Consider the following 143,117-nt stretch of genomic DNA (forward strand, 5'->3'; position numbering starts at 1 on the left):
CAACAGCACATCTCTCTGAACGGAGAGGGAGAGGAACAGAGCGAGAGATCTGGCGGTCTCCTCCCTGTGTTCTTCAGAGCTGGGTGCGTGCGTTCACCTCTATTGCCTCTGCCGAACGAGATTAGAGTGTGTGTGTGTGTGTGGGAGCACCAACTGAAGAAAACACAAACACTCTCTCTCTCCGCTGAGCCTGAGAGTCTCAGAAGAGCAGTTAACAAACCAACGACCTCCAGCTCCCAGCCGTCGGGTTGAGAGGACATTGTGTGTAATCCAGTTTGGCTTGAGCGTGATCTGCTTTACCTGGACATGTAAGAGCGGTGGTCTGGTATTAATGGGTATGTGAGAGAGGTGGTCTGGTATTGCTGGACATGAGAGCGGTGGTCTGGTAGTCCTGGACATGAGAGCGGTGGTCTGGTAGTCCTGGACATGAGAGCGGTGGTCTGGTAGTCCTGGACATGAGAGCGGTGGTCTGGTATCCTGGGAATGGGGGATATTCCATGTGAGGAGCGATGGTCTGGTATTAATGGATATATGTGAGAGCGGTGGTCTGGTATTGCTGGACATGAGAGCGGTGGTCTGGTATTCCTAGACATATGAGAGCGGTGGTCTGGTGTTAATGGACGTGTGAGAGCGGCGGTCTGGTATTGCTGGACATGTGAGAGCCGTAGGACGACTGGAGGTGATCATCTACCTGGACAGAAACAACCGCTGACCCCTGGAGATAGAGAGAGGAGCGGAATACCAGTGGAGCAGACTGCCTTCAGTGTCTTAGAACAGACTGCCTCACTAGGTCGTTCTAAATGTGACTGCCTTAGATATTCACATGTAGCAGAGTAGGAGAGAAAGTGTATGAGTGCTAGGGACGTGAGTGTGATAGCGTAAGGGAGTGTTGGGGGCTTGCAGCTGGTGCTGAGAGAGACTGAGAAGAGAAGGAGGTTGGATCGGAGCAGAGAGAAAAAAGCTTAGGGATGACTGGGTGGAACTGGAGGCTAAAGCTAACCTTGGAATCATCCTTGGAACCTTGAGGGGTTGCCGCCACTACTCGACCCCAAAAAGAGGAACTAAGACTGGGGAAAGATCCTCGCTCTGTGGACCCTAAACCTGGTGCCTGGGAATAAGATGGGATCCAAGATTTGAGATCTGGAGTTTTAAGACATTGGGATGATTTCAGAGAACCCTGTGAGGGATGAGGTTGTCGGGGTGCAGGCAGAGAGGGTTCCCCACGCCCAGTGTGCACGGTTGGCCCTCCCCCTATGAGCATGCAGGTGCTTCATATGGTCAGGGAGCTGGTGTCTCCCTCCCGGCGCAGAGCAGCCGCCAGATACGGAGGTGTGTGTTTCAAGTTTTATTGTCACGTGCACAAGTACAGTGAAATGCCTTTCTTTCTTTTATGTGTATCTGTGCTTCGGTTTGTGTCTGTCTGTCCATGTGTATCTATGACTGCTGTGCATTAGCTGGAGTGTGTCCCTGAAAACGAATGCCATTGACTTCTGACAGAACCCTTGTGTGTGTCTGTCTTTGTGAGAGAGTTGGCTAGAGAGAAAGAGATTCCCTTGGTACTGTTGTAATGGCGCTGTTGCAATGGGATGTGTGTGTGTGTGTGTCCCGGTGAGTGCTAAATAATGAAGGAAGGTGCCATGGGGTAATGGGACACTTGGTGACCCCCGACCTCTAGTCCTGTCTGCTGATTGGACTAGTTCTGAGGGGTCCGTGTTGGGCTGTGGGCACTAATGTGTGGCTTAATCTTCTCACTGCCAAAAGCTCAGTCCTACAATCTGAGGAGAGTCACCTGGGCTCTGAGTGGAGCCGTAACTACTGGCTAGTGATTTATATGGGTTGTGTTGTGGGTTATTTTTAAACATCAACAGCCTATTTAAAGACATGGAGGCCTAAATGATCTCCTTAACAAAAGCTGCCTCTATTGTCTTAACCCAGTGTGTCTTTTTTACATGCCAGGTGGATGAAGACATTTGACACACTTCTCACCTCACTGCTTGTTAATGATGAATTCTGTGTGCGCGTGCACGTGCGTGTACGTTTGTGACGTGTATGAATGTTTGTCAGTCCCTCTAGGATTTCACAGGGATTTATTTGGTGATATTTGCAGGCAAAATGCTTGATTTTGCTGCGGCAATTCTGACATTTTGCATGGCAATGCGATGATTTTGTCAAATTTGTTGCGAAATTGTCCTGACGAGGGATGAAGTTTGTTGACGTGTGGCTTGATTTAACCATATTTATGCAGTGATTGGTTGAAATTGTGAGCCCTCTTTTTGTGCTGTGGTGATGGGTCAGTGTTATGCGTTGATTTGACTGTTTTATGCGGAAATAGTGCGGTGATTGGTCAAATTTGCAAGACCTCGAATAATATGCAGGGAATTGTTGATTTAGCAAAAACAATTGCGATCAAGATTGCGGAAACCTGAAAAAAACTGGTTTGTGTGTGTGTGTGTGTCTCTCAACATACTGAGCCTGATAATAACAAAAAAAATGTCCCATTCCCTATGTAGCAGCATGTAATCACTGTGCTCCAGGCAGGAGCAGTGGAACAGAGCTGGTGTTGTGGAGAGTTGAGCTTCTCATCGATCTGTGATCCCCACTACAAAGGGAACATTGAGTTTAGGGCCCTCCGCCTTCCATCTCAATGCCATTTTAATCTCCGGCCATCGACCCTGCGGAGAAATTATTAACACACTCAAACATACACCGGTGCACACACTAACACTAATATGTGCACACTTCGCTTTAGACACACACACACAGAGCTGCTGAGACAGTCAGGTGTTGTCTGCAGTGTGGTATCTCACCCCACAGACAGTAGCAGCAGCCTTAGTTGCTAGGTAGTGTTCTGTGGTAAAGGTGCTGTCTGTCAGTGGGTTATCTGCTGAGGTGTGGGGTTGGTGAGAGAGGGATGGAGAGGGTGCGTGGTGAGATGACATTTCAGTCTGTCACTTCAGACGGCTTGAACGCAGTATGTGTAATGCACTGAGCTCGTTGACGTATCAGCAGGGTCTTTATCTCTCTGTATATGTGACGTATCAGCAGGGTCTTTATCTCTCTGTATATGTGACGTATCAGCAGGGTCTTTATCTCTCTGTATATGTGACGTATCAGCAGGGTCTTTATCTCTCTGTATATGTGACGTATCAGCAGGGTCTTTATCTCTCTGTATATGTGACGTATCAGCAGGGTCTTTATCTCTCTGTTTATGTGACGTATCAGCATCTCTCTGGGTGTAGAATGTACATGTCTGAATATGTTTGTGCAGAATCAGTAAGGACTTCTGAGCGTTTGTGAAAGAAATTTCCCTATATTTGAACTTATATCTTGGGCTAATACTAAACTCCCTCCTTTTGTTGGGTCTGGCATTCTGCTGGCCAGGCAGGTGACGGGAGGAGCTAGGTCCAGCATGCCTGCCCATGCTCAGTAGGGTCGTGTTCAGTAGCGAGCAAGTTACGTTCTGAACTTGTCCAATAAGAACACCGATATTTGTTTTCCGTTGCAAAACATTTTGCTACACTGTGCCCTTCTGAACACCACCCAGCCTGCCGCGGCAGGTAGCCTGGCGGGTAGGAGCATTAGGCCAGTAACCGAAAGGTTGCTGGTTCGAATCCCCGAGCTGACAAGGTACAAATCTGTCGTTCTGCTCCTGAGCAAGGCAGTTAACCCACTGTTCCCCGGGCGCCGATGACGTGGATGTCGATTAAGGCAGCCCCCACACCTCTCTGATTCAGAGGGGTTGGGTTAAATGCGGAAGACACATTTCAGTTGAATGCATTCAGTTGTATCCCCCGTTCCCTTTCCCATACTGCTGTACTGTGCTGGAGATGAGATGGCTGCATAGGGATTTATAACCAGTCTAATGCAGCATGCTGCTCCAGTGTCTTATTCCCTCTCATCCACTCTGCTCTGGTCAGCAGCACTGGCATCTTACTATCTCTAGAATCAATTCTGCATGAAGTACGTTTCTCCTCTCCTCACTCTCCCTCCCTCCCTCCCTCCCTCCCTCCCTCCCTCCCCCCCCCTCTCCCTCCCTCCCTCCCTCCCTCCCTCCCTCTCTCCTCACTCTCCTTCCTTCCCTCTCCTCCCTCACTCTCCCTCCCTCTCTCCACTCACCCTCCTTCCCTCCTCACTCTCCTTCCCTCCTCCTCTCCCTCCCTCCTCTCCCTCCTCTCCTCCCCCCCCTCCTCCCTCCCTCCCTCCCTCCCTCCTCTCTCTCCCTCCCTCCCTCTCTCTCTCTCTCTTTCCCTCCCTCCCTCTCTCCCTCCCTCTCTCTCTTCCTCTCTCTCTCCCTCACTTCCCTCTTTTCTTATCTCTCTCCCATCTTAAAACAGTCATATTTCTAACAGCTAGGGGAGAGAGTCTCGCTCAATTATTCAAATGTGCCAGCAGCTTAAAAAAAGGGAGATTTGTTCTTGCTGTAGTGTAACACATCAAGTTGTGTGAACTATTGGCGTGGTGTGTGTGTGTGTGTGTGTGTGTGTGTGTGTGTGTTAGCGCGGCTTTAAACATTGCATGCTGGGTTGTCAGAGGAGGGAGAGGGGTAGAGTTTAGACCCCCCTCGCGTTAAACAGCAGGTAGCCGGTTAGCATCTGCCCACCGATATCAAAGCCATTTTAGCATCTAGTCTAATTGTTTGCCGTATAAGCACCTAGAGAGAAAAGCTAGGCTACATATTGCCTCCGGCTTATTCTGTAATTTTGGCCTCAAAGGAGAATTTATCCATGTGGTGGACGGCGCTATATCTGTAACTTTAGATTTAGATATTTCAGAACTGTTTGGCGCAAAGGGCAACATATTCGATAAGATAGCAAATGGCCCTCAACACTGCTTCTGTTTCTCTCTCTGTCTCAGGGCTCCTTCCAAAAAAAATCTGAAGCAGTATTCAATTATTTTCTGGGGTAAATGAAAACAGCAGAGTTCCCATCCAGTTAGATTTTTCACACTCAAAAGAACATGCTTCCTGTTTTAATGTGAAACATACATTCTCGCAGTGAAGGAAGAGGGTAGTTCTGTCTTAGCCTTGAAATGGCTGGACTGTGAATGCTTATACACAGGCCCTTAGGTTAGTGCAGAGGTCTTTCAGTAGTGTAGATATCAAAGTAACTAGAGTACTCTCTCCACCCCTCTCTCCCTACTGACCAGCCGTGTTTGATAAACAATGCAGACGCTTACATGCCTGGGTTATGGATGGATGACAAGGGCTAGTTCACATAAAGCTGGTGGCGCGTTATTGCCAAAGCAAGTGAAGTAGATAGTAAACAAAAGTGAAATAAACAATAAATATTAACAGCAAACATTACACTCAGAAGTTCCAAAAGAATAAAGACATTTCAAATGTCAAATTATGTCTCTATGTACAGTGTTGTAACAATGTGCAAATAGTTAAAAGACAAATGGGAAAATAAATAAACATAAATATGGGTTGTATTTACAATGGTGTTTGTTCTTCACTGGTTGCCCTTTTCTTGTGGCAACAGGTCACAAATCTTGCAGCTGTGATGGCACACTGTGTTTTTCACCCAGTAGATGGAGTTTATCAAAATTGGATTTGTTTTCAAATTCTTTGTGGGTCTGTGTAATCTGAGGGAAATATGTGTCTCTAATATGGTCATACATTTGGCAGGAGGTTAGGAAGTGCAGCTCAGTTTCCACCTCATTTTGTGGGCAGTGTGCACATAGCCTGTCTTCTCTTGAGAGCCAGGTCTGCCTACGGCGGCCTTTCTCAATAGCAGGCATGCTCACTGAGTCTGTACATAGTCAAAGCTTTCCTTAAGTTTGGGTCAGTCACAGTGGTCAGGTATTCTGCCACTGTGTACTCTCTGTTTAGGGCCAAATAGCATTCTAGTTTGCTCAGTTTTTTTGTTAATTCTTTCCAATGTGTCAAGTAATTCTTTTTTTGTTTTCTCATGATTTGGTTGGGTCTATTTGTGTTGTTGTTGTCCTGGGGCTCTGTGGGGTCTGTTTGTGTTTGTGAACCCCAGGACCAGCTTACTTAGGGGACTCTTCTCTTCTGTAGGTGATGGCTTTGTTATGGAAGGTTTGGGAATCGCTTCCTAGAATTTAACGGCTCTTTTCTGGATTTTGGATCTCTCTCGACAGACGAGTTGTGACAGTCCTATCCTATTTGTTTTTGCGTACACCTGTTATTAGCCTAGATGAGTTGTTTGTTGTATTGTTGGTTCTCTGTCTGACTCTTATGACACCTGTCCTGTCTTACCTGGCTGATGACAGCGGTGACAGTGATGGTGTCACCAGTCGTGGGGGTTGTAAGAATCACAGCTGTGTGTCTCAGTAGTGGTGCCACACATGGTCCCACACCACTAGAGATACAGTCTGTTTACTACCACTAAATCTAGGCAAGTTCTCTCTAAATTGCTTCATTTAATGTACTAATATTGTTGTGTTCCTTGTTTGATACGTTGAAGTTGCAAATAGCAGTATAGCTCCCATACATGCACGTGTGTGTGTGTGTGTGTGTGTGTGTGTTGTGTGTGTGCGCACACTGCACTTGTGAAACTGTCATTACTCATAGCAGATGACTCCATCGTCCGTAGTGTGATGTGGGGACACAAGTGGTTTGTGTGTGCACGATGAGTGTCAGAGCAAGACAGAGATTGAGATGGTGTCAGACTCCTCCCAAAGTAACAATGAGACCGTGTGTCACTCATCGTGGCTCTGTCTGTCTGTCTGTCTGTCTGTCTGTCTGAGTGTCTCTGTGTGTGTGTGTCTCTGTGTGTGTGTGTCCGTCTTTACTGCTGCCAACCCACACCAAGGTTTTCATCCAGAGTGTCTCTCTAAGTGCCAATCGGAATAGGTGGGTGGATGGATACTGTATAAAGGTGTTCTGTGTGGATGTCATGTATTTAGATTAACAGTGGAATTATGCACTACACTGCTGCTGATTGATTGCTAATTGAATATTGATTGATCATCTGTAAAGTGATGCCTTTTAGTCCCTCTACGCCTAGTGTCAGATTTCACACACAAAGCTTTCTACAAAGCTTAGACTACTGTTTTACAGTAGCATACAGAAAGCACCAGTAGTCCAGATAGAATTGGTAACGTTGTTGTGAAATCCAGGGAAAGTATGATTTTATAAATGTTTTTAATTAAACACTCCAGCGAAGGTGTGTATGGTGTACATAGATTGTCACTTCTGTTAATTGACACCTTCAACTGTGAACCTCACACACTGCACGCAACACACACACACACACACACACACACACACACCTAACAGAACAAAGACAGTTCGGATCCCCTTGTCACTGGAGTGCGGAACATATTTAAATCACTTGTTTTATATTCACATTAAAGTTCAGTACGGGGGAGGTTATATGACACTCCTCTCTGATTTCATCTTGCTATGTGGTGCCAGAGATCGCCCACACACACAGTTGCCAAAGTGCTTGGCAGATTTGTTATATACAGTTCTGAAGACTGGAAGGGGAGAGGGAGAACTATATACCAGTCAAGAGTGAGGTGAAGGGTCAACTTCTCACTCAAGATGACAATATCCTGCTGCTCTTGTCAAATACAGAGAGCGGGGGAGAGGGCAAGAGAGTGAAGGCGAGATGCATTTCATCACTTTCATTTCAAATTCATTTACTCTGTCCTTTTTTTTAAAGAGGATTCATTGGAATGTGCTCAATAACTCTCAAGTCCATATTACTGACAGTGTGGTTGCAGTGGACGTGTCCCTTCTCAGAAAGTATCCAGTGTGTTAGATCATTCCCAGAAAGGACGCCAGAGCCTCCAAGCCTGCCTGCCTGCCCTGCAGGATGACCTCGACGCTTTAGAAGTGATACCATTTCAGCCACATCAGCCATTCCCTTACTGGGCATGGGCGTGGGCGTTTGTGTGTGCCAGTGTAGAAATGTACCGTAGCGATGGAGAGAGAGACAGATCCAAGGACAATTATCTCTCTTCCTCTCCCTCCCTCCCTTCCTCTTCTCTCCCCGGCTGTCCTGCAATATGCCTGATCAACATGATCGTTCTGGGTATTCGACTCACCACAGGAATTGATAATGAGTCTCCTTAATGAAAGCTGTTTATCCAGAGCAATAGAAAACAAAATATGATGCTTTATTGTCCAACATTCAGTCAAGTAAAAGAAAAATAAATAACAGCCTATAAAAAAAAAGTAGGTAAGAAAATAAATATCTCCAACAAAAACATAATCGCAATTCTATAACTCTTCTCTGCCTCCTCTCTTGGCTGTCCCTTGATTTTTGATCTCCCTCTACTTGTGTCCCACCCACTGTCTTCCTCATCTCTCTGTCTGTCTGCCTCTGTCTGTCTGCCTCTGTCTGCCTCTGTCTGTCTGCCTCTGTCTGTGTCTGCCTCTGTCTGTGTCTGCCTCTGTCTGTGTCTGCCTCTGTCTGTGTCTGCCTCTGTCTGTGTCTGCCTCTGTCTGTGTCTGCCTCTGTCTGTGTCTGCCTCTGTCTGTGTCTGCCTCTGTCTGTGTCTGCCTCTGTCTGTGTCTGCCTCTGTCTGCGTCTGTGTCTGCGTCTGTGTCTGCATCTGTCTCTGTGTCTGTCTGTCTCTCTGTCTCTGTCTGTCTGTCTGTCTCTCTCTGTCTCTCTCCCTCTCTTCTGTGTATTGAATAGGGGCTGTTGTTGTGTGTGGAATGTCGTGAGTGGGGTAGCAGTGACTTGATCCTGAAGTCAGTGTCCATCTCTCTCTCTCTCTCTCTCTCTCTCTCTCTCTCTCTCTCTCTCTCTCTCTCTCTCTCTCTCTCTCTCTCTCTCTCTCTCTCTCTCTCTCTCTCTCGTTCTTTAATCTCTCTGTAAAGTAAACAAACAGCTGCATTGTGACAGAGGCCCTCAAACTCAACCACTCTGATCTCCCTTCTGCTGCTCTGAAGTGCGTATCAACACAAGCCACCATTTGTCTGTCTCTCTGGTTCCTCTCATTGGTACGTGGACTCTTGTCCTGCGAAGTAGTTGCCGTGGCAGAGTCGGTGGTTCTGGGATGGGTTAGGGGTTTTTGTGAGTTGTCGGTATATCCCGGGCTGTCACTAATGCGGACTAAAGCTCTCAGTAGACTGGAGGATCCAACAGAGAGCGTGAAGAGAGGTAAGTCATGATGTCACTGAGGCGACTGACTTCAGGCAAAAAAGACCGCTTTGGTTTTTGACACTTTACTAGGACAAACTTTTGGTGTTCAAGAAAACCTATTGCTTCTGTCAGATTTTTGTTGTTGTTGAAAAATGTAACTTAAATGATAAAGTTCTAGTGGGGTTGTACAGTTTGCAATTGAGATTCAGTTACTTGGAGACATGAAAGTTCACATGATATTTATAACATGTCTGTGAGCGTAGTTTGAGGGTAAACTACTCTGTGAGTAGACATGTCTTCATGGTATTGAGTGACGTCATTGTGACTGTGTTGAGGTCAACTATGTGTGATGTGGTTGGGTACAGTTAGAAACATGTTTGTGTTCTACATCTAGTTTGGGCAAATTAATATAGGTTTGGAGCAATGCTAATAGCATGCCCAGTGTTATGCCGCGTGTGGTTAGCCTACAGTTTTTAATGTTTTTTTTTGCTGTTACCCTGACAGTTGGGTGACATCAGACTAGTGTGTGTTTGTATATTTGGACACACAATGGTACGTCTACAACAGCACACACACAGGCTCCATTTAGAACTCTGGCACACCGCAAACGTCAATGTTTTATTTCCTTTCCTCTTTCAGTCCTTATTCAGTAGGTATTTCTCTTTTTGTTCACTTTTTATTCTTTTCATTTCAAGGCATGAATTGACATGGCCTTGGTGCACTTTGCGATTGCCATATAGATCATTTTTCTTCAGTAATAAGTCCATTTGGTATGTGTGTAATGCAGTAAGGTGAATAGAGGCAGCTCTCAGCCTGGTCGTCTCCAGGTTTGGCCTTGGGGCGTGTTGATTGGCTGAACACAGGCAGGCTGAGAGACGGATGAACAAAGTGAAGTGTGAGGCTCTGTGAGTTCAAGAACAGACAGGAAATGACTTCTTTCCATTAGAACCATGCAGCTACAGTACCTTTGCCGATAGGAACCAGGAATGAGTGTTAACTTGGAGCAGAGAGCGCAAGCAAAAGACAAGTCTTGGAATAGAAACCACAAGACCCTAAAAGAGAGGAGCACTAATATTAAGTCTATTGTTTACAGACATCCTGACTCACTCTGTGACAGGAGTTGTGATGAATACAGACAGGTACTTTAGCAGATGGACGACACAGGAAGACTCGGTGTTATTATGTTGACTAAGAGAGAGGGATGTTATTATAAAGTCTGTTTTTTATGTTGTAGTCCAGAAGACGGGCTCGGAGTCTGATTTGATTGGATGAAAGCATGATTCTAGGTTCATTCTTTTATAGACTTGATGAACACTTGAATCATCATGGACAGACAAGTTATATACAGATTGACAACATGTTGTCCCTAACCTGTGAGCGAGACCAGTTCTCTCCTTTGTTCTATCAGTGACATTTTCCTGCGTTTTTCAGAAGCCTACTGTATGATTAATACCTATCAGCAGGGAAAATGGCAGCTTTCTATTCTAACTCTCTGACCTCTGTGGGGGATGGATGGAGAGAGAGAAAGAGAGGGACACGGCTGTGTGAAGGGGAAAGCGGAGGACCAGGTAATTTCCACTCAGGCAAAGCGTTAGGACGGGGACATTTTAGTCACAGCAGGAGAGGGAAATGAACGGCCGTTCTACGCAGCCGTCGCCAAAGGCCACTGCCATTTTGAAGAGGAAGAGGTTGAGACTGGCAGAGGAGGATGAGGGAGGGGTGAAAGGTCAGTGAGGTAGTGGGTCTAACCAGGGAAAAGAGGAGTAGGAGTGTACAGGGTGAGGAGAAGGGGGAGGAGGATGGGGTGACTCGCTGCGAGAGCAAAGGTTCAGGTATGTATGTTTTTCCTCAAGCAGCCCTGTAGCCTCAAGGCAGGGGCTTGTCAAGGAGTATTCTGGAGGCACGAGGAGTCGCAGCAGTCCAAGCAACATAACAAAACACAATAACTCTGAACAAGCCCCCCAACCCCTTACAAACACGGAGTCACGGATGCCAGCACCATTCCCCAAGCATGAAAGAGTCTAATTGCGTTTAGCTTAAGCGCTGCCCCTGTTGAATACTAATATGGCTGCTGGGGGGTTCAGTGTGTGTTACTGCTAACGCTGCCAACACTGGGCTTTACTATGGGAAGACTCAATCCCATTTACCCAGAATTCCATTCCACTGATCCATGGAAACAACCTCATGGGTGGAATTCAGTGGGGGGACGGACGGACGTTATTTATTTACAGACAGTGTCCCCTGCTGTCCCCCTGCAGTCCCTTCTCCCACTCTGTGTTCCATTGGCAGCCCATGGCGACATGCCTTTCACTGTGACAGACAGTTACACACCACCCTGTCATAAACATTCCGGCCGGCTCAATAAGAGCGATGTTTGTTCGGGACAATTCCGGACGAAACCGGGGAGAAAGTGGGGAAGAATCAGAGTGGAATACTTCCTGTTGGAATACTGACTGAAAAAGTGAAAGGGAAAAAAGAGAAAGGAAAAACAAAATGATTAAAACTGTAACACCACCCTTCCCTTGGGACCTTGTACTTCTTGAGTGGAGGCCAAGCAGCACATCTCATTGGTGGAGAGGGTTGAAAAGCTGTATCCTCAATGGTGGTTGCTGCTCTGCAATTCTGGTGAATGGAGAGAATTACTTCATGTCTCACACCAGCTCAGTGAACACAGTAGCACACAGAGAGTATCTACAATAGCCTCTTTCACTTTCACACAGTATTGTGTTCTTTCTTGTGCTATGTGTGGAGCGATGTATTTATTCTCACACTAATATGGTCGGCAAGCTGCCTCATTCTGTGTAAAAATAAGTTTACAGAACTAGTTCAGTGTTTGAGAATAAACAATCTCAGCGTGAGTCCAATGTGTCTGAGGCCACACACACACACACACACACAACTTGTCTTTCTAATGCGCATTTAGCTGGCAGCTCAGTGCAGGTACATCAAAGCAGATGAAATGCCAATGCTTGGTCCAACGCCTGGAAAGATTCATCATCTTTTTCCATCAGGACTTGACCGGATCAAAGTGTACCAGAATATTTTCACATCAGGAAGGATGATTTAGTACAAGCCTTTTGCTAATAGAAAACCTCAGATACACCGTATGTTCTGGCTGACTACATTCCATCACAAGAACTACCTGTTGTTGTTGAAGTCATTAATCAGAGCTAGACTTTTTTTTGTTTTCCACTATTACCACAGTGCTTCAAACCATGATCCAACACACACACACACACACACACACACACACGTATATTCTGTGCCAGCTTTGTTAACGTGTTTCCTGTATTTTGAACTTCCCATTGGCTGCTGAATCAGGAAGTGGCAGTGTGTGTGTGTGTGTGTAGTGACTGTGTTTGTCGGACCTTTACATTCGACCGGTCCAATCATACAGTTATAATCTTGTAAATGGAGGAAACTCACTTGGTTGAGTGGTATAGTTGAGGTAAAGGAGGTGTGTGTGTGTGTGTGTGTGTGTGTGTCAATTTTCATGCCTTTGTTGGGCTCTCTCAGCATCCTGATCATGCGTGACAGTTTCTCGTTAATCGTCCGTCTGGGCCATAATAGCTGACGTGTGCGCGCCACACACACACACACACCACATAGGCTGTGCAGACACAGAGCCTTTCTCTCTCCCTCTCTGTCACATACTGACGTCCCTCTATGACAATGGCCTCCATTTTGAGCTCAAAGTGGCTCAACTCAAAGTCTCTCACACACACACATACAGTACACACACACACACACTACTGCTCTCAAACAGCCTCTTAGCTGTGTATGACACACTCCACCCCTGGTGAGCCCAGCTAGTTCCACCAGTGTGACTCAGACATGGCCCCCAGTGTGTGCTACGGTAGGCCAGGCTTTAACCTTTGACCCCTGGCTCAGTGTGGGGCCAGAGAACTGGACCACTTAGTGTTTGATGATGGGTAGTGAAAAGGTACAGCACGACCATATCCAGTCTGTATTGGCCTTCACTGACCCTACTAGAACCACAATACAAATGTTGACATGTTGACATTTTAAGACAAACTCTTATCCTCTCTCCTTTCTCTCTCTCTCTCTCTCTGTCTCTCTCTCTCTCTCTCTCTCTCTCTCTCTCTCTTTTTTTTGTCTGGCAGCGTCTGGTACAGAGCAGGATGCTGTGCTGAGGCTTGAGCAGGAGAGGGCCGAGATCGTCTCCAAATATGACAAGGTAAGAACCCCTCCACTAATGAAGGACAGTAAATCACCTGCAGCATTACATGGTTGTCTGTCAGTACCAGACAGAAGCTGGGATAACAATATTTCTAGGAGGTTTCCAGAGATTTGTGCTTTGTTTTTTTTGTCATAAAATTGTCATATTTGTCAGACTGATGGTGAAACGTGTGTGTCCATCCACACCATTGCCTGTGGCATCATCACTATAGCCAGCCGTCGTGCCTGGTTTATAAATTAGCCTTTTTAATTAAGTCCAGCGGGCAGTATAATCAAGCCCGCTCATTAAGAGAGGAGCAATGATGGAGGGATGGAGAGGAGGAGAGAGGCGGGCACTCTGACACAGAGTTGAAATATGTTATGATGTTTGACCCTGATCACAAGAGGAGTCAATTTTCTCTCGTTGGCGAGGCGGAACGAGTCCAATCAAAACCAATTCAGTTTCATCATGACGGTGTCAGGGAGGGGAGCGGTGCCCCGGAAGGGAGACTGTTATCAAAACATCAAAACAAAGATGGAGTTCATGCTCTCACTACAGACCTCAACGTTTTCTATCAATGGGGTTTCATTCAAGGGTATGGGAGAGTACGGCCTATCCTTCCTCTTTCCTTTGACTACAGGAGAATACTTGAAGAAACATTCTATACACTCTAACTGTGACAGTCAATCATAGACGTAACACCAGAAAAATGGAAACTTGACAAAGTGAAACACTGCACAGAATCATGCTCCAATTCTGCTACGACATGGATATTACACAGCTGTCGTGTGTGTGTGTGTGTGTCTATACGCAGATACCAGGCGCTGTGTGTGTTCGGCCTGAGGTCGGATGTAAGAACAATCTTTTTGATTTATGTATATTTATTTTACCCTGTTTCTGCTGTGTGAGGGAGCTGTGTTAAGTTAGGACAGAACTTCCAGTAAAGAGAGGGAGCGAGAGAAGGAGAAAGCGAGGGAGAGATGTATTTAGACATCCATGACCTCACCAGCTGGTCTTCAGGCTAGCCTTACAGACCTCAGCCAATGATGGAGATTGTTTAGCTCTCGCTCTTTTTTTTCCTCTTTCCCTCGCTGTTCTTCACCTCTTTTGCCCTCTATTTCAGTCTCCCACCTGTTCTCTCTTTTTTTCCCTTGTATTTGTTTCTCTATACAATCTTCTCCTCCGTCTTCACAATTTATTTTCATTTTCTCATTATTTTCCTTTGCTCTCTATTGCGTTCTCCCATTTTCTCTTTCTCATTTTCAATGTTGACTGACTTTTTATTGTCTGATAAATTGAACAGCCTCTCCTCTGGCTTGAGTCAGGCTGTGACTCAGGGGGCGTCTGCCTAGCTCTTCATTTCACACCTGTTAGCAGCAGGGCTAGGCTCTGTAGCACAGCCAAGCATAGAATGTACACATACACATACACACACACTCTGAAGGGGAGTGGGGAGGACTGGAGTTGCCCATTCCTGCTCCAGACTGTCTGAGGGTAAATATACTGAACAAAAATATAAACGCAACAATTTCAAAGATTTTACTGAGTTACAGTTCATATAAGGAAATCAGTTTATTGAAATAAATTCATTAGGCCCTAATCTATAGATTTCACATGACTGGGAATACAGATATGCATCTGTTGGTCACAGATACCTTTAAAAAAACGGTAGGGGCTTGGATCTGAAAACCAGTGAGTATCTGGTGTGACCACCATTTGCCTCATGCAGCGCGACACAGCTCCTTCGCATAGAGTTGATCAGGCTGTTGATTGTGGCCTGTGGAATGTTGTCCCACTCCTCGTCAATGGCTGTGTGAAGTTGCTGGATATTGGTGAGAACTGGAACACGCTGTCGTACACGTCGATCCAGAGCATCCCAAACATGCTCAACGGGTAACATGTCTGAGAATGCAGGCCATGGAGGAACTGGGACAATTTCAGCCTCCAGGAATTGTGTACAGATCCTTGTGACATGGGGCCGTGCATAATCATGCTGAAACATAAGGTGATGGTGGCGGATGAATGGCAGGAAAATGGGCCTCAGGATCTCGTCATGGTATCTCTGTGCATTCAAATTGCCATCAATAAAAGGCAATTGTGTTAGTTGTCTGTAGCTTATGCCTGCCTGCCCATACCATAACCCCGCCACCATGGGGCACTCTGTTCACAACGTTGACATCAGCAAACCACTCGCCCACACAATGCCATAAACGTGGTCTGCGGTTGGATGGATGTACTGCCAAATTCTTGAAAACGAGATTGGAGGCGGCTTATGGTAGAGAAATTAACATTCAATTATCTGGCAACAACTCTGGTGGACATTCCTGCAGTCAGCATGCCAATTGCACGTTCCCTTAACTTGAGACATCTGTGGCATTTCGTTATGTGATAAAACAGCACAAGGTGCACCTGTGTAATGATCATGCTGTTTAATCAACTTCTTGATATGCCACACCTGTCAGGTGGATGGATTCTTGGCAAAGGAGAAATGCTCACTAACATGGATGTAAATAAGCTTTCTGTGCGTATGGAACATTTCTGGAATCATTTATTTCAGCTCATGAAACATGGGACCAACATTTTACATGATGCGTTTATATTTTTGTTCAGTGTAGAATAACATTGTTCATGTTCTATCTCTATTGTAATAGTGTCGATGTTTACAAAGTATGTAGCCATCCAGTTCTATATATTTATCAAGTTACATCACTTATTTTTCATTCAAAGTATCTCATTGGTATTCATTCTCATTTGTGCTACATTCAAAGTTTTAAAAAAAATATGTTCCCCAAGGATGGTTTTTTAAAGCACAAATGCATTTCAGACTACTTGTTATTCATTGCTTTACCCATGAGGCTCTTTGATTGCAGGGAAAAGAGGGCGCCACTGTGGAACCCTGGGAGGATGCAAGCTTCCACCTGTACAAAGTCATTGACCGCTTCGGCTTCGTACAGTAAGAGCACACACACAATCATACACCCTTAAGTGATCAATTCATTACACACCACAATCTTCCCCCTTGTTTGTGTTCTGAAATTAAACTTCAGTAAGCTTCAAAGAACACTAGTTTAAAACCGTATCATTGTCTTGAAGTAGGAGAAAGTGACTCTATAAAGCTTGGTGTTGAGTATAAGCCTCTCTCTGTAGCCTGGTGTGTTGTGTGGCTTTGGCATGGCCAGCAGTGGGGTTGCATGGCTCTTAAACAACACTGTTCTTAGGCAGTTATAATAGTTATATATAGGCTGGCACATGTGGGCTGGTCCAGGCAGGAAGCTGCAGGGTTAGCCACAATCACAGGGTATCAGTGTGGGAGCTCAGGGCCAGGGCCAGAGTCACGGTATAGGAGAGAGAGAAATGGAGAGAAGGTTACTGTCTAGAGCGAGTGAATGATGGAGAGGTTGAGGCCCTGGGTGAAGGCTATGGTCTGTGGGAGAGCGAGGGATGGAGAGAGTAGATGGGGGCTTGGCTGAAGGTTATGGTCTTGGAGAGAAGAGTGAGATGAAGAGGTTGTGGCCTAATGCCAGGACTTTGGACTGGCTATGGGCACAGAGCTGGAGCCCATGGTTAAGACCGTGGAGATGAGGCCTCAGGCTCCATGAATTAGCCTATGAATGAGAGCCCTTTCTAGGTCATACTGATTTAGGCGTGATGATGACAATGAGGGAGAAAAGACAGACAGACATTAACAGACAGACACTGACAAACTGACTGCAAACTCTGTGCTTCCTGTATGAGTTAAAGGTCATGTTCAGGGGTCAGGGCAGTCCCGGGGCAGAGACACAGGAAGTGGGGGATGAGACCCAGGCTCTGTTCCCTTCCTTCCCTGAAGTCATCACAGATCTGACCTAATCAAAGGTCTGACCAATGTTGGATTGGTTAAAGCAATGGAGAGGAAACCTTACTTTCACTTGCCCAGTCATGGACAGATTAGTTAATATTACTAAAAGAAGGAAGGATGCATTTTGAGAGTATTGGAATAGGCCCCCACCATGGGGAAATCCCGATTTTATGATCTAGGCCAGTGGGCTGAGTGGCACAGAGAGAGCAGTGCTGCTCTGAACTGTTAGTTTCATAGTGTAACTGACGGATAGCCATAGAGGTGTTGAAACTGGGACAGGACAGGAGCCAGAATGGAGGAATGTTTTAATGTGTTATTTCCTGTTTGCGTGGCTGCTGACGTGTAATGTTCCCTCCGTTTGATGAGTGTTAGGGAAGGTTAAACAAGCTCTGGCAGTAACAACATTTATTTCTTTAATGACTCCACTTCCTCTGGAAAGAATCTTTGAGTGGCCCGTATTCACGTTGAGACATCTCATCTTGGGGATCTATCTTGTCCATCTTCACTGCGTATGAGGGAGTTGAGTTAGACAGCCTACTAAAATTCCACCCACCTACCAAATGTGTAATGTTCTTAAAGGCCCAGACCAGCAAAGCTTTAGCTAAGCCCATGGCCAAACAATGATTGATAGCTTGCATATTTTCAAAGCAGGAATGTGTCTAAAAATAAACCAAAGCTATGTAATACTAAAGCTTGTTTTGTTTCTCCTCCCCAGTGAGAATGAGCTTCCGTCCTACGACTCAGTGGAAGAGAAGGTGATTGACCATGTTTCAGACCCTCAGGGCTAACTACATCTCTCCCATCCCACATGTCTATGCCGCTGTAAAATGACCTTCACAGATGAGAAAGAACAGAAAGTGTCTTTCACACACATAACGATTACTTTTATGAATAGAACTCTGGTTGCTGAGAATTGATTAGTTCTTTCCTTTTCAGAATCTACTGTAGCTTACAATGAGTTTCATAATGTTCTGACCTGATTTTTAGATTGCATTCTAAGGTCACTATAACCTTTGCCTCATCGTAGATCATTTTATGAAGCAAAATGTGTGATACTGAATATTTATCTGTTGACATCCAGTTCCTCCAGAGTTATGGTAATGAGGAAGTGTTAACATGCCACTTCCTGTGTCCCCTCAGCAAAAACACTTAGAGGTAGAAAGGACGTCAAAATGGCTGAAGATGATGAAGAGCTGGGACAAGTATAAGAACAGTGAAAAGGTACGATCTCTCTCTCTCTCTCTTCCTCCCTCTCAATCTCTCCCCCTTCTTGCAGTCTCTCTTAAAATATCTCTCATTCCCATATTCCTGTTGTCAAATTTACATTTACATTTTAGTCATTTAGCAGACGCTCTTATCCAGAGTGACTTACAGGAGCAATTAGGGTTAAGTGCCTTGCTCAAGGGCACATCGACAGATTTTTCACCCAGTCGGCTCCGGGATTAGAACCAGCGACCTTTCGGTTACTGGCACAACGCTCTTACCCACTAAGCTACCTGCCGCCCAAATGTGACCAACCGCCTTGATTCGGTCTTATGTAGCAAAATTTGAAATAGTGTTTTTTACATTGGATAAAAGCAGAGACACAGAGCTACAAAATGGTATATCATACATTGCATTTGAGGAGCAATGGGAAAGTAATTCTGCTTTGAAAGTTGATTAAGGGTTGTGGGTTCGATTCCCATGGGGGGCCATTATGAAAAAATATAATAAAATAATGTATGCACTCACTAACTGTAAGTTGCTCTGGATAAGAGCTTCTGCTAAATGAAAAAAAAAAAAAAAAAAACTTGTAACCTCACTTTTGAGAAAATGGCCTTTGAATGTTTTTATTTTATTTTTTTAGTCATTTAGCAGATGCTCTTATCCAGAGCGACTTACAGGAGCAATTAGGGTTAAGTGCCTTGCCAAGGGCACATCGACAGATTTTTCACCTAGTCGGCTCGGGGATTAGAACCAGCGACCTTTCGGTTACTGGCACAACGTTCTTACCCACTAAGCTACCTACTGGAGAGCTCTTCTTTGTCTACACCCATTCAGCATCGTTCACACCCTCTTAAGCTTTAGCCCCCTCATCTCTTTAAGGGTTGATCCTAGCGTTCTGTCCTAACAACAGCAGTCAAGCACCCAAGCTAACTGGCTAACGTTGGATAGCTTGTCAGCTACTTCCAGACATAATTGAGAGAACAGCTCACTGACCATTTTACTTGCCCTAGCAAAGCTGGCTAGGCTGTTTTTATGTTATCCAGAGCGTTGGTGACTGCAACTGCGCTGCTGGCAACAATTTACGCTTTTGCCAACGTTTACTGACACCGGCCATATTCAACGGGTGTTGAGCGTTCGTAAATTTGCCAGTTATTCTGCGCTCTGGCACACTCAGACGAGAGTGCTCTGAAATCGGAGTAGATAGCCAGAGTGAATTTACCAGCTACGTCTATCAACAGTTGTCACATTGACATTCTATTGAAATGGATACTTGCATAGTGGAGTCTTTTGTTAAGACATGTAGCTAGCTAGCTAGCTAGCTAGCTAAACAATTAACCATAATCCCAACTCATGACGTTACTACCCTGCATGAATCTGCAAGTAGCTAACTAACCAGGTTCAATGTTAGCTAGCTAACATTAGGCTATAACTAGCAAAGCAAATGGCTATGAAATACGAATAATAAGATCATACACGTAACGTTAGCGAGCCAGCCAGCTAATGTTAGCTAGCTAACTAACAGTACACTTGAACTTGAAATGTAAACAACTTTCTGTCAAAATTAGAAATGTTTGATATCTAGAAATGTAGCTAGCAGTTAGCTAGACTATCTTACCCTTATACATCATGGATGGATGGACGCTTCTCCCTGTCACGGATGCCATGGTTGCCCTTAGTTTGAAGATGTAAGCCGGAGACAGGGGTTTTCTCCATCTCCTTAGCTATCATACTCTAATTCCACTGATTTTAAAACTCGGTCCTCCAGAAAGTGGAGAGCAACGCTTATGCAGTTATATTATGCAATATAACACTATAAAAAAAAATAAACTGGATTACCTACACAGACAGAAGCGTGCTACATGGCAGACCAATCCGAACTCATCTCTCGGCATGTCCAGCCCACTCATTATCTCAGCCAATCATGGCTAGCAGGAAAGCTACTGTCTTTTTCTGTGGCTAAACCAACTAAATTTTTTAAATTTATATTAGATCAGCTTTAATATTGCAGATTGTAACTTTCATCAATGTAATCGTCTGCATCACTTCCAATCCCACGTTTGTTTTTCTCGCATATATATACACTGCTCAAAAAAATAAAGGGAACACTTAAACAACACAATGTAACTCCAAGTCAATCACACTTCTGTGAAATCAAACTGTCCACTTAGGAAGCAACACTGATTGACAATAAATGTCACATGCTGTTGTGCAAATGGAATAGACAACAGGTGGAAATTATAGGCAATTAGCAAGACACCCCCAATAAAGGACTGGTTTTGCAGGTGGTGACCACAGACCACTTCTCAGTTCCTATGCTTCCTGGCTGATGTTTTGGTCACTTTTGAATGCTGGCAGTGCTTTCACTCTAGTGGTAGAATGAGCCGGAGTCTACAACCCACACAAGTGGCTCAGGTAGTGCAGCTCATCCAGGATGGCACATCAATGCGAGCTGTGGCAAGAAGGTTTGCTGTGTCTGTCAGCGTAGTGTCCAGAGCATGGAGGCGCTACCAGGAGACAGGCCAGTACATCAGGAGATGTGGAGGAGGCCGTAGGAGGGCAACAACACAGCAGCAGGACTGCTACCTCCGCCTTTGTGCAAGGAGGAGCAGGAGGAGCACTGCCAGAGCCCTGCAAAATTGCCTCCAGCAGGCCACAAATGTGCATGTGTCTGCTCAAACGGTCAGAAACAGACTACATGAGGGTGGTATGAGGGCCCGACGTCCACAGGTGGGGGTTGTGCTTACAGCCCAACACTGTGCAGGACGTTTGGCATTTGCCAGAGAACACCAAGATTGGCAAATTCGCCACTGGCGCCCTGTGCTCTTCACAGATGAAAGCAGGTTCACACTGAGCACGTGACAGAGTCTGGAGACGCTGTGGAGAACGTTCTGCTGCCTGCAACATCCTCCAGCATGACCAGTTTGGCGGTGGGTCAGTCATGGTGTGGGGTGGCATTTCTTTGGGGGGCCGCACAGCCCTCCATGTGCTCGCCAGAGGTAACCTGACTGCCATTAGGTACCGAGATGAGATGCTCAGACCCCTTGTGAGACCATATGCTGGTGCGGTTGGCCCTGGGTTCCTCCTAATGCAAGACAATGCTAGACCTCATGTGGCTAGAGTGTGTCAGCAGTTCCTGCAAGAGGAAGGCATTGATGCTATGGACTGGCCCGCCCGTTCCCCAGACCTGAATCCAATTGAGCACATCTGGGACATCATGTCTCGCTCCATCCACCAACGCCACGTTGCACCACAGACTGTCCAGGAGTTGGCGGATGCTTTAGTCCAGGTCTGGGAGGAGATCCCTCAGGAGACCATCCACCACCTCATCAGGAGCATGCCCAGGCATTGTAGGGAGGTCATACAGGCACGTGGAGGCCACACACACTACTGAGCCTCATTTTGACTTGTTTTAAGGACATTACATCAAAGTTGGATCAGCCTGTACTGTGGTGTTCCACTTTAATTTTGAGGGTGACTCCAAATCCAGACATCCATGGGTTGATACATTTGATTTCCATTGATCATTTTTGTGTGATTTTGTCGTCAGCACATTCAACTATGTAAAGAAAAAAGTATTTAATAAGATTATTTCATTCAGATCTAGGATGTGTTATTTTAGTGTTCCCTTTATTTTTTTAGCAGTGTGTGTGTGTATATATATATATATATATACATATATATATATAAACATACATACATACATACATACATACATACATACATACATACATACAGTGGGGGAAAAAGTATTTAGTCAGCCACCAATTGTGCAAGTTCTCCCACTTAAAAAGATGAGAGAGGCCTGTAAATTTAATCATAGGTACACGTCAACTATGACAGACAAAATGAGAAAAAAAAATCCAGAAAATCACATTGTAGGATTTTTAATGAATTTATTTGCAAATTATGGTGGAAAATAAGTATTTGGTCACCTACAAACAAGCAAGATTTCTGTCTCTCACAGACCTGTAACTTCTTCTTTAAGAGGCTCCTCTGTCCTCCACTCGTTACCTGTATTAATGGCACCTGTTTGAACTTGTTATCAGTATAAAAGACACCTGTCCACAACCTCAAACAGTCACACTCCAAACTCCACTATGGCCAAGACCAAAGAGCTGTCAAAGGACACCAGAAACAAAATTGTAGACCTGCAACAGGCTGGGAAGACTGAATCTGCAATAGGTAAGCAGCTTGGTTTGAAGAAATCAACTGTGGGAGCAATTATTAGGAAATGGAAGACATACAAGACCACTGATAATCTCCCTCGATCTGGGGCTCCACGCAAAGATCTCACCCCGTGGGGTCAAAATGATCACAAGAACGGTGAGCAAAAATCCCAGAACCACACGGAGGGGACCTAGTGAATGACCTGCAGAGAGCTGGGACCAAAGTAACAAAGCCTACCATCAGTAACACACTACGCCGCCAGGGACTCAAATCCTGCAGTGCCAGACATGTCCCCCTGCTTAAGCCAGTACATGTCCAGGCCCGTCTGAAGTTTGCTAGAGTGCATTTGGATGATCCAGAAGAGGATTGGGAGAATGTCAGATGAAACCAAAATATAACTTTTTGGTAAAAACTCAACTCGTTGTGTTTGGAGGACAAAGAATGCTGAGTTGCATCCAAAGAACACCATACCTACTGTGAAGCATGGGGGTGGAAACATCATGCTTTGGGGCTGTTTTTCTGCAAAGGGACCAGGACGACTGATCCGTGTAAAGGAAAGAATGAATGGGGCCATGTATCATGAGATTTTGAGTGACAACCTCCTTCCATCAGCAAGGGCATTGAAGATGAAACGTGGCTGGGTCTTTCAGCATGACAATGATCCCAAACACACCGCCCGGGCAACGAAGGAGTGGCTTCGTAAGAAGCATTTCAAGGTCCTGGAGTGGCCTAGCCAGTCTCCAGATCTCAACCCCATAGAAAATCTTTGGAGGGAGTTGAAAGTCCGTGTTGCCCAGCGACAACCCCAAAACATCACTGCTCTAGAGGAGATCTGCATGGAGGAATGGGCCAAAATCCCAGCAACAGTGTGTGAAAACCATGTGAAGACTTACAGAAAACGTTTGACCTGTGTCATTGCCAATAAAGGGTATATAACAAAGTATTGAGAAACTTTTGTTATTGACCAAATACTTATTTTCCACCGTAATTTGCAAATAAATTCATAAAAAATCCTACAATGTGATTTTCTGGAATTTTTTTCCTCATTTTGTCTGTCATAGTTGACGTGTACCTATGATGAAAATTACAGGCCCCTCTCATCTTTTTAAGTGGGAGAACTTGCACAATTGGTGGCTGACTAAATACTTTTTTCCCCCACTGTACATACATACATACAGTGAGGGGAAAAAGTATTTGATCCCCTGCTGATTTTGTACGTTTGCCCACTGACAAAGAAATGATCAGTCTATAATTTTAATGGTAGGTTTATTTGAACAGTGAGAGACAGAATAACAACAAAAAAATCAAGAAAAACGCATGTCAAAAATGTTATAAATTGATTTGCATTTTAATGAGGGAAATAAGTATTTGACCCCTCTGCAAAACATGACTTAGTACTTGGTGGCAAAACCCTTGTTGACAATCACAGAGGTGAGACGTTTCTTGTAGTTGGCCACCAGGTTTGCACACATCTCAGGAGGGATTTTGTTCCACTCCTCTTTGCAGATCTTCTCCAAGTCATTAAGGTTTCGAGGCTGACGTTTGGCAACTCGAACCTTCAGCTCCCTCCACAGATTTTCTATGGGATTAAGGTCTGGAGACTGGCTAGACCACTCCAGGACCTTAATGTGCTTCTTCTTGAGCCACTCCTTTGTTGCCTTGGCCGTGTGTTTTGGGTCATTGTCATGCTGGAAAACCCATCCATGACCCATTTTCAATGCCCTGGCTGAGGGAAGGAGGTTCTCACCCAAGATTTGATGGTACATGGCCCCGTCCATCGTCCCTTTGATGCGGTGAAGTTGTCCTGTCCCCTTAGCAGAAAAACACCCCCAAAGCATAATGTTTCCACCTCCATGTTTGACGGTGGGGATGGTGTTCTTGGGGTCATAGGCAGCATTCCTCCTCCTCCAAACATGGCGAGTTGAGTTGATGCCAAAGAGCTCCATTTTGGTCTCATCTGACCACAACACTTTCACCCAGTTCTCCTCTGAATCATTCAATGTTCATTGGCAAACTTCAGACGGGCATGTATATTTGCTTTCTTGAGCAGGGGGACCTTGCGGGCGCTGCATGATTTCAGTCCTTCACGGCGTAGTGTGTTACCAATTGTTTTCTTGGTGACTATGGTCCCAGCTGCCTTGAGATCATTGACAAGATCCTCCCGTGTAGTTCTGAGCTGATTCCTCACCGTTCTCATGATCATTGCAACTCCACGAGGTGAGATCTTGCATGGAGCCCCAGGCCGAGGGAGATTGACAGTTATTTTGTGTTTCTTCCATTTGCGAATAATCGCACCAACTGTTGTCACCTTCTGACCAAGCTGCTTGGCGATGGTCTTGTAGCCCATTCCAGCCTTGTGTAGGTCTACATTCTTGTCCATGACATCCTTGGGGAGCTCTTTGGTCTTGGCCATGGTGGAGAGTTTGGAATCTGATTGATTGCTTCTGTGGACAGGTGTCTTTTATACAGGTAACAAGCTGAGATTAGGAGCACTCCCTTTAAGAGTGTGCTCCTAATCTCAGCTCGTTACCAGTATAAAAGACACCTAGGAGCCAGAAATCTTTCTGATTGAGAGGGGGTCAAATACTTATTTCCCTCATAAAATGCAAATCAATTCATAAAATTTTTGACATGCGTATTTCTGGATTTTTTTGTTGTTATTCTGTCTCTCACTGTTCAAATAAACCTACCATTAAAATTATAGACTGATCATTTCTTTGTCAGTGGGCAAACGTACAAAATCAGCAGGGGATCAAATACTTTTTTCCCTCATTGTGTATATGTGTATATATATCCTTTAAAAAAATCCCACCACCCCTTCCCTAATTGAAGTAAATTAGTGAACAACAACGCTTAGGCCTCTACTTCAAGCTTATACATACTATATACATTTTATGGACACAGTCAATTTTACAATAATTCTATTCGTATTTACAGATGGCATACAAGTTTGTTATTAAGGCACATGAAAGTTCACATGTTCCAGAAGGCATTTCTGCCAAAAATCGCATTTTGATAAAAAAAAAAGTTTACATTCAAATGGCGCTCCTGTGAAGTAGTGACACGCGACATACGCCTAGTTTCCAGAACCAAGTCACAAATATTGCATTCCACATTCTTCTCCTCGTGCCTCACTCACTTCTCTCCTTCTCTTTGGTGAACAGATATTAGTGAATCTCTCCCTGAAGGGCATTTAGAGGGGTCCTACCTCTGTAATAGCTGTCCTTGTTAGTGCCTGAGTTTGGGGTGTTCTTTATGATAGGTGTTGGGCCCTCTGGCATTCATTTCAGACGTCCTTCAGTTGTACGCTGAGGTGGTTTCAGCGGAAATTGGAGATTTGTCTTTAAATTAACCTTGGCTAGGGGAATGTTTTAGTCTTGTTCTCTCTCTTTCTCCGGTTTCAAGAATTGCGTGACAAGCAGCAACCAAGGACTTGTTTGTTTGTTTGTTTGTTTGTTTCTCTCTCACCCCCCCCCCCCACCCCCCACCCCTCTCACCTCCCATTCTGTCAGTCAGTGCTCTGCCCGTTTCGCTCTGCTGGTAAAACAGGTTACGGTTGAGATGGCTCTCTTTGTTTCCTGTGCTGCTGAAAAGAATAGCAGCTGCAATGCAGCCATACTAATGCAGTCATATGGTTATAGCGTCTGTAAGACAGGTTATAGCATCTGTAAGGCAGGTGTAATCAATAGATCTAATAAAAATGTGCTGTAGGGTAGAGCCTGTGTCCTGGCACAGGTGTTGATGTGACAGTGAATCGATGGTACAGATAGAGGACTGTGGAGTGCAGCGAGCAGGAGAGACCTCTACAATGAAGAGCCATTCAATCTCATACACACACACACACACACACACACACACAAATGCACAAACACATGATTAGTGGAACAGATGCACTCATTGACTTCCTCATCAGAGCCCTAATTACAGGGCTGTCACTGTAGAAACGTTGAGTCCCGAGTGTCTATCTGGCACACAGCAAGAGATCATGTGACCGATCATGTTGTTGTTTTTTGGGGGGGTGTAGATCAGCTTTAATATTGCAGATAGATTGTAACTTTCATCAATGTAATTGTTTGCATGACTTCCATTCCCCCATATGTTTTATTTTTCTATAAATATATATATATATATATATATATATATATATATATATATATATATATACATTTCCCTTTTTTAAATATATATTTCCCTTTATTACTTTCCAACCCCACCACCCCTTCCCTAATTGGAGTAAACTAGTGAACAACAATGCTTAGGCCTCTACTTCCAGCTTATACAGACTATATACATTTCATGGACACAGTCAATTTTACAATAATTCTATTTTGTTTGTTTTTACTCCGGAACTTCCTCTACCCTCAACCTCTCCGATCATTTTCATGATGTCCATCTGGTTTGCTTCTATATGCCATATCTTTCTAACTGTGCTCTTTCACAAAAGCTCTCAACCTATAACCCATATACTTATTATGGACACAGTATGCTTTACATTAGTTATCTTGTTATTAGTTGTTGTTAGTTGTTATTAGTCCCATCCTTCAGCTCCATTCAACACCTCCCATCTATCTCTTAACACCATCCATATTGGATTTCTATTTGCCATATATTTTTCAACTGTACTGTGATGTTTCACAAAAGTTCTGAACCCTTCTATTCTCATTGTTTCTACAGATTTTAAATTGAAAAGAAACATTTTTGCTAAAAGTATTATTATATTATTGATCGATTGACTATGACTTTTCAGATCACCCAGTAGTGATATCTGCAGGGTTAGCTCCAGGTAAATATTGCAATCCTTCAGCCATTCCTGGACCTGTGACCAAAAACAAGCTACAAATGGACAGTACCAAAACAAATTATCTAATGATGCTGTCTCTTCGCAGCAAAATCTGCAGAGCTGGGAATATTGTATCCCCCATATAAATAACATTCTATTGGTATCAAAAATTTGGTATAATTTAAATTGAAAAATTCTAAGTTTTGAATCCGATGTCATTTTGCGTATCAGTTCATAAATACTATCATGTGACACTTAGATTGCACACAGTTGGACTTTATTTAACTAATTATGTGACTTCTGAAGGTAATTGGTTGCACCAGATCTTATTTAGGGGCTTCATAGCAAAGGGGGTGAATACATATGCACGCACCACTTTTCCGTTATTAATTTTTTTGAATTTTTTGAAACAAGTTATTTTTTTCACTTCACCAATTTGGACTATTTTGTGTATGTCCGTTACATGAAATCCAAATAAAAATCTATTTAAATTACAGGTTGTAATGCAACAAAATAGGAAAAACACCAAGGGGGATGAATACTTTTGCAAGGCACTGTATACACTAAGTATACCAAACATTAGGAACACCTTCCTAATATTGAGTTGCACCCCTGCCTTTTGCCCTCAGAACAGCCTCAATTCTTTGGGCCATGGACTCTACAAGGTGTCTAAAGCGTTCCACAGGGATGCTGGCCCATGTTGATTCTAATGCTTTCCACAGTTGTCAAGTTGACTGGATGTCATTTGGGTGGTGGACCATTTTTGATACACACAGGAAACTGTTGAGTGTGAAAAACCCAGCAGCGTTGCAGTTCTTGACACAAACCGGTGCAACTGGTACCTACTACCACATACCCCGTTCAAAGGAACTTAAATATTTTGTCTTGCCCATTCACCCTCTGAATGACACACATACACAATCCATGTCTGTCTATGTCATGGAAAGAGTGTTCAAGAAATGTTTTGTACACTGTGTAAATATTCATACAAACACACACTCCGTCACGCCCACACATATATTCACTCACACCCATGCACCCATCTTTCCTCATACTTTCAATCTCTGCTTTAGACCCATTTCCACAGGCCGATTTTTAATAGCTGTCAAAGGAGAATTCACTGGAACGATTAACTCTGTTGTTCCAGCAGTTTGTCTTTTAGCACTTGATCTTTTCCACTCTGAGTCCTGGAGATGTTTTTATCTCCTTCTGCCTATGGAATGACTTTACCCCTTCACACACACACACACACACACACACTGAGCATGACCAGATCCCTTGGCCAGATGGGTAGGTCTCCCCTTCTAAAGCTCCTCTCCATCTGCCCCGAGGTCCAGACACACACCACCTATAGCCTCTTTTCCATCCACCCAGAATAACTTTGTATATTTTTGTCCTTCACACACATACTTGTCCTCTCATACTATCCACTTGAGTAACATTTTGATTGATTATGTTTTCTTGATGATTGATGTACCCCCTTAATTCTACATGTGAGTCAGATTATTCATACTATTAATTCATCATGGAAACTATTCGGTGGTGGAGCTCGAATTTGATTGGGAAAAAATGCATTTTGAACCTTGAACTGTGAGCGTTAGGGCTAGGGGGTGTGGTTGAAAGGTAAAGCATGGTCTCTTTGATGTAACACTAAGAATGTCATTTTCCCATGTCATTGTCTCCCTCCAGCTGGTGAGGAGGATCTATAAGGGAATTCCCCTACAGCTCAGAGGAGAGGTGTGGTGTCTGCTCCTCGACGTTCCCAAAATAAAGGAGGAAAAGAAAGACTTCTACGAGGTACGTTCTGGAAACACCAGCCAGAACCTCACAGCAGAGAGTTAACATCCTTCCTCCCCGGGCAAAGTCATGTAGGAACTACACACAGTCACACTGTAGTTGACTCTCCTATTGTCTCTCTCCACACAGCCAGCTTCATTAAAGCCCAGGCCTCATTAACATTCATAACCAGGCCAGCAAACACTGGATTTATTAGATTTCAGAGCTTCATCATTATTACGGGGGAAGATGAATGTGTGTGGAGGGGGAGGTATGGTGTGTCAGCACTGGAGAACTGAGTCTCTCTCTAGGCACAACTGAGCTTTATTAAAACTCAATAAATATTTGCGGGATGGATCAGTGGTCTTATTCCTTTGTATCTCACTCTCTCTCTCACACACACACGCACAAACACACACTCCCTCACTGGCTCTGTTTGTTTCCTGTGTGTAGAAGTTGAAGCTCAGGGCGCGGGGTCTGTCTCCTGACATCCGTCAGATTGACCTGGATGTGAACCGAACCTACCGGGACCACATCATGTTCATGCACCGATATGATGTCAAGTCAGTATCTCCCTCCATCTGACAAACAACATCTGCACTTGGACACTACAGTGCACACACGCGCACGCAACACAGGGACCACATAATATTCATGCACCGGCCCCATGTCTAGTCAGTATCTCATAATCAACGTGCTGAGAAGTACAACATCTACACTTAGTCACTACAGAACAGTACCCATAATTAGGGCCTGGAGTTTATTCTTGACCATGTGCCCTGACTAGGAAAAACTCCTGGTTGTAGGGGGTTACAAAAAAGCCTGGCCCATTACACACATCTATCTCTCCATACCTCTTTCTGTCATAATGGTGGCTGACATTGACATTTCCCTATAAGGAAGTGAGAGGACACACGTCCCTTTTCTGTGTTTTTACTTCTGCTTGATGACATCATAGGGAGAGCCAGAACCAGGGGCCCCTGGGAAATAAATACTGTGACCTGCAGAGTCAGAGAGCAGCATGGACCAGGCACCCACAGCCTCACGGGAAATGAACACATTGCCTCAATACTGACCATGACACAATACAACCACCAACTACCTCAAACACAACTATACCATGAAAGCATAAAACTTCCAACTACCTCAAACACAACGATACCATGAAAGCATAAAACTTCCAGCTACCTCAAACACAAAGGTTGCCATTACTGGCAGCAAAATATAGGAAGTAAAAATCACTAATGCAGTTGTTCATCTCATAAAGAAGACAATACGACTATTAGAACATTTGAATGATGAGAGTAGGCCATTCCACCAATATAACCTGAATACAGTCTTGGTTGGACCAGGTCTCTCTTGAAAAATAAATAAAAAAGCAACCTGAATTCAACACCTTTTGTGGAAAGCTCCAGAGGTGTTCCTGTTAGTTAACCTGTGCTTCCAGCAGATGATGTCTAGTCATTAGTAGATTGACTGTTTGTTGTTGTTTTCAGGCAGCAGGCTCTGTTCCACGTCCTAACAGCCTACTCCATCTACAACACGGTGAGTCACACTACACACATAATGAATCCCCCTAAACCTCTACGCTTCCTCTTCTTTACTCTACCTCTCCTTTTCCCAATCAACTTTTTTTCTACAACTTCCTTCTCATCTCCTGTCATCCTTCATTTTCCCCTCATCCAGCTCCTCCTGATCATCCTTCCCTGTTCTCTCCAGCCACCATCCTTTAATTGTCCTGTGTAGAAGTATACAAGTGAGTTTGTGTGTGCAGTTTTGCATGCATGTTTGTCTATACATATACATGATAGAACTGTGTGTGTGTGTGTATATAGGAGGTGGGGTACTGCCAGGGCATGAGTCAGATCACTGCTCTGTTGCTCATCTATATGAATGAAGAGGATGCCTTCTGGGCTCTGGTCAAACTGCTGTCTGGACAGAAACACGCCATGCACGGTAAACACACCAACACACGTCAAAAACACACTCTCTACACACTGTGTAACATCCTATATAAGTGTTAGACCTTCATTCAGTAGCCCATGCAAAACCTACGCCTAAGGCATACCATACATGTGCACCATATGGGATAAAACTCAATTCAGGGGTAGCATACTAGACCAGACACACTAAGTAGACATGAACAGCCATGCCCTAGACCAGATAGTATAGTTAGCTGGGATCTTTTACTCCAAACAATCCTTAAATGGCCAACATGACCCCACTGACACAGGAACGTGCCATATGGATAGAATATACACACACACTCACATACTGTATACACACACACTCTCATACTGTATACACACACACACTCATACTGTATACATACACACTCTCATACTGTATACACACACTCTCATACTGTATACACACACACTCTCATACTGTATACATACACACTCTCATACTGTATACACACACACTCATACTGTATACACACACTCTCATACTGTATACACACACACTCTCATACTGTATACACACACACTCTCATACTGTATACACACACACTCTCATACTGTATATACACACACTCTCATACTGTATACATACACACTCTCATACTGTATACACACACACTCTCATACTGTATACACACACTCTCATACTGTATACACACACTCTCATACTGTATACACACACTCTCATACTGTATACACACACACTCTCATACTGTATACACACACACTCTCATACTGTATACACACACACTCTCATACTGTATACACACACACTCTCATACTGTATACACACACACTCTCATACTGTATACACACACTCTCATACTGTATACATACACACTCTCATACTGTATACACACACTCTCATACTGTATACACACACACTCTCATACTGTATACACACACACTCTCACATACCTTTCAAGGACGTAGGCTATCTCTTCTGGGCCCCATAAAATGTGAGGAAACACATTTATAGAGAACACCGCCCCCCTTACAACTTCTTACCAAATATCTATAGAGCTCACCCAATCTCACATCCCTTCCATTCAGACCCACACACAGCAAGAACCACCAGATTCATTTCCTACATTTATCAAATGCTCTGTGATCTTTCAAAACGGACGTGAAGAGACTGTTAATGTCAGTCTCTCCCTCCCTCCCTCCGTCCCTCCCCTCCTCCCTCCCTCCGTCCCTCCCCTCCCCTCCGTCCCTCCCCTCCTCCACTCCAGGGTTTTTTATCCCTGGCTTCCCCAAGCTGATGCGCTTCCAGGAGCACCATGACCGCATCCTCAAGAAGTTAATGCCCAAGCTGAAGTCCCACCTGGTGAGGCCCGCAGAGAACACACACACAGAGCCTGGGGAGGGGGTAGTGGTAAATAAATGACAGCCCTAAACCTGCTGGTATGGGGGACTGAGTTGAGTGCCACAGCAGCAGCCTTTGATGTGTTGAGATTAAAGGGTGGTGGAATGAGAGAGAAATGCCATGTCTACACACACAACCACGCACACACACAGACATGGACTGCTTTTAATATGGGGCCTTGGGCACAGTGGCTGATTCACCACTGCTGTTAAACCATTGTTTAATACTCATGCACGTACACACACACACACACACACACACACACACACACGGAGTGGTAATGGCTCATTGTCCTCTATGTTTCAGGACACACAGGAGGTGTTCACCAGCCTGTACACTATGAAGTGGTTCTTCCAGTGTTTCCTGGACAGGGTGAGTGGCTGAATCACATCCTCTTCCCTCTGTATCAGAATGTTAGAATAGTGTGTTGGACAGAGTGAGTGGCTCAATCCCGTCCCCTTCCCTATGTGTCCTTTAGGCCTGCAGCTTTGATAAATATGTCTTTGTAAAGCATCAGTCATTATCACACACTGCCTACCGCGGGTGTTGGGCTAAAGAAAGTGTTAAATTATATTATCAAAATATATTTATTTCTCCTCCTTTCTGTCTCTCTCATTCTCTCTTTCTCTCCCTCAGACCCCCTTCACCCTGACCCTGCGGATCTGGGACATCTATATTATGGAGGGAGAGAGAGTTCTGACCGCCATGTCCTACACGGTCCTCAAACTGCACAAGAGTAAGACTATAACAGTAGGACTGTGCTTTTGTGACCATGTGGTTGTCTGTGCGCCACCAGACTGTTTTAACCCGCTGAACTAAAGCCCCAGCTTCAGGTCTCAGGCAAAGTTACTCATCATGTGAGAATGGTTCACTGAACCACCTCCGCTAAACTCTAAGACATGTGACTGTCCTCAAACTGCACAAGAGAAAGTGTTCTCACACTGGTGTGTGTGTGTGTGTGTGTGTGTTTGCAGAGCACCTGTTGAAGCTGTCCATGGAGGATCTGGTGGAGTTTCTGCAGGTGACTCTGGCCAAGGACTTCTTCTTTGAGGATGACTTTGTGATTGAGCAGCTGCAGAACAGCATGATGGAGCTAAGGAGGTCCAAACTGGAGCTGGCCGCACCAGGTAGCCTACTGCCCCCAACACATCTCACACACACACTGATTACATTAGGCTATACATTTATCACACACAGATTAGACAACTGCACATGGATGTATCAGCCTGTATATGTTACTTCACTTACATTCACCCTCAACCACACAGTTACAGTTCATTCATAACACACACACACACACACACACACACACACACAGAGCTCTCCTGCTCGCTGCTGTGTAGTGATATTACCAGTGGTAGTAGTAATTAGTGATAGCAGTCTGTGTCTAATCTTGCTTTCTCTCTCTTGCTTAATCTGCCTTTTTTCCCTCTTCTCCCAATCGTTCGGCCCAGCCTACAAAAGTGTGGGTGGGAGTGGGGGCCACATCCCCTCCTACAACAGTAACCGGTGGGCTATCCTGACTGGTGTTCCCCTGTTTCATCATCTGTCCATCCCTCCCTCCGTTTTACGTCTGTCTGTCGCCTGTCTGTCCAGCAGCCCTGGGGTTCTCTTACAAAACATTCTCACAATGTTACCGCAACCTTATACAGTAGCTACTGCAACTCAGGCCAGGCTGCTATTGCTTTAAAGCTACCTTGGAGTCTTGAAATGGAGGGATTCTCCTTCTCCATTTCCCTCTCTCTATTACTCCCATACTCTTTGTCTCTGACTGCTTTTAGCTAGGTACTGTAGAGATAGTCATTGTCAGTAGACAGTAGTAACCATTTAACTCATACTTTACAGTTAATAAGATACTTTGAGTCAATAATTTCAGTTAATAAGATACTTTCATCTTGCCTTAAAGCTTTGACTGGTCACCACTCAACATTGTAGGCTACATAATGGCTTAACCTCAGAATGCGCTGTGGCATCCTACCACCCTGGTTGTGTGCGACACACACACACACACACACACACACACACACACACACACACACACCTTGAGAGAGCTATTTTCTCTTCCTGGTGACAGGATAATCAGCATTATCCAACACCGGAGGCTTTTTGTTCAACTGCAGCACTTGGAGCTCATTTTTAACCCATCTGCTACCAGTGAACCAACCACATGTCATGTTGAGAAATTGAGATTCAGAAGCCAAAACTCTTCAAACTTTGCCAGTTAAATTGTTGGATGAGGTTTTTAATAAGAGCCTAAACAAAGGTTTGAATAGGTTGTTGTCTGTGTTTACATTTGATTGTGGGGTGGAGACTGCATCCTACCTTTAACTTGGAAACCCTAAAGCACCTGTGTTGGTGAACACATATATTTCCTGGGTGAATCCTCAATACTGTCTTAAGTGGCTTCCTCTCCTGAGTCCTCACTGAGAAGACTGGATGGGTGGGAGCAATAAAGCACTGATCTTGGCTGTGTCCCAATACATTTGAATGGCTTCCGCTTCTTGTCTCCTTTCCTTTATCCCCAACCAAAGAGCCATTATTTCTCTTATCCAGGCTTTTCAGATCAGTGGTTCTAAGTGAAAGTAGAGAAGCATAGGAAGCTGTGTAGGAGTGATGGATGCTGTGATTTACAGGCCGAGGTTATCCATATTGTTTTCACCCATTCAGTCAAAGGACAGGGAAATGGGACATATTGTTGGAACATCACTTTCTTACACAATGGAGAGCCACTTTAGTTTGTGGATTCAATACCAGTCAGTGACAGCACTTCCTGGTTCAAACTCGTAACACTTCCTGGTCCAGTCACATCACTTCCTCTTCTCCAGTTCGTGTCTCCTGGTTTCTATGGTGATTGTGGACACACTGTTCCTACCAGAGCACAACACATCCAGTGTCACACCTTCACTGTCTGTTTCTCTGTATATTTGTGTCACCTGTACTGTGCTTTCTTTTCATGACACTGGTAGATATGATTATGTAGTAATAATAATGTACTCATCAAGTAATAGAGATTTTAAAACTGCATAGAGTTGATGTATTTATGGTTTGTGTCCTAGAGTGCTAACTCAGTCATGTTTCCTATTTTACCTCTTACAAGTGTTTCTAAAGTCTTTAAGGACAGTCCGTTAGCCAATTTCAGTCTGACCGTTTGAAGTCTCGGTCTGCTGCTGCAGCTAAGTACATTTTAATGAAATTGAGTGAAAACGTATCATTTCAGAGTCTACACTTTTTAATGGCACTTCCTAATTGGACGCCTCTGGCTCGCACTCTGGGAATTTAATATAAGATATATTTCAGATGTTGTATTTTTTATGTCCTTGGTTGGTTTCTCGCCTGTGGAGACGTGATTATTCAGTGTTGTGGTGAATGTAATTCTCTCTTTATTTTCACCCCCCGTCGGCAGTGATGTTGCATGAATCCATATTGCCCTTTTTTAATATTCATAGTTTGAAAACATGCCTTTGCCGTTTTGTGTTCTCCCTCCAGGTGCTCTAACCTGTCTTTCTGTTGTATCTGTGCAGGTAAAGAGGATGAGTATCCCAAGAAGCTTCTTGGGCAGCTTCCCCCAGAGCCGGCGGTGAACCAGAACCACGTGGCGAATGGTCAGAGCCACTCCCAGCCGGCCGAGCCCCCAAAAGCACCCAGCCCCTCCCTCGAGCGCCAGCGGGACAGCCGGCCCCCCAGCCGGGCGCGCAGGGACTCCCTGGAGAAGCTGGTCCGGCAGCACAAGGCTGAGAAGAGGGAGGCCAGATCACGGGGGTCCGGAGAGAACTCTGTCCCCCTCGACCCCCACTGCAAACAGCCCTCCGTCCCCACCCTCGCCACCCCCGAGAGAGGGTCCACACCGACACCTACACCGTCCCCGGCGCCCTCGCCGCACCCCAAGCCTCCTACAAAAGTGGTGGACGGAGGGAAGCCTGAGAGCCACGCCACGGCCAACCACAACTCCAATGCCGCCTCCAGCAGCTCTCGTAAAGACATCGCCCCGCGCTGGGTCAAGCCCTCTGAGACCAAGCTGGAGGCGGCCAAGGCAGCGGCGGCCAGGGAGATCCAGCTGAGCCGCGGTGGTTCCCCGGTGCCCTCCAGCCCTGACGACACCCTGCTGCTCAACCGCCGGCCCCGCTCCAGGGGCTTGATCCCAGGCTCCAACCGCGGCTCCAATGCCTCTCAGTACGACAACGTGCCCGGGGGGGCAGAGCAGAACTTTGTGGAGGTCCTGGAGCTGGAGAGGCCACCGTCGCAGATGAGGCACAGCGAGACACCGTCCCTACCCCCCACCCGCATCCCCAGCCTGCAAGGGAGCATGGTCTCCATAGAACCAGTGGCTAGGCAGGCCAAACACCCCATCCCCACTGCCCTGTCCCTCAACAGCCCTGCTGGGGGTAAACCCTATGTCCACCCCAATGCCCAGAGCCAGTACCACACGCCCCCCCAGCAGTACTCCCCCGGCCGGCCTGCTATGGTGCCACTCCACTACCCCCCCTACAGTGTGAGCCTTGAGCAGAGGGGACTGGGAGAGGACAGGCACTACAGCCCCCTGCCCTCCCGAGGCACCCCACCTATGGGTCTGATGTATGGGGAGAGGGGGTACGCCACCACCCAGCGGCCCAACCTCTCTCCGGAGAAGGCCCTCATGAACAACTCCTACGCCACCACCCACAGGCAGCCTCCCAGCTCAGCCCATCCCCCCCGGACCACTGTGGCCCCCCGCACCATACAGCAGCTGGACAGCCCTGGTAGTAACGCCTCCACATACCTGCGCCAGCCCACACGGCTCACCTCCGCTGCAGCCGCCCATCCGATGTACCCTCCTGTTGACTACAACAGGTACGAGGGGCGCAGGAGAGGGGAGCAGACCCCGCTCTACCTGCCTGAGGGGCCAGGCCGGGGAGGGGCAGTGGAGGTGCAGCCGTGGGGGCAGCAGGAGGGTGGTGACATGACACATGCCCCTGGAGGTGTACCCCGCTCCCCCAGCTTCCAGAGGGCCCAGATGTCCCCCGTGCAGGAGTTCACCTTCCCCCCCGGCCCTGACAGCCTGGCTCACTACAGGACACAGTTCCATGAGCAGCCCACCATGAGGCAGCAACTCCCCCCGCTGTTCGGAGGACCACACTACAGGCACGCACCAGAGGCGTTCACCATGCAGGAGTCTATGTTGCTGTGAGAGGATGGAGATGGAGGTGTAGTCACTGACACTGTGGCAGCAGACACAAGCGGTAGTCCTACTAGTGTTAAGGAGTTTTAGTTTGGTTTGTTTGTGCTTTATATGTGACGTACTGACCTTAAAAGTCATACTGCATCATGAATGCTGCAGGACACCAGTTTCTGAAGTTTTTATGGATCCCTTTTAAAAACCCATTGAAGATTGATTATTTTATTTTTCGAATGTTAAATCATTAACAGCAGGAGTTTAAAAGTATATATATGGATATCTATCTTTTAGAGTTTAAAATGTACAGTAAATGATTTTGTTAATATACTGAGTTATTTAAACGTTATCAGTAGCAGGGGACAATTCTCCTGGCGAGACAAACTCAGTGATTCCTTTTTTCTTTTTTTTTTCTTTTTTTATGAGTTACTTCCAAATTATCTATTTTAGAGGTCAATTAACTCTATATGCTTGTGAATATCTTATTTTTCAGAGAGAAGAAACAAAGCTATGTCAAATAATAGAATTACGGAACAGTGACGATTAAAAGAATTGTCGAAAATATATCTTTCAATTTTGAAGCACCTCCACTGTATAACGACCGTTTTTAAAACGAGGAGTTTATTTTTTCATTGATTATTCTGTTGTCGCTCAGTTTAGTGACCACTGTAATTTCTAGTCATCGCAATGCATTTCTGTAACCCAAATACAGTGTGTACAGTATGTTTGGATATGGAGGACAGTGTCTGCTTTGTACCCCATATTTAGACTGTAAACTCTATCAACAGTGAACTATTTTGTCGTCCGTAGAAAAAAACACCCCTTTTCTCCCATGAAGTAATGTATGATTTATTTCCCTCTGAAAAGTTTACATGAATATTAATTGCATATTAACAGTACAGTATTTTCGTCACCAAATAGTAATTGTCAGCTGCAAGAGGTTTCTATAGAGGGGGAATGTGTATTAGTATTGAAGTACTTACTAAGCCGCAATATGCTTTAATTGCCAATTCATGTCTTATTTTCACCAGTCACATTAACTGCTGTTCAGTTACCAGCACTTTTACATATTAAATCATTCCATACACACACATCAATACTTACTGACGTATACATACTACTTTGTAGTGTGACGTCACACATTTGAATACATATTCAACCACCTACCCTTTTATTGCTGATTCTCAACTATGTACTTTTTGATACAATGCTTATCATTCTCAAACAGTATAACGATACTGTTATTATTTGAACATGCAAATAAGTTGTTCCTTTTTTTGTAAAATAATTAATTGCAAAATGGTTTATCAGATCATTCTTCAGACTTTTCTTTACTTAATAAAACAAATTGGGGTGTGCATTTCTGATCATGTGTCTGTATATTTGTGTGTGCGGATTTATTTCTGTACGAATGTTATTGCTATTCCCTTCATACATCAGTGAAGTTTCTTCATACATATTCTACATGCTTGGACCACAAAGCTCAAGCAGGATACTGGCTAGTGACTTACACTACCGTTCAAACGTTTGGGGTCACTTAGAAATGTCCTTGTTTTCGAAAGGATACAATGTTTCCAGATACAATAACATCAAATTGATCAGAAATACAGTGTAGACATTGTTAATGTTGTAAATGGCTATTGTATCTGGAAACGGCTGATTTTTTAAATGGAATATCTACATAGGCGTACAGAGGCCCATTATCAGCAACCATCAGTCCTGTGTTCCAATGGCACGTTGTTTGCTAATCCAAGTTTATCATTTTAAAAGGCTAATTGATCATTAGAAAACCCTTTTGCAATTATGTTAGCACAGCTGAAAACTGTTGTGCTGATTAAAGAAGCAATAAAACTGGCCTTCTTGAGACTAGTTGAGTATCTGGAGCATCAGCAATTGTGGGTTCGATTACAGGATCAAAATAGCCAGAAACAAAGAACTTTCTTCTGAAACTCGTCAGTCTATTCTTGTTCTGAGAAATTAAGGCTATTCCATGCGAGAAATTGCCAAGAAACTGAAGATCTCATACAACGCTGTGTACTACTCCCTTCACAGAACAGCACAAACTGGCTCTAACCAGAATAGAAAGGAGTGGGAGGCCCCGTTGCACAACTGAGCAAGAGGACAAATACATTAGTGTCTAGTTTGAGAAACCGACACCTCACAGGTCCTCAACTGGCAGCTTCATTAAATAGTACCCGCAAAACACCAGTCTCAACGTCAACAGTGAAGCGGCGACTCCGGGATGCTGACCTTCTAGGCAGAGTTGCAAAGAAAAAGCCATATCTCAGACTGGCCAATAAAAAGAAAAGATGGGCAAAAGAACACAGACATTGGACAGAGGAAGATTGGAAAAAAGTGTTATGGACAGACGAATCGAAGTTTGAGGTGTTTGGATCACAAAGAACAACATTAGTGAGACGCAGACCAAATGAAAAGATGCTGGAGGGGTGCTTGATGCCATCTGTCATGCATGGTGGAGGCAATGTGATGGTCTGGGGTTGCTTTGGTGGTGGTAAAGTGGGAGATTTGTACAGGGTAAAAGGGATCTTGAAGAAGGAAGGCTATCACTCCATTTTGCAACGCCATGCCATACCCTGTGGACGGCGCTTGATTGGAGCCAATTTCCTCCTTCAACAGGACAACGACCCAAAGCACTGCTCCAAACTATGCAAGAACTATTTAAGGAAGAAGCAGTCAGCTGGTATTCTGTCTATAATGGAGTGGCCAGCACAGTCACCGGATCTCAACCCTGTTGATCTGTTGTGGGAGCAGCTTGACCGTATGGTACGTAAGAAGTGCCCTTCAAGCCAATCCAACTTGTGGGAGGTGCTTCAGGAAGCATGGGGTGAAATCTCTTCAGATTACCTCAACAAATTGACAACTAGAATGCCAAAGGTCTGCAAGGTTGTAATTGCTGAAAATGGAGGATTCTTTGACAAAAGCAAAGTTTGAAGGACGCAATTATTATTTATATTAAAAATCATTATTTCTAACCTTGTCAATGACTAGATTTCCTATGCATTTTGCTATATTTCCTATACAAACTCATTTCATGTATGTTTTCATGGAAAACAAGGACATTTCTAAGTGACCCCAAACTTTTGAATGGTAGTGTATATCCCTGGAAAGGGGGAGAGCAAGTGCCAACATTATTCATCCGCTGATATTTGAGGAAACACTGCCCTCTAGTGGAGAGACACTGTTCAGTCAAAATGAATTGCAACCTCTTCCAACCCTAAGCAGCTGCCAACACCCTCATCTTAATAAAGGATTATACCGGCCATTTTTCCAGGACCCCCACGTGCTTTACTAAGAGTATTGCATATTATTTTTCACTTCGCACATTGTGTCTTGTACTTTATTTATTGAGACCAAAATATTTGTATGTGGGCCAAACTAGGAATTTGGTCATAGCAATAGGCTACCATAAGATCATTACAAAGTTAAATTCTCAACACTCCACTCAATTTGCCTTTCATCAAGCCTTTGCTTCTCAAGGGATACAATGGTGCCATCATGTGGCGGTACACTGCTAATGCATAGAACATGGAACATTACTGTACTATATTAGCACAGTCTTTCTTTGTTAGTCGTACAGACACTGTTAAACATTAGATGGACGCCTCAATCCCACAGCCACCAGGTCACCTCTCACATACCTGTTGTCTTTCATTAACCAGTGCAGGCTCAACTAAACACAGGATCTATTATACAATACTTCCTGTTTCCCATTCATGTATTTGGGCCTATTATGTTTAAATGTGTCTACATATCAAATAATAAGCAGATTGGGTTCTTTACTAAATGTATTTTATTTTTTAAATACATGAATGGGGTAATCTGAATGCTACATCCATTTTTGAAGAATATACCTTAATAAATTCCTCATGAGCTTAGTTCTATTGTCTTACCCCATCAGAACCGCAAAATATACGCTTGTTTTACTCCTTTTGAAACAATGTACATCCTGAAAACATGTTTAAAAATATGTCAGCTTTTTACCAAATCAGTGGCGGGGTGGCCTGCTTTGTTACTGTTTGAACTGCAGATTGCCCCTTTAAACATTTACATTCTGTTTCTCACATTGAGCACAGTTTTACTACAAGAATTGCCCAATCTCTGTTCTGAGTGAGTCCCTTGACCATGGGTGCATGGTGTACCTTTCCTAGAACCTTCACCTCACCCCCTCCTAAGGCACATGAAGACAGCCCTGCAGTATCCCTTCATCAGATAATCACTTCAATAAACAGCAGACATCAGTCATCATGGACCTTCTCTGCTTTGTTTGTCCACACAGGCTTCCGTTTCTCTATGAAGGCCCGTATCCCCTCCTGTCCGTCTCTGAGAGCCAGGTTATCCACCATGACACGAGATGCTGTGGCGTAGGCCGCATCCCGCCCCTGGGCCATCTGTCTGGGACAGTAATGAAATTATGATTAAATTATATATAAAACTACACATGTATATAGTAATTATCTTTCAAGAGGAAAATGACAGTCTTTTGCTGTCTTTATGCATGCAAGTGTATCAGTGGTTATCCACTCAAACCAACAAAAACATTGAAACGTAATGCAAACAAGGAATGAATACATGGTAGGCAGAAGGGTTGAGTGCTACAGTGTGGTAAAACATCTGTGGAGTGAGACACACCTGTGGAAGGTGGCCTTGCCAAGGGCTACAACGGGCCGGCTGGCCTGACAGACCCGCCGTGCGATGGCTAGAGTCTCCTCCTCTAGACGCTCCTCAGGAACCACCTTACTGACCAGCCCGTGCAGCAAAGCATCCTGGGCCGAGATCGGGTTTCCTGTGAACAGCATCTCCATGGCTACCTGTAAAATATCAGAATATATCAGTTACACAGAGTGTGTCTGTCTGTCTGTGTGTCTGTCTGTCTGTGTGTGTGTGTGTACCTTCTTGGGGACAGCTCTTCCTATTGCCACGGCCGGTGTTGAGCAGAACAGACCCACGTTGACCCCTGGCGTGGCGAAGGTGGACCTCTCTGTCACCACGGCAATGTCACAACTGGCAACAAGCTGGCATCCTGCTGCTGTGGCAACCCCATTCACCATGGCAATCACAGGCACGGGAATGTCTTGTATCAGGGTCATAACCTTCAATAACAACAAGAGGTATGAGTGTGAGAATTAGTGTGTAGTGTATGTACACACAGCCATCTGAAGACCCACAAAAAGAAGACCCTATGGAGGACAATCATCCTCGACTCGAGTGACCGCCAATAATGATGATGTGTGTACAGTATATTTGTATACAGTACGATAGTGAACCTCACCTCTGAGCAGGCCTGAAACACCTTGGTGTGGTAATCTCTGCCCTGTGCTGACGTCAGCTCCTTCAGGTCATGCCCAGAGGAGAACACTGGTCCCTTAGCTGGAACACACACAACACAATACAATGGTGTTTATGAAAGGGGTGACCAACGGGGGGTGGGCACATCTGATCATGAATCAGCGCTCTGGTGGTATCTTACCTGATATGACGATGACTCTGAGGTCGTCGCTGTCGATGTCTGCCAGAATGTTGCCTCTCAGTGAGTCCAGCATTGACAGAGACAGGGCATTCCTCTTCTTAGGGTTGTTCAGGGTTATACTCCTGCACATGCAATTACACTGTTACAGTAGCAAGAATCATTTAAAGGAGAACAAAAATCTATGCACAGTACCAATCAATACACTGTGTACCTGAAGTGTAATAGTGAGACTTTTATAGGACATACTGCTTACTAGCTAGATACACCATTTAACGTTTCAGGTGATCAGTTTTGCAATTAAAGGGGATGGAAGCGCGTGCCCAAAATGGACAGCTTCTGTACAATGCGCGCGACATGGGCACACCTTTTGCAAAAGAGTCGCCCGACCAATGCAGAGGTTCTTTGACCACAGGAATCAAACACTGACATTGTAGTCAAGCTAGCTATCTAGATAGCTTTTGCTGACAACTTGCATACCTTATTCCATTGTTTTGATGTCTGACAGTCAGTGGCTCCGCTGGAGTTTGCGTGCAAAGTGACCTTGACCTAGCTAGACGTGTAAACATGCTGAGTTGGACAACTTTAGCAGCTCGGTAAAACAAATTTCGAGCCATGTTTTGACTGTCCTTACATCAACATTTGGGTCATAGGTTGAAAACCAACATTCCATTGGTGTATAGCGCCTTCTACTGTTTGGGAGTGACAAAACTCAAAACCAAAACATTGTCATACTTCCCTTCGGGTTAATGGATTATGAATTGACTAACTTTATATTGAATGCAACTACTACATGTATTATGTCATAACACAATACCATTTCAGAATAGCTGTTTTGTAACAAGCGCGTCAATGCAAAATCACAAACTATCAAAATTAGTGAATTCATATTTCACATTTCTTGGTCCTACCCATAGGATTCAGCGCCTATTTGATGTTCTTGACATAAATGTCCTGAACTTATTTTATAAGGATACAAATTGTAGCCTCCGGTCAAGAAATTCCTGGTAAACTGCCAGATGTAGCCGACAATGTGCTCTGCGCCTGCGTACTAGTCTGTGTGGCACTTTTGCGGTGACGTGACGAGCTTGCTGTCAAGAAGGAAAAGGGCATCCTTCTGAAAAATCTGAAATAGAGACACGAACAGAAAAAGGTTAATAAAACAGACTAAATTAGTATCAACTTCCTGATACATGTAATTAATTTCAGCGCATTTCCTCTGTATAGGTAAGCCTTTTTGCTTTTCCCCTGTTTGTTTAGCTAGCTTGTACTAGCCAGCTATGTTATCTCGCGCTATCATCCAAGCTGTTTATGTGGCTAGGTTGCCTTGCCAGAATAACATTTTGACATAAATGTGATAATGGTAATACAAATAACAAATATTTAAAAGCGGGATTTAACGCAGTTATTTTATCACTTCCTTATCAAATTCGTTTTTCAGTTTGCTACCCATTCTATTGGTGTTAAAAAGTTGGTAGAAAATATCTATCCACCAAGACGCAAGACAGTAGTGACCAGGTTCTGACAGTAGATATATATACATACGGATATCTAACGCCTCAACGGTATTTTGCCTTTGTTAGTGCCATATGGGCCTAGCCAATGAAAAAACAATAATTTATTATGGAACTATCCATATGGCATAACTACCTACATTTTCAAAATGTCCATTTATCTGAGGAGAAAGGTTGTGTTGAATTACATTGGCCAGAGAAGCAACCAGCAGCCTACTATTCACTAATGCCTATGTATTTCGCAAAAGTTTCACGACTTGCTTACATTCAGCTATGATCATAAGCAGAGCTTATGCTATATCATTTAAAATAAATAAAGTCTTACACAGCAGGTATGCACTTTGATATCATATTTGTGCAGGTTTTTAGAGACATTCAACCAGACATACAATAGCACTACCTGAAAGCAACCAGATAGTGTGAGTTATTACTCAGCATACATTGTGTAGACCGCTCCTCCCCTCCTCAGCCTCTGGGTCATTGTGATAACAGAACCAAAACAAGCAATGTACGCTATCTAGTCTGTTTGAAATTAAATGTGGTTTGCATTTGACCCGGGGAGAATAGCTAGCCTATCATTTGTTTGTGTTTGTGTTGCTTGCATGAGCCAAAGAGAACAGTGACAGTCTTCCCCCTTCTCTGTCTCCTCTCTCCTTGGCTGGTCTCCACAGGGCTGATCGTAGTGGACATGGATGCCCCTCTTCCTATTTAACCAGCCCAGCCTGCCCTTCTTCACACTGCCCCAGTCTGGATGAATGGAGATGAGACATTGCGGACCCATCAGCAGCAGTGTGCAGCATGAACAGCCACACACTGGGCGACTCTCTGGGCCCTAGCCTAGCGGTGCGTATGAGCGGAGCCGCCGGTGGCTGGAGCAGTCTCTCTCTGAAGCCAGTGCCTACCGGGTGGATCCCCTCTCTGTTTCAAACCATGGTTCCTACGGGATACACCAAGCTCCAGGAGGAGCGTGGTCTGGCCATGGCCGACCTGGGATCCAAGCCTGAGGGGAACGGCTACCGGCCTGACCCCCCACATCTGGAGGTGCGGCGGCACTCGGACCGGGTAGCGCGGACGTCCGTTAGCCTGTCAGACGGTGGGGACGTGCGATACTCTGAGACTGAGCCCATGCTCCCTGAGGGGACGCTCTCGGGGGAGGAGGGCGATGATGAGGCAAAGGAGGAAGAGGAGAGTCAGAGGCCCCCCACACGGAACATGCCCAAGGAGTCGCCCCTGGCCATGGCGCTGCAGATCGTGGTGCCTTTCCTGCTGGCTGGGTTCGGCACAGTGTCAGCAGGGATGGTGCTGGACATAGTACAGGTGTGACCGGGATGGGGAATGGTAGAGCATAGGTCCTGTTGAGACTGGGGTGATGGATGGTAGAGCATAGGTCCTGTTGAGACTGGGGTGTGGGCTAGTGCATGTGAAGTTCAAATAGGTAGAGGAGATGGATTTGGCACAGTTTAATTCAAGTGGGTTGTATTGTTTACTTATGACTCCATTTCCTGTGTAATCCAGAGTAAATGGCTGTAAGAGCTTTCAAGGTAGGTGATAAAGGGATATCTGTCTATTGACTTTGATTTTAAATTGTTAAAGGGATTCTCATAGCCACTCAGCAAATACTAGTGTTCTAGCCAGTCAAAAATGTTATAAATTGATTTGCATTTTAATGAGGGAAATAAGTATTTGACCCCCTCTCAATCAGAAAGATTTCTGGCTCCCAGGTGTCTTTTATACAGGTAACGAGCTGAGATTAGGAGCACACTCTTAAAGGGAGTGCTCCTAATCTCAGTTTGTTACCTGTATAAAAGACACCTGTCCACAGAAGCAATCAATCAATCAGATTCCAAACTCTCCACCATGGCCAAGACCAAAGAGATCTCCAAGGATGTCAGGGACAAGATTGTAGACCTACACAAGGCTGGAATGGGCTACAAGACCATCGCCAAGCAGCTTGGTGAGAAGGTGACAACAGTTGGTGCGATTATTCACAAATGGAAGAAACACAAAATAACTGTCAATCTCCCTCTGCCTGGGGCTCCATGCAAGATCTCACCTCGTGGAGTTGCAATGATCATGAGAACGGTGAGGAATCAGCCCAGAACTACACGGGAGGATCTTGTCAATGATCTCAAGGCAGCTGGGACCATAGTCACCAAGAAAACAATTGGTAACACACTACGCCGTGAAGGACTGATGCTTTGGGGGTGTTTTTCTGCTAAGGGGACAGGACAACTTCACTGCATCAAAGGGACGATGGACGGGTCATGTACCCTCAAATCTTGGGTGAGAACCTCCTTCCCTCAGCCAGGACATTGAAAATGGGTCGTGGATTGATATTCCAGCATGGCTCAAGAAGAGCACATTAAGGTCCTGGAGTGGCCTAGCCAGTCTCCAGACCTTAATCCCATAGAAAATCTGTGGAGGGAGCTGAAGGTTCGAGTTGCCAAATGTCAGCCTCGAAACCTTAATGACTTGGAGAAGATCTGCAAAGAGGAGTGGGACAAAATCCCTCCTGAGATGTGTGCAAACCTGGTGGCCAACGACAAGAAATGTCTGACCTCTGTGATTGCCAACAAGGGTTTTGCCACCAAGTACTAAGTCATGTTTTGCAGAGGGGTCAAATACTTCTTTCCCTCATTAAAATGCAAATCAATTTATAACATTTTTGACATGTGTTTTTCTGGATTTTTTTGTTGTTATTCTGTCTCTCACTGTTCAAATAAACCTACCATTAAAATTATAGACTGATCATGTCTTTGTCAGTGGGCAAACATACAAAATCAGCAGGGGATCAAATACTTTTTACCCTCACTGTAGACTTTCAACAAGAATGACGTCTGATATCCCTCTCCTCTCTTTCTCTCTCTCTCTTTCCCTCTATCCCACTTCCTCTCTTTCTTCTCTCGCCCTCTCTCTCGCCTCTCTCCTGTCCCCCAGCACTGGGATGCCTTTAAGTACATTACAGAGATTTTCATCCTGGTTCCGGCTCTGCTGGGCCTGAAGGGCAACCTGGAGATGACTCTCGCATCCAGACTATCCACCGCGGTAAGACACACACACACACACACACACACACCAGCTTTTAAATACTGTTCAAACACACTTCTGCACACACACACCATCAAAAAGTATTTGCACATTCTGGATACAACACACTTCCACATGCTCTTCCACATGCTCTACTGCACCATAGCTATTTGAGAGCCTCCGCTTCTCTTACAAAGCCTGTTTTAAGATGTATATTAAGGTGGCTTCCTGGTTTAGGAGTTATGATGTCATTATTTTGAGTTACAGGATTAAAGACCATCATACATAGTAGTTATGTAGCATGTAGTAGTGGTTATGTAGCATGTAGTAGTGGTTATGTGGATGACGTTGGCTATACATAGTGGTAATGTCTCTAGTTTTACCTGAGACAGGCACTGCAGACTAAAGTAGTTTATCATGCTGGCTGTTGTCATGCCTGGGCTTGTCTTTATAGGCTTTTGTCTGGTAGGCCATATATCAGCCAGCAAATCTCTACTCCCAACATATCATTACTAGTCTCGTATTATCCTCTTTGTCAGGTGAAATGAGATGGTAGGGAACAGGGTGTACCTTACAAAGACACAACTTCCTTAGTAGGCTAAACCCCCCCAAGGAAAATGGTAATCTTTACTATCTTATATAATGGATTTTGCCTGGTGCCCCTTTGAAACTTCCATGCTTCTTTACCATGTTAAGATATGGTTAGAAGTTAAGCTATTAGTCTGTGGAGTTGTGTCCACTGCTGTAGAATAGCCTCTCACCCCAGGATCTACGTTTTAAGAGCTTGTGAAACAGGATTTATATGAGAGAAATCTGCTGAGGCAGCGGCCTGTCTAGTTTTACCTATCATGGCTTCCCACCCCATCCCTCCTTTCCCTATGGAGTGAAGGAAGAAGGGAGGTTGTGTTTCCACTATAGGGATGGGCTGCTGGAATGGGCTGCAGACAGAACAGTGAACAGGCAGTCTGATGGCAAATTTGACGCTCCACCTCGATCTGAGAGCGCAAACAAGCTCAGAGAGAGAGAGGAATGAAGAGGTCAAAAGACAGAGAGGGGGGAGAGGATACTCTGGAGGAAAGAGAAATGGAGGGGCAGAGGGTTTAGAGGGATTTAGAGAAAATAACTATTTTCTTGAAGGGAGGACAGTAGTGCCTGGGGCATGGATTTGATTGATGGACTGTTCTGTCCAGCAATAGTTTTTTAGATTCTTGTCTTTGGTTCAGAATCTAGTGTAAAACTTGTCATGTAACTGCAAAGAAAACAATCTCACTTCATCATATTTAATCTCTAACATATCTCACGTTCTCTCTCTCTCTCTCGTTTTACACATACACACTCTCTCACACAGCATTACACTCTGGTTCTCCCATCTTCCTTCCTCGCTTTTTTCCTCCCTCTCTTTCTCCCCCTATTCAAATTATGTGGGGTCGGAGAAGTTGATGAAGTGACGGGACAGAATTCTCTCTTTGTTCAGTTTGGCCAGTTCCTCCTCTTTCCTCACAGATACACATTCACATCATTCTGTTCGGTCTCACACAGAGAAACTCAGTGTTGTGTTTCACTTGTTCCCTCAGCTCACTCCTTGTTCTCAAAACTAGAAACTGCTAAACTCTGCATACTTTTGCTAAGAAAACAAGAACAGTCACAAACCCTCCAATCTGAAACAATGCACTCAATTGAACATTGTGCTTAATTGAGTTTAATCATATTAGTTTGTAATCTGATGAACGGTGCCTACAAACTGTTCTAAGTAGTTTTTTATCTGTTTTGGTCTGTCCCTGTGCAGGTGAATGTGGGGAAGATGGACTCTCCCATAGAGAAGTGGAATCTGATCATAGGAAACCTGGCGCTAAAGCAGGTAAACACACACCACATAATAATAATAATAATAATAATAATAATAATAATAATATAATATGCCATTTAGCAGACGCTTTTATCCAAAGCGACTTACAGTCATGTGTGCATACATTTTTAGGTATGGGTGGTCCCGGGGATCGAACCCACTACCCTGGCGTTACAAGCGCCATGCTCTACCAATTGAGCTACAGAGGACACACACACACACACACCCAATGAGGACACACAATGTCAGCTTCATAGACAGGAGCAATGTTACCTCATAAAACATTTGCCACTGAGCAATTTCTGGGCAAACTTTGTGAAAATTCTGTGCAACTTCCACCGTGCGTTTACTGTGAACACTGAGGCTGTACCCACTTTAAGTTACAGTTTTAACAGTGGCCAAGTAGGTTACTATGGCTATTTGATCTACCGGGGTGGCCTACCATAAAAAACAATGGAGAAAATGCATCCCATAACATTTTAACATGGAAATAGCTGTTATATCATTCAGCCTACAGTAGCAGCCAATGTGTGGTGTTCAATGTAGGCCTACATTCCATGAGACTTAAAAAAACATGCAGGGCTTGACATTAATCTGTTTATCCACTTGTCCTTCAGACAAGGAGGTGACTGAAAATGTTGTTGTTGTTTAATGCAGGAAACCAATTTACAAAATAAAATGTGTTATTATTCCCATAACATTATTACGGAGAATCAGACAAATTATGCTACCCTGTGCCTATTGGCTACTTAGCTTATTCAAGCCTGTCTCAAAATACAACACTGTCTCTTAATAAATAAAAAATGCTCTTTACCTGACTCGCTTTTCAAAGATGTCTAGAAATGTTCACGTTTTGTGCTCTTGTAGGAAGCAATCACACCCATATTGCTAACTACAAATTATCTATAACTGGGCTAATAACTCACTAACTAACAAAGGATATTAACAAAATGTGCACACGTGTGCTACATTCAATTCTCGCTTTGATCTCAAAACATCTGCTCACGACCGCTAATGCTGTAAAAACAGTCCAGTTCAAAGTAAATGGCACAGATTAATATATGGCAATGGTCTATTTGCATGTAGGCCTACTGCAACTCTGATTGGTTATGCCGCATAGGTCTGTGTAGAGTACGGGCTGAGTCGTGCGTGTCAATGCAATAGAATCCTACTCCAATGCGTTCTGCCTACAACAAAATATCTTGCATAGTTAGTTTTGTTTCGGTATGTTGCGTTGAAAGGGGCTAATAATGCGTTGATACGATCACAATTGCCACAGTAAAGGGAAACGTTGATACAGTGAGGGAAAAAAGTATTTGATCCCCTGCTGATTTTATACGTTTGCCCACTGACAAAGAAATGATCAGTCTATAATTTTAATGGTAGGTTTATTTGAACAGTGAGAGACAGAATAACAACAAAAAAATCCAGAAAAATGCATGTCAAAAATGTTATAAATTGATTTGCATTTTAATGAGGGAAGTAAGTATTTGACCCCTCTGCAAAATATGACTTAGTACTTGCTTGGTGGCAAAACCCTTGTTGGCAATCGCAGAGGTCAGACGTTTCTTGTAGTTTGCACACATCTCAGGAGGGATTTTGTCCCACTCCTCTTTGCAGATCTTCTCCAAGTCATTAAGGTTTCGAGGCTGACGTTTGGCAACTCGAACCTTCAGCTCCCTCCACAGATTTTCTATGGGATTAAGGTCTGGAGACTGGCTAGGCCACTCCAGGACCTTAATGTGCTCTTCTTGAGCCACTCCTTTGTTGCCTTGGCCGTGTGTTTTGGGTCATTGTCATGCTGGAATACCCATCCACAACCCATTTTCAATGCCCTGGCTTAGGGAAGGAGGTTCTCACGCAAGATTTGACAGTACATGGCCCCGTCCATCATCCCTTTGATGCGGTGAAGTTGTCCTGTCCTCTTAGCAGAAAAACACCCCCAAAGCATAATGTTTCCACCTCCATGTTTGACGGTGGGGATGGTGTTCTTGGGATCATAGGCAGCATTCCTCCTCCTCCAAACACAGCGAGTTGAGTTGATGCCAAAGAGCTCCATTTTGGTCTCATCTGACCACAACACTTTCACCCAGTTCTCCTCTGAATCATTCAGATGTTCATAGGCAAACTTCAGATGGGCATGTATATGTGCTTTCTTGAGCAGGGGGACCTTGCGGGCGCTGCAGGATTTCAGTCCTTCACGGCGTAGTGTGTTACCAATTGTTTTCTTGGTGACTATGGTCCCAGCTGCCTTGAGATCATTGACAAGATCCTCCCGTGTAGTTCTGGGCTGATTCCTCTCCATTCTCATGATCATTGCAACTCCACGAGGTGAGATCTTGCATGGAGCCCCAGGCCGAGGGAGATTGACAGTTATTTTGTGTTTCTTCCATTTGCAAATAATCGCACCAACTGTTGCCACCTTCTCACCAAGCTGCTTGGCAATGGTCTTGTAGCCCATTCCAGCCTTGTGTAGGTCTACAATCTTGTCCCTGACATCCTTGGAAAGTTTGGAATCTGATTGTTTGATTGCTTCTGTGGACAGGTGTTTTTTATACAGGTAACAAGCTGAGATTAGGAGCACTCCCTTTAAGAGTGTGCTCCTAATCTCAGCTTGTTACCTGTATAAAAGACACCTGGGAGCCAGAAACTTTCTGATTGAGAGGGGGTCAAATACTTATTTCCCTCATTAAAATGCAAATCAATTTATAACTCTTTTTTTTTTTTTTTTCTGTCTCTCACAGTTCAAATAAGCCTACCATTAAAATTATAGACTGATAATTTCTTTGTCTGTGGGCAAACGTACAAAATCAGCAGGGGATCAAATACGTTTTTCCCTCACTGTAGTGTTAACAGGGAAAACTCTAGAACAGTGGTCACCAACCTTTTCTGAGTAAAGATCAAAATGCACTCAGATTTTTATTTCTCTTGCATTTCATAGATATAACAATTTGTTGCTTCAGGTCCTGAGCTACAGGCAGTTAGATTTGGGTATGTCATTTTAGGCGAAAATTGAATAAAAGGGTCAGATCCTTAATAGGTTAACCAATTAAAATCAGTACTGTAGCAATGATGTTTGTGCAGTAAGCTATAGGCCCAATACATTATCACCGCATATTGGCTTTGCTTGAATTGCCCTGCCAATGCATTGCTTTTCAGGCCATTTCGAAATTAATTATATTTCAAAATTTGAGGTAGGCTATATGATCACACCGGTAATAGATCCGTTGTTGTATTACTTGTGAGGTACATTTAAATAATGTGCTTTTTATTTTACTGGGCTGATGGTGCCTGCATTTGATGGTCAGTCTCAGCGGAGGGAGAGAGCATCAGACTGAGGGTCCGCCTCTCAGCATCCGTCCACTCTCCCTTTCTTCCACTGACCAAAAAGGGAGAACATCTTCCAGCTGATGGCGAAACTCGAGTCGCACAGCATTATTTCTGCCTCATTCACACGTTCATGTTGTTCCTCCTATGAACAGAGAAAGTATTGATATTAGATACACTTTCCTACTCATTCATTACTGCTGCAGTGCTGAATGGCTATGTTGACAGTGCTGAGTAAGAACTTAAACAAGAACTCACTCTTAAAAACAGCAGCTCTTTGCTGTATTCGTTGACAGTCTCTCTCTAGTCATGATTTTAAACGTTTTGAAGTCTCACAGTATCAACTTTGCTGCAGCTTTCTTTTATGCCTGCTAGTTACTGCAGACGGTAATCTGAGCCATCCGATTGGCCAGCAGTAGGTAGCCTAATAGTGCACTTGATTTGCTCGCCGGACCCGCCGGGAAGGCAGAGTTTGTACCTTTTAGATACATGAAATGGTTCAAAATGGCAACGGTTCGCCTACCCGACACGCAGGGCAGCTGAATCAGGTGCACCTACCGTCAAAAGCCCGAGACGAAGAAAAAATAAAAATAGGAACACAAGGCTTTATCGTTGGGTTTTTACAGAAATGTTTGGCGATCAAATAGGAATGCCTTGGAGATCGACCAGTCGATCGCGATCGACCAGTTGGTGACCACTGCTCTAGAAAGTTGAGTGAAGTTCAATTTCGTGCTTCTCTCGGTGAGCTAATATTTGTTCTGCGCGGCAGTCCGGGGGGATCTTCGTGCCCACGTGCAATTTAGAGGGAACATTGGCGAGCTGTTGGATTTGTGCCATTATCTCCATATGAATCTGTCTATCTGCGTAGTATGTGTACTTCTGGTTAGTACTTTTGGTAATTATTGACTGAGTGACTGATAGTGTTAAAGCACACAGTGTTTAATGGCCCCTTGAGGAAGTGTCCTCAATGTTGATAGTGTATCATATAATAGGAAAACATTGTTAGAAAAGCAGTTTTATGTTATTCCTGTTAACACTGCCCCAACACCTCTCCCTTTCTCTCATTCACTATATTCCTTCTCCCTCTGTCATCCTCTCTCTCTCTCTCTCTCTCTCTCTCTCTCTCTCTCTCTCTCTCTCTCTCTCTCTCTCTCTCCTACTCTCTCTCTCTCTCTCTCTCTCTCTCTCTCTCTCTCTCTCTCTCTCTCTCTCTCTCTCTCTCTCTCTCTCTCTCTCTCTCTCTCTCTCTTACTCTCTCTCTCTCTCTCTCTCTCCTACTCTCTCTCTCTCTCTCTCTCTCCTCTCTCTCTCTCTCCTACTCTCTCTCTCTCCTACTCTCTCTCTCTCTCTCTCTCTCTCTCTCTCTCTCTCTCTCTCTCTCTCTCTCTCTCTCTCTCTCTCTCTCTCTCTCTCTCTCTCTCTCTCTCTCTCTCTCCTACTCTCACTCTAGGTACAGGCTACAGTAGTAGGTTTCCTGGCGGCGGTGGCAGCGGTGGTTCTGGGTTGGATCCCAGAGGGGAAGTTCCAGATGAGTCATGCCGTGCTGCTCTGCTCTGCCAGCGTGGCTACTGCCTTCATAGCCTCTATGTTGCAGGGTACAGACACACACAGCTAGATAAGCACACACACGTACTCTGATATGGGATAGGCACAGTCAGACAGTCAAACAGTCAAAGCCCCACCTCATAACACATATTATCACCTACTGCTGATGGGTCTCATGCTATACATTAGTAGCAAACACACACATGGATGGTTGAGATATGTGCAGGCATGTCCCCCTGACCTCTGTACCCTCTGAACCCCAGGCTTCATCATGGTGGGGGTGATCGTGGGCTCCAAGAAGACGGGCATCAACCCCGACAACGTGGCTACGCCCATCGCCGCCAGCTTCGGTGACCTCATCACCCTGGCCATCCTGGCCTGGATCAGCCAGGGGCTCTACAACTGCCTGGGTAAGAGGAGGAAGGTTTGCACTGGATATTTCCAGATGGTAATAAAAGACACAAAACCAGTAAACTATTTTTTACACTCTATATTGAGTTCACAATCCTTCACTTTATCCTTCCTCTTTTTATATTTCATTTCCTCTTGAAAAAAGGTGAAAATGCTCAATAAATCTGGCCAACAGTGTAAAGATATGGTCCATTTGGAATCAGACTGTGCATCTTTCAACCACTAGATGGCGCTCTTACGCAGTTATTTATTGTCATTACTGGTAGTTCATCAGAACAGACCATATCTTTCTTTCCTTCTCTCACTATTCCCCCTCTCCCTCTCTCCTTCTCGCACTCCATAGTCCATATTTAATTCATGCCCAGCCTCACACGCGCTTCCTCGCGTTACATTACCCAACACAGTGGACCAGCAAGCGTTTCCTTTGGAAAGTGTAGCTAACTAACCATGACGTGTCTGAGCCCTATGAAACAAGCATTCATCAACAGACCAGAGACTAAAAATCTATGAAAGGCTACAGTAAAACCTCTGAGATAATTTAATAGAGGAGTTGTTCATATTTTCATACCAGCTCAGTGCAGTAAATCTGTCTGGCCTTGCCTTGCCTGGTGGTGGAGCACAGGCTGTGTCCCAAACGGCACCCTATGCCCTATGGGCCCTGGTCAAAAGTAGTGCACTACATAGGGAATAGGGTGCCGTTTGGGACGTAGCCACAGAGGACAGTGTCTCTGTTGTAAGGGCCAGCCGTGTCCGTCCCGTCCACTGTGTTCTGCCTTATTGGACTAATGTGCCGTTTACTCAGCTAAAGTTAATCATTTTAGCCTGGTGTACACAGATATCCAGGGGACTATATATACACACAACCAAGGCCACGGGCCACGGTTGGCTACTGCAAACCTTTTATTTTAAGACCTACAGTTGAAACGTGGAGAGGGAATGGCGAACCACAATGGCACCCAGAGCCAAGCCTAAACCCAGGGACTGGCGGCTATACCTGGGCCATCATGACTGGGACTATTACCCAATTCTACCCACTGGGACGACATAGAGCTCCTTCTCTCTGTTTTATATCTATGTCTTCAGGGGGTTTATCATGAGGGCTGTTAAGTGTCTGGAATGGGATCATGGTGAGGTGAACATCTGGTAACCAGAGGGGGATGATTGAGTTACATGTCTCACTACTAGACACTATAACCAGAGGGGGATGATCATCTCACTACTAGACACTATAACCAGAGGGGGATGATCATCTCACTACTAGACACTATAACCAGAGGGGGATGATCTTCTCACTACTAGACACTATAACCAGAGGGGGATGATCATCTCACTACTAGACACTATAACCAGAGGGGGATGATCATCTCACTACTAGACACTATAACCAGAGGGGGATGATCATCTCACTACTAGACACTATAACCAGAGGGGGATGATCATCTCACTACTAGACACTATAACCAGAGGGGGATGATCTTCTCACTACTAGACACTATAACCAGAGGGTGATGATCATATCACTACTAGACACTATAACCAGAGGGGGATGATCATCTCACTACTAGACACTATAACCAGAGGGGGATGATCATCTCACTACTAGACACTATAACCAGAGGGGGATGATCATCTCACTACTAGACACTATAACCAGAGGGGGATGATATTTTCACTACTAGACACTATAACCAGAGGGGGATGATCATCTCACTACTAGACACTATAACCAGAGGGGGATGATATTTTCACTACTAGACACTATAACCAGAGGGGGATGATCATCTCACTACTAGATACTATAACCAGAGGGGGATGATCATCTCACTACTAGACACTATAACCAGAGGGGGATGATCATCTCACTACTAGACACTATAACCAGAGGGGGATGATCTTTTCACTACTAGACACTATAACCAGAGGGGGATGATCATCTCACTACTAGACACTATAACCAGAGGGGGATGATATTTTCACTACTAGACACTATAACCAGAGGGGGATGATCATCTCACTACTAGACACTATAACCAGAGGGGGATGATCATCTCACTACTAGACACTATAACCAGAGGGGGATGATCTTTTCACTACTAGACACTATAACCAGAGGGGGATGATATTTTCACTACTAGACACTATAACCAGAGGGGGATGATCATCTCACTACTAGACACTATAACCAGAGGGGGATGATCATCTCACTACTAGACACTATAACCAGAGGGGGATGATCATCTCACTACTAGACACTGTAACCAGAGGGGGATGATCATCTCACTACTAGACACTATAACCAGAGGGGGGATGATCATCTCACTACTAGACACTATAACCAGAGGGGGATGATCATCTCACTACTAGACACTATAACCAGAGGGGGATGATCATCTCACTACTAGACACTATAACCAGAGGGGGATGATCATCTCACTACTAGACACTATAACCAGAGGGGGATGATCATCTCACTACTAGACACTGTAACCAGAGGGGGATGATCATCTCACTACTAGACACTATAACCAGAGGGGGATGATCATCTCACTACTAGACACTATAACCAGAGGGGGATGATCATCTCACTACTAGACACTATAACCAGAGGGGGATGATCATCTCACTACTAGACACTATAACCAGAGGGGGATGATCATCTCACTACTAGACACTGTAACCAGAGGGGGATGATCATCTCACTACTAGACACTATAACCAGAGGGGGATGATCATCTCACTACTAGACACTATAACCAGAGGGGGATGATCATCTCACTACTAGACACTATAACCAGAGGGGGATGATCATCTCACTACTAGACACTATAACCAGAGGGGGATGATCATCTCACTACTAGACACTATAACCAGAGGGGGATGATCATCTCACTACTAGACACTATAACCAGAGGGGATGATCATCTCACTACTAGACACTATAACCAGAGGGGGATGATCATCTCACTACTAGACACTATAACCAGAGGGGAATGATCATCTCACTACTAGACACTATAACCAGAGGGGGATGATCATCTCACTACTAGACACTATAACCAGAGGGGGATGATCATCTCACTACTAGACACTATAACCAGAGGGGGATGATCATCTCACTACTAGACATTAAGCAGGTGTTTTCCCCTTCTCTATTTCTCCAAAATGACTGATTCAGTGCTTTAATAATAATTAGTGATTCAGTGCTTTAATAATCAATTAGTGATTCAGTGCTATAATAATCAATTAGTGATTCAGTGCTATAATAATCAATTAGTGATTCAGTGCTATAATAATCAATTAGTGATTCAGTGCTATAATAATCATTAGAGTGATTCAGTGCTATAATAATCATTAGGGTGATTCAGTACTATAATAATCATTAGTGTGATTCAGTGCTATAATAATCATTAGGGTGATTCAGTACTATAATAATCATTAGTGTGATTCAGTGCTATAATAATCATTAGAGTTTGGCCGAAGAGGAAGTGTGTGTGTGTGTGTGTGTACATTCAAATTTCAGTATATAGTAGATCCATCCAAGGATAGTGTCTTGATAGTGAGTGATGATCTGTTTCTCAGGTCTATAAGTTAGATATGTCCTGTTCTGTAGCTACTGTACTGAGTCATACAAATACAGGACTTCTCCTTTGGTTTGTTATGGATCTCTGTTTTCTTGCTCCCTGCCCTGTGTCACGCTGTCTTTCCTGGGAAGAGGAGGGACAGTATCTCCCCCCCTGCCCTGTGTCACGCTTTCAGTATCCCCCCTGCCCTGTGTCACGCTTTCAGTATCCCCCCGCCCTGTGTCACGCTGTCTTTCCTGGGGAGAGGAGGGACAGTATCCCCCCCCCCTCCTCTTGCAGCTGAAGCTGATAAATGGTGTTTGTTGTTGTAACTCCCACCAGTAGGTGGCCTCTTTATTTGGGGATTACATCTGTTTTTAACTCCTCCCTTTCCTCTCTGTGTCTTTTTTTTTTTAAACCCCCTTTTTCTCCCCAATTTCGATCTTGTCTCATGTATTTTATTCCTCTTCTGTTAGTTTTAAATTCTGCATCGTTGGGAAAGGTTCTTAAGCATGCATTTCACTGTAAAGTCTGCACCAGTTGTATTCGGCGCATGTGATAAATACAATTTGATTTGTCAATCTCTCTCTCGCTCTGTCTGTCTGTTTGTCTGTCTCTGTTTGTAGACTCTCACCCGTACGTGTCGTCCCTGGTGTGTGCCTTCTTCCTGTCTCTGACTCCAGTGTGGGTGGTGATCTCCTCCAAACACCCGGCCAGCCGCACCCTGCTCTACTCCGGCTGGGAGCCTGTCATCACTGCCATGGTCATCAGCAGGTGTGTGTGTGTGTGGATGCACTCACTCACTATCATAGAGAAATAGCAACAGACTATTGTACATTCACATGATGAGAATGAGACCACCATTTAATGTGTGAATGTTCTGTGCTCTGCAGTATCGGAGGACTCATCTTGGACAAAACAGTGTCTGACCCGAACCTGGCTGGCATCGTGGTGTACACCCCTGTCATTAACGGTGAGACACAATATCACTGACTGATTAAAGACACACTGTGTGGGTTTACAATGTGACTGACACACTGTGTAGGTTTACAATGTGACTGACACACTGTGGGTTTACAATGTGACTGACACACTGTGGGTTTACAATGTGACTGACACACTGTGTGGGTTTACAATGTGACTTACAATGTGCACCAAACTAAACTAAACACAAACCTATCTGTCTCTGTATAACTGCTAATGCCACCCTCCTCCCATCCTTACCGGGGGACCGTTGCCAAGGCCGTTGCTGGCATTTCGACAACCATAGATCAGCTTTTAATTAAACATTGTTAATGAGAGACATTTAACTAGATGGAAGACGACTGTGTGCCTCTTAATCAATGTTTCTGCCGAGATGTCTACAAATCATGAAATGGCTGGGTGATCTGGGAAGTGTGTGTGTGTGTGTGTGTGTGTGTCAGCGTGTGTAGGGGGACCACACAGACAAATGACTCTGGGGCTAGTAAAGAGAGGTTTCATCACCAACCCTGCAACTATCTGGGATTTACAACACATGGAGGTGGTAACTATCCTATAGGGAGGAGATGACTAGACTGAGCCTTTGATGCTTTCACTCTGAACATGCACAGTTCCTCTCTTCAAAACTAGAGACAGAATATAAGAAGGGAGGAGATGAGTGAAGCTGGTAAAGGAGAGGAGAGGGGAGGAGAGAGCTGAGAACTGAATTGGGGGAATGGAAGGATGGGAGAGGGAAAGGAGACTGGAATGGGAGAAAGGAAAATAGAGAGGAAATGAGGAGAGGCATGCAGTCTGTTGCCCCAGAGCTACTCAGATGGGGTGGGAGACGGGACCCCCTGTGGTCTACCCCCCCTCCCCGTCAGACCCAGTGACCCACATTACAGCAGCTAGCCCCCCTGCTGAGGTGTAACCACCATACTCCCCAGACCTCTGGAGGGGCGAGAGGTGAGGGAGAAGGGGGATTGAGTGGTGGACAGGAGATGGATGAGAGGTGGAATGAGGAGGATGGGGCATTCTATTTAGCCGCAACATGGAGAAGTTAAATGTCTCCCTGTCTCTCCACTGACAACAAAGATTGGATTAAGTGACCATAACCAGGCAGCAGAGGTGTCTGTCCTCATTTAGGCCTGCCTGATCAGGATAACAAGCACAGGAGGGGAGATGAGCCCAGCTACCCCAAAATATACCCCTCCCCAAAACACAACCCCTTTGGTACTGTGCCTCTTTGGGTACTTTTGGAATGCCCAAACTCTCTTTCTGTCTCACTGACCACAGCCTCTCTCCTCTCCTCCTCTACTTTCTGTCAGTGTTGTCTGTCTCATACACTATTCTGGGTTGGAGTGGTTGTCTGGTCTGCCCACCTGGAAGCTGTGAGTGTTTGTACATGAGCCATACTGCATGGCTAGACTACTCTGAGTCACCAGACTGAGAGGAGCGTGTGTGTGGATATAAATAGCCTTGTCCTGTTGTTCTCATGATAAATGTTCCTCTGCTTGATAGAAATTACAGTCTACATGAGGAAGCTGAGCAGAATTAAATGGGGCACGCTGTCAGTCTCTTTTTTTCCCTCTCTCCCTCTCTCTTCCCCCCCCCTCTCCTTTTATCTCTTTCCCCATACTTTCCCTGTCTTTGTCTATCCCCACCTCTCTCGTTTTTTCCTCTTCTCTCTCTCTCTCTATCTCTCTCTCTGTGTAATGCCGTTTTCCCACACAGTAATATGTATTCATTGTGTCTCAGACTTTGTCGATGCATCAAAGGCCAGGCTGATGTGTTGAGTAATGCACTGAGACACAACACAGCCTGGCTGCATTCCAAACCAAAACTCACACCCTTCCCTCTGTCCTAATGGATATGGAAGGACTTGATATGTGAAAGTACTATGACAGAAACTACAGTACACCCCCTGCCCTTTGAAGGGAGAGGTTGTGCTACCTCAGGTCTGTGAGTGGAAGGCATTAACTGTTTAGGGAAGGATACAAATATGGGTCCTCACATTTCTCTCTTACCCTAACTTCTGTTCTATTCTCAGCTGCCTACAATCAACTCCAACCCTAAGCCTGCCTGTTCTGTCTGTTCTCCAGGTATTGGGGGGAACCTAGTAGCTATCCAGTCCAGCCGCATCTCCACTCACCTGCACTTCCACAGTGCTCCTGGGGAGGTGCCAGAGGAAGCCAAGGGCTGCTACTACCCCTGCCGCACCTTCTGTGGCACAGGTAAAGCACCTAACCAATACTCACTTAAACTGTGGAAATGTGATCTGTTTTAAACAGGGCATCTTACAGGACAGATTGCTTAGCATAGAGATATTTCTCGCCCTCTTCTCTCCCTCTCGCTGTAATTTTAAGACATAGATTATAGGTGCTGCAGAAGGCACTATGTTAAGTCACTACCCCATAATTATCCCCAGTCAGTGTTTAGGCTGACAGATACACAGGTTATGAACCGTCTTAGCATCTATTTTATTGTTAGACTAAGTTGCACAGTTCAACTCCTCTCGTCCCTTCGTCTCCTTTCTCTCAGGAGCCAATCACCGTTCGGCCCAGGTGCTGCTCCTATTGGTGCTCCCGGGTCACCTGATCTTTCTGTACACCATCCACCTGATGAAGAGCGGCCACACCACCCTGACGCCCATCTTTATGACCGTCTACCTGGCTGCCGCCCTCTTACAGGTCAGTGGTGTGTGCGTGCGTCCGTGTTTGTGTGCGATGCGACGGTGGGGGATAGTTCCTTTGCAAACTATCCATAGTCTGCAAGTTCCTTTTCCAACTTTGACCTTGTTCTGAGCTTGAAAGTTCACTGGCTGACATTACTTTCTATTAAAAGCTGTTATTTTGCGAGACACTACTATTATTGTGATGCTATCACAAGGGAGCTGTGTTCAGAGGCCCTCTTTCACTCTGCTTTCTTAAACATTTAAACATAAATGAACCACACATGATGAACGTGAACTTGAGATGAGAGTGCTCCTTCCTAAGGATTTTCCAGTGACATTTGAAGGAAAATCAGGTGCGGCAGGTAACCTAGCGGTTAAGAGCGTTGAGCCAGTAACAAAAGGTCGCTGGTTTGAATCCCCAAGCCGACTAGGTGAAAAATCTGTCTATGCCCCTGAGCAAGGCACTTAATCCTAATTGCTCCTGTAAGTTGCTCTGGATAAGAGCGTCTGCTAAATGACCAAAAAATGTATGTAAAAATATGTGTATCCTAAGCATTCCTAGAGCTCTGTGGTTTTATCCCTGAAGGAGTCTGACTTGTGTGTGTTTTCCTTAACTGTTTTGATGGCATTAGGATCGATTATGGAATCAAAGGCTCAGAATGTGAATTGGTGCTTTTACTGCTATAGGTGTACCATGGCATGCCACGACTGTCTGGAATGTGTGTTATTTTCTAGGTGTGCGTTTGCTCTCCGCCTCTATTTTCTTTAAAGTGGTTTGTTGTAAACAGCAAGACCTAATTGCCATTCTGGGAGTCTTGAATCTGTGGAACTTAGCTTTGATAGTCTGGGGTCAATGCTTACTACAACAGGAAGGAAGACATATATGTTAGTTGCCATTACTCTTTAACTTCATTAGTGAGCCTTTTAACACTGTAAGATACTATAAGCAGGAGGGTATATGATATCATTATTACAGTATTCATAGATTGAGAAGAGATGGGAGAGTAGAGCAGGCCGTAGTTGTTTTAGAGCAGTGGTTCCCAACCAGGGGTACTTGGCCTTTCCACAGGGGGTACTTGAGGAGACTCATGAGACCATAGGTCTTCTGGTAAAATGCACATGAGGTGGTACTTCAGAGGTACTCTGGGAAGAGCAAAATTCAGTTGGTGGTACAGTAACCAAAAAGGGGTGTTCAGCCGCGTGTAAATAGGTTAGCTCTGTACCTTTAAGAGAAACAATAAGCAACCCACTCTTTGCTGAAGTGAAAGTAAAGTGAAGAGACTTGGTATCAGCAACGGAAACCCTCCTCCTCTTCCTCCTCATCAGAAATCTTGCTACACAACTACGCTGCGTTGTATCTCTGTGAGAGTCTTATTAATCTAGGAATCGTAATAACAGTTAACATCAACATAGGTGAGTTAAAAAAACATAATTTACCTGGACAAGTAGTAACATAAACGTCATACCGTAGCATGATCACTTGTTAAACATGTTTGCCTTTGGTAAAGGTATTTTTCAAAATTAATTAGTAGAACGGGCTGGTACCTATCAAATATTTAAATACAAAAGATTGGTTGGAATCATAATGTCTGGCTTGCTTGACAACTCTGAATCATTTATTGAGACGTTTATTTTTATTATAGAGAGCCAATTGAGTCCAGGAAATGCTTTATGGTTTCACCTTTGGTCTCTGTCTAGATATGTCCACCTCCAGCAGTCTCCTGTCTGAAGAGCAGTTGCTGTGCTCTATCTGTCTAGATGTGTTCACTGAGCCGGTCACCATTTCTTGTGGACATAACTTCTGCAAGGCCTGTATCAGTGGATACTGGGATAGCAATGACCTGTGCCAGTGTCCATTATGTAAGGAGAATTTCTACAGGAAACCTGAGCTTCGTGTCAACACAGCGTTCAGAGAGGTTGTAGAGAATTTTAAGAAGATGAGAGTCAGAGGTAAAGATGAATCCCCTGCCAAACCAGGACAAGTGTCCTGTGACCTCTGCACTGGGACGAAGCTCAAGGCCCAGAAGTCCTGTCTGGTGTGTCAGACCTCTTACTGTGAGACTCACCTGGAGCCTCATCAGAGAGTCGCAGCCTTAAAGAGACACAAGCTGATCAACCCTGTGGAGAACCTGGAAGACAGGATGTGTAAGAAGCATGACAGACCTCTAGAGCTGTTCTGTAGGACTGACCAGACTTGTGTGTGTCGATTCTGCACTGAGACAGACCACAAGACTCATGCCACGGTCCCTCTAGAGGAAGAGTGTGGAGAGAGGAAGGCTCAGCTGAGGACGACTAAGGCAGAAGTACAGCAGATGATCCTGGAGAGACTGCAGAAGGTTCAGGAGATCAAACACTCAGTAGATCTCAGCAAGAAAGATGCAGAAAGAGAGATATCAGACAGTGTGCAGGTCTTCACTGATCTGGTGCGCTCCATTGAGAGAAGCCAGGCTGAGCTCATTGAGGTGATTGAGGAGAAGCAGAGAGCAGCAGAGAGGCAGGCTGAAGGGCTCATTAAAGAGCTGGAGCAGGAAATCACTGAGCTAAAGAGGAGAAGCACTGAGCTGGAGCAGCTCTCACACACTGAGGACCAGCTCCACCTCCTCCAGAGCTTCCCATCCCTGGGCACCCCTCCACCCATCAGAGACTGGTCTGAGATCAGTGTTCACAGTGATCTGTGTGTGGGGACTGTGAGGAGAGCTGTATCTCAGCTGGACGAGACACTGAATAAAGAGATTGAGAAGCTGCCTGAAGTCAAACTGAAGAGGATTCAGCAGTATGCAGTGGATGTGACTCTGGACCCTGATACAGCACATCCCTATCTCATCATGTCTGAGGATAGAAAACAAGTGAAACATGGAGATACAAAACAGGATCTCCCTGACTACCCAGAGAGGTTCAATCTTGTTGTCTGTGTATTGGGAAAGAAGGGCTTCTCCTCAGGGAGATTTTACTATGAGGTGATGGTTGAAGGAAAGACTAAGTGGGATTTAGGAGTGGCCAGAGAGTCCATCAACAGGAAGGGGGAAATCACACTGAGCTCTGAGGATGGATACTGGACTCTGTGGCTGAGGAATGGAGAATACGAGGCTCATGCTGAGCCCAGTGTCCTGCTCCACCTGAGAGAGAAGCTCCAGAAGGTGGGGGTGTTTGTGGATTATGAGGAGGGTCAGGTCTCCTTTTATGATGTGGAGGCCAGGTCTCATATCTACTCTTTCACTGACTGCACCTTTACTGATAAACTCTATCCATTGTTCTGCCCCTGTCGTAATGATGATGGTGAAAACTCTACCCCTCTGATCATCTCTCCTGTCAATGACGGACTGAGATTAACCTTAAAGCATAGTTGATGGGCATTCTTTGGAGGAGACTGCAGTGTAATATGAATGTCACAAATGGTTGTTTATGTCCTTATACTCCTTAATGATATCTGGTCTCTCTCTCATTGTTATTAAGAAAAATAAAATCAGTAAATGTATCACCACTCCTAAAAAGTTGTAATAAATAATTCCTTAATAAAATGCTTATAGAAAGGGTTTCTAGGGGATTTATTTCCCTAATTACATGTAATGCCATAGCCTCCCTCTTTCACAGGGGACAATGAGGAATTCTCTCTTTCTCTCAATGATATTTATATTAATTATATCCTTCTCCTTTAAAGTAGCTTGAATTAGGGGAACTTGATCCTTAGTCTGGGGTTGTGGTCTCCCATTGTGCTAGTGGTAAATCCTTGCATTGCTTTCCATGTCTTTACTACTTCATCCTGTAACTTGTGTCAGAAATGGGATAGTGCCTTTGTGCAAAAGGGAGAGGTGTGCTGTGGTAGTCCTGGGAGGGGACTTGAAAGAAGGTGCATAGGCATGCTTCCCAAAGGAGGGTGTTGCAACTATACACCTAATTTTCAAACGTTGCTATGGGCACAGACACACAACGGAAGTGATAGATTCGACTTCTGCTTTACTTCCCTACTGCAGCGCGGCGGTGGCAACCTCGGTGGGTGACAAAATTATTTGAAGGAGTCAATTTATAGAGCATAAAAGTCAAGTAGGCCTAAACTAGTATAAGTGTAATGCCATATTTAATTCATCCAAGTTCGCTAACATTAGCTAGGCCTACTAGTTCTGTTGTGATAACGTTAGTTGTGTCAGAGTTAAGGGCCATCAACTAAGCCAATAACGATAACTATAGGCTACACCTACAGTGCATTCTGAAAGTATTCAGACCCCTTGACTTTTTCCACATTGTTACATTACAGCCTCCTTCTAAAATGGATTAAATAGTTTTTTCCCCGCATCAATCTACACATAATACACCATAATGACAAAGCAAAAACAGGTTTTTATACATTTTTGCAAATGTATTACAAATACAAAACTGAAATATCACATTTACATAAGTATTCAGACCCTTTGCTATGAGACTGGCCAATTATTATAATGGCGATTCTGATCCAACCATAAATTCATACATTGTGCCCCTGGCCTGTGAGGATGGAAGTTTAATATGTAGCTAGATGTAGAAGGCTAATGTTAACTAGCTAATGTTGCCCATGAAAGGAAGTTAGGCTAGAGAGCAAGCATTTTAGCCAAGTAGCCTAGGACAACAAAACATTTAAGTGTGTACTGTAGTTAAAGACCTTTCCGTCAACATGAAACAGAGGAAGGTGGGTTTCTCTACAAGTAGGGTGAGTCAACATGTTTTTTCTACTTGCACAAGCACACACAGAAATCAGAACCATGGACAGCCACATCATATTTAGCCACATCCAGCTTCATTGGACTAAATTGTTTTTGGTATATTTTAGTTGTCAATGTATTAGACTAAGCATAGATGATTTGATGATGTTGAAATGTTGAAGTTGAAATGGTGTTGGAATAGTGGAGGCAGCTCCTGTTTTCTTTGCAACTTGCGGTAACTCTGTGGTTCCAAATCAATAGTTGTTTAGTAGTCCAAAAATGTCCGAAACATTAACTTGCTTGACCATGCTGTAGGTAATGTAGCTGTTTGCTACATGCAATATGCTTTGAAGACTTCACCGGACAGATGTTGCTCTCCAGTTTTGTGATGAAACAAAGCTGTGGTTGAATTTATTCTGCCACTGTTTTTTTATTGTTTCGGCCTTAGGCTTATATATCACGGTCAGAAGGAATATGAACTAACAGGTTATAGAGAAAACAACTAAATTATCACAACACAGGTTGTAATATGACTTTTCTTTTCTGGCTTGGCTTCCCCAGTGATTTTTACCCACGCAGCGCTACTGGTCACTACAAAGATACAGGCATCCTGTCTAACTCAGTTACCGAAGAGGAAGGAAACTGCTCAGGGATTTCACCATGGGGCCAATGGTGGTTTTAAAACAGTTACAGAGTTTAATGGTTGTGATATGAGAGAACTGAGGATGGATCAACAACATTGTAGTTACTCAAAAATACTAACCTAAATGACAGAGTGAAAAGAAGGAAGCCTGTACAGAATAAAAATATTCCAAAACATGTGGCAAAGAAATGAACTTTTTGTACTGAATACAAAGCGTTATGTTTGGGGCACTCTTCATATTTTCAAGCATGGTGGTGGCTGCATCATGTTATGGGTATGCTTGTCATCGGCAAGGACTATGGAGTGTTTTAGGTTAAAAAGAAACGGAATATAGCTATAAGCCCAGGCAAAAACCAAGAGGAAAACCTTTCCAACAGACACTGGGAGACAAATTCACCTTTCAGCAGGACGATAACCTAAATTACAAGGCCAAATCTACACGGGTTGCTTACCAAGATGACATTGAATGTTCCTGAGTGGCCTAGTTATAGTTTTGACTTAAATCGGCTTGAAAATCTATGGCAAGACATGAAAATGGCTGTCTAGCAATGATCAACAATCAACTTGAAAGAGCTTGAAGAATTTTACAAAGAATAATGGGCAAATGTTGTACAATCAAGTTGTGCAAAGCTCTTAGAGACTCTTAGAGACTCACAGCTGTAATTGCCACCAAAGGTGCTTCTACAAAGTATTGACACGGGTGTGAATACTTATGTAAATGAGATATTTCTGCATTTCATTTTCAATAAATTAGCTACATTTTCTAAAAACATGTTTTCACTTTGTCATTATGGGGTATTGTGTGTAGATGGGTGAGAAATAAATACTTAATCCATTTTGAATTCAGGCTGTAATGCAACAAAATGTGGAATAAGTCAAGGGGTTTGAATACTTTCTCAAGGCACTGTAATCTGTGGAAGAAGTTGGCTAGCTTGCTTGCCAGTCTAGGCTACTTCCAGACACAAGACATTGTTAGACTGTTTTCAAGCTATCTAGAAGGGTGAGTGACTGTAGCTGTGTACTGTTTCGGCAGTGTGAAAGTACAAACACTTCCCACGTTTGAACACACACACACACACACACACACACACACACACACACACACACACAAACATATACTCAAGAGACACCTCTAAAACACCAATCTCGTTCTCAGTCACCATTCCTAATGAGGATAATTGAAACCGAGGCTAAATGGTTACGTGTGGCTCAGCTGGTAGAGCATGGCGCTTGCAACGCCAGGGTTGTGGGTTTGATTCCCACGGGGGGCCAGTACGAAAAAGTAAAAAATGTATGCACTCACTTCTGTAAGTCACTCTGGATGAGAGCAGCTGCTAAATAACTCAAATCTAAATCCGGATGCTCAGCCCCCTTTAACCTCAGACTCAGCTCATCAGATTGTCATACATAACAGGAGACTAAATTTAAATGACACAAATTATTGTTTTTTATATTTGATGGCCTCTTTCTGTGTCACTCTTATTAGGAAAATAAAGCAAATATTAATGTAATGTCAATCAGATAAGAACAGTTTGATTAAATCATTCCTAAATAAAATGTGTATAGAATAGGGTTTGTATGTTTTTATTTTTATTTACTTAGCCCTTATAGTCTGTGGTCTGGTGTCCTATTGTGCTAGTGGTAAGTCAGTATGAAACATCTCTTGCATCATCTTCCATGTCTTTACTACTTCATCCTGTAACTCTGATGTCAGAGATGGGATGCTGCCTTCGCGCAACAGTCTGAGGTGTGCCCTGGTAGTCCTTGGAGGGGACTTGTTAGTTTTTCTTTAAGAAGCCCTCCTGTTCTCCACTCATTACCTGTATTAACTGCACCTGTTTGAACTCGTTACCTGTATAAAAGACACCTGTCCACACACTCAATCAAACAGACTCCAACCTCTCCACAATGGCCAAGACCAGAGAGCTGTGTAAGGACATCAGGGATAAAATTGTAGACCTGCACAAGGCTGGGATGGGCTACAGGACAATAGGCAAGCAGCTTGGTGAGAAGGCAACAACTGTTGGCGCAATTATTAGAAAATGGAAGAAGTTCAAGATGACGGTCAATCACCCTCGGTCTGGGGCTCCATGCAAGATCTCACCTCGTGGGGCATCAATGATCATGAGGATGGTGAGGGATCAGCCCAGAACTACTCGGCAGGACCTGGTCAATGACCTGAAGAGAGCTGGGACCACAGTCTCAAAGAAAACCATTAGTAACACACTACGCCGTCATGGATTAAAATCCTGCAGCGCACGCAAGGTCCCCCTGCTCAAGCCAGCGCATGTCCAGGCCTGTCTGAAGTTTGCCAATGACCATCTGGATGATCCAGAGGAGGAATGGGAGAAGGTCTGATGAAACAAAAATATAGCTTTTTGGTCTAAACTCCACTCGCCGTGTTTGGAGGAAGAAGAAGGATGAGTACAACCCCAAGAACACCATCCCAACCGTGAAGCATGGAGGTGAAAACATCATTCTTTGGGGATGCTTTTCTGCAAAGGGGACAGGACGACTGCACCGTATTGAGGGGAGGATGGATGGGGCCATGTATCGCAAGATCTTGGCCAACAACCTCCTTCCCTCAGTAAGAGCATTGAAGATGGGTCGTGGCTGGGTCTTCCAGCATGACAACGACCCGAAACACACAGCCAGGGCAACTAAGGAGTGGCTCCGTAAGAAGCATCTCAAGGTCCTGGAGTGGCCTAGCCAGTCTCCAGACCTGAACCCAATAGAAAATCTTTGGAGGGAGCTGAATGTCCGTATTGCCCAGCGACAGCCCCGAAACCTGAAGGATCTGGAGAAGGTCTGTATGGAGGAGTGGGCCAAAATCCCTGCTGCAGTGTGTGCAAACCTGGTCAAGACCTACAGGAAACATATGATCTCTGTAATTGCAAACAAAGGATTCTGTACCAAATATTAAGTTATGCTTTTCTGATGTATCAAATACTTATGTCATGCAATAAAATGCAAATTAATTACTTAAAAATCATACAATGTGATTTTCTGGATTTTTGTTTTAGATTCCGTCTCTCACAGTTGAAGTGTACCTATGATAAAAATTACAGACCTCTACATGCTTTGTAAGTAGGAAAACCTGCAAAATCGGCAGTGTATCAAATACTTGTTCTCCCCACTGTATATGAACAGGAGGCTATGTAATATCAATTTTCCAGTAGATTAGAGCAAAAAAAATGGAGGTTGAGAGTTAAACTCTGTGTAAAAATGAACTTTAGGTAACTGACAAAAATAAAGGAAATTCCATCATAGTGTCTAAATAGGGCGTTGAGCCGCTAGAACAGCTTCAGTGCGCCTTGGCATGGATTCTACAAGTGTCTGGAACTCTTTTAGAGGGATGCAAAACCATTCTTCTACGAGAAATTCCATAATTTGGTGTTTTGTTGATGGTGGTGGAAAACGCTGTCTCAGGCGCCACTCCAGAATCTCCCATAAGTGTTCAATTGGGTTGAGATCTGGTGACTGAGACGGCCATGGCATATGGTGAAACATCAGCAAGTTGAGCAGTCTTTGTCACTGAAGCTCCTGCCAAACGTGCCCCAACAATCACCCCTCTTTCAATGTCACTGAGATCTCTTCTTCTAGCCATGGTAGCCAAAATAATGTGCAACTGGGCCTGACCAGCATTTTTATACATGACCCTAAGCAGATGTGATGTTAATTTCACACCTGTGTGGATGCGCCTGCTTTCAATGTACTTTGTATCCCTCATTTACTCATTTACATTTACGTCATTTAGCAGACGCTCTTATCCAGAGCGACTTACAAATTGGTGCATTCACCTTATAGCCAGTGGGATAACCACTTTACAATATGTTTTTTTTTCTTTCTTTCTTTCTTTCTTTGGGGTGGGGTAAGGGGGGGGTAGAAGGATTACTTTATCCTATCCCAGGTGTTCCTTAAAGAGGTGGGGTTTCAAATGTCTCCGGAAGGTGGTGAGTGACTCTGCTGCCCTGGCGTCGTGAGGGAGCTTGTTCCACCATTGGGGTGCCAGAGCAGCGAACAGTTTTGACTGGGCTGAGCGGGAACTGTGCTTCAGCAGAGGTAGGGGAGCCAGCAGGCCAGAGGTGGATGAACGCAATGCCCTCGTTTGGGTGTAGGGACTGATCAGAGCCTGAAGGTACGGAGGTGCCGTTCCCCTCACAGCTCCGTAGGCAAGCACCATGGTCTTGTAGCAGATGCGAGCTTCAACTGGAAGCCAGTGTAGTGTGCGGAGGAGCGGGGTGACGTGAGAGAACTTGGGAAGTTTGAACACCAGACGGGCTGCGGCATTCTGGATGAGTTGTAGGGGTTTAATGGCAGAGGCAGGGAGCCCAGCCAACAGCGAGTTGCAGTAATCCAGACGGGAGATGACAAGTGCCTGGATTAGGACCTGTGCCGCTTCCTGTGTAAGGCAGGGTCGTACTCTCCGAATGTTGTAGAGCATGAACCTACAGGATCGGGTCACCGCCTTGATGTTAGCGGAGAACGACAGGGTGTTGTCCAGGGTCACGCCAAGGCTCTTCGCACTCTGGGAGGAGGACACAATGGAGTTGTCAACCGTGATGGCGAGATCATGGAACGGGCAGTCCTTCCCCGGGAGGAAGAGCAGCTCCGTCTTGCCAAGGTTCAGCTTGAGGTGGTGATCCGTCATCCATACTGATATGTCTGCCAGACATGCAGAGATGCGATTCGCCACCTGGTTATCAGAAGGGGAAAGGAGAAGATTAGTTGTGTGTCGTCTGCGTAGCAATGATAGGAGAGGCCATGTGAGGATATGACAGAGCCAAGTGACTTGGTGTATAGCGAGAATAGGAGAGGGCCTAGAACTGAGCCCTGGGGGACACCAGTGGTGAGAGCACGTGGTGCGGAGACAGCTTCTCGCCACGCCACTTGGTAGGAGCGACCGGTCAGATAGGACGCAATCCAAGAGTGAGCCGCGCCGGAGATGCCCAGCTCGGAGAGGGTGGAGAGGAGGATCTGATGGTTCACAGTATCAAAGGCAGCAGACAGGTCTAGAAGGACAAGAGCAGAGGAGAGAGAGTTAGCTTTAGGTGTGCGGAGAGCCTCCGTGACACAGAGAAGAGCAGTCTCAGGTGAATGACCAGTCTTGAAACCTGACTGGTTTGGATCAAGAAGGTCATTCTGAGAGAGATAGCAAGAGAGTTGGCTAAAGACGGCACGCTCAATAGTTTTGGAGAGAAAAGAAAGAAGGGATACTGGTCTGTAGTTGTTGACATCAGAGGGATCGAGTGTTGGTTTTTCAGAAGGGGTGCAACTCTCGCTCTCTTGAAGACGGAAGGGACATAGCCAGCGGTCAAGGATATGATCAGGAGGTGAGGTAAGGGAGAAGGTCACCGGAGATGGTCTGGAGAAGAGAAGAGGGGATAGGATCAAGTGGGCAGGTTGTTGGGCGGCCGGCCGTCACAAGTCGCAAGATTTTATCTGGAGAGAGAGGGGAGAAATAAGTCAAAGCATAGGGTAGGGCAGTGTGAGCAGGACCAGCAGTGTCATTTGACTTAACAAACGAGGATCGGATGTCGTCAACCTTCTTTTCAAAATGGTTGACGAAGTCATCCACAGAGAGGGAGGAAGGGGGGGAGGGGGAGGAGGATTCAGCAGGGAGGAGAAGGTGGCAAAGAGCTTCCTAGGGTTAGAGGCAGATGCTTGGAATTTAGAGTGGTAGAAAGTGGCCTTAGCAGCAGAAACAGATGAAGAAAATGTAGAGAGGAGGGAGTGAAAAGATGCCAGGTCCGCAGGGAGTCTAGTTTTCCTCCATTTCCGCTTGGCTGCCCGGAGCCCTGTTCTGTGAGCTCGCAATGAGTCATCAAGCCACGGAGCTGGAGGGGAGGACCGAGCCGGCCGGGAGGATAGGGGACATAGAGAGTCAAAGGATGCAGAAAGGGAGGAGAGGAGGGTTGAGGAGGCAGAATCAGGAGATTGGAGGGAGAAGGATTGAGCAGAGATGGGAAGAGATGATAGGATGGAAGAGGAGAGAGTAGCGGGAGAGAGAGAGCGAAGGTTGCGACGGCGCATTACCATATGAGTAGGGGCAGAGTGAGGAGTGTTGGAGGAGAGCGAGAGAGAAAAGGATACAAAGTAGTGGTCATAGACATGGAGGGGAGTTGCAGTGAGATTAGTAGAAGAACAGCATCTAGTGAAGAGGAGGTCAAGCGTATTGCCTGCCTTGTGAGTAGGGGGGGATGGTGAGAGGGTGAGGTCAAAAGAGGAGAGGAGTGGAAAGAAGGAGGCAGAGAGAAATGAGTCAAAGGTAGACGTAGGGAGGTTGAAGTCCCCCAGAACTGTGAGGGGTAAGCCATCCTCAGGAAAGGAACTTATCAAGGCGTCAAGCTCATTGATGAACTCTCCAAGGGAACCTGGAGTGCGATAGATGACAAGGATATTAAGCTTAAATGGGCTAGTGACTGTGACAGCATGGAATTCAGATGGGTCAGGGGAAAAATAGAGAATGTCCATTTGGGAGAGATTAGGATTCCTGTGCCACCACCCCGCTGACCAGATGCTCTCGGGGTATGCGAGAACACATGGTCAGACGAGGAGAGAGCAGTAGGAGTAGCAGTGTTTTCAGTGGTAGTTTTTTCAGTACTCAAGTGTTTCCTTTATTTTGGCAGTTACCTGTATGTTCCTTTTGAGAGCAGCCATAAGCAGACAGACATCTCAGGTGTATTGGGCAAGGACGTCACTTTGCTGAAGTAAAACTAAACTTTCCAGGTCTTCAGAAATCTCTCTACACAACTACGCAGTGTCTTTTATTCCTGTGGTTGTCTTATTAATCTAAGGGCAATAAGAACAGAGTCAACACCAACAGACACACTCAGGTGAGTAGAGAGAGATTTACCTGGACAAGTTCAAGTGAACTTTGCTATGAACATGGCTTCTCCTGTTTTCTTATGTTTTGAACACGTGTATTTGGTTAAAGCCTTTTTTATAACTGAAATGGTCAACCTTTAGAGGATTAGTTGATATTTTTCCCTGTCTGGATGTGTTCACTGAGCCAGTCTCTATTCCATGTGGACACAACTTCTGCAAGGCCTGTATCAGAGGATGCTGGGATACCAGTGACCTGTGCCAGTGTCCATTATGTAAGGAGAAGTTCTACAGAGAACCTGAGCTTCCTGTCAACACAACGTTCAGAGAGGTTGTAGAGAATTTTAAGAAGATGAGAGTCAGAGGTAAATATGAATCCCCTGCCAAACCAGGAGAAGTGTCCTGTGACATCTGCACTGGGAAGAAGCTCAAGGCCCAGAAGTCCTGTCTGGTGTGTCTGACCTCCTACTGTGAGACTCATCTGGAGCCTCATCAGAGAGTCGCAGCCTTAAAGAGACACAAGCTGATCAACCCTGTGGAGAACCAGGAAGACAATATGTGGAAGAAGCATGACACATTTCTGGAGATGTTCTGTAGGACTGACCAGACGTGTGTTTGTGACTTATGCTTGAAAACAGACCACATGACTCATGACACTGTCCCTCTAGAGGAAGTGTGGAGAGAGGAAGGCTAAGGTTCAGCAGATGATCCAGGAGTGACTGCAGAAGGTTAAGGTGGTCAAACATTCAGTAGAGCTCAGCAAGAGAGAAGCAGAGGGAGATATCAGACAGTGTGCAGGTGTTTACTACTCTGGTACGCTCCATTGAGAGAAGCCAGGCTGAGCTCATTGAGGTGATTGAGGAGAAGCAGAAAGCAGCAGAGAGGCAGGCTGAAGGGCTCATTAAAGAGCTGGAGCAGGAAATCACTGAGCTAAAGAGGAGAAGCACTGAGCTGGAGCAGCTCTCACACACTGAGGACCACCTCCACTTCCTACAGAGCTTTCCATCCCTCTGCACCCCTCCACCCACCAAGGACTGGTCTGAGATCAGTGATCTGTGTGTGTAGACTGTGAGGAGAGCTGGAGGAGACACTGAATAAAGAGATGTAGAAGCTGCCTGAAGTCAAACTGAAGAGGATTCCGCAGTATAATTATAATTAATTAATAATTATATGCCATTTAGCAGACGCTTTTATCCAAAGCGACTTACAGTCATGCGTGCATACATTTTTGTGTATGGGTGCTCCTGGGGATCGAACCCACTACCTTGGCGTTACAAGCGCCGTGCTCTACCAGCTGAGCTACAGAGGACCACGTATGCAAGTATGCAATGGATGTGACTCTGGACCCTGATATGGCACATCCCAAACTCATCCTGTCTGAGGATGGGAAACAAGTGAGACATGAAGATACACAACATAATATTCCTGACAACCCAGGGAGGTTTTCCACAAGTCATTGTGTCTTTGGAAAGAAAGGCTTCTCCTCAGCGAGATTATACAATGAGGTGATGGTTAAGGGGAAGACTAAGTGGACATTAGGAGTCGCTAGAGAGTCCATCAATAGGAAGGGGACTATGACCCTGAACCCTAAGAATGGATAATGGACTGTCTGGCTGAGGAATGAAAATGAGTACAGGGCTCTCACTGACCCTGGTGTCCCCCTCTTCCTGATAGAGAAGCCTCAGAAGGTGGGAGTGTTTGTGGATTATGAGGAGGGTCAGGTCTCCCTTTATGATGTGGAGGACAGTTCTCATATCTACTCTTACACTGGCTACACCTTCACAGAGAAACTGTATCCATACTTATGCCCCAGTAATAATATAAGTGGTGAAAACTCTGTCCCTCTGATCATCACTCCTGTCAATCACCCAACATGATTTGTAATGTCACAACTAAGTGTCAGTCTTGAAGAGACAGCAGTGTGAAACATTTCTATTTTAAATGTCCTTAATAAGAAACCTGCTAATCTCTCTCTCTCTGTCACATGAAAAGTTTGTTTCAATTAATCTTAAATAGTGTTATTATAGAACAGTAGGATTTATTGTATTTACATGTGATGCAGTTGTCTTCTCTCTTTCCCTTCTTTCTGACCATAGTGTCATTTTAATGAGGGAAAGAAGTATTTGACCCCTCTGCAAAACATGATTTAGTACTTGGTGGCAAAACCCTTGTTGGCAATCACAGAGGTCAGACGTTTCTTGTAGTTGGCCACCAGGTTTGCACACATCTCATGAGGGATTTTGTTCCACTCCTCTTTGCAGATCTTCTCCAAGTCATTAAGGTTTCGAGGCTGACGTTTGGCAACTCGAACCTTCAGCTCCCTCCACAGATTTTCAGCTCCCTCCGAACCTTCAGCTCCCTCCACAGCCTTGAGATCATTGACAAGATCCTTCCGTGTAGTTCTGGGCTGATTTCTCACCGTTCTCATGATCATTGCAACTCCACGAGGTGAGATCTTGCATGGAGCCCCAGGCCGAGGGAGATTGACAGGTCTTTTGTGTTTCTTCCATTTGCGAATAATCGCACCAACTGTTATCACCTTCTCACCAAGCTGCTTGGCGATGGTCTTGTAGCCCATTCCAGCCTTGTGTAGGTCTACAATCTTGTCACTGACATCCTTGGAGAGCTCTTTGGTCTTGGCCATGGTGGAGAGTTTGGAATCTGATTGATTGATTGCTTCTGTGGACAGGTGTCTTTTATACAGGTAACGATCTGAGATTAGGAGCACTCCCTTTAAGAGTGTGCTCCTAATCTCAGATCGTTACCTGTATAAAAGACACCTGGGAGCCAGAAATCTTTCTGATTGAGAGGGGGTTAAATACTTATTTCCCTCATTAAAATGCAAATCAATTTATAACATTTTTGACATGCGTTTTTCTGGATTTTTTTTGTGTTATTCTGTCTCTCACTGTTCAAATAAACCTACCATTAAAATTATAGACTGATCATTTCTTTGTCAGTGGGCAAACGTACAAAATCAGCAGGGGATCAAATACTTTTTTTCCCTCACTGTATCTCTGCACTCCTGCTAACAGAGAGGACAGTGGTATCTTTTGACAAAACTGCTGGTCCTAAATCACTTATGCATGTTTCTGTGGCCATGTAAATAGATGTGTACCTTATGCTTGTGATCAACCCCAGTGCCTGTTCAGGCTGTTCTCTCTCTGAGGAGTGGAAAGTTACCCCTGCTGTGTTTGCTCAGGGTGTGATCTCCCAGTCAGCAGCCTCTCACTCACTCACTCACTCACTCACTCACTCACTCACTCACTCACTCACTCACTCACTCACTCACTCACTCTCTCTAACCCCAGTACACACTCACACCCTCAGCTGCTGCCCTCTACTAAGAACTGTGTGTTCTCTCTCTGAGAATTCAACCTCTATCCCTGTCTCCCTCTAATTTTTAGAGAATTCCCCTCCCTTCTTGCTTTCCCACACTTTCCTTGGTAGGATTCTTTGAATGGGGTTTCAGAGATAGCATCCATGCAATTCCAGCTGTGCCTTTCCCACCTCTCGAGCGAGACATGGACAGTACAGAGAGGCCCATCCAGGATCATCAGTCTTCCACAATCTGTTAATGGAAGTAGATAGCTAGTGTGACGGAACATTTTGTTGTCTGAAGAGAGAGCCTTGAATTGTTCATCTTGTCTCATACAACCATTGGTTCCTGTAGGTGTTGGGTAGCGATATGAGGGGGAGATGGTCATGACCCCCTCCTCAGACCTTTTGGCAGAACGCCCAGAATATGTTCTATAAATTAAGATAGGAGATGGTGCCAGTCACATGCAGGAACCAAACGTTAATGATGTATTAATTATGAATAATTCATAAGCTAAATCATGCAAATATACAGCGCATTCGGTAAGTATTCAGACCCATTTACTATTTCCATATTTTGTTATGTTACAGCCTTATTCTAAAATGGATTCAATTGTTTTTTTCCCTCATCAATCTACAAACAATATCCCATAATGACAAAGCAAATGTATAAAAAAAATAAAACTGAAATCACATTTACATAAGTATTCAGACCTTTTACTCAGTACTTTGTTGAAGCACCTTTGGTAGCGATTACAGCCATGAGTCTTCTTGGGTATGACGCTACAAGCTTGGCACACCTGTATTTGAGGAGTTTCTCCCATTTCTTCTCTGCAGATCCTCTCTGCCAGGTTGGATGGGGAGCGTCGCTGCACAGCTATTTTCCGGTCTCTTCAGAGATGTTCGATCGGATTCAAGTCTGGGCTCTGGCTGGACCACTCAAGGATATTCAGAGACTTGTCCCGAAGCCACACCTGCGTTGTCTTGGTTGTGTGCTTAGGGTAGTTGTCCTGTTGGAAGGTGAACCTTCACCCCAGTCTGAGCGCTCTGGAGCAGGTTTTCATCAAGGATCACCGTAGGGATGTTGCCAGGTTTCCTTCAGACATGACGATTGGCATTCAAGCCAAAGAGTTCAATCTTGGTTTCATCAGACCAGAGAATCTTGTTTCTCATGGTCTGAGAGTCCTTTAGGTGCCTTTTGGCAAACTCCAAGCGGGCTGTCCAAGAGTGGCTTCCATCTGGCCACTACCATATAGGCCTGATTGGTGGAGTGCTGCAGATATGGTTGTCCTTCTGGAAGGTTCTCCCATCTCCACAGAGGTACTCAGGAGCTCTGTCAGAGTGACCATCGGGTTCTTGGTCACCTCCTTGACCAAGGCCCTTCTCCCCCGAATGCTCAGTTTGGCTGGGCGGCCAGCTCAAGGAAGAGTCTAGGTGGTTCCAAACTTCTTCCATTTAAGAATGATGGAGGCCACTGTGTTCTTGGGGACCTTCAATGCTGCTAAAAACCTGTTTTCACTTTGTCATTATGGGGTATTGTGTCTAGATTTTGTAGGCAAAAAATACAATTTAATCGATTTTAGAATAAGGCTGTAATGTAACAAAATGTGGAAAAGGGGAAGGGGTCTGAATACTTTCTGAATGCACTGTAACTTGTCTGTGTAAGTAGTATATACGAGAACTAACGGGACTGCCCCGGGAGAGCGCCTTGCAGACGTGTACTACTTGGTGCATTAAGTTTGTTTGAACCTCTCCAGCTTGCTGATAATAAAGAATAATTCGTTTAAGTGTCCCTGGTGGTAATTTCCACGACACTAGCTAAACACATCATTTCACATGTTAGTGTGTAATTGAGATGGGACAGAGGAGCGTCATGATCTTCACTATTGTCAACCTGTTGTGTTGTGGTAGGCCCTTTTATTGGCCTGAATGAGATCATGCTGATATTGAGAGAGTACTACAGTTGGAAATTATATCTGTGGACCCATCTCCTCATTTCTTACCATGTCCTAATCTGGTCAAAATTCTGTACCAGATGTGCTGCTAATTTGACCAGGCCGGTCCATTAAGAACAAATTCTTATTTACAATGATGGCCCGGCAAGAGCCCTCGTGTGGGGCAGGGGGCGGGGATAAAAAAAAAAGTAAGACAAGACGGACAACACAGACGGAAGACACTTGGCATCAGCAGACACAGTGAAAACAAAGCACATCCCGACAAGTGAGACCACCACACTACATGAAGGGAGACCTATGGCAACAACACAACATGGCACAAACATTAAGGGCAGACAACAGCACGAAGTACAGAAAAGGCAGAGCCAAAGCACATCACACAAAACAGCTACAAATGTCAGTTAGTGTCCAAAACCATCCAGTTGAAGTGTTTTGCAGCTCGTTCCAGTCGCTAGCTGCAGCGAACTGGAAAGAGGAGCGACCCAGGGATGTTTTAGCTTTGGGGACCTTTAACAGAATGTGACTGGCAGATCAGGTGTTGTATGTAGAGGATGAGGGTTGCCAAAGGTATCTCAGGTAGCGGGGAGTGAGGCCTAACAGGGTTTTATAAATGAGCATCAACCAGTGGATCTTGCGTCAAGAGAGCAGTGATGTGTCCTATAAGGAGCATTTGTGGCAAATCTGATGGCCAAATGGTAAAGAACATCTAGCTGCTCAAGTGCACCGTTACTGGCTCTGTATATTACGTCTCCGTAATCTAGCATGGGTAGGATGGTCATCTGAATCAAGATTAGTTTGGTAGATGGGGTGAAGGAGGAGCGATTACGATACAGTATACCTAGCCTAGATGTAACCTTAGCCTGCAACTTGGTTATGTGCTCAGAGAAGGACAAAGTACTGTCTAGCCAGAATTGGCTCGTGTGAAAAGGGATGGCAGGGAGAAAGGTATTTTTCTGTTGTTGCTTATACATTTTTCTGGCATTTCACATCAGTTTTCCAAGCAAATATATTCAAAGCACACACTTGAAAACAAACACATTTAAAGACACTCACTTTAGACCAAACACATTCAAAGCACTCCGTTTCCTGTGTAAATCATTTTAATTAGAAAGATGGAGACAAAGGGCTGATGCAGGCTCACATCCAGCCGCAGGACATCAAACAGTGTCTGGGTTCCATTCTGGAGAGTCTTCTCCTCTGCTCTCTTCTCTGCATTGATTAGACAGCTCTAGTTAATACACTGTTATGGTGGAAGGGGAGGTTGGACGTTCTCTCTGTCTGGTTGTGTCTGTCTCCTGATTGTCTCCTAAAACGTATTTAGACAACACAATTTGGATTTGGGGAGAGTTTTTAAACTATTCTGTTGATTATCGTCTGTGTCGCGGGTGTGTCGGAGGGGTATTTCATGGACAGTGACACTCAATAAAAGGACAGGGGAAAAAAGATTGAACTTGATAGACTGAGACAAGGAGAGAGGGCCATAAGAGAAAGTGTTTGATTCACTGCTCTGTCACAATGAGTAAAATCAGTGTTATTTCAGGCTACCTACTTTGCACGCTACCCACTATGTGTGACGAGGTAAATAGACGTTGTCGTGTGACCCCCTTGGGGGTTTCCATACCTAACGCATTCTGCATAGACAGACATCTCAAAGCCATCATTCTTAGAGTCCCAGATGGACCGAGGAATTCAGACACACCCATGCAAAACACACACAGTTACAAAGAATTCCCCTTTTATCCCAAGACATGATTGGTATATGCTTCTTGTGATTTTGGTGTTTGAAACGATCCATTTCCCTGTAACGTTATGCTGCCGGTAACATTAGATTTCTCCTTATTTTCCTTTACACATGGTTATCAGTGGAATGCCTAGTTGTATTCCTAATAGCATAGCTGTCATACTGCGTCTCTGTCTCTGGTCGGGCTAATCACAGTGGGCAGCGTTTCAAGCACTTTGTTTTTTGGACAGTGAACAACACCAACCACTGGCAGACCGTTTCTTTTGTCTAAAACACGCTCTCTCACTCTCTCTCTCACACTCTCTCTCTCACTCTCTTGTATTCCTCTCCTCGGCTCAGTTTTCTTTGTTCCCATGTTTCTTAGAAAATATCTGTAAAGAGGTGTGTGTGTGTGTGTGTGTGTGTGTGTGTGGATTTGTGCGCAATTTCTCTCCATCGCTTCAGCTTCTCAGTGGGGCGCCACTATGCTTTGTGAATCATGTGCGTATGTGTGCTTCTGTTTATATTAGGGGTGTGATGTCTTCCATAGCAAACAATTGGGTTTTTGCAATGAGGAATAGCTTACATTGATTTAGATGTGTGATGGTAACTGTGTTGCTGTGTGAACTAACTTATCTCTTGTTTCTCTTGTACTGATTTACATTATGTACAGGAAACTAATACTGTATATTAAACACACTACCTCTCTCTCTCTCTCTCTCTCTCTCTCTCTCTCTCTCTCTCTCTCTCTCTCTCTCTCTCTCTCTCTCTCTCTCTCTCTCTCTCTCTCTCTCTCTCTCTCTCTCTCTCTCTCTCTCTCTCTCTCTCTTCCCCCCCAGGTGTTCCTGTTGCTGTGTATAGCAGACTGGATGGTGTACTCTATGTGGCGTAGTGGTAAAGACCCAGACAGTTTCTCCATCCCCTACCTGACCGCCCTGGGCGACCTCCTGGGCACCGCCCTCCTGGCCCTCAGCTTCCAATTCCTGTGGTACATCGGCGACCAGGACAGCGACGTGGGTGACTGAGATGATCCCTGGTGGAGGGGTCACGCCCGTGCCTCTACCCCTGACTCAGAACCCCTACCCCTTCTCCTCTTATGCCTTGCGGGCTTGTTGCCGTTCAGGCGGTTTGCCTCGCTCAGCTATTGGTCGCTGGAACATTCCTCTGCCTCTCCTATTGGGCAGAGTAGCACTTAACTCTATGCTGATTGAGCCATTGAGGAGCTACAGGTGTTAATTTGGAAGAAAAAAAACTATATTATTTGGAAAGACGTTTCTTTGCATCTGGTTCCTTTTTTCCATTCAACCAATGACACTGCAGTTCTAAAAATTATATGCTTCTTACAGTGCAATTTATTAAGAGATTTGACCCTTGTTGTTTCGTTGCAACAAGTCACTTATATCCAGTGGACACTACAAATTTTACTGGAATCCTTCAGTTAGTGAGATGGACAGGCTGCAGTGTTTAGCCCTGACAGAGGGGAGATGCATGGGCAGACATGGTGGAGAAAGGCCAGGTTATAGGAGGTACACAACTCTGGGCCTGGAGAGCTAGGGCCAGGGTTTGCAGGGTTTTGATCCAGCCCTGCTTCAACCAATCATGGTTAGTCGCTGGATCAGGTGTTTTAGAGCTGGGATGGAACAAAAGCCTGCACACTATGTTGTTGTTACGGACTAGTATTGCCTACCCCTGCTCCAAAGCTTTATACAGTCTGTACTAGAGCACTGAGCCTACTGTTAGCTCAGCCCATATGCATCTCACTCTCTGTGGATGCACTTCATATAGTCTCTCATTAAGGTCAGTCACAGATTGAAACTCAGTTGTTTATCTGTTTGGGGTTTTATGTGGCCATCTGTACTCTTAGTTTTGTTTTGCATGATCACAAGGAAGGACAAATAGAATTGGGGACAGCAGCCTGATCATGACAGTTAACGGTACTCAAAGGAATGAATTGGATACCTGCTATTTTTATACCTCTCGAGGGACTTTATTCTTCTCTCTCTCTCTCTCTCTCTCTCTCTCTCTCTCTTGATGTACAGTACCAGTCAAAAGTTTGGACACACCTACTCATTCAAGGGTTATTCTTTATTTTTACTATTTTCTACATTGTAGAATAATAGTGAAGACATCAAAACTATGAAATAACACATGTGGAATCATGTAGTAACCAAAAAAGTGTTAAACAAATCAAAATATATTTTATATTTGAGATTCTTCAAAGTAGCCACCCTTTGCCTTGATGACAGCTTTGCACACTCTTGGCATTCTCTCAACCAGCTTCACCTGGAATGATTTTCCAACAGTCTTGAAGGAGTTCCCACATATGCTGAGCACTTGTTGGCTGCTTTTCCTTCACTCTGCGGTCCAACTCATCCCAAACCATCTCAATTGGGTTGAGGTCGGGTGATTGTGGAGGCCAGGTCATCTGATGCAGCACTCCATCACTGTCCTTCTTGGTCAAATAGCCCTTACACAGCCTGGAGGTGTGTTGGGTCATCGTCCAGCAAAGCACCCCCACACCATCACATCTCCTCCTCCATGCTTCATGGTGGGAACCACACATGCGGTGGTCCTCCGTTCACCTACTCTGCGTGTCACAAAGACACGGCGGTTGGAACCAAAAATCTCAAATTTGGACTCATCAGACCAAAGGACAGACTTCCACCGGTATAATGTCCATTGCTCGTGTTTCTTGGCCCAAGCAAGTCTCTTCTTCTTATTGGTGTCCTTTAGTAGTGGTTTCTTTGCAGCAATTCGACCATGAAGGACTGATTCACGCAGTCTCTTCTGAACAGTTGATGTTGAAATGTGTCTGTTACTTGAACTCTGTGAAGCATTTATTTGGGCTGCAATTTCTGAGGCTGGTAACTAATGAACTTATCCTCTGCAGCAGAGGTAACTCTGGGTCTTCCTTTCCTGTGTCGGTCCTCATGAGAGCCAGTTTCATCATAGCGCTTGATGGTTTTTGCGACTGTACTTGAAGAAACACACCTGTTAATTGAAATGCATTCCGAATGAAGCTGGTTGAGAGAGTGCCAAGAGTGTGCATAGCTGTCATCAAGGCAAAGGGTGGCTACTTTGAAGAATCTCAAATATAAAATATATTTTGATTTGTTTAACTATTTTTTGGTTACTACATGGTTCCATATGTGTTATGTCATAGTTTTGATGTCTTCACTATTATTCTACAATGTAGAAAATAGTAAAAATTAAGAAAAACCCTTGAATGAGTAGGTGTGTCCAAACCTTTGACTGGTGCTGTAGATATAATGGGGGACCAGTCACACAGAGTAGGTTCTATTGTGGCGTTATGCAGTCAGGTCCCGCACTATCATGTGGTTTTGACCGTGGACGTTTACACACCACTCACTCTGTTTACATGTATGTACGTATGTTCGCTACGGTGACTCTCTGACGTTAATATTCCAATGAAATGTGCCTCTGGAGATTCACAGGGTGATGAGATGTTATTCTATCTGATGCCATATTCCTTTGGTTTTTCTGTTTGATCTGTTGTTGTTTTCTAAGCTCTAATAATGTGCTATTAAAAGAGTTTGTTGTTTTCATATTCGCAATCTGTTCTCGGAAATGGACAACGAATGACCTTTTTGTGACTCATATAAACGTTTAATAAATAAATAAACGTCCGGCATAAATAAGCTGCCTACAAATGTGTGATTATACTTAGTGAAGTTTTGCCGGTCCCTCAGAGAGGTTAATTGGATGATGCAGCATTAGTTGTTGTTCAGTCGAAGCGCTTGCCTAAAGAGGCTTAGGATGAAATGCCTGTAGACAGGGAAGGACAAGATCAGCTCCGATTGAGACAAATCAGTGTAAAACGACACTTCTATGCAGTAAAGCAATGTTATGATTAAAGTGTTACACTGTGGTAGAAATATATTGTGTGCTCTTTGGATGCCCACGGGAGATCACTGGACTGGCTCTATCTCCTCCAGTCTCCATGGTAACACCAGTGCGGTATGTCACCTTTCATGACCTCTACTCGATGAACATCCCTACACACACTCCTGTCTTTCTTCCCTCTTCTTGTCACTGCTTCCTCATTATGGCTTCTCATTCCCTCACTACTTCTCTCATTCCCTTACTCTCGCTCTCTAACCATTCTTTATTTCTCAGAGCTCTCGCTCTCTTTCAGATGTGAGAGACCTGAGAGGTGGGAACAGCACAGGCACCCCCAGCGACATGTTGACATTACACGCTCCCTTGGGTGGGCACTAATATAAAAAATTTCATATATCAACTGGTGTGTGAGGCTATGATATCTTTGCTATGTCACATGCAGGCCTATCTTTCTCTGTGGGGGTGTTATACATGTTAGGGGATTTAGTTTGAAATGTGACGCGTCAGATTAAGGTTATATAATTAATTGGAAGTGTGAAGAAGGGTTTACTGTAATTGCTGGAGTTTTACTTGGCCCAGAGTATAGAGTTGGAAGGAGAAAAGCATTTGAATAACAGCGTATGGACTCAGTATGACAGTGGTGAAATAGCTTTATACATTATAGTATCTCTACATTCTAACACCTTGCAAATGGAGTTGCATGGTAAAAGAAAGATATCTGGTTTTGGACATCAAAGATGAGCTTGAGCATTATTCCTTAACCCTCTCCTGGGAAAGATCAAAGAACAGAGATCGAGATGATTTAGAACATTAACTTTTAATGCTTGTTTCTGAATGCATCACAGTCCGTTGTCTGACCAATACTTAGTAGATCTGATCGTGAGAAGCGTTCCAACCACCTCCACCTTTTAGTTTCAACTAGGCCTAAGTCTATCCAATGGATTTCTCTTTTATCTTTTCATATTTGACAGTACTGATACCATGCTACGTTAACCCATGTACCGTAATACGGCTGAATTTTGCTCTGTGTTTTTGTTCTTTCTCAGTGAAGTCAGAAAGGCGTGACTAAGTAGTTCATGAGCAGATTGTGTGTGTCAAAGAACAGATTTTCATGGTTGTGTTGCGTGCTTGTACGTCTGTCTGTCTGCCCCGTTAAAGAACAGATTTTCATGGTTGTGTTGCGTGCTTGTACGTCTGTCTGTCTGCCCCGTTAAAGAGCAGATTTTCATGGTTGTGTTGCGTGCTTGTACGTCTGTCTGTCTGCCCCGTTAAAGAACAGATTTTCATGGTTGTGTTGCGTGCTTGTACGTCTGTCTGTCTGCCCCGTTAAAGAGCAGATTTTCATGGTTGTGTTGCGTGCTTGTACGTCTGTCTGTCTGCCCCGTTAAAGAACAGATTTTCATGGTTGTGTTGCGTGCTTGTACGTCTGTCTGTCTGCCCCGTTAAAGAGCAGATTTTCATGGTTGTGTTGCGTGCTTGTACGTCTGTCTGTCTGCCCCGTTAAAGAACAGATTTTCATGGTTGTGTTGCGTGCTTGTACGTCTGTCTGTCTGCCCCGTTAAAGAGCAGATTTTCATGGTTGTGTTGCGTGCTTGTACGTCTGTCTGTCTGCCCCGTTAAAGAACAGATTTTCATGGTTGTGTTGCGTGCTTGTACGTCTGTCTGTCTGCCCCGTTAAAGAGCAGATTTTCATGGTTGTAGAGGAGAGTCTCTGAAGTGTCATTACCGTGTGGTTTAACGACCAGAGCGGGACCTCCTGAGACCACAGTAACCAGAACACTGAATTACTCTTGGCTGTCTGTCTACCTCCTGTCTATACTGTATAGGAGAGAGTATGGAATCAGGATGTGATCTATCTAGACTACTGCCATGGTAGTTTCTCTTTTACTGTACTATCCTCAGTAGATACTTACTCAAATTCCGGAATCACAGACTACATGGGGGAAAAATACACTTGGAAGTGTGGTTTTAAATGATATCATTGTTAAAAAGATTCCAGAGACATTGTTTTGTAATAGTGTGTTATGGACTTTCTCTGCTTGCTTACCATTCAGTAGATACTGTAGTTGTTCAATATGGATCATGTTATTGTGACAGCATGGGGTTAAAACAATATGTTTGCATTAGGAAAAAAAGTTAACATCAGATCGTTGAGCGAGTGAACTCCCACTGTGTTACTGTTGAATTAAGATGTTAAACATTCATTACTGCTATTACAGTATGTGGCTTTTATGAGGTGGCATGTCTCCTGTGTTTGCCCATGTTTCTGCCTGGCTACAGAGAGGAATCATGTACTGTACGACTGCAACACACACAGTCTCACTCTCTTACTTGTCCAGTCTGAGAATGTCAGTGAGCAGCCTGTGTATGTTTATTTGTGTTTCTATGTGTGGTATGTACAGTATTTTGTGTGCATGTAACAGTGTGCCTCTGTTGATGTCTAGACGCTCTGGTGTTAACGAGGGGTGCTGAACCTTGTATTGGGGCAGGGGGACAGAGAGGGGAACGGGGGGGTTTGAGTTGACTGGTTTGACTACGGCTTTGGAAAAGGGGTACAGTCTGCACCAGGGGGACCATGAAATTGAAACCTAATCCAGGAGTCCTCTCTGGCCCCTCCAGTAGCCCCAGCTGTGTTATGTGGCCTCCAGGATTACTGCCCTAACTTAAGGGAAAACAATAGCTGATTCACACTGGAAGCTAATAGGAAACATATTACATTTTTTCCCCTGATTATTTTCTCACCAGTGATGTCAGGGTGTCCAGAGAGTCTGCCTCAATGGAAACTCAATCGGCCCAGTGTTGCTGTGAGAGAGAATCATGACTGTCGGATAAACGTAATGAGGGTCATTAAAATGATAATTATCGTCGTTATCATACATTTTACTACTATGACTGGAGAGAGAGGGGGATGGGTTGGAGAGGGGAGATACTGGTAGGAAGGAGAAATGGAGGAAGGGAAGTAAACGGAGAGATTCCTGCCACCCAGGGGAGAGATTCCTGCCACCCAGGGGAGAGATTCCTGCCAGCCAGGGGAGAGATTCCTTGGTGACTGATGGAGTTGCTTCAGATGCCAGGGTTAACCTTCTGACCTGCCCTGAACTGTGCTGTTGGGGACTGTGAGGAATCGATGACAGTGTCAGCAGGGTCCGATGACTCAGCCTAGTGTATTCACTCTACCGAGGAAGTGAAACACCAATCGATTCTTCTTTACTTAGACCCCAATCAATCTCATTTGGCAAGAAACCCAGAAAGGGAGAAAGGGATAGCCAGCGGGTGGGTGGTGAACATTCATTTGAGGTCGGGAATCACACATCTCCATGTGCGGCAACGTATGGAAGCCTGAGGGACACACATTAGCCATGAGATACACAGAGTGACAGAGAAGAGCATAGACAGTGAGAGAAAAAGAGAAGGGGGTAGACATTGTATTGGAGACCTGCGGTGATGCAACACTTTGTCAGGTGTTGTATTTGCCTTTAAGCATAAATAAAGCCCCAACTCAGTGACACACAGCTCACATGAATGCAGCAGCTGTTAACTTCCCTTCCCAACACATGAACACACACACACACACACACACTCCCCTGATGTGCCACAGTCAGCAGCCGCCCTCTAATGACAGGGTTTTATAGCAATGAGAAGGCAGGGCTGTGGAAATAGGCTGGATGTACACTACCGGTCAGAAGTTTTAGAAAACCTATTAATTCAAGGGTTTTTCTTTCTTTTTACTATTTTCTACATTGTAGAATAATAGTGAAGACATCAAAACTATGAAATAACATATATGGAATCATGTAGTAACCAAAAAAGTGTTAAACAAATCAAAATATATTTTATATTTGAGATTCTTCAAATAGCCACCCTTTGCCTTGATGACAGCTTTGCACACTCTTGGCATTCTCTCAACCAGCTTCACCTGGAATGCTTTTCCAACATCTTGAAGGAGTTCCCACATATACTGAGCACTTGTTGGCTGCTTTTCCTTCACTCTGCGGTCCGACTCATCCCAAACCATCTCAATTTGGTTGAGGTCGGGTGATTGTGGAGGCCAGGTCATCTGATGCAGCACTCCATCACTGTCCTTCATGGTAAAATAGCCCTTACACAGCCTGGAGGTGTGTTGGGTCATTGTCCTGTTGAAAAACAAATGATAGTCCCACTAAGCCCAAACCAGATGGGATGGCGTATCGCTGCAGAATGCTGTGGTAGCCATACTGGTTAAGTGTGCCTTGAATTCTAAATAAATCACTGACAGTGTCATCAGCAAAGCACCCCCACACCATAACACCCCCTCTTCCATGCTTTACGGTGGGAGCTACACATGCGGAGATAATCCGTTCCCCCACACCGCGTCTCACAAAGACACTGCGGTTGGAACCAAAAATCTCCAATTTGGACTCCATACCAAAGGACACATTTTCACCGATCTAATGACCATTGCTCGTGTTTCTTGGTCCAAGCAAGTCTCTTCTTCTTATTGGTGTCCTTTAGTAGTGGTTTCTTTGCAGCAATTAGACCATGAAGGCCTGATTCACACTGTCTCCTCTGAACAGTTGATGTTGAGATGTGTCTGTTATTTGAACTCTGTGAAGCATTTATTTGGGCTGCAATTTCTGAGGCTGGTAACTCTAATGAACTTATCCTCTGCAGCAGAGGTAACTCTGGGTCTTCCATTCCTGTGGAGGTCCTCATGAGAGCCAGTTTCATCATAGCGCTTGATGGTTTTTGCGACTGCACTTGAAAAAAACTTTCAAAGTTCTTGACATTTCCGTATTGACTGACCTTCATGTCTTAAAGTCATGATGGACTGTCGTTTCTCTTTGCTTATTTAAGCTGTGCTTGCATATTACCAAATCGGGCTATCTTCTGTATACCCCCCCTACCTTGTCACAACACAACTGATTGGCTCAAACGGATTAAGAAGGAAAGAAATTCCAGAAATTAACTTTTAAGAAGGCACACCTGTTAATTTAAATGCATTCCAGGTGACTACCTCATGAAGCTGGTTGAGAGAATGCCAAGAGTGTGCATAGCTGTCATCAAGGCAAAGGCTGGCTATTTGAAGAAACTCAAGTATAAAATATTTTGATTTGTTTAACACTTTGTTTGTTTGGTTACTACATGATTCCAGACGTGTTATTTCATAGTTTTGATGTCTTCACTATTATTCTACAATGTAGAAAATAGTAAAAATAAAGAAAAACCCTTGAATGAGTAGGTGTTCTAAAACTTTTGACCGGTAGTGTATCAAAGCCCAACCACAAGGTCAATTACTGCAGGAGGGGAGAGCTGCCTCTGTATGTGGGGAGATGCTGGATGTTTTAGAATGGGAGTATTAACTTGTTTCCTATGTTTTGGAAAAAGCAGGTGGTGGAATTTACAGTGGCAGAAAGTTTCATGCATAACATTGTATTGTGTTGTAGCTCTGGGTGGGTAGGTTATCTCTGCTCATATTACTGATTGATATGTAGTTCAGAAAGGTGGTAGGAGACAGTACTGGGTTTTTATTAATGAGAGACTGATCTGTAGCGAGAGAGGGAAGAGAACTTTCCAACTCATTAAAAAAAAAAAAAAAATTATAGATTCCGTTGCCCTGGCCATTTCTTCAAAGGTGCCCACTTGAAAATAACCACTGTGCTGAGCACAAGGTCTGTATAATGACAGAGATCAGGACCTTTCCGCAGAGAGCAGACTGTATACATGCACTGGAACAAGTGGCCACATTGGGGCAGATTCAAACACAGTTGTTGACATGGAGAAAGTCCCCTATGTGAACTACAGGGTGCAATAAATAGCAGATGCCTCTGACTCAGCGTTTGGTTGATTCATCCAGCATAGCAGCAGCTTTACACCTATTATAATTGTGCTTTCACAGTTAATCAAATGTGTCTGTCATTAGATCCTTCAAGTCTAGGTCAAATCTACACTGAGGCAGAAGATGTGTACTCAAAGCAGAGTATGTGCCTCAAAGGTTGGAACACCTGCCTTGAATCCTGAATCCTTGACTTGTTTTACATGTTCCTGTGGCTTAAATTCTTCGCTTGTGCTTTCTTTAGTTTCATCATTTGATAGGTGTACTTTCGTTTGAGCTTGTACCATTGACAAAGCCAGGTATACTGACAGACCTGGAAGTTATGTGGCTTGGAGTTTGAATCCCAAATCCTTGTTTTACATGTTGCCATGAAGTCTTCCTTAGCTAGTTTATATTTCTTCATCACAAATTTACAGAGATAAGTGTTCTGAGTGTGAAAGAGCCATTGGCTCTCCGGTAATGATCTTGCCTTTAGTACACAGGGTTGTAGGTTCAATCCCAGGCTCAGCTCTTGAGTGTAGTTCCGTTGACACTCCGTAATGATTGGAAGGCTGGCAGATGTCATGGGGTAAATACACTTGAAGTGAGAAGTTTACATACACCTTAGCCAAATACATTTAAACTCCGTTTTTTACAATTCCTGACATTCAATCCTAGTAAGAATTCCCTGTCTTAGGTCAGTTAGGATCACCACTTTATTTTAAGAATGTGAAATATCAGAATAATTGTAGAGAGAATGATTTATTTCAGCTTTTATTTCTTTCATCACATTCCCAGTGGGTCAGAAGTTTACATACACTCAATTAGTATTTGGTAGCATTGCCTTTAAATTGTTTAACTTGGGTCAAACGGTTTGGGTAGCCTTCCACAAGCTTCCCACAATAAGTTAGGTGCATTTTGGCCCATTCCTCCTGACAGAGCTGGTGTAACTGAGTCAGGTTTGTAGGCCTCCTTGCTCGCACATGCTTTTTCAGTTCTGGCCACAAATGTTCTATAGGATTGAGGTCAGGGCTTTGTGATGGCCACTCCAATACCTTGACTTTGTTGTCCTTAAGCCATTTTGCCAAAACTTTGGAAGTATGCTTGGGGTCATTGTCCATTTGGAAGATCCATTTGCGACCAAGCTTTAACTTCCTGACTGATGTCTTGAGATGTTGCTTCAATATATCCACATAATTTCCCTTCCGCATGATGCCATCTATTTTGTGAAGTGCACCAGTCCCTCCTGCAGCAAAGCACCCCCACAGCATGATGATGCCACCCCCGTGCTTCACGGTTGGTATGGTGTTCTTCGGCTTGCAAGCTACCCCCTTTTTCCTCCAAACATAACAATGGTCATTATAGCAAACAGTTATATTTTTGTTTCATCAGACCAGAGGACATTTCTCCAAAAAGTACGATCTTTGTCCCCATGTGCAGTTGCAAACCATAGTCTGGCTTTTTTATGGCGGTTTTGGAGAAGTGGCTTCTTCCTTGCTGAGCGGCCTTTCAGGTTATGTCGATATAGGACTTGTTTTACTGTGGATATAGATACTTTTGTACCTGTTTCCTCCAGCATCTTCACAAGGTCCTTTGCTGTTGTTCTGGGATTGATTTGCACTTTTCACACCAAAGTACGTTCATCTCTAGGAGACAGAACGCGTCTCCTTCCTGAGTGGTATGACGGCTGCGTGGTCCCATGGTGTTTATACTTGCATACTATTGTTTGTACAGATGAACGTGGTACCTTCAGGTGTTTGGAAATTGCTCCCAAGGATGAACCAGACTTGTGGAGGTCTACAATTTTTTTTCTGAGGTCTTGGCTGATTTCTTTTGATTTTCCCATGATGTCAAGTAAAGAGGCACTGAGTTTGAAGATAGGCCTTGAAATACATCCACAGGTACACCTCCAATTGACTCAAATGATGTCAATTAGCCTATCAGAAGCTTCTAAAGCCATGACATCATTTTCTGAAATTTTCCAAGCTGTTTAAAGGCACAGTCAACTTAGTGTATGTAAACTTCTGACCAACTGGAATTGACAAAGTAGATGTCCTAAACGACTTGCCAAAACTATAGTTTGTTAACAATAAATGTGTGGAGTGGTTGAAAAAACAAGTTTGAATGACTCCAACCTAAGTGTATGTAAACTTCCAACTTCAACTGTACCTGGGGTTCCCTCTCCTACAAAAAGCAGCAGTAATGGATCAAATCTCCTGGAAAAGTGGACAGTTTAAAAATTGTCTACTTTTTCCAGGAGATTTGATCCATAACTGCTGCTCTTCACTGTCTTGGAATTGCAGGGGGGACACCCCAGGAAGTTACACCGCCTTCAAATCATCCAATTCCTCAAGTGGCCGTAACTCCTCAGAAGGCAACCACACAGCACCTGGGTTCAAACCTACAACCCTGTTCTTATGGGGCAAGCTCCTCACACCAGAGCCACAGACTCCTTACCATTCTCTTTGTATATTTGACATTGAGATTTGCAGAAACAAGGTTTGAACCCACAACCTCTTGGTTTTGAGGCAGGGACTTGACCATTGGACCACCATCGTCTTCACATGTATTCATTCTCTTTGTATATGAGATTGATATTTGTGGAAATGAAAACAAAAGCTCAAAGGTAGCCACTTTAGTTACTCCACAGATAGCAGGCACATTTTACACAGATAGCACACATAGCAGACGCTATCAATGTGATACACACGATAGCTTGTAAGTTATACATACCACATGAATATACTTCCATCATGGCGCACAAGAATAACGTCTCAGGAGTAACCATGGTAACCAGAGAAATTGTTTTGGCAGACCGGTATGTGCAGGCTTTCCACAAACAAAACAGATGGCATGTGTTGTAATGCCAAGCTTGGAATCATCAGGTGGCATGGGGTGCCCATGGGTTGACAAGACGATACCCATGAAACCACTGGGCAGTGAGTGATAATGTGAGTCTGTGACAAATGTGTGTTTGATTAGCGTTTGATATATAGTATTTTGTGTGTTTGTTGAGTCTGCACGTGCATGCTTGCTTGTATGCAGACAGTGAAAAGGAACAGTAGTCTGGGGCCTCTGGGTTTGAGTTTCTGAGGCGTTTTATTGTGAAAACATCAGACAGAATGAACCACGGAACACTGCTGGGGGATCACAGCTCATCTCCCGCAACCAGCAGTCGATATATTCAATTATTCATGTTTTTGGTGAGAGGGCCTTGACGATGAACCGACAGTCTGTCCCGTGAGAAAGAGAGAGAGAAAGTCCAGGTGTGTTGCCATGGAGACCACCAGGAGGAGTGTATTGTGGGTAGTCGTTGGTGAATTAATAAATAAATACGACGTAGCCTGTTTGAATGAGTTCATGGAGTTACTCTCTAAGGCAGCGCAGGTACAGTACAGTACAGAGCGACCTCTCCAATACACACACACACACACACACACACACACTCAACAACATTGATTTAAGAGAACACACCTCAACACACACTCACCATCTGGCAACGGATGAGAACACTGAAACCAGCACACAGAGATCTGAGGGTTGACGTGTGGTTTTGAAGGGTGTACGTACAACCTCTGAGCAACACAGAGCCACAGGAAACCATCCAGTATCTGAAGGCTTGGGAGAGGAGGGAAGATCTGAGCAGAGCAAGCGTTTCAAAAACCCTCTATTTGCAACGCCTCTTGATGTGGTCACATGAGTCTCTCTGCAGGTGCTCCGACTGTGTTAGTGTGTGGGATGCTGTTTTTAAATGCAACTTTAATCAGACAGTTAAAGAGGAAGAGTGTGTGTGTGTGTGTCTGTCTTGACTGACCAATCAGATGACAGTAAAGTGCTCCAATAAGAGGAGTGAAAAGGCACAGATGATTTCAGCACCCAGTGACTGTGTGGTGACCCTATAAAAGGTACTGTCTGTGGTGACAGGAGTGCCCTGTGGTCATGTGCTGTATGCTATGTAGGAGGCAACCATTGAATGGATTGGAATGGACATAATCATTGAAATTAACAAAATGATCATGGTTCCATTCAACACACGTATGCTGCAGGTCGGACAGGTCATAACTAAGAAACTGTGTTCTATCTATACGTTATATTTCTATGAGGTCAATGAAAAGTGTGGAGGCTGCTGTGGAGCGTTGCTGACAGAGGAATGCAACAGAACAACATAGAAAAACATAATTAAGGTAAAATAGCTATTTTACCATTCCAGGCTTTGGTTTCTGTGCAGTTGAGTAGGAGATCTGCTCTAACAACCTTCCAGTGATTTCAACAGTTGGCAATATTTTGAACATTTCTAAAAAGCCTCGGTCTGAGAGTTGGTGCCAAAGGGCTAATTCGTAACGACAGGAAACATCATGGGGACCCTTTTATGTGTAACACAAAGGAAGTTCCATGGGCATTATGGGGAGGTTTTCACTGTTACACAGAGACTGATTGAATAAGAATATCTCATAGACAGAAAGATAAACTATTTACAAACAAACACTGACAGATAACTGCCCCATCCATGCCTATCTCTGGTTAGAAATCCCCGGCCCCAGAGTGGATATGTTTATGTATGTGCAGAGGAGCGTGCACTTCCTGTGCTTCTGCATTTAGCAACAAAGTAAATATGTGATTCAGTCCAACAATAGACGTCGTTCTTCAACAACATAAATATACCCGTACACTCGTCAATATATACTTATATAGCACAAGAACACTAACTGGACATGTCAGAATTGGATTCGGGTGGATTTCTAGGTAGCGTGAGCTAGGATATGGAATAAGAATGGAGAATAAAAAAGGTTTGAATCAGGTCAGTATTTCCACAGGGACCGTTAGGCTGGACCTCTGTGGGATTTTAACAGCTCTGTTTGTATAAGACGCCTGCCCTTTTCCTGTTGCGAGGGTAGGGATCACTGACACTGTCCAAAAATCCACTTCTGTTTTTATATGGGGCCATTTTGGGAGAGAGGTTGGAGTCAAGAGGAGAGCACAGGAGAGGACTCCATAACTGTTTGTTTGCAGAGTTGTGAGGCCTTTGTGTATTCAGTGTCTCATTTTGGAGGCTAAATAGGCAGTTCGAGAGAAGCTGAGTGTGTGGTGTTTTAGATGTGCCCATACCTCAATTACCAACCCTCACTAGAGTACAGCTGCTTAGTAAGAGGCTGCGTGGCATCAACATCAGCACGTGTGTGTGTGTGTGTGTGTGTGTCTGTCTCAGGAGGAGGGAGAGCTCAGAATGCTCCCATTGTTTCTGTAAGTGGATGGGGTGTCGGAGATGTAGGCCAAACCAGTAGCCTTCCTCTTTATCAGAGCCAGATGTGGAGGGCCTTGTTCCTCCAAACCAGTTGCTCATTATAACGCCATACACACACACACACGCAAATATACATACACAACTGCCACCAATATTTTAGAAGCTATGACAGAATGAGGTGAGCTTGTCATTACAGTCACCACGCCTGTCTAAACTAACAGTCTGAGGGACAAATGAATATAGAAGTGAATAATTTCTTCTGTGCTGCAGTTACTTCTGCTCAGACCTAGCTATATAAAAATACACAACTTTCCCAATAAACGTCCCTCTCTCTTTGAAGTCTGAATGGAAGAAGAATGACAAAGGAGTGTAAAGAATAAAGAGGACTCTCCCTCCTTCCCACCCTCCCTCCCTCCCTCCCTCCCTCTTAGCTTGGCTAATTAAGTTGTCTTCTCTCCGTCGCCCACTCCTGCGTGGTGTATACAACTCTCTGTGATCCCATAGACTACACAGAGTAATGATTAGACACTGCACTTTCACCTAAGGAGGGCGGACACAGACCTGACTTTCACCGCCAGACAAAGGTAGACGGTTCTATTTTCGATCATTATCAAAGCAACCACTGCTCATTTCTGATACAGAGCAGTGGTCTGCACTGTAGACGTAGATATGTATGTAGAATACTTTTCTCATGCTATAGTTTATGTTTTCAATCACAGGATTGTAAATGTTTAGTATATTATTGGATGTATGGAAAAGTACTGATAAGAGTTGAGTTGACTCTGTCCCTCTCTGTCATTGGCAGTGTTCCAACCCTTTGGCACCAGACTCAGTTGACTAAGGGGGAGAGAGGGAATAACTCTAAATCCCATGGAATATCCCAGCTCTCACGCACAGAGAAACCAAAGCCATGGACTTAACTATATTGTATTGTACGCCCTTCGGAAAAAGGAAGAAAATGAAAATGTTATCATTAACAGTGTACCGGAGGCAACTCAGGATCAAAAACATGAAAAACAAAACTCATAAAAACAATTTTATCTTTACAAAATCTACTAAAATGTTCATCTGCCAATATTTTTTTTTATCTACCTCCCCCCGCGACAGTAAAAGTAATTTAAATAATATTTTTTATTGCTGCTCGCAGCAATGTTTTCATAAGACAATAAAACCAAGACATAAAAAAATTAATTTACTAAAAAACATGTTTGGTCGTCGAAGCGGGGGGTGGGGGAAGCGTGTACGCTGGGTCCCTCCCTGGTTTAGGGGCGTGGCGTGGGCGGGGTTATGAGATCCTGTCCCTTAAACCGTTTCACAGTCACACAGGCCATCTCTTCTTCAGTTCCTCTCTGGGTCAGTGGGAGGCACCTAACACCTGTCAATCACATCCGGTGCACCCATTCACAAGGGCACTTCCTGTCTTCTTCTGACCACTTCCTGTGGCTCAAAGCATAGAGGGTGCTCAGCGTCTTTCTAAAATGGCCGCCGTTTCAGACCCTGCTGTGGGAGTCTGAGGCCTCACCTGGCAAACCTCAGGATTCAGGAGTTCTTTTCACCTATGATGATGAGATCTTGACACCATAGCTACTACTTTAGAGCAGTTGGCTGTAAATTTAGCTCCTCTGCTTACGCCTGATGGTTCTAGAGGTCTTTAGAACAAAGTCAATAGCCAGCTATCATGAGGAGGGCTTGAGGGGGAGCCAAGAGCCAGTTTACTTATCAAATATATCATTGGTGGGTGCTATGAAAGAGAGGGTTGGTGGGTGCTATCAAACACACCCAGGATACAGCCAACTGAAGGACATGGATGTGTTTTACAATTTAACGGAGTTTCATTATTGTTCATTATAAAATAAGCTCAGCTCCCATGATGCTTTGGGGCCAGAGCGCGTGCATGCGAGGCCACCGTTTGCTGTGCAGAATCCAAAGCAGCCTAATTGGTCAAGAGTCCCACCTCATTTACATACAGAACACACATCGACCACTCTCCAAGAGTCCTGCTACTCTCCTCGATTTCCCCTCTTAGAAAACCTCTGACATCAGCTCCACCCGAACCCTGCATTCTGATGCTGTAGGATCTCCACTTCCTCCTTCAGAACAATGCTGATTGGATAACCAAGAATCTTTCACATTAAATCGGATCCAGCCCCTTTCCTCAATCTATGTCCCTCCCATTCACCTCAGCCCTTCCTGTTCACCCCCCAGAAATAGCGACGACAGTTTTTGAATAAAGTTTTCGCAAAAATATCCATTCTCCTCTTTCTCTGTTCTTTTTTTCTTCTCTTATTAAAAGTGGATCGTGCCCAGAGTCCCAGCTGGCGAGTCATGTACTGGTCCTCTAGTCGTTAGTCCAGTCGCAGATAGCTTGGCGTGGAGTAGTTGAACATGAGGAAGTCCAGTTTATACAGCTGGTAGAGCTGGGCGTGCTGCTGGGAGCTGATGTTGCTGAAGAACTGGGCCGTCATGCTGTCGGTGGTGCGGGTGGACTTGGCGAAGGTCGGGAAGCGCAGCGACTCGCCCACCCCCGCCAGCCGCAGAACATAGTTGGCGTCATCCTCCAGGGTTTCGTACTTGCCCACCAGGTCATAGTGGATGTGACAGGGGTGGCACAGCTGGTACACCGTCTGCCAGTGCTCGTTTAGCGGGCCGTCACGTTGCGTGGCCGGGTCGACAAGATACTCGGCGAACTCCCGGAACTTGACGTCGGCGCCGTTGAGCAGCGCCTCCTGCGTGGCGTTCTTGCGGTAGCGGCGGACGATCTTGGTGCCGAAGCGGCGGTGGAAGGAGGAGTTGTACTTGAGGGTGAACTTGTTGCGGTAAGCGGAGACGAGCCTCTCGAAGGGCTCCCGGACGAACAGGAACTTGAGGTAGCTCTTGAGGCGGTGGTTGATCTCAGCAATGCTGTACTGGTTGAGATATTTCAGGTTGGACGGGACGTGGGCCTCGTTGGAAGGGATCTCCATAGGGTCACTGGGATGGACAGAAGTAAAGACCATGAGGAACAGAATAACGACAACACAAACAATGAAAAGTATCTCAATTGTAGTATTAGGAGTTGTAGTAATAGTAACAGCAGTTATAAACACTGAGTCTACAAAACATTAAGAACACCTGCTCTTTCCATGACCTAGACTGACCAGGTGAATCCAGGTGAAATCTATGATCCCTTATTGATGTCACTTGTTAAAGAAGGATTTCTAAGCCTTGAGACAATTGAGACATGGATTGTGTATGTGTGCCATTCAGAGGGTGAATGGGCAAGACAAAATATTTAAGTGCCTTTGAACGGGGTATGGTAGTAGGTGCCAGGCGCACCGGTTTGTGTCAAGAACTGCAATGCTGCTGGGTTTTTCACGCTCAACAGTTTCACGTGTGTATCAAGAATGGTCCACCACCCAAAGGACATCCAGCCAACTTGACACAACTGTGGGAAGCATTGGAGTCAACATGGGCCAGCATCCCTGTGGAACGCTTTAAACACCTTGTAGAGTCCATGCCCCAAAGAATTTAGGCTGTTCTGAGGGCAAAAGGGGGAGATGCAACTCAATATTAGGAAGGTGTTCTTAATGTTTTGTGACAGCGTAGTCGTATCAGTAGTAGTAGTATTATTATCAATAATACAACAATCTACTATTCAGCTTTTCTTTTTACATCTTTAATCATTTATTCATTGTGTCCCTATCGGAAAATGTGTCTTGGTACAGTATCTGAAATCTTAATATTAGTTTCCTATGCTACTGACCTGTACTTGCCGCGTCCGGTGAGGACCATCATGACGCGTTTCCAGTTGGTGCAGGCCACCTTGGGGACATAGCAGTAGATGAGCTCATGCTCCTCATCCACCACCAGGTGTTTGAGGTCACCAGGGGTCAGGACCCGGCGCTTGCGGCTGGACGCACTGTGGGCCCGACATGACTCTGCTACCTGGTCTCTCCTCGCCTGGTGGAGGATGGCCGCACTGGAGAACTCCGACTGGGGGAGAGAGAGAGAGAGAGAGAGAGAAAAAGGAGATAGATTAATCTTCTGGAATACAAATGATGATCTATGGGGAGCTGACTAATACAATATGCATAGTTCCCATTTCATTCAACAGTAGCTCACTTGACCCATACATTAGCATTTCATTGTGAAGAAAGAAGGATGGGGGAAGAAGGGAGGAAGAGAGGGAGGGAGGGAGGGAGGGCTGTTCTTGATCTAAAGAGTAGGAATGTTTTCTTAGAGCTGGTGATTATTTTTGCTCTGTACCCTGAATAACCCTTTCAGGGAATTCCCTTGTTTCCCTGGGGACTCTAAATCGATCAGACCGTGCCCTGTGTAGCTGCACATTCTCAGACACAAGCACGTGCACGTGCACACACACACGCACACAACGACAGTCACAGCTGTATGCCATACCAGAGAGTAGAGACTAGGGCTAGGCCTTTGAGGTGCTAAAATAACTCATGTCTGGGACCACCTCAATGCTCTCAGCACTTAACCAAACTAAAAGCCTTGTGTTAGTATTTGAACCCCTCCCTTAACCATTTATCAACAACAAAAAAATCCAGAAAAACGCATGTCAAAAATGCTATTAATTGATTTTTCATTTTAATGAGGGAAATACGTATTTGACCCCGTCTCAATCAGAAAGATTTCTGGCTCCCAGGTGTCTTTTATACAGGTAACAAGCTGAGATTAGGAGCACACTCTTAAAGGGAGTGCTCCTAATCTCAGCTTGTTACCTGTATAAAAGACACCTGTCCACAGAAGCAATCAATCAGATTCCAAACTCTCCACCATGGCCAAGACCAAAGAGCTCTCCAAGGATGTCAGGGACAAGATTGTAGACCTACACAAGGCTGGAATGGGCTACAAGACCATCGCCAAGCAGCTTGGTGAGAAGGTGACAACAGTTGGTGCACAAATTGAAGAAACACAAAAGAACTGTCAATCTCCCTCGGCCTGGGGCTCCATGCAAGATCTCACCTCGTGGAGTTGCAATGATCTTGAGAACGGTGAGGAATCAGCCCAGAACTACACGGGAGGAGCTTGTCAATGATCTCAAGGCAGCTGGGACCATAGTCATCAAGAAAACAATTGGTAACACACTACGCTGTGAAGGACTGAAATCCTGCAGCACCCGCAAGGTCCCCCTGCTCAAGAAAGCGCATATACAGGGCCGTCTGAAGTTTGCCAATGAACATCTGAATGATTCAGAGGAGAACTGGGTGAAAGTGTTGTGGTCATATGAGACCAAAATCGAGCTCTTTGGCATCAACTCAACTCGCCATGTTTGGAGGAGGAGGAATGCGGCCTATGACCCCAAGAACACCATCCCCACCGTCAAACATGGAGGTGGAAACATTATGCTTTGGGGGTGTTTTTCTGCTAAGGGGACAGGACAACTTCACCACATCAAAGGGACGATGGACGGGGCCATGTACCGTCAAATCCTGGGTGAGAACCTCATCCCTCAGCCAGGGCATTGAAAATGGGTCTTGGATGGGTATTCCAGCATGACAATGACCCAAAACACACGGCCAAGGCAACAAAGGAGTGGCTCAAGAAGAAGCACATTAAGGTCCTGGAGTGGCCTAGCCAGTCTCCAGACCTTAATCCCATAAAAAATATGTGGAGGGAGCTGAAGGTTTGAGTTGCCAAACGTCAGCCTCGAAACCTTAATGACTTGGAGAAGATCTGCAAAGAGGAGTGGGACAAAATCCCTCCTGAGATGTGTGCAAACCTGGTGACCAACTACAAGAAACGTCTGACCTCTGTGATTGCCAACAAGGGTTTTGCCACCAAGTACTAATTCATGTTTTGCAGAGGGGTCAAATACTTATTTCCCTCATTAAAATGAAAATCAATTTATAACATTTTTGACATGCGTTTTTCTGGATTTTCTTTGTTGTTATTCTGTCTCTCACTGTTCAAATAAACTTAACATTAAAAGTATAGACTGATCATGTCTTTGTCAGTGGGCAAACGTACAAAATCAGAAGGGGATCAAATACTTTTTTCCCTCACTGTAAGTAAAGCCCATTCCCTTTAAGAGGTCATCAGAGACTAATGGTCATGGGTCACTGAAACATCAACTCTGAGATATTACTACTACTGCTGTTATGGTCCCATGGGTGAAGTCTATTGTGCATCTAAAAATTGCATCATAGTCCCTATATAGTGCACTACTTTTGACCAGGCGATGGGCCCAAACGTAGTGCACTAAAGGAAATAGGGTGCTATTTCAGACGCACCCTAAGTCTTTATCTGAGTTCCTGTCCTAAACACAGGTATGGACAGGTACTGTACTGTGTGTTTACATTCTATAGTAGAGTAGTTGGAAGGCTGTGGTGGAGTTCCTTCATATTCAGGAACCTTGGATGAAGACTGAGCTACACCCATATACAGCGAGAGACAGGACTGAGCTACAGCCATACACAGCAGAGAGACAGGACTGAACTACAGCCATACACAGCAGAGAGACAGGACTGAACTACAGCCATACACAGCAGAGAGACAGGACTGAACTACAGCCATACACAGCAGAGAGACAGGACTGAACTACAGCCATACACAGCAGAGAGACAGGACTGAACTACAGCCATACACAGCAGAGAGACAGGACTGAACTACAGCCATACACAGCAGAGAGACAGGACTGAACTACAGCCATACACAGCAGAGAGACAGGACTGAGCTACAGCCATACACAGCAGAGAGACAGGACTGAGCTACAGCCATACACGTGGTCCTCTGTAGCTCAGCTGGTAGAGCACGGCGCTTGTAACGCTAAGGTAGTGGGTTCGATCCCCGGGACCACCCATACACAAAAAAATAAATAAAATGTATGCACGCATGACTGTAAGTCGCTTTGGATAAAAGCGTCTGCTAAATGGCTTATTATTATTATTATTATACACAGCAGAGAGACAGGACTGAGCTACAGCCATACACAGCAGAGAGACAGGACTGAGCTACAGCCATACACAGCAGAGAGACAGGACTGAACTACAGCCATACACAGCAGAGAGACAGGACTGAGCTACAGCCATACACAGCAGAGAGACAGGACTGAGCAACAGCCATACACAGCAGAGAGACAGGACTGAACTACAGCCATACACAGCAGAGAGACAGGACTGAGCAACAGCCATACACAGCAGAGAGACAGGACTGAGCAACAGCCATACACAGCAGAGAGACAGGACTGAACTACAGCCATACACAGCAGAGAGACAGGACTGAGCAACAGCCATACACAGCAGAGAGACAGGACTGAGCAACAGCCATACACAGCAGAGAGACAGGACTGAACTACAGCCATACACAGCAGAGAGACAGGACTGAGCTAGTTTAACAAGGCATGCTAAGCCATCCCTGTCTTTCTACTATATCTGTCTCAATGTCATCTCTCTCTTCTCTCTACCATCTCCCCCTCTATCTCTCCACGTCAACTTCACTTCTCCGCAAATGAGTTTGAGAGGCCTGAGCGAGTGACTGAACAAACGAGTGATGCTTGATGATTAATGAGTCTGAGGGAAAAAAGTGACACCCTCCTCCTCCTCCTCTTTTTTCTCCCCTTCTTTTTCTTTATCATATCTCCTCTACTCCATTGTCATGCCACATCACATCAACGCTGACTGGGAGAGAGAGAGGCACTGTGAATAGCAGCTCTTTGTTAAGTAGAATTTTCACTTTCACTCCTCGCAGGGCTATAAAGGCCCTAAATCACACTGAGCAGAGCTTCATGGAGCAAAAGAACATCTCTCTCGGCAGAGAACAAGCACTGTAATTAACAGAGTGAGAGATAGAGAGGAGAGAGAGAGAGAGAGGAAATCTTGTCATGTTTCCCCCTGCCCGTCGGATGGTTAACTTCCTGTCGTTTTATCTCCTTTCCTATCTGAGGAGTGAGGGAAGCTCTTATGTGGTGGTAATGATGGGAGGAGGAGGAGGTTAAGAGATAGAGAAAGATGTCAGAGATGTGTCCCTCCATAGACAGCCTACAGTGATGGAGGTCAGAGCTCACAGGCCCTAAGTGATTCTGCCATGCTGTTCCTATGGGAGAACAGACACTATCCAAGTCTGTCTCTGAGCCTCAGCCTACAGCAACATACTGTAGAGTAACACTGCAGACATTCAGTCTGCATACCGGTAAGTGCATGAGGACATCTCTCCTCTCCTGCCTCTGTTAGAAAGAGTACTCCTAGGTATCTGGATGAGCCATTTCTCTTTGACTGTCTCTTCCTCTCTGTAGTCAAGGGGTTTCTCAAACCCCTGTATCAGATCAGCACTTCCTCTGTAACTACAATAAAGTTCTCATCCATTGAGATTGTATGTGCGATGTCTGTAGTCTCCATCTCTTGTTCCAGTCCCTCAGGGCGAGCTGTCAATCAAAACGCCAGCACGACTGATAGTGTTCATAGTTCTCAGAGTAGTACAATTGACACAAAAACCTCAAACTACATTAGTGTGTGTGTGCATGTATACTGTGTGTGTATGCAGCAACATTTCCGGTTTGCTAAAATCAGTACGTCCCTCCCTGACTCCATAAATCAATTTATTCCCAGATATATTAATATACTAATATCAAGTCAAGCCTGTCACATTTCCACACATCAAACTAGCTTTCGGTTATGAGCCCAGGGACTGTGTGTTTTTGTATTCACAAAAAGTGTTCTCTCCTGTAACTGCACTTTTGTTGGTGAAATGTGTGAGTAATAAGGAGTTATTCATATCTGCGTTTTCCTGTTTCATTTCATCATTTCATTTCTGTCACGGCTTAATAGTCTTACTGAGGTTTGTTATGGTTATGATGTTGAAATATACAATGGCTCCTCTTCTGCACAGCGCAGCTATAATAAATAGCCCATTGCGGTTCTGCTGATGGTCACAAACACTAACGACACTAACTCTTTATAGGCACAGGTGAAGTACTAGAGGAGAGGGAGGAGAGGGAGGAGAGGGAGGGGAGCAGAGGGAGAAGAGGGAGCAGAGGGAGCAGAGGGAACAGAGGGAACAGAGGGAGCAGAGGGAGGAGAGGGAACAGAGGGAGGAGAGGGAGGAGAGGGAACAGAGGGAGCAGAGGGAGGAGAGGGAACAGAGGGAGGAGAGGGAACAGAGGGAGGAGAGGGAGGAGAGGGAACAGAGGGAACATAGGGAACAGAGGGAGGAGAGGGAGGAGAGGGAGCAGAGGGAGGAGAGTGAGCAGAGGGAGGAGAGAGGGAGGAGAGGGAGCAGAGGGGGGAGAGGGAGGAGAGGGAACAGAGGGAGGAGAGGGAGCAGAGGGAGGAGAGGGAGCAGAGGGAGGAGAGGGAACAGAGGGAGAAGAGGGAGCAGAGGGAGGAGCGGGAGGAGCGGGGGGAGCAGAGGGAGGAGAGGGAGGAGAGGGAGGAGAGGTAGCAGAGGGAGGAGAGGGAGCAGAGGGAGAAGAGGGAGCAGAGGGAGGAGCGGGAGGAGCGGGAGGAGCGGGGGGAGCAGAGGGGGGAGAGGGAGCAGAGGGAGCAGAGGGAGGAGCGGGAGGAGCAGAGGGAGGAGAGGGAGGAGAGAGGGAGCAGAGGGAGCAGAGGGAGCAGAGGGAGCAGAGGGAGCAGAGGGAGGAGAGGGAACAGAGGGAGGAGAGGGAGCAGAGGGAGGAGAGGGAGGAGAGGGAGCAGAGGGAGGAGAGGGAGCAGAGGGAGAAGAGGGAGCAGAGGGAGGAGAGGGAGGAGCGGGTGGAGCAGAGGGAGGAGAGGGAGGAGAGGGAGGAGAGAGGGAGCAGAGGGAGGAGAGGGAGGAGAGGGAGGGCAGAGGGAGGAGAGAGGGAGCAGAGGGAGGAGAGGGAGGAGAGAGGGAGGAGAGGGAGGAGAGGAAGCAGAGGGAGGAGAGGGAGCAGAGGAAGGAGAGGGAGCAGAGGGAGGAGAGAGGGAGCAGAGGGAGGGCAGAGGGAGGAGAGGGAGGAGAGAGGGAGGAGAGAGGGAGCAGAGGGAGGAGAGAGGGAGGAGAGGGAGCAGAGGGAGGAGAGGGAGCAGAGGGAGGAGAGGGAGCAGAGGGAGGAGAGAGGGAGCAGATGGAGGAGAGAGGGAGCAGAGGGAGGAGAGGGAGGAGAGGGAGGGCAGAGGGAGGAGAGGGAGGAGAGGGAGGGCAGAGGGAGGAGAGGGAGGAGAGAGGGAGGAGAGAGGGAGCAGAGGGAGGAGAGAGGGAGGAGAGGGAGCAGAGGGAGCAGAGGGAGGAGCGGGAGGAGAGGGAGGAGTGGGAACAGAGGGAGGAGAGGGAACAGAGGGAGGAGAGGGAGGAGAGGGAGCAGAGGGAGGAGAGGGAGGAGCGGGAGGAGAGGGAGGAGCGGGAACAGAGGGAGGAGAGGGAGGAGAGGGAGCAGAGGGAGGAGAGGGAGGAGAGGGAGGAGAGGGAGCAGAGGCAGCAGAGGGAGCAGAGGGAGGAGAGAATAAAGGCTGGCAGCATACATGAATACAGTACAACTTGATTCACTCTGTTTTAGAGCAAATGTAGGATATGTGCAATAGAGTGGAAGAGATAGCTTGAGCTTGAGATGGATGGAGGGAGGGAGACAGAGAGACTAGGAGAAAGAGAGACAGGGACAGAGAGTGGTAAAATAAAGTAATAAAGAAAGTGTAAAGGAAGCTATTAGATGTGCATCATTAACCCTGCTGAGCAGACTCTCCTGAGGAGGCAGCAGGGAGAGGAGAGCCAGAGGGCAGAAGGACCAGCATCCTCCTCTCTGGACTGGAATACTGTAATAAACCTGTACTACAGTAATGACAGGAGACAGAAGGACAGAAGGAGAAGGACAGACAGGTAGAGGGGAGGGGAGGACAGGGGGAGAATGACAGACAGGTAGAGGGGATTGGAGGACAGGGGGAGAATGACAGACAGGTAGAGGGGAGGGGAGGACAGAGGGAGAAGAACAGACAGGTAGAGGGGAGGGGAGGACAGGGGGAGAATGACAGACAAGTAGAGGGGAGGGGAGGACAGGGGGAGAATGACAGACAGGTAGAGGGGAGGGGAGGACAGGGGGAGAATGACAGACAAGTAGAGGGGAGGGGAGGACAGGGGGAGAATGACAGACAAGTAGAGGGGAGGGGAGGACAGGGGGAGAATGACAGACAGGTAGAGGGGAGGGGAGGACAGGGGGAGAATGACAGACAGGTAGAGGGGAGGGGAGGACAGGGGGAGAATGACAGACGGGTAGAGGGGAGGGGAGGACAGGGGGAGAATGACAGACAGGTAGAGGGGAGGGGAGGACAGATAGTCATAAGTGTGGGCGGGAAATCCTCGTCTGCATTCCAGTCTGAAATGGACAGAAACATCCAGCTGTAAATCCTGCTCCTAAACCTATAATACCCCCATACATCTAATGAAACACTGAAATGGCTCCAACTTTGCAATTGTTCTCCCTCTTCCATGTGTGCGTGTGTGTTTCCATGTGGGCCCCATACCTAAACAAGCTCAATGTACTTCAATTACTAATGTCACAACAATTACATTCAACAAACTTCTCCCTGAGGCCTACATATAGCCTACTGTATGTATGTACACATCTTACAATACCCTCCATTTCAATCAGCTACAGTATACAACACGAAAACAAAGATACACTTTACATTAGCCTACAGAAAACATACAGGAGAACATATATAGTACCCTGTCGTAATGATAGCCCTACACATTTTAGTCATTTAGCAGACATTCTTATCCAGAGCGACTTACAGTTAGTGAATGTATACATTTTCATACTGGTCCCCCGTGGGAATCGAACCCACAACCCTGGCATTGCAAGCGCCATGTTCTACCAACTGAGCTACACGGGACTACACCAAACCAAAACCCAGCGTTCCCCTTCCTCTAGTGCATTATTAAGCAACGATTTAACACACACACGGATGGATGGGTGCACGGACACACAAACACACAGCCAACCCTGGCCCTTACAGGCCCTAGTCCATTACGAGATAGAGAAGTTTGTTACATAACATACAGGACCATGTTATTGACCAGGCCCTGGATCAGTCACGTGTCTGGATGGAAGTGTAGGCCTACTGTATGGGTCAATACATGAATTACATCAAATCAATAACTAGCATCCTACTACACCTCATTCAGTCAGCGTGTGTGTGTGTGTGTGTGTGTGTGTGTGTGTGTGTGTGTGTGTGTGTGTGTGTGTGTGTGTGTGTGTGTGTGTGTGTGTGTGTGTTTGTGTGCACGCTCTTTCACCTATTATCTCCTAATCCACAGCTAAGAAGCCCCTTGAGACTATTACGTTTAATCTCACACAATAATAAAACAATCTGGTTTTGCGACATTGCCAAGGGTGAAAAGAGCAGAAAATAGAAAACTATTTATTTTCCGACCCAGCCGAGGAACTGCACAGCTGTCAAAGGCTTTGTCTGAATTCCATTTTCAATTTTCTCATGCTCTTCTCCTAAATTGCATTTAGAAACAACTACTTTGTTCAGGGATAAACACGTCAGCATGATGCAAGCTGTACATTTCCCAATGTTAGAATGTGCTCTGTGTGTGTGTGTGTGTGTGTGTGTGTGTGTGTGTGTGTGTGTGTGTGTGTGTGTGTGAGAGAGTGAGAGAGAGTGAGAGTGGGTTGCTCTCCGGCTCTCCACACTGCTCTACAACCAGGATGTAGTGCTGCGGACTGCGGAGGAGCTACGCTCCCTCACTCTTTTCAATTGGACAATACACACAACAGGTAAAACTATTTCTGTAAAATGTATTCTGATCAATTCTAAATACATTATATTTAATTACGACTAATATTCCATGAAAAACGATAGAATGTCTAACCAAATAAATATGAGGTAAATGGTGGTTTCTTCCATGTCTTCTCTCTGTCGATGGTGAGAAGGATGAAGAACTATAGGCTATGTGTGTGCACCGCTGAGGCCCGTCGGAGGCTTGACAACTTCGGCCAATAGAAAAATGCAATAATAATAAGGTAGGTCTATGTCAGGGTGGGAAATTGGAAATGTGAATTGGGCCAAGTTGGCGGTAATGGTGGCCTAGCGGTTAAGCGCATTGGGCAAGTTACCAAAAGGTCACTGGTTTGAATCCCGAGCCGGCAAAGAGGAGAAATCTGCCGTTCTGCCCTTGAGCACGGCAGTTAACCCCCAACAACAACTGCTCCCTGGGCACTGATGACGTCGATTAAGGCAGCCCTCCCGCACCTCTCTGATTCAGACGGGTTGGGTTAAATGGGGAAGACACATTTTGGTTGAATGCATTCAGTTGTGCAACTGACTAGGTATCCACTTTCCCTAATAAAGCATTTAGGTTGTAGTTTATTGAGATGCATGAATACACCACACCAAAATCTTGATTTTATGGTTGTTTTAAAATGAATTTCCTGCAATTCTAATGTAATGATTTATGTTCACTACCTAGTCAATTGATTTGATAGTATGTTTAATCTATGCAAATAAATTATATGAATTGATAGTTCACCTCTCTGTTTTCTTTTATTCTGTAATAGGGTATATTGTAGCCGTGTGTTCAAGATAATCAAATCAAAATGTATTTATGATACAGCGTGTAAACCTCTCTTCACAATCAGTATAGCCTACAGATAGCATACCAAGTAGTCGTAGGCCTATTAGGCTAAAGGCCTACTGCAAGTTATTGTTGTTTGTTCCTGAACTGGCCGAATGGCAGAGCTATCCTTCAGCTATCCTCCAGCTATCCTTCAGCTATCCTCCAGCTATCTTCAGCTATCCTCCAGCTATCCTCCAGCACCACAAGTTGGTTCAACTTCTTTAACATCACTGCCAGATCTTTTGATATTTGTTTCATTAGTCCATTGTTGACATAGTCCCAACATGTTTTGCTTGTCAGCAATCAAGTTGTCAAGATATGTAACTTTCAAAATACAGAAATCATTCATGTATGATGCATTTTGCATCATACAGTAGGATGCTGCGTTTTGCAGGGATGATTTCATTTTCAAAGTTACATATCTTGAAAATGTGATTGCTGACAAGCAAAACATTTTGGGACTATATCAACAATGGACTAATGAAACAAATACCAAAAGATAGTTCGAGTGTAAATTTCCTTTAAAATGCCATCTCATCAAGATCTGTTGCCTAAGCCTAATAGTCCTACTCTTCACTTATTATTATTATTATTATTATTATTATTATTATATAATGATTATATATTATTATAATAAATATAAGATGATCACTTCTCACAATGGTGGTCAAAGTTAGATCAAAACCTAATCACAATACTATCATAGCATAAGCCTATAACGTTACTGTTACACCAAAAACACCTCATTTCTAATGAGATTTTAGGATGGTTAGCTGAAGCTGAATAGTCAAAAAAGACAATGTCATGCGCCAAAACTCAGAGTGCACCACTAGGCAGGATATATGCTTTAATTGAAACAAAATGCAAGAAAGGCTAATAGTTTGTTAACACCTTCTGTTCTAATTCACTCACGAAACAGTAATTCAAGAATATCTAAATGCATACTCCCATGAAACTGATTGAGATCAATCAAATGATTGGCATGGACATGCAGTTTGGACGTTTCACAGGTAAAACGTGAAGAATTATCATTCGCGATTGACAATGGTGGTGGCCTATTTTGACTTTGGGTAGCCTATTCCTAATTTGATGTTTGAGGGTATTAAAAATGGAACATTTTCTTGAGGAAATATGAGTGGGCATAGACAGACGTTGCAATTGGAGGCATTTTATGCATATTCTATAATGACAGGCTAATCAATTGGCTAAATCTGTCGGTACAAACTTTGAGGAAATGATGACGTAATTTACAAAAAACTGCTCCCGCACCACTGTCTACAACCACAGACCTGCATCTCAACAGTGTGTGTGTGTCACTGACGGCAGTCTGCATCCCCCCCGGTCCATTGGACCCCGCTGGTCCTCCAGTCTCAAGGCAGATGTCATTTACATCCTGTGAGTAACGGCAGCCATTTTGTGCCCATGCCCCAGAATAGAAGCACCGCAGCTGGCAGGGTAACTGCTTGGCTGGCTGACACACTCACTTTCTCTCACTGCATTTAGTGTCAGTCTCTGTAGTCCATTTGGGCTTAAAACAATGTCCACTACACAGACTAATAGGCTAGTAGAGGTCTGGGTGCTCAGACCAGTGCTACTGTTATCACCAATACACAGTCTTACATACAGAAAACAGACACACACAACACACAGTTGTGATGAAATAAAATAGCTATTTAAGGCAAGACAACAGAACCTCTGAATGACACCACTCCAACCCAATCAGAGCAACTTCCTGAATTCCCATCTCTGGATCTGTCCCTCCACTAGCCTGTTTCCATGGTGATTAAGATGTATTTGCAGGATTCCCAGGAAGGAATAATTCCTCACACGCTGTGGAATGCAGAGGTGCTCCTGGCAGGAACATAGGGAGAGAATGGGATCCAGCGTCTTTTTAAATTAACATGGGGCCTCATGCATGACGCAGCCAAGAACCATGGACCAGCAGAGCGGGGCCAATAGTGTGTGACTGACATACTTGTGCACACAGACACACATACTAACCTAACGTAGCAGGCGTAAAAGAAATGCCTGAAACTAGATCCGCTACATTAGGGTCCCCGAACTGGCTGAATTTGGCCCACAAATGGTTTTATTTGCACCCCCAAGTTTTCTGAGCAAAATATTTATATATACAGTGAACTTCTTCTTCTTTTGGCTCTATACTAAAAAAGTTTGGATTTGAAATCAAACAATTACTATGAGGTTAAAGTATAGATTCTCAGCTTTTATTTGAGGGTATTTGTGTACATATCGGTTTCACCATTTCTATAGATAGTCCCCCAATTTTAGGGGTCCAAAATAATTGGGATAAATTCACTTATATGTGTATTAAAGTAGTAAAACGTTAAATATTTGGTCCCATATCCATAGCATACAATAACTACATCAAGATTGTGACTACAAATTTGTTGAATGCATTTTCTGTTTGTTTTGGTTGCGTTTCAGATTATTTTGTGTCAAATAGAAATTAATGGTAAATAATGTATTGTGTCATATTGGAGTCACTTAAATAAGAATATAATGTTTTAAACACTTCTACATTCATGTGGATGCCACCATGATTACGGATAATCCGGAATGAATTGTGAATAATGAGTGAGAAAGTTAGACAAACAAATATCGACCCCCCCCCCCCAAAAAAAAAAAGCTAACCTCCCCTGTTATTGTAATGGTGAGAGGTTAGCATGTCTTGGAGGTGTGATATTTGTGTGTCTGAAATATTCTTTGTGATTATGACTATTCTAAATGTTTTTATTTTACTGGCCAGTTAGATTTTCTGATTAAAACTCAGTCTGTGTGATTGACAGGAGAGATGATCAGAGGGACAGAGTTTTTACCACCATCACTAAGACATGGATTGAAATATGGATAGAGTTTCTCTGTGAAAGTGCAGCCAGTGTAAGAGTAGATATGAGACCTGGCCTCCACATCATAAAAGGAGACCTGACCCTCCTCATAATCCACAAACACTCCCACCTTCTGGGGCTTCTCTCTCAGGGAGAGTAAGACACTAGGGTCAGTGAGAGCCCTGTACTCTCCATTCTTCAGCCAGACAGTCCAGTATCCATTCTTAGGGTTCAGTATGATAGTCCCCTTCCTATTGATGGACTCTCTAGCGACTCCTAATGTCCACTTAGTCTTCCCCTTGAACATCACCTCGTAGTAAAATCTCCCTGAAGAGAAGCCCTCCTTTCCTAAGACATTTACACTTTTATCAGACCTCTTTGGGGTATTAGGACGATTCGTCCATGTATCTCCATATCTCACTTGTTTCCCATCATCAGAAAGGATGAGATTGGGATGTGCTGTATCAGGGTCCAGAGTCACATCCACTGCATACTGCTGAATCCTCTTCAGTTTGACTTCAGGCAGCTTCTCCATCTCTTTATTCAGTGTCTCGTCCAGCTGAGACACAGCTCTCCTCACAGTCCCCATACACAGATCACTGTGAACACTGATCTCAGACCAGTCCTTGGTGGATGGAGGGGTGCCCAGTGATGGAAAGCTCTGGAAGAGGTGGAGGTGGTCCTCAGAGTGTGAGAGCTGCTCCAGCTCAGTGCTTCTCCTCTTTAGCTCAGTGACTTCCTGCTCCAGCTCTTTAATGAGCCCTTCAGCCTGCCTCTCTGCTGCTCTCTGCTTCTCCTCAATCACCTCAATGAGCTCAGTCTGGCTTATCTCAATGGAGCGCACCAGATCAGTGAAGACCTGCACACTGTCTGATATCTCCCTCTCTGCCTCTCTCTTGCTGAGCTCTACTGAGTGTTTGATCTCCAGAACCTTCTTCAGTCTCTTCTGGATCATCTGCTGTACTTCTGCCTTAGTCTTCCCCAACTGAGCCTTCCTCTCTCCATACTCTTCCTCTAGAGGGACAGTGTCATGAGTCATGTGGTCTGTTTTCAAGCACAAGACACAAAGACATGTCTGGTCAGTCCTACAGAACAGCTCCAGGAGTCTGTCGTGCTTCTTACACATTCTGTCTTCCAGGTTCTCCACAGGGTTGATCAGCTTGTGTCTCTTTAAGGCTGCAACTCTCTGATGAGGCTCCAGGTGAGTCTCACAGTAAGAGGTCTGACACACCAGACAGGACTTCTGGGCCTTGAGCTTCGTCCCAGTGCAGATGTCACAGGACACTTCTACAATTATGGCAGGGCATTGGTCTGAGCTGCTGGTAGTTTTCACTTCAACTGTCTGCCTGAACTGAGCAGCCATCTCAGAAATGAAAGTATTGACAAACAGATCTGGTCTCTTATCAAATGTTTTTTTACACATTGGACACTGGCACAGGTCACTGGTATCCCAGTATCCACTGATACAGGCCTTGCAGAAGTTATGTCCACAAGAAATAGTGACCGGCTCAGTGAACACATCCAGACAGATAGAGCACAGGAACTGCTCTTCAGACAGGAGACTGCTGGAAGTGGCCATATCTAGACAGAAACCTGAGGTGATACCATAAAGCATTTTGAATCAGTCAGCTCTTGATATATTCAGCTTTAGAGTTGTCAACATTGTCTTATGTGATGATATTACCGAATATTGATACATTATGTTATAACATAGATAAGTCCTATAACTGTAGGATAAAAAGTGTAGCATACCGTAGAATCTGGATAAATAAATCAGGAAATATACACGGTAAACACAGTAAATCTTCAACTTAACTTTCCATGTCAATCTTTCTACTCACCTGTATGTTTTCGTGGATAATATACTGTCCTTTCTGTTTGTGGTGTCAAAGGGTAGGAGAGTCAGCATATAGTCTGAATGTATAGCTATTTAATAGAGATTTGAGGTGCTGGAGAGTTTGGTCCTGTACACAATATACTGTACTATATGTCTCTCTACTTTAGTTTCAGTTCAGCAAAGTGACGTTAATAATGATCCTCCCCACCAGATACTGCTGTGTGGTTCTCTTCCTGGAACAGTTAACCCTTTACATGGCTGAACTTTGGATCTGATCATTTTAAATTGTCATTGATTAAAACAGTATTGAATAAACCAGGACTAAAGTCACTACAGCTTTCACATTACTCTTCCTAGAATCACAATGTTTGAATCACTGCAGTCAACACACACACACACACACACACACACACACCGTGTAGAGGACTGAGGGCAGTCTGTCTCTGACCCCCACTGCTGCTCTCCACTCCCACAGCCTGGCATTCACAGGCCACGCAGGCACCAATCAAAAACACACTAACATACACACCCGCACTACAGCACCAGCTCCCATCATCATTTTTTTACATTTACATTTTAGTCATTTAGCAGACGCTCTTATCCAGAGCGACTTACAGGAGCAATTAGGGTTAAGTGCCTTGCTCAAGGGCACATTTACGTCATTTAGCAGACGCTCTAGTCCAGAGCGACTCACAAATTGATGCATTCACCCTAAAGCCAGTGGGATAACCACTTTACAATTTATTTATTTTTTGGGGGGGGGGTAGAAGGATTACTTTATCCTATCCCAGGTATTCCTTAAAGAGGTGGGGTTTCAAGTGTCTCCGGAAGGTGGTGAGTGACTCCGCTGTCCTGGCGTCGTGAGGGAGCTTGTTCCACCATTGGGGTGCCAGAGCAGCGAACAGTTTTGACTGGGCTTCCACAGAGGTAGTGGGGCCAGCAGGCCAGAGGTGGATGAACGCAATGCCCTCGTTTGGGTGTAGGGACTGATCAGAGCCTGAAGGTACGGAGGTGCCGTTCCCCTCAAGACACAATACACAATACATTCTGCAGGAAGAGTTAACCTCTCTTTCTCATACTAAACTCACCTGTAACTCCCCCTCCTCTCTTCCCTCTCTCTGAATGATAGAACCAGGAACCACCTGACATGAACACTGCTCTGTGGCCACACACACTATAAACCCTGACAAGGTTACTGTTTTATGGGGTAAAATCCTATTTTCCACAGAGGGCAGACCAGGCGGTGTGAGTTTTCCATGATGCCATTTATGAGGAGCAAGACCAGACAGAGAGCTGCCTGAAACCCTCTTACAGAGAAACAGGATGACAAGGCTTCAGGTCAGTGAAATCCCATGAGAGGGCAGAGACAAAAAGATGGGAGAGAGAGGAGAGGAGAGGAGAGGAGAGGAGAGGAGAGGAGAGGAGAGGAGAGGAGAGGAGAGGAGAGGAGAGGAGAGGAGAGGAGAGGAGAGGAGAGGAGAGGAGAGGAGAGGAGAGGGAGAGGGTGAACTGTTGCAAGGGAGCAATATCTATGCCAGCAGCACAACACAGGAAGTTTCCACTGGCTCTGACCAGACAACACAGGCACATATACACACACACCAGCACAGTGGCGCTGGAACACACACACACACACACACACGCAAAAGGACTAAGTGAGGTCACACTAAGACCACACCCTGAGATAGCCGACTTAGATAAGAGGAGTGTGGGATATCTAATACCTCCACTATCCCATCTCTCCCTGCGTCAAGAAAATGTTGCAGTTTTAAAGGAAGTTTGCTGCAATTCCACACATTTTGCCATGGGGCGGAGAAAAGACGTTGCAATTGAGCAATTCTACTCTTTTTTTTGGTGCAGTTTTACAGCTAATCTCCTGCAATTCTACACAAAAATGTTAGCTGACATGAGCCAATTGAGTGAAAAATTGCTAAACAAATTGTAACCAAATTTGGAAATCTCCTTGTGTATTCTACGAGTCCAACTTTTCAACAGTAAGTTGAGCCCCCGTGTCACGCTCTGGCTCCGGGACTCTGTATGTTGAGCCAGGGTGTGTTCGTTTATGTGTTCTGTTTCTATGTTGGGTGTTCTAGGTTGTCTATTTCTGTGTTTGCCTGAGTGACTCCCAATCAGAGGCAACGAGTGTCAGCTGTTCGCTGGTTGTCTCTGATTGGGAGCCATATTTAAACTGTCAGTTTTCACCTTGTGGTTGTGGGTTTTTGTTCCGTGTCGGTATTTTGTCACCGTGGACTTCACGAGTCGTGTTTTGTTTATAACTTTAACTAATTAAAGTCATGTTTGTTTCACACGCTGCGCCTTGGTCTACTCACTCATACGACGATCGTGACAGAAAAACCCACCATACAAGGACCAAGCAGCGTGTCCAGGAGCAGGCAGACTGGACATGGGAGGATCGCCGGCCATGGAGTGAGACTGACGAGAGGCAACCCCAAAAAAAAATTAGGGGGGGGCACACGGCGTGGACGATGGGGCTGACGGAGGCAAAAGAGGGGCGGATTCTGGAAGCCACCAGGTTACGGATACACCGCCCTGTACGTCCTGTGCGGATGCCTCACACAGAGTGTGTGAGGGTAGGCATTCAGCCAGGACGGGTTGTGGCCGCTCTTCACTCCAGGGCTCCTATCCGTCTCCACAGCCCGGTTCGGCCTGTCCCTGCTCCACGCACCAAGCCTACGGGGTGCGTCGCCAGCCCAGCCCGGCCTGTTCCTGCTCCACGCACAAAGCCTACGGTGTGCGTCGCCAGCCCAGCCCGGCCTGTCCCTGCTCCACGCACCAAGCCTACGGGGTGCGTCGCCAGCCCAGCCCGGCCTGTTCCTGCTCCACGCACCAAACCTACGGTGTGCGTCGCCAGCCCGGCCCGGCCTGTTCCTGCCACTCGCACCAAACCTACGGTGCGCGTCGCCAGCCCGGCCCGGCCTGTTCCTGCCACTCACACCAAACCTACGGTGCGCGTCGTCAGCCTGGTCCAGCCCGTTCCTGCTACTCGCACCAAGCCAGGGGTGCGAGTCGCCAGCCCGGCTCGGCCTGTTCCTGCCACTCGCACCAAACCTACGGTGCGAGTCGCCAGCCTGGTCCAGCCTGTTCCTGCCACTCGCACCAAGCCAGGGGTGCGAGTCGTCAGCCTGGTCCAGAACGTTCCTGCTACTCGCACCAAGCCAGGGGTGCGAGTCGTCAGCCTGGTCCAGCCCGTTCCTGCTACTCGCACCAAGCCAGGGGAGCGAAGTCGTCAGTCCGGCACAACCCGTGCCTGAGTCATCGGTGCCAATTCAGGTACCGCTCAACTGCTCCACTAAGGAGCTGAAGCCTACCGCTCCTGCTACGTCCAGTCCAGCTCCAGCCAGCGGGGCCAGACCGGACCAGGGGCGCTATGGGGGTTTGTTGGAGGGTGGTGGGCAAGACCGAGCCGGAGCCGCCGCCGAGGAGGAATGCCCACCCAGCCCTCCCCTGTTTTTGCTGCTTTTAGGCGCGGTCGCAGTCCGCGCCTTTTAGAGGTACTGTCACACCCTGGCTCGGGGACTCATTATGTTGAGCCAGGGTGTGTTCATTCTATGTTTTCTGTTTCTTTGTTGGGTGTTCTAGGTTGTCTGTTTTCTATGTTTGCCGGTGTGACTCCCAATCAGAGGAAACGAGTGTCAGCTGTCGGCTGGTTGTCTCTGATTGGGAGCCATATTTAACTGCCTGTGTTTCACTTTGTGTTTGTGGGTTTTTGTTCCGTGTTCGGTCATTGTCACCGTGGACTTCACGAGTCGTGTTTTGTTTTGTATTTAGAAACTTTAACTAATTAAAGTCATGTTTGTTTCTCACGCTGCGCCTTGGTCCTCCTCATTAGACGATCGTGACACCCCGAGTGAAATCCTAAAAAAACAAAACAATACGTTTTTGTTTTTGGAAATTGATCTAATCCAACTACCATGGTGTCTTCAACATTACTCCCTTCTTCCACTTTTCTCACCGCCTCTGGATAGGAGACCTCGGTCTCCTTCACCCTAATAGGGCACTTCATGAATTCGGGTCAATGCTCGCAACCACAATTGTAGCATTTTGCCTCACCTGGCATACGATATTCCTCCCCGTCTACATACACTTGACACAAGTCCAAAGAGTTTACATTTATCACAATGCAAGGGTTTGGGCACGTAGGCTCTTACAGGATATCTCACATAACTCAAATATACATACGAAGGGAGACACTCTTCTTCAAAGAACAAAAGAATGGATGGAGTTGGCTTCCTCACTCCATCCACCATACCGGTCAGTCAGCGTGCACCAACCATTGGGCTTCCTCACTCCATCCACCATACGGGTCAGTCAGCGTGCACCAACCACTGGGCTTCCTCACTCCATCCACCATACGAGTCAGTCGGCGTGCATCAACCACTGGGCTTCCTCACTCCATCCACCATACCGGTCAGTCGGTGTGCACCAACCACTGGGCTTCCTCACTCCATCCACCATACGGGTCAGTTGGTGTGCACCAACCACTGGGCTTCTGCACTCCATCCACCATACGAGTCAGTCGGCGTGCATCAACCACTGGGCTTCCTCACTCCATCCACCATACGGGTCAGTAGGTGTGCACCAACCACTGCATCTATTTCTTCAGTTACATCCTTTGCTCTCACTTCTAGCGCCACTCCAGAGATAACCCCCTTGATAGGTGCCCTGCTTCGCAGATGCACACACGACACATTCCAATTCAATATATTTTTCAGGTTTAAAGCACACACCTTCTGCACCTCGGACACAAAAAAAAACAAATATCTTGTTATTTTCACTGACGCGACCTCCTCCAACTCATCTATGACTTTCAACAAGACTTCAAACGGATCTCCCAGGTATCTTGATCGATCCAAAACCCTCACAAGTCATAACTAGGCTTGAATTTACTAGACACAACACTTTACTTCTCATTTCCCTTTTTGTTTACGACTGTAATTCTCTCTCTCTCTCTCTCTCTCTCTCTCTCTCTCTCTCTCTCTCTCTCTCTCTCTCTCTCTCTCTCTCTCTCTCTCTCTCTTTCTCTCTCTCTCTCTCTCTCTCTCTCTCTCTCTCTCTCTCTCTCTCTCTCTCTCTCTCTCTCTCTCTCTCTCTCTCTCTCTCTCTCTCTCTCTCTCTCTCTCTCTCTCTCTCTCTCTCTCTCTCTCTCTCTCTCTGAGACCCCGAGTGAAATCCTAAAAAACAAAACAATAAGTGTCTCCAGCACAATAGCAGTGTCAACGTACACTAAATGACCAAAAGTATGTGGACACCTGCTCATATGGAGTTGGTCCCCCCTTTGCTGCTATAACAGCTTCCACTCTTCTGGGAAGGCTTTCCACTAGATGTTGGAACATTGCTGCGGGGACTTGCTTCCATTCAGCCACAAGAGCATTAGTGAGGCCTGGCTCACAGTCGGCATTCCAATTCATCCCAAAGGTGTTCGATGGAGTTGAGGTCAGGGCTATGAGCAGGCCAGTCAAGTTCTTCCACACCGATCTTGACAAACCATTTCTGTATGGACCTCACTTTGTGCATGGGGGCATTGTCATGCTGAAACAGGAAAGGGCCTTCCCCAAACTGTTGCCACAAAGTTGGAAGCACAGAATTGTCTAGAATGTCATTGCATGCTGTAGCATTAAGATTTCCCTTCACTGGAACTAAGGGCCCTAGCCCGAACCATGAAAAACAGCCCCAGACCATTATTCCTCCTCCACCAAACTTTACAGATGGCACTATGCATTTGGGCAGGTAGTGTTCTCCAGGCATCCGCCAAACCCAGATTTGTCCGTCGGACTGCCAGATGGTGAAGCGTGATTTATCACTCCAAAGAACACTGCTCCAGAAACAAATGGTGGCGAACTGTACACCATTCCAAGCCGACGCTTGGCATTACACATGGTGATTTTAAGCCATGGGGCTGCTCGGCCATGGAAACCCATTTCATGAAGCTCCCGATGAACAGTTATTGTGCTGACGTTGCTTCCAGAGGCAGTTTAGAACTCGGTAGTGAGTGTTGCAACCGAGGTCAGACGATTTTTACGCACTACGCAGTTCAGCATTCGGCGGTCCCGTTCTGTGAGCTTGTGTGGCCTACCACTTCGCGGCTGAGCCGTTGTTGCTCCTAGACGTTTCCACTTCACAATAACAGCACTTACAATTGACCGGGGCTGCTCTAGCAGGGCAGAAATTTGACGAACTGACTTGTTGAAAAGGTGGCATCCTATGACGGTGCCACGTTGAAAGTCACTGAGCTCTTCAGTAAGGCCATTCTACTGCCAATGTTTGTCTATGGAGATTGCATGGCTGTGTGCTCCATTGTATACACCTGTCAGCAACAGGTGTGGCTGAAATAGCCGAATCCACTAATTTGAAGGGGTGCCACATACTTTTGTATATACAGTGTATGTGAAAAAAGCGCTTTTCTTTGTTTTGCAGAAAAAAATATAAAAGTTGAAAAGCTCTACACGGTGATCATCAGTTAAAATATTTCAAAAACAGTGATTCGCGGTTACGTGGGGAGCAAGAAAATACCCCCCCTCTGGCTAGAAACTCGTTGCAGGTTTTGAAAATCACTGTGTTTTACTTTTAATCCTACCCTGTGATGTCAGAGGAGCATTTTTTAGGACCTTTCTTCTGATCTTTTAAACCACAGATCATAGAAACGCACCGTTTTCACATAATATTATGTAGACTGGTTTAGTGCTGGATATGATGAATATGATGTTGAATGGCCCTTTAACCCTTTACATGGCTGAACTTTTCCTCTCGGGTGCTTATTTACAATTGTTTCAAGTTTGGATTGATGCCATGGCATGGGTTTAATGTCAACAATCAGATGTCCTGTAAAATGTCTCTGTATTTCATCCCTCTTCATTCATTCATTCACTTATTATCTTACTCTATTCACAATCAATGTGCAGACAGGCAGACGGAGAAGGTGCCATAACAGGTGACTATTTGTAAAGCGTGAAAATGTATTTTTGATAATTGCGGTGATGAGACAGCAAAACCACAAAATAAACAGACCATTTCCATATGATATCAACCACAGACACCTCAGTATACTTCCACTATTCCAAACTGATGTCATATCCATCACTATTGTAAACATCAGGGACAGCAGGCCTACTAGAAAGAATGCCAATTTGCTCAATTTTCAACTGGATTTTATTTTCTAAAAATCCTGAATTTGACTCCATGCACATCCCAGTTCATTATAGCTAGGACCAACAGAGATATACACTGCAAACAATAAATCAGCTAAATATGCTTATATCTCATGATCAGAACTTCCTCCGAAATATAACTCCCAGATACGAATCATACCTTGCTATGAGCCTGGAGAGATATTTTCATATCTTCCAATGCTGTTGCATTCTGTAGGATACTCATCATGTCTAACAGACTGACATACAGTGAGGGAAAAAAGTATTCGATCCCCTGCTGATTTTGTACGTTTGCCCTCTGACAAAGAAATGATCAGTCTGTAATTTTAATGGTAGGTTTATTTGAACAGTGAGAGACAGAATAACAACAAAAAAATCCAGAAAAACGCATGTCAAAAATGTTATAAATTGATTTGCATTTTAATGAGGGAAATAAGTATTTGACCACCTCTCAATCAGAAAGAGTTCTGGCTCCCAGGTGTCTTTTATACAGGTAACAAGCTGAGATTAGGAGCACACTCATAAAGGGAGTGCTCCTAATCTCAGCTTGTTACCTGTATAAAAGACACCTATCCACAGAAGCAATCAATCAATCAGATTCCAAACTCTCCACCATGGCCAAGACCAAAGAGCTCTCCAAGGATATCAGGGACAAGATTGTAGACCTACACAAGGCTGGAAGGGGCTACAAGACCATCGCCAAGCAGCTTGGTGAGAAGGTGACAACAGTTGGTGCGATTATTCGCAAATGGAAGAAACACAAAATAACTGTCAATCTCCCTCGGCCCGGGGCTCCATGCAAGATCTCAACTCGTGGAGTTGCAATGATCATGAGAACAGTGAGGAATCAGCCCAGAACTACACGGGAGGATATTGTCAATGATCTCAAAGCAGCTGGGACCATAGTCACCAAGAAAACAATTGGTAACACACTACGCCGTGAAGGACTGAAATCCTGCAGCGCCCGCAAGGTCCCCCTGCTCAAGAAAGCACAAATACAGGCCCGTCTGAAGTTTGCCAATGAACATCTGAATGATTCAGAGGAGAACTGGGTGAAAGTGTTGTGGTCAGATGAGACCAAAATCGAGCTCTTTGGCATCAACTCAACTCGCCGTGTTTGGAGGAGGAGGAATGCTGCCTATGACCCCAAGAACACCATCCCCACCGTCAAACATGGAGGTGGAAACATTATGCTTTGGGGGTGTTTTTCTGCTAAGGGGACAGGACATCTTCACCACATCAACGGGACGATGGACGGGGTCATGTACCGTAAAATCTTGGGTGAGAACCTCCTTCCCTCAGCCAGGGAATTGAAAATGGGTTGTGGATGCGTATTCCAGCATGACAATGACCCAAAACACACAGCCAAGTCAACAAAGGAGTGGCTCAAGAAGAAGCCCATTAAGGTCCTGGAGTGGCCTAGCCAGTCTCCAGACCTTAATCCCATAGAAAATGTGTGGAGAGAGCTGAAGGTTTGAGTTGCCAAACGTCAGCCTCGAAACCTTAATGACTTGGAGAAGATCTGCAAAGAGGAGTGGGACAAAATCCCTCCTAAGATGTGTGCAAACCTGGTGGCCAACTACAAGAAACGTCTGACCTCTGTGTTTGCCAACAAGGGTTTTGCCACCAAGTACTAAGTCATGTTTTGCAGAGGGGTCAAATACTTATTTCCCTCATTAAAATGCATATCAATTTATAACATTTTTGACATGCGTTTTTCTGGATTTTTTTGTTGTTATTCTGTCTCTCACTGTTCAAATAATACTACCATTAATATTATAGACTGATCATGTCTTTGTCAGTGGGCAAACGTACAAAATCAGCAGGGGATCAAATACTTTTTTCCCTCACTGTAATGCTGATGACAACAAACAACAACCATGTCAGTAATAACATTACAGTGAAATATTCTCTCTGATGTAGGAAAACAGATTTAATGTACACATTTTAGTAGATTTTCAGGTTAAGTCATTCTGTGTGATTGACAGGAGAGATGATCAGAGGGACAGATTTTTTACCACCATCCTTACTGCCAGGGAAAAAGTATGGATAGAGTTTCTCTGTGAAGGTGCAACCAGTGAAAGAGTAGATATGAGACCTGGCGTCTACATCAAAAAGGAGACCTGACCCTCCTCATAATCCACAAACACCCCCACCTTCTGGAGCTTCTCTATCAGGGAGAGCGTGATAGAGCGGGAGTTACAGGCTGAGTACTTCCTCCCATTCCTCAGAATAACAGTCCAGTATCCATCCTCAGGGCCCAGTGTGATCTTCCCCTTCCTGTTGATGGACTCTCTGGCCACTCCTAAATCCCACTTAGTCTTCCCCTTGACCGTCACCTCGTAGTAATATCTCCCTGAGGAGAAGCCCTCCATTCCTAAGATGCAGGGACATGTAACAAACCTCTTTGGGTTGTCAGGGAGATTCTGTGGTTTGTCTCCCTGATTCACTTGTTTTCTATCCTCAGACAGTATGAGCCAGGGGCTTGCTGTATCAGGGTCCAGAGTCACATCCACTGCATACTGCTGAATCCTCTTCAACTCAGCAACACACAACTTCTTAACTTCACTCATAATGGTCTCCTCCACTTGAGACACAGCTCTCCTCACAGCCCCCACACACAGATCACTGTGAACACTGATCTCAGACCAGTCTCTGGTGGGTGGAGGGGTGCAGAGGGATGGAATGCTCTGTAGGAAGTGGAGGTGGTCCTCAGTGTGTGAGAGCTGCTCCAGCTCAGTGCTTCTCCTCTTTAGCTCAGTGATTTCCTGCTCCAGCTCTTTAATGAGCCCTTCAGCCTGCCTCTCTGCTGCTTTCTGCTTCTCCTCAATCACCTCAATGAGCTCAGCCTGGCTTCTCTCAATAGAGCGCACCAGATCAGTGAAGACCTGCACACTGTCTGATATCTCTCTCTCTGCCTCTCTCTTGCTGAGATCCACTGCGTCTTTGATCTCATTCACCTTCTGCAGTCTCTCCTGGATCATCTGTTGCACTTCTGCCTCAATCTTCCCCAATTGAGCCTTACTCTCTCCATACTCTTCCTCTAGAGGGACAGTGTCATGAGTCGTGTGGTCTGTCTCAGTGCAGAACTGACACACACACATCTGGTCACTCCTACAGAACAGCTCTAGAGGTCTGTCATGCTTCTTACACATCCTGTCTTCCAGGTTCTCCACAGGGTTGATCAGCTTGTGTCTCTTTAAGGCTGCAACTCTCTGATGAGGCTCCAGGTGAGTCTCACAGTAAGAGGTCTGACACACCAGACAGGACTTCAGGGCCTTGAGCTTCGTCCCAGTGCAGATGTCACAGGGAATATCTAGGGGTTGAGCAGGACATTGTTCTGGGCTGCTGGTAGCTTTCTCCTGAAATGACTTCCTGAACTGAGCAGCCATCTCAGAAATGAAAGTATTGACAAACAGATCTGGTCTCTTATCAAATGTTTTTTTACACATGGGACACTGGCACAGGGCATTGCTATCCCAGTACTTTGTGATACAGGCCTTGCAGAAGTTGTGTCCACATGGAGTGGAGATAGGCTCAGTGAACACATCCAGACAGATAGAACACAGGAACTGCTCTTCAGACAGGAGACTGCTGGAGGTAGCCATATCTAGACAGAGACCAAAGGTGAAACCATAAAGCATTTATTGGAATCAGTCAGCTCTTGATAGATTCAGCTTTAGAGTTGTCAATATTGTCTTATCTGATTATATTAACACATCTTGATACATTATGTTACAACATAGATAAAATACCTATAACCATAGAATGAAAAGTGTAACATACCATAGATTCTGGATAAATAAATCAGGAAATATACACCGTAAACACAGTAAAGCTTATCTTCAACTTAACTTTCCATGTCAATCTTTCTACTCACCTGTATGTTTTCGTGGATGATATCTCTGTTCTTTCTGTTTGTGGTATCAAAGGGTAGGAGAGTCAGTGTATAGTCTGAATGTATAGCTATTTAATAGAGATTTCTGAGGTGCTGGAGAGTTTGGTCCTGTACACAATATACTGTATGTCTCTCTACTTTAGTTTCAGTTCAGCAAAGTGACATTAATAATGCTCCTCCCCACCCGATACTGCTGTGTGGTTCGCTTCCTGGAACAGTTAACCCTTTACATGGCTGAAATTTGTAACTGATTATTTTTAAATGTCATTGATTAAAACAGTATTGAATAAACCAGGACTAAAGTCACTACAGCTTTCACATTACTGTTCCTAGAATCACAATGTTTGAATCACTGCAGTCAACACACACACACACACACACACACACACACACACACACACACACACACACACACACACACACCGTGTAGAGGACTGAGGGCAGTCTGTCTCTGATCCCCACTGCTCCTCTCCACTCCCACAGCCTGGCATTCACAGGCCACGCAGGCATAAAGCTGACAGTTTACCAATCACACACACACATACACACGCACCATTGCAGGGGCATCACTCACATTACGATCCACCTGATTCTACAGCACCAGCTCCCATCATCAGACTGCCAGGAGAGAACACAATACATTCTGCAGGAAGAGTTAACCTCTCTTTCTCATACTAAACTCACCTGTAACTCCCCCTCCTCTCTTCCCTCTCTCTGAATGATAGAACCAGGAACCACCTGACATGAACACTGCTCTGTGGCCACACAGTATAAACCCTGACAAGGTTACTGTTTTATGGGGTAAAATCCTATTTTCCACAGAGGCAGACCAGGCGGTGTGAGTTTTCCATGGTGCCATTTATGAGGAGCAAGACCAGACACAGAGCTGCCTGAAACCCTCTTACAGAGAAACAGGATGACAAGGCTTCAGGTCAGTGAAATCCCATGAGAGGGCAGAGACAAAAATATGGGAGAGAGAGAAGAACAGAGGAGAGTGAGAGGAGAGAGGGAGAAGGGAGGAGAAGGAGAGGGAGAGGGAGAGGGGAGGAGAGGGTGCACTGTTGAAAGGGAGCAATGTCTATGCCAGCAGCACAACACAGGAAGTTTCCACTGGCTCTGACCAGACAACACCGGCACATATACACAAACCAGCACAGTGGCGCTGGAACGAAACACACACACACACACACACACACACACACACACACACACACAAAAGGACTAAGTGAGATCACACTAAGACCACACCCTGAGATGGCCGATTTAGATAAGAGGAGTGTGGGATATCTAATACCTCCACTATCCCATCTCTCCCTGCGTCAAGAAAACGTTGCAGTTTTAAAGCAAGTTTGCTGCAAGTCTACACATTTTGCCATGGGGCGGAGAAAAGACGTTGCAATTGAGCAATTCTACTCTTTTTATTTTGGTGCAGTTTTACAGCAAATCTCCTGCAATTCTACACAGAAATGTTAGCTGACATGAGCTAATTCAGTGACTAACAGTGACTAACGAGAAAAATAGCTAAACAAATTGTAACCAAATTTGGAAATTGCACCTTGTGTACTCTATTAGTCCAACTTCTCAACAGTAAATTGAGCCCCCGAGTGAAATCCTAAAAAACAAAACAATAATTTTTTGTTTTTGGAAATTGATCTGAGGCCCTATATGGTATGGATAAAAGGATTGACAGTCCAAATCCTGCTTCCATTCAGCCACAAGAATATTAGTGAGGTCGGGCACTGATGTTGGGCGATTAGGCCTGGCTCGCAGTCGGCGTTCCGATTTATCCCAAAGGTGTTCAATGGGGTTGAGGTCAGGGATATGTGCAGGTCAGTCAAGTTCTTCCACACCGATCTCGACAAACCATTTCTGTATGGACCTTGCTTTGTGCATGGGGGCATTGTCATGCTGAATCGTCTAGAATGTAATTGTACGCTGTAGCATTAAGATTTCACTTCACTGGAACTAAGGGACCTAGCCCGAACTTTGAAAAACAGCCCCAGACCATTATTCCTCCTCCACCAAACTTTACAGTTGGCACTATGCATTTGGGCAGGTAGCGTTCTCCTGGCATCCGCCAAACCCAGATTTATCCCTCAGACTGCCAGATGGTGAAGCGTGATTCATCACTCCAGAGAAAACATTTCCACAGCTCCAGAATCCAATGGCGGCGAGCTTTACACCACTCCAGCTAACGCTTGGCATTGCGCATGGTGATCTTAGGCTTGTGTGAGGCTGCTCGGACATGGAAACCCATTTCATGAAGCTCCCGACTTACAGTTCTTGCGCAGACGTTGTTTCCAGAGGCAGTTTGGAACTCGGTAGTGAGTGTTGCAACCGAGAACAGACGATATTACGGGCTACGCACTTCAGCGGTTCCGTTCTATGAGCTTGTGTGGCCTACCACTTCACGGCTGAGCCGTTGTTGCTCCTAGACGTTTCCACTTCACAATAACAGCACTTACAGTTGACCGGAGCAGCTCTAGCAGGGCAGAAATCTGACAAACTGACTTGTTGAAAAGGTGGCATCCTATGACAGTACCACGTTGAAAGTCATTGAGCTCTTCAGTAAGGCAATTCTACTGCCAATGTTTGTCTACGGAGATTGCATGGCTGTGTGCTCAATTTTTTACACCTGTCAGCAACGGGTGTGGCTGAAATAGCCGAATCCACTCATTTGAAGGGGTGTCCTGCATTCTACGTTTTGCAGAAAAAAAGTTTTACACGGTGATCATCAAAGTTAAAATATTTAAAAAACAGTGATTCGCGGTGACGTGGGGAGCAACAAAAACACCCTCCCTTGGGCTAGAAACTCATTGGCGGTTTTGAAAATCACTGTTTTTTTTACTTTTAATCCTACCCTGTGATGTCACAGAGGAGCATTTTTTAGGACCTTTCTTCTGATCTTTTTAACCACAGATCATAGAAACACACCGTTTTCACATAATATTATGTAGACTGGTTTAGTGCTGGATATGATGAATATGATGTTGAATGGCCTTTTAACCCTTTACATGGCTGAACCTTTTCTCTCAGGTGATTATTTACAATTGTTTCAAGTTTGGATTGATGCCATGGCATGGGTTTAATGTCAACAATCAGATGTCCTGTAAAATGTCTCTGTATTTCATCCCTCTTCATTCATTCATTCACTTATTATCTTACTCTATTCCCAATGAATGTGCAGACAGGCAGACAGACAAGGTGCCATAAAAGGTGACCATTTGTAAAGCGTGAAAATGTATCTTTGATAATTGCGGTGATGAGACAGCAAAACCACAAAATAAACAGACCATTTCCATATGATATCAACCTCAGACACCTCAGTATACCTCCACTATTACAAACTGATGTCATAGCCATCACTATTGTAAACATCTGGGACAGTAGGCCTAGAAAGAATACACATTTGGTCAATATTCAACTGGATTTTACTTTCTAAAAACGATTAATTTTACTCTATGCCCATCCCAGTTCATTATAGCTAGGACCAACAGAGACATACAGTGCAACAATAAATCAGCTAAATATGCTTATATCTCATGATCAGAACTTCTTCAGAAATGTAACTCCCAGACATGAATCATACCTTGTTATGAGCCTTGAGAGATGTTCTTATACCTTACAATGCTGCTGCATACTGTAGGATACTCATCATGTCTAACAGACTGACATGATGCTGATGACAACAAACAACAACCATGTCAGTAATAATATTACAGTGAAATATTCTCTCTGATGTAGGACAACAGATGAAGAGAGTTCTAAATGCACACATTTTAGTAGTTTTTCAGGTTAAAACTCAGTCTGTGTGATTGACAGGAGAGATGATCAGAGGGGCAGAGTTTTTACCACCATCATTCATACAGGGACCGAAGTATGGATAGAGTTTATCAGTGAAGGTGCAGCCAGTGTAAGAGTAGATATGAGAACTGTCCTCCACATCATAAAAGGAGACCTGACCCTCCTCATAATCCACAAACACCCCCACATTCTGGGGCTTCTCTCTCAGGGAGAGGGGGACTCTAGGGTCAGTGAGAGCCATGTACTCATTTTCATTCCTCAGCCAGACAGTCCAGTATCCATTCTTAGGGCTCAGTGTGATATGCCCCTTCCTGTTGATGGACTCTCTGGCCACTCCTAAATCCCACTTAGACTTCCCCTTGACCGTCACCTCGTAGTAATATCTCCCTGAGGAGAAGCCCTCCATTCCTAAGACACAGACACCTGTAACAAACCTCTTTGGGTTGTCAGGGAGATCCTGTTTTGTATTTCCATCTTTCACTTGTTTTCTATCCTCAGACATGATGAGGTAGGGATGTGCTGTATCAGGGTCCAGAGTCACATCCACTGCATACTGCTGAATCCTCTTCAGCTCAGCATCACACAACTTCTTAACTTCACTCATAATGGTATCCTCCACTTGAGATACAGCTCTCCTCAATGTCCCCACACACAGATCATTGTGAACACTGATCTCAGACCAGTCCTTGGTGGGTGGAGGGGTGCCCAGGGATGGAAAGCTCTGGAGGAGGTGGAGGTGGTCCTCAGTGTGTGAGAGCTGCTCCAGCTCAGTGCTTCTCCTCTTTAGCTCAGTGATTTCCTGCTCCAGCTCTTTAATGAGCCCTTCAGCCTGCCTCTCTGCTGCTTTCTGCTTCTCCTCAATCACCTCAATGAGCTCAGCCTGGCTTCTCTCAATGGAGCGCACCAGATCAGTGAAGACCTGCACACTGTCTGATATCTCTCTTTCTGCATCTTTCTTGCTGAGATCTACTGAGTGTTTGATCTCCTGAACCTTCTGCAGTCTCTCCAGGATCATCTGTTGAACCTCTGCCTCATTCTTCCCCAGTTTAGCTTTCCTCTCTCCATACTCTTCCTCTAGAGGGACAATGTCATGAGTCTTGTGGTCTGTTTTCAAACACAAGACACAAAGACATGTCTGATCCGTCCTACAGAACAGCTCTAGAGGTCTGTCATGCTTCTTACACATCCTGTCTTCCAGGTTCTCCACAGGGTTGATCAGCTTGTGTCTCTTTAAGGCTGCGACTCTCTGATGAGGCTCCAGGTGAGTCTCACAGTAAGAGGTCTGACACACCAGACAGGACTTCAGGGCCTTGAGCTTCATCCCAGTGCAGATGTCACAGGACACTTCTACAATTATGGCAGGGCATTGGTCTGAGCTGCTGGTAACTTTCACTTCAACTGTCTGCCTGAACTGAGCAGCCATCTCAGAAATGAAAGTATTGACAAACAGATCTGGTCTCTTATCAAATGTTTTTTTACACATTGGACACTGGCACAGGTCACTGGTATCCCAGTATCCACTGATACAGGCCTTGCAGAAGTTGTGTCCACATGGAATAGAGACAGGCTCAGTGAACACATCCAGACAGATAGAGCACAGGAACTGCTCTTCAGACAGGAGACTGCTGGAGGTGGCCATATCTAGACAGAGACCAGAGGTGAAACCATAAAGCATTTTGAATCAGTCAGCTCTTGATATATTCAGCTTTAGAGTTGTCAACATTGTCTTATGTGATGATATTACCGAATCTTGATACAGGATGTTATAACATAGATAAGTCCTATAACTGTAGGATAAAAAGTGAAGCATACCGTAGAATCTGGATAAATAAATCAGGAAATATACACGGTAAACACAGTAAAGCTTCAACTTAACTTTCCATATCAATCTTTCTACTCACCTGTATGTTTTTGTGGATGATATCTCTGTCCTTTCTGTTTGTGGTGTCTAAGGGTAGGAGAGTCAGCATATAGTCTGAATGTATAGCTATTTAATAGAGATTTCTGAGGTGCTGGAGAGTTTGGTCCTGTACACAATATACTATACTGTATGTCTCTCTACTTTGGTTTCAGTTCAGCAAAGTGACGTTAATAATGCTCCTCCCCACCCGATACTGCTGTGTGGTTCTCTTCCTGGAACAGTTAACCCTTTACATGGCTGAACTTTGGAACTGATCATGTTTTATTGTCATACTGATTGAAACAGTATTGAATAAACCAGGACTAAAGTCAATACAGCTTTCACATTACTATTCCTAGAATCACAATGTTTGAATCACTGCAGTCAACACACACACACACACACACACACTGTGTAGATGACTGAGGGCAGTTTGTCTTTGACCCCCACTGCTCTCCACTCCCACAGCCTGGCATTCACAGGCCATGCAGGCACCAATCAAAAACACACTAACATACACACCCGCACTACAGCACCAGCTCCCATCATCAGACTGCCAGGAGAGAAAACAATACATTCTGCAGGAAGAGTTAACCTCTCTTTCCCATACTAAACTCACCTGTAACTCCCCCTCCTCTCTTCCCTCTCTCTGAATGATAGAACCAGGAACCACCTGACATGAACACTGCTCTGTGGCCACACACACTATAAACCCTGACAAGGTGACTGTTTTATGGGGTAAAATCCTATTTTCCACAGAGGGCAGATCAGGCGGTGTGAGCTTTCCATGATGCCATTTATGAGGAGCAAGACCAGACACAGAGCTGCCTGAAACCGTCTTACAGAGGAACAGGATGACAAGGCTTCAGGTCAGTGAAATCCCATGAGAGAACAGAGGAGAGGAGAGGAGAGGAGAGGAGAGGAGAGGAGAGGAGAGGAGAGGAGAGGAGAGGAGAGGAGAGGGAGAGGAGAGGAGAGGAGAGGAGAGGGAGAGGAGAGGAGAGGAGAGGAGAGGAGAGGGAGAGGGTGAACTGTTGCAAGGGAGTAATGTCTATGCCAGCAGCACAACACAGGAAGTTTCCACTGGCTCTGACCAGACAACACCGGCACATATACACAAACCAGCACAGTGGCGCTGGAACACACACACACACACACACACACACACACACACACACACAAAATGACTAAGTGAGGTGACACTGACACCACACCCTGAGATGGCCGATTTAGATAAGAGGAGTGTGGGATATCTAATCCCTCCACTATCCCATCTCTCCCTGCGTCAAGAAAATGTTGCAGTTTTAAAGCAAGTTTGCTGCAAGTCTACACATTTTGCCATGGGGCGGAGAAAAGACGTTGCAATTGAGCAATTCTACTCTTTTTATTTTGGTGCAGTTTTACAGCAAATCTCCTGCAATTCTACACAGAAATGTTAGCTGACATGAGCTAATTCAGTGACTAACAGTGACTAACGAGAAAAATAGCTAAACAAATTGTAACCAAATTTGGAAATTGCACCTTGTGTACTCTACTAGTCCAACTTCTCAACAGTAAATTGAGCCCCCGAGTGAAATCCTAAAAAACAAAACAATAATTTTTTGTTTTTGGAAATTGATCTGCGGCCCTATATGGTATGGATAAAAGGATTGACAGTCCAAATCCTGCTTCCATTCAGCCACAAGAATATTAGTGAGGTCGGGCACTGATGTTGGGCGATTAGGCCTGGCTCGCAGTCGGCGTTCCGATTCATCCCAAAGGTGTTCAATGGGGTTGAGGTCAGGGATATGTGCAGGCCAGTCAAGTTCTTCCACACCGATCTCGACAAACCATTTCTGTATGGACCTTGCTTTGTGCATGGGGGCATTGTCATGCTGAATCGTCTAGAATGTAATTGTACGCTGTAGCATTAAGATTTCACTTCACTGGAACTAAGGGACCTAGCCCGAACTTTGAAAAACAGCCCCAGACCATTATTCCTCCTCCACCAAACTTTACAGTTGGCACTATGCATTTGGGCAGGTAGCGTTCTCCTGGCATCCGCCAAACCCAGATTTATCCCTCAGACTGCCAGATGGTGAAGCGTGATTCATCACTCCAGAGAACACATTTCCACAGCTCCAGAATCCAATGGCGGCGAGCTTTACACCACTCCAGCTAACGCTTGGCATTGCGCATGGTGATCTTAGGCTTGTGTGAGGCTGCTCGGACATGGAAACCCATTTCATGAAGCTCCCGACTTACAGTTCTTGCGCAGACGTTGTTTCCAGAGGCAGTTTGGAACTCGGTAGTGAGTGTTGCAACCGAGAACAGACGATATTACGGGCTACGCGCTTCAGCGGTTCCGTTCTATGAGCTTGTGTGGCCTACCACTTCACGGCTGAGCCGTTGTTGCTCCTAGACGTTTCCACTTCACAATAACAGCACTTACAGTTGACCGGAGCTGCTCTAGCAGGGCAGAAATCTGAGAAACTGACTTGTTGAAAAGGTGGCATCCTATGACAGTACCACGTTGAAAGTCATTGAGCTCTTCAGTAAGGCAATTCTACTGCCAATGTTTGTCTATGGAGATTGCATGGCTGTGTGCTCAATTTTTTACACCTGTCAGCAACGGGTGTGGCTGAAATAGCCGAATCCACTCATTTGAAGGGGTGTCCTGCATTCTACGTTTTGCAGAAAAAAATATATAGTTGAGAAGTTTTACACGGTGATCATCAAAGTTAAAATATTTAAAAAACAGTGATTCGCGGTGACGTGGGAAGCAACAAAAACACCCTCCCTTGGGCTAGAAACTCATTGGCGGTTTTGAAAATCACTGTTTTTTTTACTTTTAATCCTACCCTGTGATGTCACAGAGGAGCATTTTTTAGGACCTTTCTTCTGATCTTTTTAACCACAGATCATAGAAACACACCGTTTTCACATAATATTATATAGACTGGTTTAGTGCTGGATATGATGAATATGATGTTGAATGGCCCTTTAACCCTTTACATGGCTGAACCTTTTCTCTCTGGTGCTTATTTACAATTGTTTCAAGTTTGGATTGATGCCATGGCATGGGTTTAATGTCAACAATCAGATGTCCTGTAAAATGTCTCTGTATTTCATCCCTCTTCATTCATTCATTCACTTATTATCTTACTCTATTCACAATGAATGTACAGACAGGCAGACAGAGAAGGTGCCATAAAAGGTGACCATTTGTAAAGCGTGAAAATGTATCTTTGATAATTGCAGTGATGAGACAGCAAAACCACAATATAAACAGACCATTTCCATATGATATCAACCTCAGACACCTCAGTATACCTCCACTATTACAAACTGATGTCATAGTCATCACTATTGTAAACATCTGGGACAGTAGGCCTAGAAAGAATACAAATTTGGTCAATATTCAACTGGATTTTATTTTCTAAAAACCATTAATTTGACTCTATGCCCATCCCAGTTCATTATAGCTAGGACCAACATAGATATACAGTGCAAACAATACATCAGCTAAATATGCTTATATCTCATGATCAGAACTTCCTCAGAAATGTAACTCCCAGGTACGAATCATACCTTGTTATGAGCCTTGAGAGATGTTCTTATATTTTACAATGCAGCTGCATGAGGATACTCATCATCTCTAACAGACTGACATGATGCTGATGACAACAAACAACAACCACGTCAGTAATAACATTACAGTGAAATATTCTCTCTGATGTAGGACAACAGATGAAGATAATTCTAAAAGTACACATTTTTGTAGATTTTCAGGTTAAAAGTCATTCTGTCTGATTGACAGGAGTGATGATGAGAGGGGCAGAGTTTTCACCACCGTTACTGCAAGGGAAAAAGTATGGATATAGTTTATCTGTGAAGGTGTAGCCAGTGTAAGAGTAGATAAGAGACCTGGCCTCCACATCATAAAAGGAGACCTGACCCTCCTCATAATCCACAAACACCCCCACCTTCTGGGGCTTCTCTCTCAGGGAGAGCGTGATAGAGGGGGAGTTACAGGCTGAGTACTTACTCCCATCCCTCAGAATAACAGTCCAGTATCCATTCTTAGGGCTCAGTGTGATCTGCCCCTTCCTGTTGACAGACTCTCTGGCCACTCCTAAAATCCACTTAGTCTTTCCCTTGACCATCACCTCATAGTAATATCTCCCTGAGGAGAAGCCCTCCATTCCTAAGATACAGTAACATGTAACAAACCTCTTTGGGTTGTCAGGGAGATTATGTGGTTTGTCTCCATGTTTCACTTGTTTTCTATCCTCAGACATGATGAGATTGGGATGTGCTGTATCAGGGTCCAGAGTCACATCCACTGCATACTGCTGAATCCTCTTCAACTCAGCAACACACAACTTCTTAACTTCACTCATAATGGTCTGCTCCACTTGAGATACAGCTCTCCTCACAGTCCCCACACACAGATCACTGTGAACACTGATCTCAGACCAGTCCTTGGTGGGTGGAGGGGTGCAGAGGGATGGAATGCTCTGGAGGAGGTGGAGGTGGTCCTCAGTGTGTGAGAGCTGCTCCAGCTCAGTGCTTCTCCTTTTTAGCTCAGTGATTTCCTGCTCCAGCTCTTTAATGAGCCCTTCAGCCTGCCTCTCTGCTGCTCTCTGCTTCTCCTCAATCACCTCAATGAGCTCAGCCTGGCTTCTCTCAATGGAGCGCACCAGATCAGTGAAGACCTGCACACTGTCTGATATCTCCCTCTCTGTGTCTCTCTTGCTGAGCTCTACTGAGTGTTTGATCTCCTGAACCTTTCTAAAATGTGTATCCATCTTCTGTTCTACCTCTGCCATAATTTTCCCCAACTGAGCCTTCCTCTCTCCATACTCTTCCTCTAGAGGGACAGTGTCATGAGTCATGTGGTCTGTCTCAGTGCAGAACTGACACACACACATCTGGTCACTCCTACAGAACAGCTCTAGAGGTCTGTCATGCTTCTTACACATCCTGTCTTCCAGGTTCTCCACAGGGTTGATCAGCTTGTGTCTCTTTAAGGCTGCGACTCTCTGATGAGGCTCCAGGTGAGTCTCACAGTAAGAGGTCTGACACACCAGACAGGACTTCAGGGCCTTGAGCTTCATCCCAGTGCAGAAGTCACAGGACACTTCTCCAGGTTTGGCTGGGCGTTGGCCTGGACTGCTGGTAGCTTTCCACTGAACTAATTTCCTGAACTGAGCAACCATCTCAGAAATGAAAGTATTGATGCGAAGCTCAGGTCTCCTGTAGAATTTCTCCTTACACATGGGACACTGGCACAGGTCATTGCTATCCCAGTACTTTGTGATACAGTCCTTGCAGAAGTTGTGTCCACATGGAGTGGAGATAGGCTCAGTGAACACATCCAGACAGATAGAGCACAGGAACTGCTCTTCAGACAGGAGACTGCTGGAGGTGGCCATATCTAGACAGAGACCAGAGGTGAAACCATATCTGTTATAGTTCTTGATCATTTAATCTTTAGCGTCATCATGGCTTTATTGGATAATACTAACCAATCTTAAAACATGGTTTTACCTTGAAGTGTGATATTATATGTAGCCTACAAGCACCATTAAAGGCTCACTGTGATATTTACAGCGGTACACCATTTAGTTTGCTATAAAGTTGAGGGGTGGGGCTGGAGAAGTGCAACCACTTTCAAATTCATAGCTACTGTATGGATAAAAGGACTGACAGTCCATGACGTCAACATCAACATAAATTGAAGCTATACATTGTTTGATTACAAAGACATTCATTGTTTACTTTGCGAGCTAAATGCCTTTCAAGTTTAGTTTCACTGTCGATACATTTTTGTTTCATTTCAGCAAAATGACGTGAAAATGCTCCTCCCCACCCAATACTGCCAGATGATGTATCTTCATGGAACAGAGTTAACCCTTTACATGGCTGAGTACTCTTTCTCTCTGGTGCTAATTTACAATTGTTTAGAATAGTTTGAATTTATGGCATTATGGGTTTAATGTCAAGAGTCAGATGCATTATTTACTGACCTCTATCATATTTATTTGTCTCTCGCTTTCATTCCTCTTTCACCCACTATTTATCTCATTCTATTCACAATGAATGTCATTAATATTATTACAGGTGCAGACAGGCAGACAGACAAGGTGCCATAGCAGGTGCCTTTATTTGTTAAAGGTCCAATGCAGTTGTTTTTATCTCAATATCAAATCATTTCTGGGTAACAATTAAGTACAGTACTGAGATTATTTTAAATTACAATGGTCAAAAAGAAACAAAAATTGCTTCTTAGCAAAGAGCAATTTCTCAAGTAAGAATTTTTATAGGACTGTCTGGGAGTGGTCTGAGTGGGAGTGGAAAAACTGAAAACTAGCTGTTATTGGCAGAGAGGAACTCTTTCTTATTGGTCTATTCACTAATTTACCGCCTCTTGATGTCACCAGGCAGGCAAAACAGACTGAAATTTCAGATGGTCTTTTCAAACAGCTCTTACACTAAAAGGGCATGAATCATTTTCACAGAATTATTCTAACCTCAGTGTAGAAATATATATAAAACAAAGGAAAATAAAGTTTTTGACTGCACTGGGCCTTTAAGCGGGAAAATTGATATTTGATCATTGTGGTGATGAGACAGCAAAACCACAAAATAAACAGACCATTACACACAACCATATCATCAGGTAGATTTTCCTTTTTTACAAAAAGTATATCCAATGTAATCACATTTTGCAGAAGCTCTTATCCAGAGCAACTTACAGTAGTAAGTGCATACATTTTCATATATATTTTCTTTCTTACTGGTCCCCTGTGGGAATTGAACCCACAACCTCAGTATCGCAAGCACCATGCTCTACCAACTGAGCCTCACAGGGCCAATTATGCATTCAATTACATCAACTACCACATACTGTACATTTCCATATGATATCAACCCGTTAGCATACTGCCACTATTCCAAACTGATTTCATACACATCACTATTCTAAAAAATGTGGGACAGTACTAGATAGAATGCCAATTTCATCTCTATTCAAATTGATTTTATTTATTACAATTTTACTCCATGTACAGTTTTGATTAGAGCTAGTCAGGATCAACAGAGATATACAGTGCAAACAATAACTAGCAACAAACACACAGCATGTAGTGCTGATATGATGTAATGATTAGAGCCTCATCTGAAATGGAACTCCCAGATGTGAAGTCATACTTTATGAGTGACATTGTGTGGTGTTGACTGTGTTTGTTGTGTCTGCTTTGTTTGTTGATGTTCATTTTTTTATGTTGTGTGAAAATTGTATCACAAAAAATATTTTATTATGAGCACGGAGAGATTTGGTAATATATTACATTGCTGCTGGATAATCATCATGTTAATGATTCATTCTAAATTAACAAATGTGACTGGTCAGTTAGATTTTCAGGTTAAAAGTCATTCTGTCTGATTGACAGGAGTGATGATCAGAGGGGCAGAGTTTTTACCACCTTCATTCAAACAGGGACAGAATAATGGATAAAGTTTCTCTGTGAAGGTGTAGCCAGTGTAAGAGTAGATAAGAGACCTGGCCTCCACATCATAAAAGGAGACCTGACCCTCCTCATAATCCACAAACACTCCCACATTCTGGGGCTTCTCTCTCAGGGAGAGGGGGACAGTGGGGCTAGAATGAGCCCTGTACTCATTTTCATTCCTCAGCCATACAGTCCAGCATCCATCCTCAGGGCTCAGTTTGATCTTCCCCTTCCTGTTGATGGACTCTCTGGCCACTCCTAAATCCCAGTCAGTCTTCCCCTTGACTGTCACCTCATAGTACAATCTCCCTGAAGAGAAGCCCTCCTTTCCTAAGACATTAAAAAATCTATCAAACCTCTTTGGGGTATTAGGACGATTCGTCCGTGTGTCTCCATATCTCACTTGTTTCCCATCTTCAGAAAGGATGAGATTGGGATGTGCTGTATCAGGATCCAGAGTCACATCCACTGCATACTGCTGAATCCTCTTCAGTTTGACTTCAGGCAGCTTCTCCATCTCTTTATTCAGTGTCTCCTCCAGCTGAGACACAGCTCTCCTCACAGTCTCCACACACAGATCACTGTGAACACTGATCTCAGACCAGTCCTTGGTGAATGGAGTGGTGCAGAGTGATGGAAAGCTCAGGAGGAGGTGGAGGTGGTCCTCAGTGTGTGAGAGCTGCTCCAGCTCAGTGCTTCTCCTCTTTAGTTCAGTGATTTCCTGCTCCAGCTCTTTAATGAGCCCTTCAGCCTGCCTCTCTGCTGCTTTCTGCTTCTCCTCAATCACCTCAATGAGCTCAGCCTGGCTTCTCTCAATGGAGCGCACCAGATCAGTGAAGACCTGCAAACTGTCGGATATCTCCCTCTCTGTGTCTCTCTTGCTGAGATCTACTGAGTGTTTGATCTCCTTAACCTTTCTAAAATGTGTATGCATCTTCTGTTCTACCTCTGCCATAATTTTCCCCAGTTTAGCCATCTTCTCTCCATACTCTTCCTCTAGAGGGACAGTGTCATGAGTCATGTGGTCTGTTTTCAAACACAAGACACAAAGACATGTCTGGTCAGACCTACAGAACAGCTCTAGAGGTCTGTCATGCTTCTTACACATCCTGTCTTCCAGGTTCTCCACAGGGTTGATCAGCTTGTGTCTCTTTAAGGCTGCGACTCTCTGATGAGGCTCCAGGTGAGTCTCACAGTAAGAGGTCTGACACACCAGACAGGACTTCAGGGCCTTGAGCTTCATCCCAGTGCAGAAGTCACAGGACACTTCTCCAGGTTTGGCTGGGCGTTGGCCTGGACTGCTGGTAGCTTTCCACTGAACTAATTTCCTGAACTGAGCAACCATCTCAGAAATGAAAGTATTGATGCGAAGCTCAGGTCTCCTGTAGAATTTCTCCTTACACATGGGACACTGGCACAGGTCATTGCTATCCCAGTACTTTATGATACAGTCCTTGCAGAAGTTGTGTCCACATGGAGTGGAGATAGGCTCAGTGAACACATCCAGACAGATAGAACAAAGGAACTGCTCTTCAGACAGGAGACTGCTGGAAGTAGCCATATCTAGACAGAGACCAGAGGTGAAACCATATCTGTTATAGTTCTTGATCATTTAATCTTTAGCGTCATCATGGCTTTATTGGATAATATTAACCAATCTTAAAACATGGTTTTACCTTGAAGTGTGACATTATATGTAGCCTACAAGCACCATTAAAGGTTCACTGTGATATTTACAGCGGTACACCATTTAGTTTGCTATAAAGTTGAGGGGTGGGGCTGGAGAAGTGCAACCACTTTCAAATTCATAGCTACTGTATGGATAAAAGAACTGACAGTCCATGACGTCAACATCAACATAAATTGAAGCTATACATTGTTTGATTACAAAGACATTCATTGTTTATAAACAATGGAGTAACCCAACTTACTATTTTCTAGGGTACCAATTATATTATTCAAGAAATTATGGCTATAGATAATTCATTTCAATGATCAAAAACAGATGTCAATATCGTAGGTAATTGTGGGCCTTCAACATTTTTAATAGCTATTCGATATTAGAGCTTTTTTCTCTGCATCAATCACCACCTGTATGGACATTACTAACATGGAAGTTTAGAGATATCCCACTAGAAGATGTGACAAATTCGTATTTTCATCGTGCCTGTGTTTAGAAAAAGTAAAATGTCGGCCAAAATATTTTTACCAAATGATGACAAGTTTTAACATAGGTCTACTGCAGATACAACAGGAGGAAACGTAAACAAGATATCGTCACCTGTCCTCTGTACTCACCTGCATGTGTTTGTGGGTCTGTTTGTGGTGTCAAAAGAGAATCACAGAAACAGGGTCTACTGTAGAGATTTGTTTAGTTTGAAAGACTTTGCGAGCTAAATGCCTTTCAAGTTTAGTTTCACTGTCGATACAGTTTTGTTTCATTTCAGCAAAATGACGTGAAAATGCTCCTCCCCACCCAATACTGCCAGATGATGTATCGTCATGGAACAGAGTTAACCCTTTACATGGCTGAGTACTCTTTCTCTCTGGTGCTAATTTACAATTGTTTAGAATAGTTTGAATTTATGGCATTATGGGTTTAATGTCAAGAGTCAGATGCATTATTTACTGACCTCTATCATATTTATTTATCTCTCTCTTTCATTCCTCTTTCACCCACTATTTATCTCATTCTATTCACAATGAATGTCATTAATATTATTACAGGTGCAGACAGGCAGACAGACAAGGTGACATAGCAGGTGCCTTTATTTGTTGAAGGTCCAATGCAGTTGTTTTTATCTCAATATCAAATCATTTCTGGGTAACAATTAAGTACAGTACTGAGATTATTTTAAATTACAATGGTCAAAAAGAAACAAAAATAGCTTCTTAGCAAAGAGCAATTTCTCAAATAAGAATTTTAATAGGACTGTCTGGGAGTGGTCTGAGTGGGAGTGGAAAAACTGAAAACTAGCTGTTATTGGCAGAGAGGAACTCTTTCTTATTGGTCTATTCACTAATTTACCGCCTCTTGATGTCACCAGGCAGGCAAAACAGACTGAAATTTCAGATGGTCTTTTCAAACAGCTCTTACACTAAAAGGGCATGAATAATTTTCACAGAATTATTCTAACCTTAGTGTAGAAATATATATAAAACAAAGGAAAATAAAGTTTTTGACTGCACTGGGCCTTTAAGCGGGAAAATTGATATTTGATCATTGTGGTGATGAGACAGCAAAACCACAAAATAAACAGACCATTACACACAACCATATCATCAGGTAGATGTTCCTTTTTTACTAAAAGTATATCCAATGTAATCACATTTTGCAGAAGCTCTTATCCAGAGCAACTTACAGTAGTAAGTGCATACATTTTCATATATATTTTCTTTCTTACTGGTCCCCTGTGGGAATTGAACCCACAACCTCAGTATCGCAAGCACCATGCTCTACCAACTGAGCCTCACAGGGCCAATTATGCATTCAATTACATCAACTACCACATACTGTACATTTCCATATGATATCAACCCGTTAGCATTCTGCCACTATTCCAAACTGATTTCATAGACATCACTATTCTAAAAAATGTGGGACAGTACTAGATAGAATGCCAATTTCATCTCTATTCAAATTGATTTCATTTATTACAATTTTACTCCATGCACAGTTTTCATTAGAGCTAGTCAGGATCAACAGAGATATACAGTGCAAACAATAACTAGCAACAAACACACAGCATGTAGTGCTGATATGATGTAATGATTAGAACCTCATCTGAAATGGAACTCCCAGATGTGAAGTCATACTTTATGAGTGACATTGTGTGGTGTTGACTGTGTTTGTTGTGTCTGCTTTGTTTGTTGATGTTCCTTTTTTTATGTTGTGTGAAAATTGTTTCACAAAAAATATTTTATTATGAGCACGGAGAGATTTGGTAATATATTACATTGCTGCTGGATAATCATCATGTTAATGATTCATTCTAAATTAACAAATGTGACTGGTCAGTTAGATTTTCAGGTTAAAAGTCATTCTGTCTGATTGACAGGAGTGATGATCAGAGGGGCAGAGTTTTTACCACCTTCATTCAAACAGGGACAGAATAATGGATATAGTTTCTCTGTGAAGGTGTAGCCAGTGTAAGAGTAGATAAGAGACCTGGCCTCCACATCATAAAAGGAGACCTGACCCTCCTCATAATCCACAAACACTCCCACCTTCTGGGGCTTCTCTATCAGGGAGAGGGGGACAGTGGGGCTAGAATGAGCCCTGTACTCATTTTCATTCCTCAGCCATACAGTCCAGCATCCATCCTCAGGGCTCAGTTTGATCTTCCCCTTCCTGTTGATGGACTCTCTGGCCACTCCTAAATCCCAGTCAGTCTTCCCCTTGACTGTCACCTCATAGTACAATCTCCCTGAAGAGAAGCCCTCCTTTCCTAAGACATTAAAAAATCTATCAAACCTCTTTTGGGGTATTAGGACGATTCGTCCGTGTGTCTCCATATCTCACTTGTTTCCCATCTTCAGAAAGGATGAGATTGGGATGTGCTGTATCAGGATCCAGAGTCACATCCACTGCATACTGCTGAATCCTCTTCAGTTTGACTTCAGGCAGCTTCTCCATCTCTTTATTCAGTGTCTCCTCCAGCTGAGACACAGCTCTCCTCACAGTCTCCACACACAGATCACTGTGAACACTGATCTCAGACCAGTCCTTGGTGAATGGAGTGGTGCAGAGTGATGGAAAGCTCAGGAGGAGGTGGAGGTGGTCCTCAGTGTGT

At 44.8% G+C, this 143,117-nt stretch overlaps 10 protein-coding genes and 2 pseudogenes across 15 annotated transcripts in view; 4 read left to right on the plus strand and 8 right to left on the minus strand.

Annotated features, from left to right (window-relative positions):
• Positions 1–1,253: 1,253 nt before the first annotated feature.
• LOC121563945 (USP6 N-terminal-like protein) lies at positions 1,254–38,848 on the plus strand. 2 transcript variants are annotated; one of them, XM_045208864.1, is made up of 14 exons: positions 1,254–1,329; positions 13,187–13,260; positions 16,113–16,195; positions 17,796–17,835; positions 18,221–18,301; positions 28,923–29,030; positions 29,463–29,572; positions 30,506–30,554; positions 30,845–30,965; positions 32,206–32,300; positions 32,646–32,711; positions 32,976–33,075; positions 33,314–33,466; positions 35,861–38,848. In XM_045208864.1, exons 1-14 carry the CDS (start codon positions 1,254–1,256, stop codon positions 37,501–37,503), a joined length of 2,799 nt encoding a protein of 932 aa, XP_045064799.1. In that variant the 3' UTR covers positions 37,504–38,848. The 2 variants fall into 2 exon arrangements, with proteins under 2 accessions (XP_045064799.1, XP_045064800.1); XM_045208865.1 differs by lacking the exon at positions 1,254–1,329 and adding an exon at positions 8,797–9,080.
• A 2,433-nt stretch (positions 38,849–41,281) lies between these two features.
• On the minus strand, positions 41,282–43,664 carry LOC121563946 (enoyl-CoA hydratase domain-containing protein 3, mitochondrial). Of its 2 annotated transcripts, none has more exons than XM_041875556.1 (6): positions 43,454–43,664; positions 42,977–43,098; positions 42,779–42,876; positions 42,399–42,599; positions 42,139–42,317; positions 41,282–41,897 (listed from the first exon to the last, which is right to left on the minus strand). In XM_041875556.1, exons 1-6 carry the CDS (start codon positions 43,588–43,590, stop codon positions 41,798–41,800), a joined length of 837 nt encoding a protein of 278 aa, XP_041731490.1. In that variant the 5' UTR covers positions 43,591–43,664; the 3' UTR covers positions 41,282–41,797. The 2 variants fall into 2 exon arrangements, with proteins under 2 accessions (XP_041731490.1, XP_041731489.1); XM_041875555.1 differs by having other exon boundaries at positions 41,282–41,901.
• Positions 43,665–43,810: 146 nt separating this feature from the next.
• LOC121543563 (solute carrier family 41 member 2-like) lies at positions 43,811–83,021 on the plus strand. 2 transcript variants are annotated; one of them, XM_045208866.1, is made up of 11 exons: positions 43,811–44,200; positions 45,159–45,804; positions 47,425–47,532; positions 49,301–49,372; positions 54,138–54,282; positions 54,496–54,642; positions 58,830–58,977; positions 59,097–59,176; positions 61,266–61,397; positions 61,705–61,853; positions 81,811–83,021. In XM_045208866.1, the coding sequence occupies exons 2-11, from the start codon at positions 45,286–45,288 to the stop codon at positions 81,994–81,996; spliced, it is 1,686 nt and encodes a 561-aa protein (XP_045064801.1). In that variant the 5' UTR covers positions 43,811–44,200; positions 45,159–45,285; the 3' UTR covers positions 81,997–83,021. The 2 variants fall into 2 exon arrangements, with proteins under 2 accessions (XP_045064801.1, XP_045064802.1); XM_045208867.1 differs by having other exon boundaries at positions 43,811–44,126.
• LOC123482149 (zinc finger protein RFP-like) lies at positions 62,897–66,029 on the plus strand. The gene has a single exon (XM_045208868.1). It carries the CDS (start codon positions 63,502–63,504, stop codon positions 65,182–65,184), a length of 1,683 nt encoding a protein of 560 aa, XP_045064803.1. The 5' UTR covers positions 62,897–63,501; the 3' UTR covers positions 65,185–66,029.
• LOC123482150 (zinc-binding protein A33-like) lies at positions 75,263–76,041 on the plus strand. Its single transcript, XM_045208869.1, is given in 1 exon segment — positions 75,263–76,041. A coding segment is annotated over 1 exon segment (549 nt). The 5' UTR covers positions 75,263–75,306; the 3' UTR covers positions 75,856–76,041.
• Positions 83,022–96,292: 13,271 nt separating the features above from the next.
• Positions 96,293–143,117, minus strand: part of LOC121543562 (carbohydrate sulfotransferase 11) — a 93,266-nt gene continuing 46,441 nt past the window's right edge. For all 3 annotated transcript variants that reach the window (XM_045208876.1, XM_045208875.1, XM_041853518.2), the window contains exons 3-4: positions 99,608–99,837; positions 96,293–98,835 (exon numbers count right to left, since the gene is read on the minus strand). In XM_045208876.1, coding sequence (XP_045064811.1) covers positions 98,211–98,835; positions 99,608–99,837 — 855 coding nt within the window. In that variant the 3' untranslated portion in view covers positions 96,293–98,210. The remainder of the gene's footprint in view (positions 98,836–99,607; positions 99,838–143,117) is intronic.
• On the minus strand, positions 112,065–114,247 carry LOC123482155 (E3 ubiquitin-protein ligase TRIM39-like). Its single transcript, XM_045208873.1, has 2 exons — positions 114,065–114,247; positions 112,065–113,804 (listed from the first exon to the last, which is right to left on the minus strand). The coding sequence occupies exon 2, from the start codon at positions 113,800–113,802 to the stop codon at positions 112,165–112,167; it is 1,638 nt and encodes a 545-aa protein (XP_045064808.1). The 5' UTR covers positions 113,803–113,804; positions 114,065–114,247; the 3' UTR covers positions 112,065–112,164.
• On the minus strand, positions 123,088–124,938 carry LOC123482152 (annotated as a pseudogene).
• LOC121543561 (E3 ubiquitin-protein ligase TRIM21-like) lies at positions 128,646–131,204 on the minus strand. Its single transcript, XM_045208872.1, has 2 exons — positions 130,830–131,204; positions 128,646–130,569 (listed from the first exon to the last, which is right to left on the minus strand). Exon 2 carries the CDS (start codon positions 130,565–130,567, stop codon positions 128,927–128,929), a length of 1,641 nt encoding a protein of 546 aa, XP_045064807.1. The 5' UTR covers positions 130,568–130,569; positions 130,830–131,204; the 3' UTR covers positions 128,646–128,926.
• On the minus strand, positions 134,222–136,245 carry LOC123482156 (E3 ubiquitin-protein ligase TRIM39-like). Its single transcript, XM_045208874.1, has one exon. It carries the CDS (start codon positions 136,243–136,245, stop codon positions 134,608–134,610), a length of 1,638 nt encoding a protein of 545 aa, XP_045064809.1. The 3' UTR covers positions 134,222–134,607.
• LOC123482154 (E3 ubiquitin-protein ligase TRIM39-like) lies at positions 137,995–140,754 on the minus strand. Its single transcript, XM_045208871.1, has 2 exons — positions 140,623–140,754; positions 137,995–139,887 (listed from the first exon to the last, which is right to left on the minus strand). Exon 2 carries the CDS (start codon positions 139,883–139,885, stop codon positions 138,245–138,247), a length of 1,641 nt encoding a protein of 546 aa, XP_045064806.1. The 5' UTR covers positions 139,886–139,887; positions 140,623–140,754; the 3' UTR covers positions 137,995–138,244.
• Positions 141,076–143,117, minus strand: part of LOC123482153 — a 3,798-nt pseudogene continuing 1,756 nt past the window's right edge.

Source organism: Coregonus clupeaformis, chromosome 28 (assembly GCF_020615455.1).
Source record: "Coregonus clupeaformis isolate EN_2021a chromosome 28, ASM2061545v1, whole genome shotgun sequence".
NCBI lineage: Eukaryota > Metazoa > Chordata > Actinopteri > Salmoniformes > Salmonidae > Coregonus > Coregonus clupeaformis.

What these genes read in the sequence shown, in the direction of transcription:
- LOC123482154 (XM_045208871.1), bottom strand. Translation starts at nt 139,885, where the DNA reads ATGGCTACTTCCAGCAGTCTCCTGTCTGAAGAGCAGTTCCTTTGTTCT.
- LOC123482156 (XM_045208874.1), bottom strand. Translation starts at nt 136,245, where the DNA reads ATGGCCACCTCCAGCAGTCTCCTGTCTGAAGAGCAGTTCCTGTGCTCT.
- LOC121543561 (XM_045208872.1), bottom strand. Translation starts at nt 130,567, where the DNA reads ATGGCCACCTCCAGCAGTCTCCTGTCTGAAGAGCAGTTCCTGTGCTCT.
- LOC123482149 (XM_045208868.1), top strand. Translation starts at nt 63,502, where the DNA reads ATGCTTTATGGTTTCACCTTTGGTCTCTGTCTAGATATGTCCACCTCC.
- LOC121563946 (XM_041875555.1), bottom strand. Translation starts at nt 43,590, where the DNA reads ATGGCTCGAAATTTGTTTTACCGAGCTGCTAAAGTTGTCCAACTCAGC. An exon ending in TGTTTCAGGCCTGCTCAGAG is followed by an intron (nt 42,600 to 42,778) that starts GTGAGGTTCACT and finishes TTGTTATTGAAG; the next exon opens with GTTATGACCCTGATACAAGA. An exon ending in GGCAAGGCCACCTTCCACAG is followed by an intron (nt 41,902 to 42,138) that starts GTGTGTCTCACT and finishes TTACTGTCCCAG; the next exon opens with ACAGATGGCCCAGGGGCGGG.
- LOC121543563 (XM_045208866.1), top strand. Translation starts at nt 45,286, where the DNA reads ATGAACAGCCACACACTGGGCGACTCTCTGGGCCCTAGCCTAGCGGTG. An exon ending in GAAACCTGGCGCTAAAGCAG is followed by an intron (nt 49,373 to 54,137) that starts GTAAACACACAC and finishes CTCTCACTCTAG; the next exon opens with GTACAGGCTACAGTAGTAGG. An exon ending in CCGCACCTTCTGTGGCACAG is followed by an intron (nt 61,398 to 61,704) that starts GTAAAGCACCTA and finishes CCTTTCTCTCAG; the next exon opens with GAGCCAATCACCGTTCGGCC.
- LOC121563945 (XM_045208864.1), top strand. Translation starts at nt 1,254, where the DNA reads ATGAGCATGCAGGTGCTTCATATGGTCAGGGAGCTGGTGTCTCCCTCC. An exon ending in AGCAGCCGCCAGATACGGAG is followed by an intron (nt 1,330 to 13,186) that starts GTGTGTGTTTCA and finishes TTTGTCTGGCAG; the next exon opens with CGTCTGGTACAGAGCAGGAT. An exon ending in GACCGCTTCGGCTTCGTACA is followed by an intron (nt 16,196 to 17,795) that starts GTAAGAGCACAC and finishes TCTCCTCCCCAG; the next exon opens with TGAGAATGAGCTTCCGTCCT.
- LOC123482155 (XM_045208873.1), bottom strand. Translation starts at nt 113,802, where the DNA reads ATGGCCACTTCCAGCAGTCTCCTGTCTGAAGAGCAGTTCCTGTGCTCT.